The sequence below is a fragment of the Chiloscyllium plagiosum genome, unplaced genomic scaffold (assembly GCF_037043375.1).
Source record: "Chiloscyllium plagiosum isolate Xiang-an unplaced genomic scaffold, Cpla_swu_hap1 HiC_scaffold_37, whole genome shotgun sequence".
Lineage (NCBI taxonomy): Eukaryota > Metazoa > Chordata > Chondrichthyes > Orectolobiformes > Hemiscylliidae > Chiloscyllium > Chiloscyllium plagiosum.
The window spans coordinates 98,207,452-98,351,630 of NW_028270175.1; positions in this window are offsets into that span (position 1 = coordinate 98,207,452).

Genomic DNA, 144,179 nt, shown 5'->3' on the forward strand with positions numbered 1-144,179 from the left:
ACTATCACTATGTTCGATACATACAGAAAGGCATCACTTTGACTGGGACAAAGCACACACACATGTTAAGACACGCAAGTACCTTCTAAGAGGAATGGCGTTCTAACCAGAAGTCCATCAATAAACGGATCAATTTAGATCCTGTCTACATTGTCTTGTTAAAATAATCGGAAATGACATCACCCACTTTAAAAAACCAAGACCGAAAAATAGAGAGGCGGGACATACCACCAGAGCTTCAGCGGAGAGTCTCACTGATGATGTCACCTAGTCATGGTGACGAAACTTCTGAAAACAAACCTTCAAGCTCAGCGAGCTAACTTGCACACATATAAATTGTTATTTTTTGTTTATTAGTGGAATTTAGGAGTTCTCTGTCGCTCACGTTTTAACAAATTATGATGTGAGGTGAGCTTTTCTGGGTGTGTGGTTTTAATTAACAGAGGGATTCGACATTGATGTCATAACAGTTTGGGGCCTTGCCATATGGGATTTGGACCGACTTGAACAGATTTGGGGTACAAAAGGTCCCAGCAAATTCGAACTCATTGCAATTAGTGATTTTGATCTTCAAATACAACCAGTGCGAAAATTCGTTTAATTTTGTTACTTGTGGTTGATTAAATCAAAAGTGAGGGAAATGGCTTTTAACATTACTAAAGAGGTTCCCATATTTTCCAAGGAAGTTGAGAAGCACAGAAGGAGGACATTTTTTAGAATTAGCAAATAGGTTGGAATTGGGTTTAACCAGGGAGAAAAGGGAAGCTGAAATTTTAATGGAGTTGGTCAAGCACTTTGATGTATCTGCAGTAGAGTTAGAAAAACCTTAAATTGCAAATGTGGCAAGTGGAGATAGAAGATAAATAAAGGGAAGGAAACAGGGTGGGAAGAAAGAGAAAGAGAGGAAAAAGAGAGAGAGGATTTGAAATTCAGAAGTGGGGAATTAGACAAAAAAGTTAAATTAACATGATGGAGACGAAGAGAGAACATAGGGATGTATAAAAAATGTTAATAACTTGCCATATTTCGGTGAGAAAAATGTCAAAACCATTTTTATTTCATTTGAAAAAATGGCTAGTCAGATGACGTGTCCAGTGAACTTGTGGGTAATGCGAGTTCAGACTAAGCTGGTGGGCACAGCTGGTGAGGTATGTGCAGCGCTATCAGATGGCAGTGTCAAGAGATTATGAAGATGTCAAATTGGCTATTTTGATTGGTTATGAATTGGTACTAGAAGCATATAGACAGAAGTTCAGAAAAATTGAGACGGAAACAGGACAGTCTTATATTGAGTTTGAAAGAAGTAACCCCAGTCATTTTGATAGGTGGGTGCTGACCTTAAAAATGGATAAGACCCGTGAGGCTTGAAGGGAGATTAATTTGCTGGAGAAGTTAAAAGACTCACTGACAGAGATAGATAGAATTCATGTGAATGTACCGAAAGTTCAAGAAGTGAGAAGCACGGCAGAAATGGCAGGTAAATGTGCACTGGGGCATGGGATTTACATCCTGTGAGGGATAGAAATTGGGAGAAAGGAAGATCACACATTACAAAGCGAACAGTAGCGCACAATACTTTACCACAGGTGAAAAAAGAAGCCCAAAGGAGTTGAAAAGTGGTGAAAGGCCTCAGGTGATCTCACTATAAGGGAGTGTAATACATAAAATGACAGTGCCGATGGTTAAAGAAGGGCACTGGGATAAGGTGCTTTCACTGCAGTAAGCTGGGACACACCATGATGGGCGTGGAATGAAGGCACTTTGGGGAAAGATGTGGTAGAAGAGGCTAAGCCCAGTGGCATTAGTGAACCTGGTAAAGGAGACCCCAAGTGGAGCCGAGGAGCTGCAGGATAGTGCACAGCCTAGGCAAGGGCTGGGTATAGAGGCAGTGCCTGAGCTCTGAAAGAATTCGCCTCTGTAGATAAAGTTTACTCAGAAAGAACAGGGGGAGAAGGACAAGAAGTTATAATTTTGTGAGATATGGGTTCTGCTCAGTCTCTAATAGTTGAGAAGTGAGGCACCAGAAAAGCACAACAGATCAGGCAGCATCTGCACAGAAGGACAATCGAATATCAGACATAAACCCATCGTCAGGAATGTGGTGGGCGGACAATGGGGCTGAAAGATAAATACGAGGGGAGTAGTTGGGCTGGTGGGAGGGTCACTGGGAAGACAATATGAAGATGTAGGTGGGAGTGATAGTGATATGTCGGAGGGGAGGGTGGAGTCGATAGGTGGGAATGAAGATGGCCAGTTAGGGCGGTTCAAGAGGGCAGTACTAGGTTGAACGGTTGGATCTGGGAGAGGTTGGTGGAGAGGAGATTTGGAATTTGGTGAAGTCGACATTGATGCTGTACAGTTTGAGGGTTCCAGCTGTCCTACCACCGATAGGTGTCCTATCACTCTCCTGTCCGACCTATCACCATCACACCCCACCTGCATCTACCTATCGCCTTCCAAGCTCCCTTCCACCCAGCTGCACCCCCACCCTCCTATTTATTTTTCAATCTCCTTCTCCCTCCCTTACCTCCCACTTTCCTGATGAAGGATTTATGCCTGAAACGTCAACGCTCCTGCCCCTCGGATGCTGCCGACGTGCTGTGCTTTTCCAGCCCCACACTTTTCAACTCTCATCTCCAGCATCTGCAGCCCTCACTTTCTCTCGGCTGCTAATAGTAAGAGATGAAAGTTTATTTCACTCTTTCTGGCATGTTAATCAAGAGCGTGATAATTTGTAGAATGGGGACAGAAATTAAGCATTCCCTTGTTTAACATCAGGATGCAGTGCCAAATCAAGGTTGGGAAGTAACAGTGACAGTGAGTAACAGAGTGTCAGTTCTCGGAAGACAGTTTGTTCTTGTGAACGATTTAGCAGGAGGCGCGGTGGGAGACGCACCCCTTGTGGTGGAGAAGCCAACGGAAGACTAGGGAATTGTGGAGTTAGAAGGAAAATACCGACGAATTTTTCCAGAGTGTGTAGTAACAAGATCCTACTGTCATAAGTTACAGCAGGAAGGAAAAACTAAAGAAAAAGGCAAATGAGTTGATACTTCGTGAACTGACACCCTGTTTGATGTAAGGGTGCAGGAAAACCCTGAACAGGCAGAGGATCAGGCAAAGGTTTTTGTCCTAAAAGGCTAATGGACTTACAACAGATATATACAAACACATGCACACACACAGAAAAGAAATCAGAATATATTGTCGAATGTTATTAACTTAAAGATAGAATCCTAAAATTTAAATGGAGACCCCGATAGGTTAGTGCAGATGGGAAATTGGCCGAAGTGCACCACATTGTGTTAGCTGTAGCATACAATGTTATGGCTAGCACATAAATTAATTGCAGGCAGTCACTTAGGTGTACAGAAGACTCAAGCCGAGGTACAAAAGCATTTCTAGTGGCCTGGAATGCACAAGGACGTGGTTTTTTTTTTGTACATGACATACATAACAAGTGGTAGGTAAGTAACAGGCAGTAATAAAACCAGCACTTCTCTTGCCAATTACTGCATTCGAAGAACATTTCACGTGGGTTATGATTAATTGTGTAGCTCCCCTTCCTAAAATAGAAGTGGAAACCTATATTTGCTGACAATAATGAATGTGTCTACCAGATTTCCAGAGGCAATTACATTACGTAATGTTAAGATAAAAAAGAAGGTGGGGGGCGGGGGGGGTGTGTGTGTGTGTGGTTGGTATCTATCTTTACTCGCTGTGGGCTAGGCAGTAAGATTCAGTCAGACCAAGGATATCAGTTTACCGCTCAGCTGTTTCAGGAAGTCATGGATAGCTTCAGCATACAGCAGTTTAAATCAAGTGCGTCGGATCCTGAATCCCAGGGAGCCTTGGAAAGTTAGCATCAGACGCTGAAGACCATGTTAACAGCGTACTGTTATGATTACCCGAATGATTGGAATAAAAATATCCCATTATATTGTTTGCCATTAGAGATGGCTCAAATAAATCTACTCAGTTTACTTCCTCTGAGAAAATATTCGTTTGTGAAGTGAGAGGTCCTTTGAAATTAATTAAATATAAATTGACAGGACCAAAGTCGGAAATCTCACGCTTGGATTCTGTGTATGAGGTGAAGGAGAGAGTAGATGGAATAGGTGAGTTAGCTAAATTGTATCTGAAGAGCTCAAGATAGAGTGAAGCAGGTGGCAGATAAAAACTCTGAAACATTGAGGATTTCCCGTGGGGATGACGTAGTAGTATTGCCACCAGTGGTAAGAAATCCCTTCAAAGCCAGGTTTAGTGGCCCCTTTCAAATTAAAAAAAATGTGGAGTCAGTTAAGCTATCTAGTAAAGACACTGGAGATGACAAAAAAACTTTATCGAGTATTTTAAATGGATAAATAATGCTCCAGACACATTTAAGACTCAGAAACAGAGCTGTGGCCAGATGAACAAATTGTGCAGCTTATCTGTATGATGTAGTGATCTTTGGAAAGTGATTGAAAGCTCACATGTTACAGTTGGCAGAGCATGTTGAACGATTACAAGAAGCAAACTTGGTAATAAACTTAAAGAAAACAGAATTCGCAAAGGCAGAGGTGACGTTCTTGGGACATTACATTGGACATGGAGGTTGACCCCATGGAATACAAAGGCAAAGGGCTTTGAGGAATTTCCACGACCATCCTCGAAGAAAGAGATGCTTCGATGTTTGGAACTGAGCGGATTCTATCAGAAGTTTGATCCAAACTTCAGCAGTGTATGGGCACCACTGATGGATTAATTAAAGAAGAACACAGTATTGTGGTGGACAGAACAATGCCAGGAGGCATTTGAGAATTTTAAAGCAGGATTAATCCTGCACCAGTTTTAGCTATACCAAATATTTTGAAACCCTTTGAAAATTGTGTTTGATGCTCGGGATATAGGGGTCAGAGATGTATTGATACGGAAAGATGATGATGGAACTGAATGGCTAATTGGCTACTTGTCGAAAAAACTCGATATCCACCAGAAACAAAAATAAAAAATCTCCATTATTGAACAAGAATGATTACGTTTCGCACTGGCCTGACAATATTTTAATGTGTATATGACAAACAAATTGTCGGAGATGGTTGTGGACAATGACAAACTCTCGATTTTTTTGGAACAGTTAAAGAGCACAATATGAGACTATTTAACTGGAGGCTTACCTTACCGACGTTAAACTTACAAAATGTACATGCTGCGGATCCTACAATGTGATAGCAGATGTGTTTTCGCGGATTTAAAGGAAAAAGTGTCGATCAGATTTGCCTTATTCCAGTGTTATATTGGTGTGCAGAATTAAATTGAATGATATAACTGAGATTAATACTTTCGTATTTCATAAAATTGGGATTAAGAATTAGAGGAAAAGAAATGTAGCCAGCTTTTCATTCTGCTGTTTCATTTTATTTCCTGAAGTGGGGAGATGTTACAAAGCCAAAAACATGTAGGGTACTTTAAAACAGAACGGGTTTTGCCGAATAGAAATTAAAGCCACAGATACCAGCTAAAGGTCAAACTATTCCACACGTCACCATTAGCTGAGAAATGGATAACTGAGTTTTGGTTGCTGTTTTGACAGCCATTCAAATACAATCAAAGAGTTTAAATAACGCTCAGTAAACCAGAAGCCAACAGAATTTGAATATTATTGTTTGGATAGCTGGGCAGCAACCAAATTATGAGAATTACTATATCATGGGGAGTATACAAACCCAGCATTTTGAGCATTGGTGGGAGAGCTACTGTCATCCAACAGCAGAGCAACTGCTGTAGAGCAGGAGTGCTAACTGGCCATCTCAAACACTCTCTATCAAAGATACATGTTCATGCAAACCTACTTGCAATAAAAAAATGACCCAGGGAGATCAGCAGCTGAAAGAGTGAACACAGCGGTGAAGATAGAGACTGTGTGGTCTTGAGATTGTAATGTTTAATATGTGGGCTGTTGGAACAGCATATTTTTACAGAGTTGGAGTCAGATAGTAAGTAGCTTGTATTTATGATTAATTGTTGTTTAGTGTTCACTATTAAAGTAAAGAAACAAACTTGTTAATTTTTGCTTAAATAGTCGAATATAGGAGATCTGTGTCACTCATATTTTAACAGATTACGAGGTGAGGCGAGCTTTTCTGGGTGTTTGGTTTTAATTAACAGAGGGGTTCATCTCCAACTTGTAAATATCCATCCACATTCGCCCCATTTCCCTGCAGTTGGCCCATATCCTTCCAGTCCTTTCCTATCGACATATTTATCCAAATGCATTGAAATGTTGTTAATATTCACCCCCCAACCACATCTGCTGGCAGCTCATCCATGTGCCACCCTCTGTGTAAAGAAGTGCCCCCTCGGGTTCCCTTTTATTCCTTCCCCTCGAACCTTAAACTGATCTCCTCTAATCCTCAATACTGTACACCTGGGAAAAAGACTGAGAGCATTAACCCTATCCATACCCCTCGTGAATTTATACAGCACTATAGGACTCCCTCAGTCTCCTACACTTTAACGAAAAGGTCCTAGCTTGTCCAACGTCTCCCTCTAACTCAGACCATTGGGTCCTGGCAACGTCTTTGTAAATTTCTTCAGCGCTCTTTCTAATTTAATAACATCTTCCCGACAACAAGGTTACAAAAGCTGAACACAATACACCAAGTGCGGCCGTACCAAAGTCCTGTGTAACTGCAGCATAAGTTCCCAACTTCTATACTCAATATCCTGCCTGATGAAGGCCAATGTGCTAAAAGCTTTCTTCACTGCCCTGTCTAGCTGTGACTCTACTCTTGGAGAACCGTGGCCCTGAAAACCAAGGTCTCTCTGCCCATTGCATCCCTTAAGACCCTCCCATTCACCGTGAAACTCCTACCTTGATTTGAGTTTCCAAAATGGAAGACCTCACACATCTATATTAAAGTTCATTGCCATTTCTCGGCCCACTTCCCCACCTGATTAAAGTCCTGCTGCAATTTCTGATAAACTTCCTCACTGATCACGCTACCACTTATTTTAGTGTCATCTGCAAACTTATTAATCATGCCTTGTACATTCTCAACCAAATCATAGATAACAAACAGCAATGGACACAGCCTCCAGTCTGACCATCATCCTTCCACTAAACCCTCTGCTTCCGATCATCAACCCAACTGTGTATCCGACTGGCCAGTTCCCCCAGCATTCCACGTGATGGAACTTTCCAGAGCAACCTGTCATGTGGAGCCTTATCAAAGGCCTTACTGAAATCCATAGAGACTAAATTTACAGCTCTGTCCTCGTAAACCTTCCTGGTCACTTCATCAAAGAACGCTAACAAATTTGGGAAGCATGATCGCCCACACACAAGTCTACGCTGACTGCTCTGAATCAAACCCTGTGTAAGTAATGGGTGCAGTCAATGGTATGCTGTCCTTTCATTGTAAGATGATTCGAGTACACAAGCAAAGCCATCTTCCTGCTGTTGTAGAGCCTTGCGGAGAGAGCTTTTGGGACACTCTCTACAGATTTGATCTCCTTGGTAAGGAATGATATCCTTCCCACAATACAGATGGCGGTATCATGAGGGGAGAGTGAAGAACCTGAGAGTTGAATCTGCAGAGCTGTGAAATACGATAAAATGGTGATGCTGAAACGAGGTGTAGCAGGTGTATGTCCAAAAGACACATTGATAGGGTGAGAAATTCCATACTTTACCCAGGACTGATTGGTGTGATTTATTGTCACGTGTACCTCAGTACAAGGAAACACTTTCCTTCTGAGCAGTGGAGGCAGATCATAGTTTGCATGGCCAGGCAGATCATAGGGTGGAAATAGACTTCGACAGAGTAAGGCATACAGATTACACTGCACATGACAAGCACTGGACAAGATCAACATGAGCAAGATCAGCATTATTTGAACATAGAGAGTCGATTCATCAGTCTAACGTGACTTTCCTAATAGTTTATATGCCTAAATTAACTATCCCCATGTTATTGTGCAGTCGGCGTGTGAGCCCGTACTGAACGTCAGGTTGCATACAATCCCCAACAGCAGCCACAATACCTTCGATCTGAAACAGGTAGCCATTCCCACCAACTTCCGCCCTACATAGAGAACACCAGGCTGGCTTCTTGGAGATGGAAGGTGCTTTCTTGAGACTTCACACAAGACATATGGCTTCCCTCCTCAACACTAGAAAACCACGTTAAAGTTCCACGTGTGTTTCATGAGCAACGGAGCCAGGAGGAACAACGTGGAGCAGTCTGTCTGTGCAGCCTCTGCTCCACTTGTTCATCATGTTGGAGCATCAATCTGGAGACAGTGAGGACTGCCGATGCTGGAGATTGTAGTAGAGAGTAGATTGCTGGAATAGCACAGCAGGTCAGGCAGCTCCGTGGAGCAGGGGAATCCACGTTTTGGGCATAAGCCATTCATCAGGAATCAGCATCAATTACCTCATTCTGTCCCTTTGCAAGTGCGTTGAGGGGAAATGGCCTTGTACTGTTCCTGTGTAAGTGACTTAAGGGCTGAATGGCCTCCTCCTGTTCCTGTGTAAGAGACTCCAGGGGCTGAATGGCCTCCTCCTATTCCTGTGTAAGTGACGCAAGGGACTGAATGGCTTCTTCCTCTTCCGATTGGACAGAACCAAGGGCCTGATTGGGTTACCCCGGTTCCTGTTTGACAGCTCGATGTGCTGACAAGTGTGATGATGCTGCAGGCTTTGAGAGGTTATTTTGTCCTGGTTTCTTTTCAGAGAGAGATTGAATGATCGTTACCAAACTGGTTAGTTTAGGCCACTGAGTAAACAGCTAGGGAGGTTTTGGGTTAATTTTAATGCAGACTGAATGGGTGTGGCCAGCTCTCACAAATTACGATCTCTGGGTTTTGGTTTCTAAGTAGCATCAGAAACTATTGGGGTCTCCACAGAGTTGGAAGCTTCAGTGACTATCTCCTGACTGCTAATCTCTCTGAATTTTCTCTTGGTGCTGTTTTTAATTCCTGGATTAGAGAAATGTTTGTGACAATCTGTGTCTGAATTTTCCTTTTTGCCAGGGGCTGTGTTTATGGGATTTTCCTATATTGGTTCAGTTAATTAGTAATAGTTCCTAGATTTGTTATTCTGTTAACTTGTCCAATAGAACTACATTTTTCTAAATTCCTCTTTCTTTGCTTTCATTTTATCTTTCGTATTTCAGTAAATAGTCTTTAGCTTCACACCGAGTAGTTTGACCTGTCACATTGCATCTGGAACAATCACTTTATATTCCGTTTAAAATAAAACAAAGAGTCTAGGTTACCGCCTTCCAATATTTTCGAGGGGCTCTGGTGTGGTCCATCACACTTGACTCCTTCTCTTCCTGAGTAATATGCTGGAGGCACTGAATGGGCTGTCCCTGTTCTTCTCCAATAATGTCAATGGGCTGAATGGCTTCCCCATATTCCTGTGAAACCAGCGTGAGGTGCTGAATGAACACTTATTTTACTGTGGCAATGTGCAGTGTCAGGCAGTGCTGGTAGATGAATGTTACGGACCATTTAACAGCACATGTCTCAATGGAGTCTGGGTCTTGCTGCACATTGACACAGACTAGTTCAGGAGCTGAAGGGGGTACAAAATGTTCTGAACATTGTGGAATCTTCAGTGACCATCCCCACTTCTGATCTTATGTTGGTGCGGATGGGGCCGGGAGACATTGATGAAGCAGCTGAAGCTGTTTGTGAAGAGGAAGCTACCCTGAGGATCTCGCACAGAGGTGACCCAGGACTGAGATGATGAACATCTTCCTTTGTGCCATGTTTGACTCCAAACACTGGAGAGTTTACTCTGATTCCCATTAAGTCCAGTTTTGTTTAGCTCCTTGATGTCAGCAGACGTCAACCACTGCCTTGATATCAGGGCCAGTCATTTGTACCTGAACCCTTGTCTCAACCTCTTTTGTTCATATCAATAAACCATGATATAGGAGCAGCAAGAGTTTTCTTCAAACAGGTGGGATTGAATGTCAGGATTTCTCGTCTCAAGAGTGTTGGGGAGAAAAAATGACTGAAAGTATTTGAAGAGGAGATAGATAGATATTGACCTGTCAGAGAGTTGAGGGCAATGATGAATTGGGTATGAAAGAGGATTTGAGACAGAGAGCAGATCAGTCATGACCTTAGTGAAGGGCAAGACAGGCTTGGGGAGTGAACGACCGGTTCCTGTTTCTGATGTTCTCACATTCTGTTATTGGAACGTTCGTGGGTGTTATTTTCATGAATGTCTGTTATGGAATGTTGCACGCAGGGAGACCAGAGGATTTTGTGAGCCATGTCTGGGTGAGGTATGGCGGCTGTATTCTCAGTGAATCTGAGTCTAAACATGACCAACAAATGAAGCACAAGTTGCAGAGAGGGGAAGCTTTGTAAAGAGAGAGGAGGGGCCTCTTTCATACCCGTGCCTGGATTTTCCAATTGCATTTCCCAAATCACTTCAAAGCGTGTGTGACAGTCTTGAGAGGCTGAATAGTCTCCTCTGTTTCTGTGCAACAGGTTATAGGAGTAAGTGGCCTCCAACTGTTCCTGTCCAGCAGGTATGCGGGGCTGGATGGAATGCAGAACCATGGGACTGAGGGGCAGGAGTGGGACATTAGATACTTTGAGCCTTCTCCAACAGGCACTAAGATTGTGGACTCAGCCCCACTTTCCTGTCTGTATACTATTACCCGTGACTCACTTCCCTGTTAAATATTTAACTAAACAGCTTTCAATCCATGTCAACATAAAGGCACAATAAACTTCCAGTGAAGAGAATTCACACTTGAAAGATCCTTTCAGAATCTTTCGCCATCCCTCTTATAGAATCGGACAGTCATGCAGAACAGAAGCAGACCCGTTAGTCCAATCTGTTCACTCCTATCAGATATCAAATCTGACCTCGTCCTATTTGCCAGCATTTGGCCAATATCCCTCCTCTTTCAGATACATTTTAAATGTGCGATTGTAACCGCCTTCAGCACTTCCTCTGGCAGCACTTTCTGCACACACACCACTCTCTGTGCGAAACATTTACCTTCAGGTCCATTCTAAATTATTCGCCCTCTCATTTTCAAACTATGCCCTCTTATTCGGGACTCCCCTATCTTGGGGAGCAGAACATGGCTGTTCAGAATATCCATGCCTCTGATGATTCTACAAACCTCTATAATGTCACCCTTCAGCCTCTGACACTCCAGGGGGAAACACCTCAACCTAATCAACCTTTCCCTGAAGCTCAAACCTCCAGTTCTACAACCGAGTTGTCCGCAGTATTCTTAAAGTGGCTTCACCAACATCCTGTACAGAGCCAACATGCCACCACAACTCCTATACTCAATCATTAGACTGATTAAGGCAAATGTGCCAAATGTGTTCTGCACCACTCTGTCTACCTGCGACTCCACTTTCAAGGAAATATGTACCTGCAGCCCTATGTCCCTTTGATCCACAACAGGACCTGACAATTCAGTGTATAATTTCTGCCCTGATTTGCCTTCCCAAAGTGCAAAAGCTCGTATTTATCTAAATTTAACTATATCTGTCACTCCTTGTCCCTTTGTCCCATCTAATTGTGGTCTCGTTGTACTCTGAGATAATCTACCACACCACCTTTCTGATGTAATCTGTAACCTTACTAACTTTGGCCCCATATTCACATGTAAATCTTTTACCATAAATGATGAAATGCAGTGAAGTCAGTACCGATTCTTACAGCACACTGCTGCTTACAAGCCTCCAGTCTGAAAAATATCCCTCTTCCTTCAAGCCAATTGTGACTAGCTTCCTCTATATCTCGTGTGACCAAACCTTACTCACCTGCCTACCAATTGGAATGTTGTGAGCACCTTACTGAGGTCCATGTAGACAATGTCTACCAAACTACCTTCATCAATCTTCTTTGTCACCTCTTCATAAAACTCAATCAAATTAATGAGACATGATTTCCCATGGAGAAAGCCACGTTGACTACCCCGATCAGCCCTTGCCTTCCCAAATGTATGAGCTGAAAACTGTGTTGCTGGAAAAGCGCAGCAGGTCAGGCAGCATTCAAGGAGCAGGAGAATCGACGTTTCGGGCATAAGTATGTATGTAAATCCTTTCCCTCAGAATCCCCTTCAAGAACTTAGCCACCACTGACATCAGGCTCACCGGTCTATAGTTCCTGACTTTTCGGGTCATGTTTCCTTTTCAATTCCCAATGCTCCACTGCTCGCAACAAATGTCAAATGTGAACAGGTCGGTGATATGGCCGATGATATCGATCTCAGACTGGGTCAGGGTCAGTTTTAGCAACAAGTCAGGCTAGTTTCTTTAATCTGCTAAAATAGCACGTTTATGATCCAGAGCAATGTTACTCAAACTATGGTGGAAAGATGAATGGCAAACTGTTTGGAAATTGCAAATAAAGGATCGATATTTCCCTTTCTAAAAACACTGACACACACACACACACACACAAACACACACACACACACACACACACACACACACACACACACACACACACATAAACAAAATCTCTGCAATTTCAAGATGAACGCGCTTTGTCCATATATTATTGTAACTCATGACAAAAGGAAAAATTGAGAGATTGTTCAAAATGTTATTCTGCTTCTGAAGACATTCTACTCACACAAACTGCTAGCAATGGGATTTCATCTTGGAACAGTTGGATTTGGCTTAATTCCCTTTACATTGGGCAGTGGAGAGATTCCAATGAATTCTGGCCAGGGATCGGCCAAGGGTATCACAGTGGCTCAGTGGTTAGCACTGCTGCCTCACAGCACCAGGGCTTTGCGTTCAATTCCAGACTCGGGTGAATACTTGTGCAGAGGTTGCACATTCTCCCCTTCTAATGGTTGCTCCAGTTTCCTTCCACAGTCCAAAGCTGTGCTGGTTAGATGGATTGGTCATGATAATTTGTCCAAAGTGTTCAGGGGTTTCTAGGTTAGGTGCATCGGTCTGGGTAAATGTAAGGGAGCAAGTCTGAGAAGGTTGGTAAGGGCGTTTTGTGCCGAAGGGCCTGTTTGCACACTGTAGGGATTCTATAAAAAATAAGAATGGTAACGATGACTGTAGATTTTTTGTTTTAGCTCGCACACATTGCTGTCATGAGGAACAATGAAGGAGAGAGAGTGTAATCAGGCAGATTACATTTTCTCTCTCTCTGAGCTGAATCACACAGTAATGTCATCCTCTCCCAAACATGTGAGGTCGCTTTGTACATTCTCCATCACATTCCCTGTTCCATGTAAGTGCATCATTGTTGCTGTCATACACAGTGCCATATTCTTAGCAGAAAATGGCCTCGGTCGATTTGAAGATATGTTTATATGTCGCTGCATCATTAAAAAAAATAAAATGTTTCATGTATTCAGAATATTGTGTTAAAATGAATTCATTTTGCAACAAATACAGATATTGCTGGGAAAGCTCGGCAGGTCTGTCAGCATCCAGATGCCTTTTACATGCTGTATTTGTACCAGCCTCCACCACTTCCTCTGGCAGCTCTTTCCAGACGTACACCACCCTCTGTGTGAAATGGTACTCGTGGGCTCGTCAAAACCTTTCCCCTCTCAATTTCAACCAATGCTCTCCAGTTTTGGACACCCCAATCTGGGGAAAAACCTGACTACTCACCCTATCCATAACCATTTTGATTTTATAAACCTTTACTGCTGCATAATGTGACTCCAATCAACACGGATGGCTGTGCTTTAAATCATCCTGGGCCTAAATTCTGAAATGCAATACTGACACCTCTTCCTTCGCCATCAAGCCACAATTCTAAATCCGTTTTAATCAGTTTGTTCAGGTGCGTTATGAAACACTTCTGTGGGATTTGCACCCAGACCTTTGTGCCCGGAGGTAGGGACACGAGCATCACTGGGCAATACCCATAAAGCTGTAACATTATTCTCCCGGGTGTTTGTTCATCAGCCTGTTCTGACATGCTGTGACATACCTCTGCAACAGGCAGGACTTGAATCCAGGCCTTCTAGTCCAGAGCTTGGAACACCACCAGGCACGTTCAGGAATCAAATCCAGACCTCTGGCTCAGAGGCAGGGACATTACCCACGACACTACTATATCCAGATTTTGGGTCATATTTTAAGTGTCAGCTTTCAGCTCGGTGTGGATTTATTATAATCCGGTTACCTTTCCTGAATTACACAAAACACTTTGTATTGTTAAACAAAGGCAAAATATTTGTCTCAACTAATGAAGGGCTTTTGCCCGAAACGTCGATTTTACTGCTTCTTGGATGCTGCCTGAACTGCTGTGCTCTTCCAGCATTACGAATCCAGAATCTGGTTTCCAGCATCTACAATCATTGTATTTACTTTGTTGAGTGTACGTGCTGTGCCATCGAAGTTAACTATGAACAGCTTTAATCGCCATTATCTGTAGTCTGCAATATTAGGGAAATAAATCCTGCAGACACACTCTGCACAATGAAGGGTCTCAAATCGATTTTCATTACTGAACACCAGAGACGGAAAAAGATCATAATTTCCGGTCCCAAAAAAACGATCAGTATTACCCAACTCTCACGTGTGACTGCCTTCTTCCTAAAACCATGACGTGATACCAGGCCGCTGATTACTGACCAGCCTCTCCTCCCCACTGACTGTGTCTGCAATCTGTCCCTCCTCCCCCTAACCACAGAAGGCAAACCAAGCTCAGGGTCTTTGTGAAAATCAAGGCCGGAGTGTGCAGGCCTCCTGGAGAGGGGGAGCGAATTTTAAAATTAAATGGGGAAGGTGAGGTGGCAGTAATATCACTCACTGGGCTGAGGGGTGGCAGATGGATTTTCGTTTGGATTAATGCGAGGTATTGGATTTGGTAAATCAAACTTGCGCAGGACCGATACAATTAAAAGCAGGGCCTTTGTCAGTGTTGTAGAACAGAGACCTAGGCCGTCAGCGTCCCCATTGGGTCGGGAGGGTGCGTAAAAACCCTATCAAGTGTCATTGGCACTTTGGATTTTGTTTCTTTTTTTATGTTTTCAGCTTTGGAAAGTTTTGAGAGCTTGTTAGTTGCAGTAGTTTTAGTTTGTACAGATTTAAGGCTCGATGAGTCTTTAGTCATTAATGCTCAGCGATGTGTAAGTCGATATGAAATTCTCTAGAGTTCAAATGTTGCTGCAGTGTGTTATGGATAATGATGTGCTCAAATGGTGTACCTGGAACATTAAGGGGAGCCATCGTCCAGTCAAGAGGAAAAATATACTTTCTCGTCTTAAAAAAAGAGAGTTGTCCTATTGCAGGAGATGCACCTTGATGACAAGGAACATTTGACATTACAGTAGGCGGGTTTGCTCGGGTTTATTTCTCGTATTTTAATACTAAGAGTGGGGTAAAAGTCATAATGGATAGGAAGAATCTTCCATTTAAATTACTAGATTGTATTGACACCCATGGAAGGATCATAATGGCAAAGTCTTGAACTACGGGAGTTAATACAGTATTTTAAATGTTTATTGCCAACCGGTGCACCCTCTTAAAATCCTGGTAGATGCATTTTCCAAATTCAGTTATCTTGCATCATGGCACATGATTGTAGAAAGAGATTTCGACTGTCTTATGGCCCCACGATGGACAGAATGTCAAAAGGTCCCCCAATACCCTCGTTATAATGTAAGCAAATAATAGATTTGTGTCTGGAACTAGAGCTGGTGGATGTCTGGAGGCAGATCTACCTCACAAGTAGGGATTTTATTTTCTTCTTTAACCCACAGAAATGGCACACGAGGGTTGATTTCTTCCCCATCCCTGCAACAATCTTAGATTCCATTGGGAAAATTATCCCAACATTCCTGCCCCAGAAGTGGGATAAAAGTCTCATAAAATTATGTTGTATGCAGATGGTCTTATGTTTTTGTCAAATCCCGCAATTTCGGCAGCTCACGTGATGCAATGCAATAATTCGCTTGCCGCCTTTTCGGCCTCTGTGATTAATTTTACAACATTGGAGACCATGTCTATGGGAGGTCTTGGGGAAATACCTGATGAGGGCAAATCCTGGTTTCCTTTTAAATGGTCACGGGGTGTGTGGTGGGGGAGGGTTTCCCAATTTCGGTTTATTCAATATCCTGGCTAGGTCGGATAGCTCTTATTCAGGAATGTCCTTCCTCATTTACAATATCTCGTGTGAATGCTTCCTTTGATGCTTCCCACATAGGTATTTAGGAGACATAATGGCGGGTTTAGCTCTTTTATTTGGCAGCATAAACAACTCTTTATCAAGCTAACCAAATTGCAACTACCCCACAGATTGGTGGGAGTAGATCACCCAGATAAAAGCTATCAATTAAGCTCTTTTTTTTATCCTATGTTAGTGCCTGGGCTGCTGAGGACTCGGCATCAATACTGTGAGATATTGAACCCTATCAGATAAAGTGAACCTTTATTCGTCTGTTTTTCTTCGCTAAATTGACAACATTTATGAAGTATTGTCATAACCAAATAATTATCAATATTGTTAAACATGAATGGCAATGCGTCAGATTGACGGCAATACAGCCAAAATCATGTTTTTTACCCCTGTAATTGGTACACCGGCTTGTCATCCGGGGAGAATGGATTTCAGGTTTAAACTGTGGGCAGTAAGGGGTGTACCATGTTTGGGTGATTTAGAATTAGTAGAATCCCTACAGTGTGGATACAAGCTCTTGGGCCCAGCAAGTCCACTTCGACCTTCTGAAGAGTAACCCACCCAGACCTATTCCCCTACCATCCCATATTTACCCTGATTAATGCCCAAACCTACACATCCCTGAACACTATGGGTGATTTATCAATCACCAATTCATCTAACATGTGCATCTTTGTACTGTGGGAGGAAACCCACACATACACGGCGAGAATGTTAACTTCACACAGCCAGTCACCCAAGGCCAGAACCAAAGCCGAGACCCTGATGCTGTGAGGCAACAATGCTCACAACTGAGCCACCACGTGTTATTTGATGGAGAAACAATGATATCATTTGATCAAATAACTTGTACGTATGGACTACCTAGTAGAGATCTCTTCTGTAATTTTTCCCAGATCAGAGATTTGATTTAAAAAAAAAACACACTTTTACCACACTCTTACAGATCCGATAAAGGGAAGAGGGCGCTTATTGCTTAGAATACACTCTATCAGTACCCTTTATCATTAGTTGGAGAGTGTCCCCTCAGACGAGACTGTGCAGCTTTGTGATGTCTGCTAGAGAGAGTTGGGGGTTCGGAACACTTCGGAGACATGGGAGGACATTTGTGAAAATGTTTGAAGGATTTTGATCTGTAATAGGACCTATACCATGCAGTTGAAAATACTTCGTAGGGGCTATCTGACCCCAAATTGTCTCTCAAAATGCGAAGTGGGATTATCTTCAGCATGTCCGAAATGCAGAATGACTACAGGCACTCTTACTCATTGCTTGTGGTTCTGCTGCAGACTTCATCTATTTTGGAGCACTGTGTCAGATGTAATAGAGTGCGTATTGAGGACTGAATTGGAGATGGACTTGGTTTCTGTTTTCCTGGGCCTGCCCAAGGTATTTTCCACAGATGAATATGGGAAAAAATTATATCCTTACATTCCAGACTTTCCGTGCTAGGAAAAATATTCTGTTGTGTTGGATGTCTGAACTCCCCCACCCCCAGAGAGGAAGAACTGTGAACATAAAAATGTGTATCAGTTAATGCTCTTGATGAACGAGAACTGTCATTTTGTTATGCTGAGCTGTATTATTTATTCATTATTTATTGTTTAGTTTTGTTTTTTTCTTCTGTCTGTGTAGTGCTTTAAGTTGTTTTGTATGTAATTTTTCTCAGTTATTTGAGCTGTGTTGTTATTGGTTTATTATAATATTAAAAAACTCTTTTTAAGTATTTTTTTTTAAATTAAAATGCTAACTTTGATATAATACAGCCCCCAAAAAACTCTCATTAGAGAGACCACTCATGGTGGTTTATCCTGAGGATCACCACATCTGGGGCGATAGGGTGAGGCTGAGAGAGACTCCCCTTCATGGTAATCTCTGTCAGTGTGAGGAACTGAACCGGCGCTGTTGCCCTGCCTCTACATCACAAACCTGCCTTCCTGCCAACTGAGTGGGAGACCGTGTAACTGTTAAAGACAGAAACTGTCACAAACAAAGGGTAAGAGAAACATTCATAGTAAGGAAAGTGATACAGTTCAGATAACGGTCAAGATAACGCCTGAGGGTAAAAATGGTCTCTGCTCGAAATTGTATTTATAACAAGACGTGTTTAGAAGTTGTTTTTGGTTTAATATCATTAAGGTGAGTCAAGTGACACTTATGTGTTACGCATTGGGACACTACCATTTTCCTGAAACTGGGAAATATTTGGAACATTATCCCCTGTATACCTCCAGGGATTCCCTTGATGCAAGCTGCCTGAAAATGAGTCACGCCTCCTTTTTTCTGGTCAAAGCCTCAATATCTCTTGGCATCCAGGGTTCTCTCTTCCAGTCTCACATAACCTTCACCCTCACAGCAAAATGGAAACCTTGAAATCGAGCTATCTCCTACTTGCCCGAGATCCTTTTACCTGGAATCAAACAACTCCAATCATCCCCTGCAATCCCCTGTCTAACTCCAACAACATACGCCTTGCCCCAATTTAGAACTTGAATCTGTGGACCAATTTTGTCCCTACCATAACTATTTTAAAATTAATACAACTCTGATCAGTTTTACCAAAATGGTCCCCCTCTTTATCTCCTTCACCTGTCCTGCCCTATTTCCCAACAGTGGGTCGAGTTTGTCCCTTCCCGAGTACGATACTCTATATATTGATTGTGGAAACTTTGCTGAACACACTTAACAAATTACGTTCCATTTAAGTTCTTAACCATCTGGAAGCCCCAGTCTATGTTAGGAAAATTGAAATCACCTATTATAACAACCCTATTGTTCCTGCAAGTCTCCCCAGTCCCCCTGCATATTTGTTCCCCTAATTCACATTGTTAATTATAGTGCAATAGTGTTGATTATAACATTACCAACCCCCTCTAACTACTTTGTTTCACGAAACCTCATTGGATATTATTTCAGGTATTTCAACTTTAAATACTGGTGTGATACTCGCCTTACCTCTACGTCGCAGTGATTTTCACATCCATGGCACCCCTTGTCAAGGCACAGTGGAGATATGGAGCTGGAAATAGATGGGAGCTGCACATCCTGTCACTTCCAACATTGGCTGCAAGTTTCCCCACACTGGGCAGCGATCTAACACAATGTTACCAAACAATGCAACAGCCTGTGTTTATATATGAGTGAACCAGTGCAGTCTGCAGAGCTCCCCAAGCTGGACATTTAGACCATGATTATAGATCAAGTATTGGTGTGGGCTGCACGGATTTCCACTCTGGACATTGCTGGGTTGTATTTAGCAGTACGCTAGCCATATCCACACAGTGCTCCATCCTGAAAGTATAATGGATGGGCTGGTTATGTGAGTTGGATTGCGAATGTGAGAGAACTAAACATCTGGCAATACCTTTATTTTGTGTTTTCATTCTTGTTATTGGACCCTTCAAATCCAGACTCATCCGGTTAGACCCGACCCTCTGGATGAGTCATGGGGACTGTTGTTGCAGCATCTGGGTCCCCAACATGACCAACAAATGGAGCAGAGGCTGCAGAGATGACAGTCTCCGTAAAATGGAATGAGGGAATCACTATCAGATCAGCCGTGGTCTTAGCGAATGGTGGGGCAGGATTGTGTGGACCACGAATGCAACTTATTCATATATTTGTGTTTGTTCCAAGCAAACTCCCCTTCTCTCCCAGTGTCCCATACTAGTGGGGAGTGAGTCCCCTCCTCCTGTTCCTGCGTAACAGGATCCTCGGGACTCAGTAGCCTCTAGATTTCCCTGTGTCCCAGTCTCGAGCAGTTGAGTGACTGCCTCCTGTTCCTGTGCCCCAACTGATCAGGTCCCAGGGCTTTGTTCACCTTTATATGTTTTTAAATGTTCACCATCTCCTTGTAATATAGACACTTTTCAAGATATAACTCTATATGTCTTCATTCTCTCGCTCTTGTAACCTCCTCCACATTAAATACTGAGGAGAAATACTTGTTTAGTATCCCTTCCATCTCCTATGGTTCCACACATAGGTAGCCTTTACTGACCTTTAAGGTGCCCTATTCTCTCCCTAGTTAATCTTTTGCAATTATTAGAGTTGGTTCAATGCCTCGTTAACCCTATTTTGAAAGCCATCTCATGGCCACATTTTTCTGGTCCGATTTCACCGTTCACTATACACTTACTGCCCTTCTACACCTCTGGGGATCCAGTTGATCTCAGCTCTGTTTCCCTGACATATGCCTCCTTCCTTAACTTGACCAGAGCATCAATATATCTAGCCATCCAGCACTCCCTGCACCCACCAGACTTGCCCAACTCACTAATAGGAACACGTTGGCTCTGGACTCTCTTAAAACACGTTTTGATGCCCTTGCATTTTCCAACCATCCCGTTACCTGCGAATAAGGTATCCCAATGTGCCTTTCACAGGGCTCGCCTAACACTTTCACAATTGGCCTTATTCAAAGTGAGAACTTTAATATTTATAGCAGATCTTTCCTATTCCTCAACTAGTTTAAAATTAATATTTATGTGTAACAGACTTGAATGTTAAGTAAACATTTCCTGCCCCGATGTAACAGGCTCAAGAGGCTGAATAGGCTCCTCCTGTCCCTCTGTAATAGACTAGAGAGGCTGAATGACCTCCACTTGTCCCTCTGAAATAGACTCAAGAGGCTTCATGGCCTCCTCCTGTCCCTGTGTAACAGATCCGAGACATTAAATGAGACAGCAACCTGTGGATTACGAGCAGCCAATGAACTGTATCTGATGGAGGTCCATCCCTTCTCAGTTACAGAAACACAAACAACACAATGTACTCCAGGTGCCCTCTCAGTAACACTTCATACAGCTGCAGCGACACATCTCTTTGTTTTGAATGATTCTTTCAGCAAAATGTGCCAATATTCCAGCTTTCCACCTATTCAAGTAGCAACAGGCTAATATGGGTTGAATGGTCTTCTCTTATCCCTCTGTAAGAGGCCCATAGGGACAGAATTGCTTCGGCCTGTTCCTGAGCAGCAGTCTCAAGGTTCTGTCTCAAGGTTATGAAAGGATTTGACAACAGGGCATTAAAACCAGGAGCGGCCGCACACTGGTCAATAAGTACCGTACTTTGTGTTCAGGTATCTAGAAACTTGCCCACACGACTTTTTTTATGCAGTCGATCTATTATTTTATAACTGCCTCCTTTCATAAACAGAGTGGAACATATATAGACCCCTGCAGTGTCCTGTTAATACTCTCATATACAAGTTAATTAAAAGATTTAAAAGATTTAAAGATTTATGATCCATCCCTCAGCAATCCTCATCCATTCCATCCAAAACCAGTAAATGAAAATTGATGTTTTGAACGGGTTAACTGAGCCTACTTGTTCGGTAAGTGCGATTAATGCCAATCTCCATGGATTCTAATTATGCCAGTGGAGGATTTCCATCTTTTAATGATAAATGGGCTCCATTCATTGTGTTATCCCATAACATGAGCGGGAGCATCACCGACAACACTGACAGGGAACAGCAGATCGAGAGAGAAGGGGAGGAGAGATCAGAATCTTAGAACAGTAGGCTGGAATGTACCAACAATGGATCAGAATTTGAGAACATTAAACTAGAATATTCAAACAATGGATCAGAATCTGAGAACATTAGACTGGAATGTTCCAACAATAGACAGGAGTTTATCCGATTATGTTTGGTATCTTTCTGCATTTTATTGGTGGTCATTATCATCTCAGATCTATTACACCCTTCTCATTATTCAATACATTTATTATCCCTTCCTGGCTATCGTTGATGTTCCTGGTGAGGGTCACTGTCCAGATTTTGATTTCTATAAATCAGTTATGACTATATTATTGTTATTTCATATAGTCTACACTTCTTGCCACAATTATTGTTCCTGTTGAATCTCTCAATCCAGATATTCACTCTACAGACCACTACTAACTACATCAATGAACGTGTTCAATTACTGTTTCGCTCTCTGCTCTGGCAGTGTTACTCACGGGTCTCTATGTTGATCTATTCAGTTTCAGGGGAGAACCACAATGCATTGTATCATTGCCTTTGCTGTTAAGAGCATGGAGGTCACCGTCTACTGCTCTGGTTACAAACTCCACTTCCTTCCACTGTTTCCATCCTATCCCTGGCCAATATCTGCAGCTGAAGCAGACAAGTCACAACTGTGGGAGATCCCTTTGACTATGAGCTGATTCCTGACACCATGCCCTGACCATTTCTAACTTGAAATACTCACCACTTCAGAATATATCTCACTGGGTTATTCCACATGCTGTTTGAACCTTGAGCTATGAAATACAGGCTTAATGAAGCCAATAATCTGCTGCTGACGCTCCCGGCTTCAAACCTGCTGAAACAAATCTGATTCAACCTCACACCAAACCCCCATCCATCTGTCATTCATGTGTATGCCGATGTATATTGCTATTGTGTCTGGCAATGACTTTATTTTAACATTCTCAAACACTTTACCTCATCTGTCCATGAAACTTCCCTCGTTCTCTTTGTTGACTAACAAAACTTCGGCCAGTTGTTCGTATTTAAAATAATTTCCTCCATGTGCGTTCCTTCTCAAACAATGAGTTTCGCATTAAACCACGCACACGCACACAAACACACAGAGCAAATCTTCCCATTGCAGGCAGTAATCTGATGCGAGGATAGTTAGCATATGATAGTAAAGTTTGCAATGCTTTCCATGCTGGGCAGATAGTGCAGTTTACTGAGCAGCACACGAGCATGGTCTGCACAGCTCTCCATGCTGTCATCTTGTCCCAGATTATATTTGTTTGTGGTGGTCGGTCAAGCAGATTCAGAATTTGATGTAACAGACCATTTCAGCTGAGCTGACAATGCTTTATTCAATGTTATCATTTCTGTGATTTTACTCACAAAGATCTCACTTCTCCAGTTAGTCCCACTGCCCTGTCTTTTTCCCCATATTTCCACAACATCTTTTCAGTTAATTAACTGTTCGCAGGAGGCTCCCAAGCACTGATGATGTCGCCTAGCCAGGGGACGAAACGTTTGCAACAAAAACTTCCAGCTCGGCGAACAGAACCACAATAATTAACTGTCTCTTTCTTTCTTTAATGTGACTCTTTCTGTCCCTCTGTATCTTTTCCTGGCCTTGGGTTTTGTCTCCTTAGTGTATCTAGTGCTGGCATTGTGTAGCTCAGAAATACTGAAATGATGTGTATCAAGCTGTTATTTACTTCCCGGTATGTCCCATGTGATGGTCCATGGACAGGCGTGTTTCAGAAGTTATGAGACACATTCTTGTAACTTGGTCTGTACCTGTGGTTGTCCATCTCAGGTGACCTTGCGATCAGTAACACGAGGGAGCCCACTGAGTGAAGGACCAGACATCTAAATTGCCTGACAATGCTGTAATTTTTTTTAATAAATCATTAGTTTCTCATTTTTATTAGTAAGAGATCTTAAAGGACAAACTGCCTAATGAAAACGTCTCAAGTAAATAACTTACGGGTTTTTTTAGGGATTTTAATAAATGCTAGTAACAATCGCCAGCTCGCACAGACCACACGTTCTAGTTTGTTTTTTTCTGGAGCCGTAACAATCTCTGGGTGCTTGGGGTCCCAGAGGGGTTGGAAGTTTTAGTAAATTATCCCTAGCTGCTTCTCTCTCTAAAGCCTCACTTGATGGTGTTTCCTCCTGGATTGGAGAACTGTATGCAAGAATGCATGTCTGAATGTTCCTTTTAGCCAAAGGGTATGTTTAGGTGATGTTAATAGATTGAACAGTCCATTTGTAAAACGCACTGTATCCATTATTCGGTCAGGTTTTCCAATAGGCGCCTCATCTTCCGCCTAGGAACCCTCCAACCACAAGGGATGAACTCGGATTTCACCAGTTTCCTCATTTCCCCTCCCCCACCTTGTCTCAGTCAAATCCCTCGAACTCAGCACCGCCTTCCTAACCTGCAATCTTCTTCCTGACCTCTCCGCCCCCACCCCACTCTAACCTATCACCCTCACCTTGACCTCTTTCCACCTATCACATTTCCAACGCCCCTCCCCCAAGTCCCTCCTCCCTACCTTTTATCTTAGTCTGCTGGACACACTTTCCTCATTCCTGAAGAAGGGCTCATGCCCGAAACGTCGATTCTCCTGTTCCTTGGGTGCTGACTGACCAGCTGTGCTTTACCAGCAACACATTTTCAGCTGAGGTTTTCCAATAGTTAAGTTATTCTAAATTCCTCTTCACTTTGTATGGATTTTCATTAGAGGATAGTGAGTTTGAGCAACTCTATGGTAGCCAAAGGAACTGTATAAATACATCCAGGCATTACCTAAATTTGATGAGAATGATGGGGGAGCCTTTTTAATTTCATTTCAGAAAGTGGCTAAACAAGTGCAGTGGCCAGAGAACATGTGGATTTAGTTTATCCAAACAAAGCTGATAGGTAATTGCATCCCTATCGGAGGAGGTGAAGAAAGCCATCTGAAGTGCATATGAGCTTGTGCCAGAAGCCGACAGTGTTTCAGGAATCTAAAATAGCATCCCTGGTTAAACGCACGTTGTGTTTGAAAGAATCAAACAAAGTAATTTTGAAAGTTGGGGAAGGGTATTAAAAACAGAGCAAAGCTATGACACTCTGAGAGAGACTCTAATTTTGGAGAAGTTCAACAATTCACTTCCTGCAGTCGTGAGAACTCGTGCGGAAGAGCAGAGAGTTAAAACGGCAAGATTAGAAGCTGAAATTGCTGATGATGGTGATTGGGTTCAGAAATCAAAGTGGAATAAGGTTTACTGGCCTAGGCCAGGAGTAGCAGGTAAAGAGGTTACAGCATTAAGGGGTACAGAAGGATGTAACTCTTTTATGCTGAGACATGAGGAGCTATGTCATTCAGAGGGACTATTGGAGAGCTGAGAAGTGCTCCATTATGTAACGTGTGGTCAGAGTGTCCAGTGGAAACATCAACAGATTTATTCCACAGTGAGGAAGGAGGCCTTGAGCTTGGTGTTGGCATTACAACATTTCAGCAGTTAAATTGCAAATAACATACCTGAGACAAATCTTTGTCACGGATCGTGACCCCTTAAAGTTTTTGGAGAAGTTTAGTGAGAAAAATACCAGCCTGTTTCAACTGAGCTTATTATTGCTGAAATTCAATTTGAAATTATACAGGTGACAGGGCGAGAAAAAGTAAGTTTTGACACGTTGTGGAGACTTGGATGAAGAAAGACAAAAGGCATTCTGTGGCAGGAGTAAAATGACTGAAATCGAATCGAGTTGTGAACATTTGTATGCTCAGAGTCAATGTAATATATATTCGTTCCAGTCTACTAATAGAGGAAGATTAGGCGGTCTAAAATGAATCCATTTTTGTATATTGATGGATCATTTGATTAAAGGTGGAGTTGTGAGAATACTATCACTGTAAAAAGGTTATTTTTTCTTGGGTTTTTTTGAGGAGAGTTTTAAAGGCAGAGGTGCAGAACTGCTGTCTGAAAACAGTTTAAGTAAATAACTGAGAAAGCCTTTAGGTTTTATTAAAACGGTGATAACAATGGAAGGGCAGTGGCCAGCTCTCCCAGACCAGGTTTCCGCGTTTTGTTTTTAGCTGCAGCATTCAGAAGCTGTTCGGGTCCCAGCAGGGTTGGAAGTTTCAATACATGATCCCTAGCTGCCTTTCTCTCTGAGATCTCTGTTGATGTTGATTTCCCCTGGATCAGAAAACTTCATGTATAGATCTGTTTTTGATTATGTCTTTGTGCCAAGCGGTGTAAACCAAGAAGGTACGGGATCTATTGTTTGTGTAAGTTTTCAAACATATAAGCCATCCTGAGATGTTCTTTTCTTTGATAGTATTTTATCTAAATCATTTAAATAGATTATATTTTGCTTAATGTTGAGTGGTTTGACCAGTCACAACATATCTGGAACGCACACTTCACATCTATATTCCAAATAACGAAAGGTTTGGGTCTAAGCGGCCTTCTTAAAATATTTTGTGGGGATCTGGTCTGGTCCACAACACTTATAGACGAGGGGTTTCTGACAGACTCCTGTTATTGAAAAGTTCGTGGAGGGGCTGGGGTTGGTTTGCTGGAAGTTGTGATGTGAGCTGCCTCAGACATTCAGGGAGACCTGAGGATTTGGTGACCCTGGGGACTCTTGGATGGAGCCTGGGGACTGTAGTTACAACATCTGGGTCTGCAACATGAACAACAAATGGAGCAGAGGTTGCAGAGAGGAGAAGCTCTGAAACCACGCAGTGAGTGTGTGAGGAAAGGGAACTGCTGTGTCCACCCTGTATTTTCCAGGAACAGCTTCCCAAGCTCCACTTAACCCAGGAGCAGAGCGTGAAGGGACCATGACAGAACAAGAAGCTGGTCACAGAGCGGTGTCACCTCCTTTAACACGTCCTGCAGCTTCACACCAGGGGAAGGACGGTGCTGCCAGTGGCTGTGACGGTCACAGTTTCATTCAGCTTCTATGTTCTGGAACTTTCCAAACAGGATTGGGTGACATATCCATCATCTCAAAGTATGTTGCCATCAATGTAACCATTCGGTGACGGAGGATGGAGCAAAACCTCTCATGTCTGAACTGGTCTGAGTGAACCGCCCAGTACACAGTATCATTAATCTCTGTAATCCCTCTCCATTTCAGTAACATACTGAATTCCATTATTCCTGTAAATGATATGATAGAGTATATCATGTTATATTGCAGCTGCCAAATTATTATCCATTGCCTTTACCTCTCTGTATCTATCTGTAGACCCTCCACCCTCTCTTGATAATTTAATCTCTTGTTTATCACAGCCACATGACCAAACTCAGTATCTGTATATCTGTTCCATCCTCCTGATCATTGATATAGATTGGAGAAAGTGAGGTCTGCAGATGCTGGAGATCAAAGTTGAAACTTTATTGCTGGAACAGCACAGCAGGTCACGCAGCATCCAGGGAACAGGAGATTCGACGTTTCGGGCACAGGCCCTTCTTCAGGAATGAGCAGAGAGTGTCAGCAGGAGAAGATAAAAGGTAGGGAGTAGGGACTTGGAGGAGGGGCGTTGGAAATGTGATAGGTGGAAAGAGGTCAAGGTGAGGGTGATAGGTCGGAGTAGGATGGAGGCGGAGAGGTCAAGAAGAAGACTGCAGGTCAGGAAGGCGGTGCCGGGCTGGAGGGATTCGGCTGAGACAAGGTGGGGGGAGGGGGGATGAAGAAACTGGTGAAGTCCAAGTTCATCCCCTGCGGTTGGAGGGTTCCCAGTCGGAAGATAAGACGCTCCTCCTCCGACCGTCGCGTTGTTGTGGTTTGGCGGTGGATGAGTCCAATGACCTGCATATCCTCGGTGGAGTGGGAGGGGGAGTTGAAATGCTGTGCTACAGGGTGGTTGGGTTGGTTCGTCCGGGTGGCCCAGAGGTGCTCTCTGAATCACTCCGCAAGTAGGCGGCCTGTCTCCCCAATATAGAGGAGGCCACACCGGCTGCAGCGGATGCATTGGATGATGTGGGTGGAGGTGCAGGTGAATCTGTGGCGGATATGGAAGTTTCCTTTGGGGCCTTGGAGAGAAGTGAGGGGGGAGGTGTGGGCGCAAGTGTTGCACCTCCTGCGGTTGCAAGGGAAGGTGCCGGGGGTGGAGGTTGGGTCGGTGGGGGGTGTGGATCTGACAAGGGAGTCGCGGAGGGAATGGTCTCGATGGAAAGCTGATAGGGGAGGGGAGGGAAATATATCCTTGGTGCTGGGGTCTGTTTGGAGGTGGCGGAAGTGACGGCGGATGATGCGTTGTACATGGAGATTGGTGGGGTGGTAGGTGAGGACCAGTGGGGTTCTGTCCTGGTGGCGGTTGGAGGGGCGGGTTTCAATGGCGGAGGAGCGGGAAGTGGAGGAGATGCGGTGGAGGGCACCGTCGACCACGTCGGGGGGGAAATTGCGGTCCTTGAAGAAGGAGGCCATCTGTGTTGTACGTATTTTGAACTGGTCCTCCTGGGAGCAGATGCGGCGGAGACGAAGGAATTGGGAGAATGGGATGGCGTTTTTACAGGGGGCAGGATGGGAGGAGGTGTAGTCCAGGTAGCTGTGGGAGTCGGTTGGTTTGTAGTAGATGTCCGTGTTGATTCGGTCGCCTGAGATAGAAACAGAAAGGTCTAGGAAGGGGAGGGAGGAGTCCGAGACTGTCCAGGTGAATTTGAGGTCGGGGTGGAAGGTGTTAGTGTAGTGGATGCACTGTTCAACCTCCTCGTGGGAGCACGAGGTAGCGCCGATACAGTCATCAATGTAGCGAAGGAAAAGATGGGGGGTGGGGCCAGTGTAGTTGCGGAAGATGGATTGTTCCACATACCCTACGAAGAGGCAGGCATATCTGGGGCCCATGCGGGTGCCCATGGCTACTCCTTTTGTTTGGAGAAAGTGGGAGGATTGGAAAGAAAAGTTGTTCAGGGTGAGGACCAATTCTGTCAGTCGAAGGAGGGTGTCGGTGGAAGGGTACTGGGTGGTACGGCGGGAAAGGAAGAAGCGGAGTGCTTTGAGTCCTTCGTGATGGGGGATGGAGGTGTACAGGGACTGGATGTCCATGGTGAAGATGAGGCGTTGGGGACCGGGGAAGCGGAAATCCTGGAGGAGGTCGAGGGCGTGGGTGGTGTCACGAACGTAGGTGGGGAGTTCTTGGACTAATGGGGACAGGACCGTGTCGAGGTATGCCGAGATGAGTTCGGTTGGGCAGGAGCAGGCTGAGACGATGGGTCGTCCGGGGCAGTCAGGTTTGTGGATTTTCGGCAGGAGGTAGAAATGGGTTGTGGGACTATGAGGTTGGAGGCGGTGGATGGGAGGTCCCTTGAGGTGATGAGGTTATGGATGGTCTGGGAGATGATGGTTTGGTGGTGGGGGGTGGGGTCATGGTCAAGGGGACGGTAGGAGGAGGTATCTGCGAGCTGGCGTTTGGCCTCAGCGGTGTAAAGGTCAGTGCGCCAAACTACTACTGGGACAACACTACTATCAGAGGGCAAACCAGACAGAGAACAGCCAGGGAATTCCGAGAGGCATGGCATTCATCCACAAACTCCATCAACAAACACATCGACCTGGACCCAATATACCAACCACTACAGCGGACAGCTGATACTGACAACCGGAAGCGGCAGAGACAGACCACTATAAACACCGGAGGAAACATCAAAGAAGCGCTTCGCAGGAGGCTCCCAAGCACTGATGATGTCGCCTAGCCAGGGGACGAAATGTTTGCAACAAAAACTTCCAGCTCGGCAAACGAACCACAACAACGAGCACTCGAGCTACAAATCTTCGCACAAACTTTGAGTTTTTAAATCTCTTGCATCATCATTCCGACGTAATTTCCCACCAATATTAGTGTCATCTGAAAATGTAGCTATAGTACTTTCTATCCCGTCAACCGAGTCATAATGTCGATCACAAATGGTTGAAGCATGAGAACTGAAATCTATGGCACCCAACAAATTGCATTTTCCAATAGAAAATGACACAGTTAATCCATCTTACTGCATTTTGTTGGTTAACCAATCCTCCATCCAAGGCAATACATTACTCCTAAACCGATGCTGTCTGATCTTACCACTCACTCTTTGGAGAAGCGACGTATCTGAATCCTTTTTGAAGACCAGATATATTCCATCTCCAGGATTCCTACTATCCACCTTGTTTGTCACATCTTTAAATAACTGAAGAAAACACTTCAATCATGGTTTATCCTTTGTAAAACCATGTTGACTCCGATGAATTGTGGTTTACGTTTGCAAATGTCCACAACAATGGATTCTAATAATTTGCCTTAAATTACAATACTTTATTGTTACATTTTACTCCCTAATGTATTCAATTATTATAAGTTCTTCCCTTTCTAAAACCTTTACGTTTTCTTTGAATTCCTGTTTGATGGGCAAAAGGTTTGAAGAGATGTGCTCCGATTGCTGCATGAGTGGTATGTGTGGCTGACTGGACCCATCCTCCTGCTGGTGTACAAAATCGATGGGTTGAAGTCATTCTGGCGTTCCCATGTTGTCATCTCCAAGGCCAGAATGACCACCTCCTGTTGATGCGTTAGAGGGTTGGGGGATTATGGAATCTTCCCGTTGCTGTGTAACATTTTGAGAGGCTGATGGGTCTTCTCATATTTCTCCATAACAGGTGGAGATACTGAACGGTCTCCTCATGTATTCCAGTAATGGAACCGAGGGATTGATTGGTCTTCTCTTGTTCCCATACAACAGTCACGTGTCTGAATTACCTCCTCCTTTCTCATGAAATAAGTCTCAGATAATTTTTATCCTTATCCAATTCTCTTGCAACAGACTCGGTGGGTCTGAATGGCCTCCTGTTATCCCAGTGTAACAAATTTCCAGTCACTGTGTGACCGCTTTCAGTTCCTATGTTACGGACTTGAGGTGGCTGAATGGGCTGATTCTGTTGCTGTGTAATATGATACTGGTGCCGCATGGATTACCCAGGGGCCAGTGTTATAGATTCGAGGGACTGAATGGCCTCCTCCTGTAAATATACATTCGGCTCCAAGGGCTGAACAGCCTCGTCCTATTCTGGTGGAACAGGGTCAAAGGCCTGAATATCCTTCTGTTGTTCGTGTGTAAGAGGCTGAATAACGGAATGGATTCCTCCATTATCTGTGTAATTCTCTTCAGTTGTTGACTCCTTCCTGTCATCTATGTTGAAATATGATCTTCTTTCATTTTTATAAACTCCAATGGCTATTGGATCAACCTGATAATCCTTTTGTTATAAGTTAGCACCTTCATTTCAGGAATCAGTTGAGGGGACCATCTCTGAGCTGCTTCCAATATAACAAATCCTTTCTTCATTGAAGAGACCAAATCTGCACACACTACTCCAGATGTGATCTCACTAAGATCCTGGAGAGCAGCAGCAATACTTTACCACCCTACTGTAAGGTTTCCACCCAGGTTAGAGTAGTCTCAGCTCTCTGGGGGAAATACAGAGCATTGTTGAATGATCATTGTCCTTCTCTACTTCACCAGCATAACAGGAGATCTGGAGAAAATGTCACAATGATGCTTAAGAAGATCATAAATGATGTGGCGAGATGATCTTGTGGCGAGGGGGAGGGGGAGCAGCCCGAAGTCGTGGTCCATATTGGCACCAACGACATAGGTAGGAGGAGTGCCGAGGATGTTAGACAGGCTTTCAGGGAGCTAAGTTGGAAGCTCAGAGTTAGAACGAACAGAGTTGTTGTCTCTGGTTTGTTAACCGTGCCACGTGATAGAGATTCGAGGAATAGGGAAAGAGAACACTTAAATGCGTGGCTACAGGGATGGTGCAGGAGGGAGGGTTTCCGGATTTTGGATAACTGGGGTTCTTTCTGGGGACGGTGGGACCTCTATAAACAGGATGGTCTACACCTGAACCTGAGGGGCACCAGTATCATTGGGGGGAGGTGTGCTAGTGCTCTTGGGGGGGGGGGGGGGTTTAAACTAACTCCGCAGGGGCATGGGAACCCAGATTGTAGCTTCAGGGTGCAGGGCCTGGAGTGTAGGGAGGTTAGGAACATGGCATCAATTTCAAAGGAGGGTGCCTGTTAACAGGAAAGTGGCTTGAAGTGTGTATACTTCAATGCAAGAAGTATACGAATAAGGTAGGTGAACTTGCAGCGTGGGTTGGTACCTGGGACATCGATGTTGTGGCTATTACGGAGACATGGCTAGAACAGGGACAGGATTGGCTGTTGCAGGTTCCAGGATTTAAATGTTTTAGTAGGGTCAGAGGTGGGGGTAAAAGAGGGGGAGGTGTGGCATTGCTTGTCAAAGATAGTATTACAGTGGTGGAAAGGACGATGGATGAGGACTTGCCATCTGAGGTAGTTTGGGCTGAGGTTAGGAATAGGAAAGGTGAGGTCACCCTGTTAGGAGTCTTTTACAGGCCTCCTAATATTCCTAGAATCATTGAAGAAAGGATAGGGAAGGTGATTCAGGAGATGAGTGACAGTAATAGGGTGGTTGTTATGGGGGACTTTAACTTTCCTGATATTGATTGGGAAAGCTATAGCTCAAGTTCGTTAGATGGGTCAGTGTTTGTTCAATGTGTGCAGGAGAGTTTCATAGAACATAGAACATAGAAGAATACAGCGCAGTACAGGCCCTTGGGCCCTCGATGTTGCGCCGATCCAAGCCCACCTAAACTACACTAACCCACTATCCTCCATATACCTATCCAATGCCCTCTTAAATGCCCTTAAAGAGGGAGAGTCCACCACTGTCTTTCCTCATACGATCTTCCTTCCATACCAGGCAACATCCTGGTAAACCTCCTCTGCACCCGTTCCAGTGCCTCCACATCCTTCCTATAGTATGTCGACCAAAACTGCACACAATATTCCAGATGCGGCCGCACCAGAGTCTTATACAACTGCATCATGACCTCAGGACTCCGGAACTCAATTCCTCTACCAATAAAAGCCAGTACGCCATATGCCTTCCTCACCGCACTATTTACCTGGGTGGCAACTTTCAGAGATCTGTGTACATGGACACCAAGATCCCTCTGCTCATCCACACTACGAAGTATCCGACCATTAGCCCAGTACCCCATCTTTTTGTTATTCTTCCCAAAGTGAATCACCTCGCACTTAGCTACATTGAATTCCATCTGCCACCTTTCTGCCCAGCTCTGCAGCTTCTCTATATCCTGCTGTAACCTGCCACATGCTTCCTCACTGTCAACAACTCCTCCGACTTTCGTATCATCCGCAAACTTGCTCACCCAACCTTCTAACCCCTCTTCCAGGTCATTTATAAAAATGACAAACAGCAATGGTCCCAAAACAGATCCTTGCGGAACACCGCTAGTGACGGCACTCCATGAAGAAACTTTGCCATCAACTACTACCCTCTGTCTTCTTCCATCCAGCCAATTCCTAATCCAAACCTCCAACTCACCCTCAATGCCATATCTCCGTATTTTCTGCAGTAGCCTACCATGGGGAACCTTATCAAACGCCTTACTAAAATCCATATATACCACATCTACCGCTTTCCCCTCATCAACCTCCTTCGTCACCTTTTCAAAGAATTCAATAAGGTTTGTGAGGCACGACTTGCCCTTCACAAAACCATGCTGACTATCCTTGATCACATTATTCCTATCTAGATGTGCATAAATCCTATCCCTTACAATTCTCTCTAAGACTTTGCCCACAACAGAAGTGAGACTCACCGGCCTATAGTTACTAGGGCTATCCCTACTCCCCTTTTTGAACAAGGGAACCACATTTGCTATCCTCCAGTCTTCTGGGACTACTCCTGTAGACAAAGAGGACATAAAAATCAAGGCCAATGGCTCTGCAATCTCCTCCCTTGCTTCCCAGAGAATCCTAGGATAAATGCCATCAGGCCCAGGGGACTTATCTATTTTCACCTTTTCCAGGATTTCCAGCACCTCTTCTCTACATACCTCAAAGCCATCCAATCTACTTATTTGTGCCTCAGTATTCTCATCGACGACAATGCCCTGTTCCTGAGTGAATACTGAAGAAAAGTATTCATTCAGTGTCTCCCCAATCTCTTCCGCCTCCACACGCAACTTCCCCCTACTATCCTTGACTGGACCTATTCCTACCCTAGTCATTCTTTTATTCCTAACACAATATGTAGACAGGCCAACAAGAGGTGAGGCCATACTGGATTTGGATCTGGGTAACGAACCAGGCCAGGTGTTAGAATTAGAGGTAGGTGAGCACTTTGGGGATAGTGACCATAATTCGGTGATTTTTACTCTCGTGATGGAGAGGGATAAGTGTGTACTACAGGGCAAGAGTTATAGCTGGGGTCAGGGAAATTATGATGCGGTGAGGCATGACTTAGGATGTGTGGCTTGGAAAAGTAGACTCCAAGGCAAGAGTGTAAATGATATGTGGAGCTTGTTCAAGGAGCAACTATTGAGTGTCCTTGATAATTATGTACCTGTCAGGCAGGGAGGAAAGGGTCGTGCGAGGGAGCCGTGGTTTAATAAGGAATTGGAATCCCTTGTTAAATGGAAGAGGGTGGCCTATCTCAAGATGAGACGTGAAGGTTCAATTGTGGCGATTGAGAGGTATAGGGTAGCCAGGAAGGACCTGAAGAGAGAGCTAAGAGCAGCAAGGAGGGGACATGAAAGGTCCTTAGTCGGTAGGATTAGGGAAAACCCTAAGGCTTTCTATAGGTATGTTAGGAATAAAATAATGACGAGGGTAGGAATAGGTCCAGTCAAGGATAGTAGTGGGAAGTTGCGTGTGGAGGCGGAAGAGATTGGGGAGACACTGAATGAATACATTTCTTCAGTATTTACTCAGGAACAGGGCATTGTCGTCGATGTGAATACTGAGTCACAAATAAGTAGAATGGATGGCTTTGAGGTATGTAGAGAAGAGGTGTTGGAAATCCTGGAAAAGGTGAAAATAGATAAGTCCCCTGGGCCTGATGGCATTTAACCTAGGATTCTCTGGGAAGCAAGGGAGGAGATTGCAGAGCCATTGGCCTTGATTTTTATGTCCTCTTTGTCTACAGGAGTAGTGCCAGAAGACTGGAGGATAGCAAATGTGGTTCCCTTGTTCACAAAGGGGAGTAGGGATAACCCTAGTAACTATAGGCCGGTGAGTCTCACTTCTGTTGTGGGCAAAGTCTTAGAGAGAATTGTAAGGGATAGGATTTATGCACATCTGGATAGGAATAATGTGATCAAGGATAGTCAGCATGGTTTTGTGAAGGGCAGGTCGTGCCTCACAAACCTTATTGAATTCTTTGAAAAGGCGACGAAGGAGGTTGATGAGGGGAAAGCAGTAGATGTGGTATATATGGATTTTAGTAAGGCGTTTGATAAGGTTCCCCATGGTAGGCTACTGCAGAAAATACGGAGATATGGCATTGAGGGTGAGTTGGAGGTTTGGATTAGGAATTGGCTGGATGGAAGAAGACAGAGGGTAGTAGTTGATGGCAAAGTTTCTTCATGGAGTGCCGTCACTAGCGGTGTTCCGCAAGGATCTTTTTTGGGACCATTGCTGTTTGTCATTTTTATAAATGACCTGGAAGAGGGGTTAGAAGGTTGGGTGAGCAAGTTTGCGGATGATAAGAAAGTCGGAGGAGTTGTTGACAGTGAGGAAGGATGTGGCAGGTTACAGCAGGATATAGAGAAGCTGCAGAGCTGGGCAGAAAGGTGGCAAATGGAATTCAATGTAGCTAAGTGTGAGGTGATTCACTTTGGGAAGAATAACAAAAAGATGGGGTACTGGGCTAATGGTCGGATACTTGGTAGTGTGGATGAGCAGAGGGATCTTGGTGTCCATGTACACAGATCTCTGAAAGTTGCCACCCAGGTAAATAGTGCGGTGAGGAAGGCATATGGCGTACTGGCTTTTATTGGTAGAGGAATTGAGTTCCGGAGTCCTGAGGTCATGATGCAGTTGTATAAGACTCTGGTGCGGCCGCATCTGGAATATTGTGTGCAGTTTTGGTCGACATACTATAGGAAGGATGTGGAGGCACTGGAACGGGTGCAGAGGAGGTTTACCAGGATGTTGCCTGGTATGGAAGGAAGATCGTATGAGGAAAGACTGAGACACTTAGGGCTGTTTTCATTAGAGAAAAGAAGGTTTAGGGGTGACTTGATTGAGGTGTACAAGATGATTAGGGGGTTAGATAGGGTTGACAGTGTGAACCTTTTCCCGCGTATGGAGTCGCGTATTACAAGGGGGCATAGCTTTAAATTAAGGGGGTTAGATATAGGACTGAAGTTAGGGGTAGGTTCTTCACTCAGCGAGTTGTAAGTTCATGGAATGCCCTGCCAGTAGCAGTGGTGGACTCTCCCTCTTTTTGGGCATTTAAGCGGGCATTGGATAGGTATATGGAGGATAGTGGGTTAGTATAGGTTAGGTGGGCTTGGATCGGCGCAACATCGAGGGCCCAAGGGCCTGTATTGCGCTGTATTGTTCTATGTTCTATGTTCTATTAATCTCTCCAAATTCCACGTCACTCAATCTTGTAATGTGGAGCGTAAAAACATCAAGAAGAAGGAAACATTGATGGGAGTTATATATCAAAGTGAAAGCTGCAATACAAATGTTGGGCAGGTTATAAAACAGGAAAATGAGATATACAACTTTGTGGCTACTGCAGTAATAATGTACTGTTTACATTATATCTAAACTGTGTTAACCCAACTGAATGCTAATGCTGGGAGAAATGGATTTCATGAGCATGTTTTGTCGAGCACTGAGCTGGAGGTCAGGTTATTTAGAAATTGATGTTGGAATTATGAGAAAAGCTAATTGAAAACTTTGCTGTAAAGGACCTTTTGGGAACCGTGACCACAATGCATTGTTTTTCTTTTATGCTGTTTGAGTACACGGTATTTTTTGTTTTATTTGAAGTTACTGTTATAAATCAGAATCATGCAAGCCCTGAAGGTGTGAGGAGAAAGTGCGCACTGCAGCTGCTGAAGATCAGTGGCGCTGGGAAAGCACAGTCAGGCAGCGTACTAGGATCAGGAGCATTGTCGTTTCGGGCACAACCCTTCATCAGGAATGAGGCTTCTGGGTCAAGGGAGCTGAGAGTTAAATGAGAAGGGGGTGTGGCAGGAGGCAGGTAGCTAGGAATGCGATAGGTAGATGAAGGTGGTGTTGAAAGTGATAGGTGATGAAGGGAGACAGAACGCCTCATCTACTGCATCCTTTAAACTCAGTGTGGTCTTCTCTACATTGGCGAGACATACGTGGATCATTTCAGAGAACATCGCTGGAACAGCCACATTGACCAACTCCACCACCTTGTGGTTAAACACTTTACCTCTCCTTTCCACTCTGCCAAGGACATGAGAGTCCTGGGCCTCCTCCATCGCCAAACCCTAACCACCCGAAGCATGGATGGAGAAACGTTGTTCTTCTGCCTTGGGACCCTCCAACCACAGGGGATTAATGTAGATTTCACCAGTTTCCCCATTTCCCTTAACTCCACCTTATCCCAGTCCAATCTTCCAACTCAGCACACTCCCCCTTTTGAACGTTCCTATGTGTTCATCTTCCTTCCCATCAATCTGGTCCACCCTCCTCTCCGACCTAACCCTTTTAGCCTCATCTTTAAGTACCTATTAGGTCAATGGAAGCAGCTTAGAAAAATGCCAAGTGTTGTAGTAAGCCAGTGGATTCGGAGAAATGTAGGACCCAGCAACGGATGACCAAGAAACCGAGAAGGAAATCAAAAAGCGAAACAACATGCAAACAAAAGAAAAACATACAAACTGCGAAAGAAAAACATAAAGACTGCTAAAAAAACATAAAGACTGCTAAAAAAAAGTACATCAGTGTATGAAACTAATGTAAAAACAAGGTCAAATATGGAACACTATGCGTGCGGGCAGGCTAATTTATTGTAGAGAACAGAGAAATCACAGGAGAAAGAAACAGTTTCTTTGTGTCTGTTTTCAAGGCAGAATATCCAGAAATTCTCCCAGAAATACCAAGTGACCATGGGACTTGTGTAAGTAAAGTTTAAGATCATTCTTATCAGTGTTGAGGTCATCTTTGAAAAGAAAACTGGATTGAGTATTTATAAATCTGACAGATCAGATGTACTTCATACAAGAATTTCAGAGGAAGCAGCAATAGACGTATTGATTGCATTGCGAATTTTCATGTTATTTTCCAATATATTCCTGAACGATATTTAGCCACTCTGGATATGGCAAAAGTTATAAATATTATCCAACAGTTTAAGAACGGATGAAGATTGAGAGTGGTGAACTACAGATCAGTTAACTTGTAATCCGCGGTTGTGTGTCTCCTGGGCTGAATTACAAATAACGTGTTACTGGATATATAGAAGGTAATGGGAAAACTGGGGAGGATGATCATGCATCGATGAAACTAAAACCATACGTGGCAAACATTTTTTGGAATGGTGTGAAGATGATTCTTGTGGACGTAGGCAATGAGGTGCTAATGGATAACGTATGGTTAGATATTCAGGAGGATCTTTTTTTAAGAACTCTCCCACTACCTTCATAAGAAAAGTTAAAGTGAAAAGAATTGGGAAGAATGCGTGCAAATAGGAAACGAAAAATTAGGTTAACATTCATGTGTATGTAATTGCAATATAGAAGATGTCATGCCCCAGCCGCATAGAGTGTTGCTGAGACTAAACTTAGAGTATTGTGTACCGTTCGGAGTCCCAATCTAAGATAGAATATACTGACTACAGAGGAACTGCGAAAGGTATTCTCTAGACTAATCCCTGAAGTGGCAAGATTGTCTGATGGGGAAACACAGCCTGTGATCTCCAGTTTCAAAAGATGAGAGGTGATTGTAGTGAAACTTAGAAGCTTAGGAACATAGAGGGAACTGAATAACAGAGGGACATGGAGAAGTGCAAGCAGGCGAGATTAGCGAGAATCCCACGGTATTCTACACGGACAAGCAGAACAGAATAATCAGCAAACAGTTCGTGTCCATTAGAAACCAAAGGGGCAATCAGTGCGTCAACCCGGAGAACATTGATAGATTGGTACATGTAAACATCACAGCTGTTTTACTTGGAAGAAGGAGGATGCAGGTACAGAATTCAAGAAGATGGAGGGAAAGCTCTTGAAGAGATTGATGTAAAATACGAGCAGGGGTTTGAGACTTTGTCTGGTATAAAATTGGACAAATCTCCAAACCCATCTTTCTTATAATAGGGCGACCAGAACTTGACGCAGTATTCCAAGTGCAGTCTAACCAAAGTTTTATAGAGCTGCAACAAGATCTCATGACTCTTAAACTTAATACCCCTGTTAATGAAAGCCAAAACACCATATGCTTTCTTAACAACCCTGTCCACTTTGGTGGCCATTTTAAGGGATCTATGTACCTGCACACCAACATCCCTCTGTTCCTCCACACTGCCAAGAATCCTATCCTTAATCCTGTACTCAACTTTCAAATGTGACCTTCCAAAATGCATCACCTCGCATTTATCCAGGTTGAATTCCATCGCCTGACCCCCCCAGCCCACCTCTACATCCTGTCAATGTCCCACTGCAGCCTAGAACAGTCCTCTATACTATCAACGACACCTCCAACCTTTGTGTCATCTGCAAACTTGCTGACCCATCCGTCAATCCCCTCTTCCAAGTCATTAATAAAAATTACAAACAATGGAGGCCCAAGGACAGAGCCCTGTGGAACACCACTCACCACAGACTTTCCAAGCAGAATTATTTTCCTTCTACTACCACTCGTTGTCTTCTGTTGGCCAGCCAATTCTGTATCCAGACAGCTATGTTCCCCTGAATCCCATTCCTCCTGACCTTCTGAATGAGCCTACCATGGGGAACTTTATCAAATGCCTTGCTGAAGTCCATATACACCACATCCACAGCTCGACCCTCATCAACATTTCTAGTCACATTCTCAAAGAACTCGATAAGGTTTTTGAGGCATGACCTGCCGCTCACAAAGTCGTGTTGACTGCATTTAATCAAGCCATGCTCTTCCAGATAATCACAAATCCTATCCCTCAGAATCCTTTCTAACACCTTGCAGACGACAGACGTGAGACTTACTGGTCTGTAATTGCCGGGGATTTCCCTATTTCCTTTCTTGAAGAGAGGAATTACATTTGCCTCCCTCCAATCCTCAGGTACGACTCCAGTGGAGAGCGAGGATGAAACGATCTTCGCAAGTGGCGAAACAATTGCATTTCTCGTTTCCCAAAGCAGCCAAGGACAAATCTGGTTCTGGCCTGGCGACTTGTCAATCTTAATGTTTGACAAAATTTTCAGCACATCAGCTTCCTCTATCTCTATCCATTTCAGGATGCACACCTGCTCTTCAAGGGTTTCATTCACTACACAGTTCGTTACTTTCGTAAAGACAGAAGCTAAAATCTCATTTAGGGCTTCCCCTACCTCCTCAGACTCCACACAGAAATTCCCGATGCTATCCCTGATCGGCCCTACTCTTTCTCTGACCATTCTCTTATTTCACACATAAGTGTAAAATGCCTTTGTGTTCTCCCTAATCCGTTCTGCCAAGCCTTTCTCGTGCCCCCTCCTGGCTTTCCTCAGACCATTTTTAAGCTCCTTCCTCGCCTTCCTGTAATCCTGCAGAGCTGGACTTGACCCTAGCTTCCTCCACCTTATGTAAGCTACCCTTTTCCTTTTGAACATAAGCTCCACCGGTCCCGTCATCCAAGGTTCCTTGATCTTACCACTTCTTGCCTGCCTCAGAGGGGCATATTTATTCATCACTTGCAACAACTGTTCCTTAAACAGTCTCCACATGACTAAAGTGCCTTTACCATGGAACAATTGCTCCAATCCATGCTTCCTAACTCATGTCTAATCGCAACATTGTTTCCTCTTCTCCAATTAAATATCCCCCCATTTTGCCTAATCCTCTCCTTCTCCATAGGTCACTGTCACCAAAATGCTCTCCCACCACAAAATCTGATACCTGCCCCGTCTTGTTTCCGAGCACTAAGTCTAGAATGGCCTCTCCCCTCATCGGCCTGTCAACGTACTGAGTTAGGAAACCTTCCTGAACACGCCTTACAAAAACAGCTCCATTCAAATCTTCTGATTGAAGGAGGTTCCAATCAATATTGGGAAAGTTAAAGTCACCCATTACAACAACCCTACTACGTCCACACTTTTCCAAACTCTGCCGACCTATGTTTTCAACCATCTCCCTGCTGCTATTGGGGAGGGGCTGTACTAAACCCCTAAAGAGGTGACTGCTCCCTTGCTGTTCCTAATTTCCACCCATACTGACTCGGTAGCAGATCTTCCTCGACAATGGAAGGTTCTGTAGCTGTGATACCCTCTCTGATTAGTAGTGCAACACCCCCTCCTCTTTTTCCCCCTCCCTATTCTTTTTAAATGCTCTAAACCCTGGAATATCCAGCAACCATTCCTGCCCCTGCGAAACCCATGTCTCTGTTATGGCCACAACATCATAGCCCCAGGTGCTGATCGATGCTCTAACTTCATCACTTTTATTCCTGATACCCCTTGCGTTAAAGCAAACACACTTTAACTGATACCTTGGTTCCTTGCCAGGAAACACCTTCCCACTAGCTGGTCTACCTCTTGCTGTTGCCTCATCTGCATCCACTCTCACCTCCGGTATACATCTCAGGTTCCCACACCCCTGCCATATTAGTTTAAACCCTCTCGAACTACGTGAGCAAACCGTCCACGCAGGACATTGATCCCCTTCCAGCTCAGATGCAACCCGTCCTTCTTGTGCAGGTCCCATCTTCCCCAGAAGGCATCCCAATTATCAACGTATCTGAAGCCCTCCCTCCTACACCAGCTGCGCAGCCACGTATTAAGCTGCGCCCGCAGGTGAAATTGGGTGAATTTAGCGTGGCCAATTCACCTAACCTGCACATTTTTGGACTGAGGGAGGAAACCGAAGCACACGGAGTGAACCCACGCAGACAGGGGGAGAACGTGCAAACTCCACGCAGGCGGGAATTGAATCCGTGTCTCTAGCGCTGTGAGGCAGCAGTGCTAACCACTGTGCCACCGTGGTGCCAGGAGACGATGCATATGTCACCCACTTCGGCCTGGAAAGTTCCTGATCATAGAAGCTGAATGAAACAGTGACCTTAACAGTCACTGGCAGCTCAGTCCTCCCTCTGGTGTGAAGCTGCAGATCGTGTTCAAGGAGGTGATACCGCTCTGTGACGAGCTCCTTGTTCAGTCAGGGTCCCCTCATACTCTGCTCCAGGGTTAAGTGCAGCTTGGCAAGCAGTTTCTGGAAAACCTGGGGTGGATCCAGCAGATCCTTTTCCCCAGACACACTCACTCCGTGGTTTCAGAACACTCCTCTCTGCAGCTTCTGCTCCATTTGGTGTTCATGTTCCAGACCCAGATGCTGTAACTACAGTCCCCGTGCTCCATCCAGAGGTGGGTCACCAAATCCTCAGGTCTCCATGAATGTCTGAGGTAGCTCACAGCACAACCTCCAGAAAGCCATCCCAAGCACCTCCACTAACCTTTCAATAGCAGGAGACAATCAGAAGCCCCTCAGCCACAAGTGTTATGGACCTGACCAGACCCCGTCAAAATATTTGAAGTAGACAGCCTAGACCCCAACTTTTCCTTATTTTAAATTTAGATGTTAACTGCGTGTTGCAGATGTGTTGCAATTGGTCAACCCACTCAACGTAAGACAAAATGCAATCCATTCAAACGCTCCAATTAAGACATAATCAAAGAGAAGAACAATTTGGGATAGCTATGGAACACCTATGCTACCATTAGATACAATGCCTTCTACTAATTTACTGCGCTAATACAGGAACATCCCATAAACACACCCCTTGGCAAAAAGGTAAATTCAAACACAGAATCTTATGTGCAGTTCTCAATCCAGGAGGAAGCAACTTTAAGTGAGAATAGCAGCTGGGGATCATGCATTGAAACTTCCAACCCTTCTGGGATCCCAAGCAGCTTCTGAATGCTGCAGCAAAAACAAAACGTGAAAACCTGGCCACTACCCTTCCATTGTTTCCAACGCTTTAATAAAACCTAAACGCCTTCTCCATTATTTACTTAAGCTGTTTTTAGTTGACAGTTCGGCATCTCTGCCTTAAAGACCTCTCTTCCAAAAAAAACACAAGAGAAAATAACCTTTTTAAAGTGAAAAAAAAACATCAATACACACAGATGGCATCATGTAAACCGTTTATTCTTATTGTTCCAGTAGACTGCAATACATATATATTACATTTACAATAAGTGTGCTAACATTCACAACTCTATTCTATTTCAGTCAGATTACTTCTGCGACTGAACGCCTCTGTTTTTCTTCATATAAGTTTTGACATCTTGTCAGCAAGTACGGGCTCTCGTCCGGTCACCTGTATAACTTCCAAATTGAATGGCAACAATAATAACCTCTATCTGAACGGACTGACGTATTCTCCCTAAATTTGTCCAAAATCGTTCGGGCGTTATGATCAGTATATATATTTGTCTTGACACGGTATTGGCAACTTAGATGCTGAAATGTTGTAATATCCACACCAAACTCAAGGCCTCCTTCCCAATTGTGAAATAATTTACAATTGATGGCGTCACCGGACACTCCAAGCAAATTTACATAATGGAGCACTTCTCATATCTAATATAGTCCTTCGCAATGACATATCTCCTCATGTCTCAGCTTAAAGGATTGACATATTCCTGTACGTCTTAATGCTGTAACCTCTTTACCTGCTAATCCTGGCCTATGCCACTAAATCTTACACACAGGTATATATTTTAAGATCTTGCGCATTCTCCTCAAGCCCTCCCAAAAGCCAAACTTTGATTTATGGACCAACTGATGATCATCAGCCATTTCAGATTCGAATCGTGCCATTTCAACTCTCCGCTCTTCCCCATGCGTTCTCACGACTGCAGGAAGTGAGCTTTTGAACTCCTCCAAAGTATGAGTCTGTCTAAGAGTGGCATAGGTTGCTCTGTTTTTAATACACTGACTCACCTTTCAAAATTACATTGGTTAATCCTTTCAAACGCAATGTACCTTTAACCAGGGACACAATTTTGCATTCTAATTCACTGTCAGTGGGCTTTTGGCACAAGTTTATATGCCCTTCAAATGTCTTTCTTCACCTTCTCATACTCTCCAGATACCTCTTCCAATAGGGATACAAATACCTCACTCGTAATACCGACCAGCTTTGTTTGGATTAACTAAACCCACTTGGTCATTGGTCAATGCATCCGTTTAGCCACTTTCTCAAATGAAATTAAAAAAACCTCTACATCCTTTTCATCAAATTTAGACAATGTCTGTACATATTTAAACATATCCTCCTCAGGCCTTTGGCTACCATAGAGTTGTTCATCCTCACTATCCTCCTTATCCAGCGTACTATCTCCCTTCATCTCCACCCTGCTAAGTCGACTTTCCTCTCAAATTGCTCACGTTTGAAGTTGAAACTCTCTCTCTTTTTGCTTTTCTTCATTCTTTTTCTGTCTTTCTTCTTCCTCTTATTTTAATTCTACTTTAAATCATATTGCACACTGTCTCAATACTTTTTGTGTCCAAGCTGCTATAAATGTCAAGCTACAGCTGCAGCTGTAATTATCTCCTTTTCTCACAGACAAACACAAACCAACTCCAGCTTGTCTGCTAATCCCAAACGCTTTGCCTTGCTCACCTTTTGTAAAATCTCCAACTTCACTTTGTCCTCACCCAGAGAACTCTTAGTGACAGAAATAGCAATTACTACACAAAACATTGTACAAACCAACCCACAACAAAAGATACTAACAACTACAAAATGCTCCCTTTTAGCCCAACAATCTCCCTGTGCACATTCTCCCAGTCCCTACGTGGGTTTTCTCCAGGTGCTCTAGTTTGCTCCCACAGTACAAATATATGTAGTTTACGCGAAATGGCCATGTTAAATTGCCCGTAACAGTTAGTGATGTGTAGGTTATTTGCACTAGTCAGGGGTAAATATGGAGTAATAAGGGAGGGGAATGCGTCTGGGTAATTTACTCTTCGGAGGGTTGGTGTGAACTTGTTTGGCCAAATGGCCTGCTTCCACTCTGTAGGGATTCTAATCCTGAACCCAATTTGGAATTATCGATTTTGAACTGGACAAGTGTTCCCACTTTGCTATGGAACAGACCAGACTGCCTTAAAATGCTTTAAGATGGTAGCCTGGACGCCAACCGTGTCGTAGGTTAGATTCCCAGTAGTATGGACACAGGCCATACAGCCCAACAAGTCCGCACTGACCCACCGAAGACGTAACCACCCAGCCCCTCTCCCCTACCCCATATTTACCCCTGACTAATGCACCTAACACTATGGGCAATTTCTCATGGCCAATTCACCTGACCTAAACATCGATGGATTGTGGGAGGAAACCACAGAACCCAGAGGAAACCCACGCAGATACAGAGAGAATGTGCAAATTCCACACAGTCATCAGTGGGAATTGAACCTGGGTCCCTGGTGCTGTCGCCCCACTACCTTTTAGTAAAGGTAGATGTGAAATGTGTGCTCCAGATGTGATGCGGCGGGTATAACCACTCAACCTTAACCAAAACACAATTTATTTAAACACCATAATAAAAATACATACAAGAAGAAGAGAGGTTTGGAATAACTTAACTATTGGAAATCTTAACAGAATATTAGATACAGTACTTTTCACTAATGAAGAGTTCCAATGTACTAACATCCCATTAACTCGTCCCTTGGCAAAAAGACACATCCAATCCAGGAGGAAATAGCATCAAGACAGATTTCAGAGATAATATAGCTAGGGATCATTTTCTGAAGCATCCAATCCTTCTCCCATCCCAGCACCTGGTGATGGTTACAGCTCAGCAAACCTGGAAAGTCTGGTCTGTGAGAGCTGGCCATTGTTATCACTATTTATTTAAAAAACCCCTAAAAGCCTCCTAAGTTATTTACTTCAGCCGTTTGCAGTAGGAAGTTCGGCCTTTAAGATCTCTGTTTAAATAAAAGGAGAAAATAAACTTTTTTTTTAAGTGAGAGCATTGTCAGAGATGTTAGACACCTGGTCTTTTACAATAAAACTCAAGGGAATTTCTCGTGTTACTGACCACACAATCAGCTCAAAGGGACAAATACAGACTTCAGACGTTCAGTGGAGAGGCACAGACCATCTTTCAAAGACATGAGTCAAAGTTGCTGTCACCCCTATCCAACATGGAGCACCACATGGGATACACTGGGAAGTGAACACCCGACCGATACACACGCACACACCCCTTTCCAATATGGAACACCACATGGAAGTGAATAACAGGCTGACACAAACTACCTACCTCTTTCCCACCTCGCACCCTCCATCCGTGGAACACTACATGGCACACACTGGGAAGTGAACAACAGCCTGACACACACCATTTCATTGCTTCTGAGCTTCACAATGCCAGCACTCAACACACTAGAGAGTCAAAGCCCAAGGCTAGGGAAAGATACAGGGGGATAGATAGATTCACATTAAAGCCAGAAACAGACAATTAACTAACTGAGAGCGTGTTGTGGAAATATGGAGAAAAAAAGACTGGGTAGTGGAACTAACTGGAGAAATGATCACTTAGAGAGCAAAATTACAAGAACGAGATCATTGAATAAAGGTATTTTCGGATCAGCTGAAATGGACTGTTTAACCAAATTCTGAATCGGTTTCACGGAACACTTCAAACAACATACGCTGTGACAAGATGACAGGCCAACATGGAGAGCTGTGCAGACTATGCAACTGCATTGCTCAGTATACTGAATTATCTGTCCAGCATGGGGAGTATTGAAAACTATACTTAAAGGAAACCAGGTTAAATATTAACAACTGGCAGGGATTTGGATAATACACACAGAGGGACTGAGGGAAGTTTCATGGACAGATGAGTTAAAGTACTTGAGAATAGTAAAATAAAGGCATTGCCAGACACAATAGCGATATAGATCATCGTTCACAGGAATGTCAGATGGATGGAAATTTGGTCTGAGTTCGAATCAGATTTGTTTCTACAAAGTTCAACCCGAGAGTGTCAGCAGCAGATTGTTGTCATCATTAAGTCTGTGTTACACAACTCAAGGTTCAAACAGCAGATGAGTTATGCCAGTGAAGTACATTCTGGAACAGTGAATAGTTAAAGTTAATAATGGTCAGGGCATGATATCAGGAATCAGCTCATGGCCAAAGGGATGACCAATGTTGTGATTCGTCTGGTTTAAACACCATCTGCAGGTTCCCCTCCAAGCCACTAACTAACCTGACTTGGAAATATACCGTTGTTTCTTCACAGTCGTTGGGTCAAAATCCTGGAATTCCCTCCCTACCAGCATTATGGGTCAACCGACAGCAAGTGGACTCCAGCGATTCAAGAAGGTAGCTCACCTTTACCTTCTCAAGGGCAAATAGAGGGAGGCTATCAATGCTGGTCAGCCAGCGACACCCAAGTCACAGAGATAAATGAATAAAAATATTGGCCAGGGATGAGATGGAGTCCCAGGAAGGAAACGGAGTTTGTAAACATAATAGAGGACAATGACCTCCACGCTACCAATATTTAAATAACAAGGACAGTGAGACAATGGTTCACATCTGAAAGTGAGTAGGTCAACATAGAGACCCATGAGTAACACTGCCAGAAGCAAGGAGGGAGTAAGTAATTGAACAAGTTCACTGATGCAGTTAGACGTGATCTGCAGAGTGAATATCTGGATTCTGAGTCTCAACATGAACAATAATAGTGGCAAGAAGTGAAGACTATATGAAAGAACAGTAATGCAGTTGTGACTAGTTTAAAGGAAAACATATCTGGACAGTGAGACTTACCAGGAACACCAACGACAGACAGGAGAGGATAATAAAAATATTGAATAATGCGAAGAGAACAATAAATCTGCGAATGCAATGACAACCTATCATAATTTGTAGAAAGAAACCAAACATAATAGGATAAACTCCTGTCCATTGTTGTAACGTTCCAGTCCAATATTCTCAGATTCTGATCCATTGTTGGAACATTGCAGTCTAATGTTCTCAGATTCTGATCCATTGTTGTAACCTTCAAGTCTAAAGTCCTCAGATAATGATCTCTCCTCCCCTTCTCTCTGCAGTTGCTGATCTCTGTTAGTGCTGTCGGTGATGTTTCCGCTCATACTCTGGCATAACACATTGAATGGAGCCCGTTGGTCATTAAAAGATGGAAACTCTCCACTGGGATAATTACAAAACTTGGTGACTGACATTAATCAAAGTTCAAACAAACAAGTTCAGTTAACCCTTTCCTTACATAACATTTCACATCACAATAAAAGGGAATATTTCCTCAATCTGAATGGAATGGATTAGGGTACTGATGAATGGCCTATGAATCTTGCAATTTATAAAAACGTTTTCATTGTATGTATGAGTATTGCCAGAGCACTGTGGGGCTGTATATGCCCCACTCTGTTTACAAAGGAGAAAGGGATAGGGATAAATTAACAGACAAGCTAACTAAGATGTCTGGTGGGGAAATTACTGGATGCATTAACTCAAGGGACAAAATTAGGATTGCAGATGCTGGAGATCAGAGTCGAGAATGTGGTGCTGGGAAAGCACAGGCTGTCAAGCAGCATCGGAGGAGCATCGACATTTCTTGTGTAAGCTTTTCATCAGGAATGAGGTTTGTGGCCAAAGGGTACTGAGAAATAAATGGGAAGGCGATGGTGCTAGGGGAAGGTAGCTGAGAATGTGATAGGTCGATGAAGTTGGGATTGGAGGTAAAATGTCGGCGAGGAAGGTGGAGTGGATGGGGAGAAGGAAGATGTACAGGTAGGACAGGTCATGGGGCAGTACTGAATTGGTAGGTTGGATCTGGGATAAGGTGGGGGGAGGGGAAATGAGGAAACTGGTGAAATCCACATTGACCCCTTGTGGTTGCAGGGTCCCAAGACAGAAGATCAGTATTTCTTCCTCCAGACATTGGATGGTTAAGGATTGGCGGTGGAGGATGCCCAGGACCTGAATGTCTATGGCGAAATGGGAGGGGTAGTTAAAGTGTTCAGCCACGGGGTGGTGGGGTTTGTTGGTGCCGGTGTCCCAGAGGTATTCTCTGAAGTGTTCCACACGTTGGCATCCTGTCTCCTCAATGTCGAGGAGACAACAGGAGCAACTGATACTGTAGGTGACTTGTGTAAGTGCAGGTAAAACTCTGAAGGATGTGGAAGGATCTTTTGGGATCTCGGACAAAGGTTAGAGTCCTGGTTTTCCAATTCATGCGGTGGCAGTGGAAGGTGACAGGAGTGAAGGCTGGGTTGGTGGGTGGTGTGGACCTGACAAAGGAGTCACGCTGGGAATGTTCTTTATGGAAAACAGATCATGGTGGGAAGGGAAATATGTCCATGGTAGTGGGTCTGTTTGTAGGTGGCGCAAATGGGGGAGGATAATGCGTTGTATCTGGAAGTTTGGTGGGATGGAAGGTAAGGGACGGGGTGCTCTTTTCCTGTTGAGTTTGGAGGGGTGGGATCCGGAGTCGATGGTGTGGGAAGTGGATGAGACGCACTGGATGGCATCGTTGACCACGCGGGAGGGTAAATTGCTGTCTTTGAAGAAGGAGGCCATCTGGGATATATACTGGTTTCAAAGAGTGGTGCAGGAAAAACACAGCGGGTCAGGCAGCATTCGAGGAGCTGGAAACTTCGAAGTTTTCACACTCTCGACTCTAATCTCTCGCAATACTCACTTTCGCTAGTTTTAGTCACTTCTGAGATACTGCCTTTAATTCTGTTCGCACTGCTGCAGGAAATATGTGGTTAAACTTGAAAGTATGCAGAAAAGATTTCCAAGTTTATTGACAGTGTTGTGCGGGGTGGTGGTGGCGAGTGATGTTGAGCCACATGGAGAGTATGAATGGCTTGGGGCTATGTTCCCTGGAGCCTTGGTTCTGAGGAGTGACCTTACTGAGGTTTATTGCAGTGAATTCCGATGCTCCAGGATGAGCTAGGCCAAGGCCAGGGAAATAGACAGAATAGCTTTGCAGATTGAAACTGGACAATTACTCACGGGACAACACGTTGGGACTGGCTGGTGGAGTCTGAATTTGGAGGGTCCAATCACATGATTGCGAACAAAACTAAAGGCATTGCCCTTTCAACTGAAAGGATCAGTTATATCACATTCTCAATCTACATCACAGAACCAGACCAGACACAATAAACCCAGAGAAGATATCAGTTCAGCATGGAGCACTGCGCAGACCAGGCTAGTGTACTGCTGAACACCACCCTGAAATCAGTCCAGAGAGGAACACTGTGCACATTATAGCAGTGCATTGATCTATAAACCCAGATAAGCTATGTGACCAGGGTGTGAAATTGGGTCCATTACCCTAGTACATTGCTCAGTAACAATTTATGAGATCACTGCCCAGTGAGGGGAAACTTGCAGCCCATGCTGGAAGTGACAGGATGTGCAGGTCCAATCCAATTACAGCTCCGTATCTCCCTTGTGCCACGACAAGAGGGTGCTGTGGGTTTGAGCATCACTGCCAGGAGAGATGGCGGGGAAATCAGTTAAAGTATCAACAAATGGGAGGGGTTTGGGGAATAGACAGAGTGAGCGAGATTGAGAGACAGTGTCATGGAAGGATATGTGCATGGTTCCAGAATGCTGAAATGAAGAAATTTCTACCGTATCTTGCACCATGAGCCAATGTTCCCAGGAATGATAGGTGAACAGGATATTGGTGCGAGCATGGTCTGAGCTCACCACCCAGCTCAGTGCAGTATCTGCAATCTGAAGAAATGTCCAGCAATAAAGAACAAGCATCAATAACCTTCCCCGCTCTATCAGGAGCAACACAAATTCCCAGCTCGGCCAACAGAACCACAACAATCAGGATAAGGCTCACCATATTCTCTCTGGTCCCGCAAATCCACTTTATATCTGTTATAGCGCCTACCCCCGAACAAGGCTCATGCTCCACCACTCTCACTACTGCATGTAGTCTCTCTCTCTTTCTCTCTCTCTCGCTCCACTTTACCTCCCACACAAATAACACTGCATGGATACAACACTGTGGACCGACTCCACTTTGGACACCACCCCACCTGCACCAGACTAACAGCAAGGCCACCCACTCCCTCCCTCACTCCCTCCCTTGCTCCCATTCCAGGAGAAACAGCCTGGAATAGGACAGAACGGGCCAAGCTGGGTGGTGGAGATCCCGATATCCGTTCCTTACCCCCCCCCCCCCCCATGTGGGGAGGACCCTGGTATGAGCCGGAGAAGCCCGGGACGCCTCGTGTAGGGACTCCACACTCGTGTGAAACATCCACGTCCCACCGACCGAGTAAAGAGCAATGTTCAGTGAAGGACAATTCTCACTTTAAACCCACTGGCAGTTCCGTTTCCCCCAGGCACAACAGAGAAGCCGTGGCCCTGATGCCATCTCCCTTTCGTGTCGAGCTGGTGCAAATGGAATCCCCATGGTCTCAGTGGACAGGAGGGTGGGCTCAAATCACACCGCCACCACCACCTCCCAGGAAGGGAGCACTGAGGCTCCCTCCTGCACCTCCTCCTGGAAACAGCTCAGATACTGAAACTAATCTGTGATATTTACTGCTCTCCTCACTTGTCCTGACATCTTCAATAAGATGTGCATGTATACACCCTCTGCTCCTACACCCCTTTATAATGGTCCAGATTTTTTTATATTGACTTTCCGAGTTATTCCTACCAAGGTGCATCACCTCACACTGCTCTAAATTGATCCTGATCTGCCATAAACCTGAAAACTACACCAATGTGTCACTGTACTGTTAGAGTTCCACACTGTCCGCACACACTTTATAATTCTTCCAGGTTTGGTATCTGCGAACATTGAAATTGTCATACAGTCACACACCACACAGAAGTACTGACTCACTCACTATTGTGAGCAAATACAATATTAACACACTCCCTAAGTACAGACTTAAATATTGATACACACCAGACAGAATAATTGAAATATTGGCAAGTTCACCGTGGACCAAGAGAAATACTGACAGACACTCCATGTCTATATTAGTTTCTGTGCATTAGTGAGTGTCTCTAGGTCTCGGTATTAATGTGTGCTTATCTGTGTGTATCAGTGTGAGGCGAGTCTGCAGTCTCTGTGGTGCTTAAAGTGCTTCAAGCCCCGACATGAGATCTGAGGAAGGGTCCTTTCATTTCTGTCCACAGATGCTGTCAGAACTGCTGAGCTTTCTGTTGCTGCCAGTCTCTGCTGGCCTCCCCACACCACTGTACAAGTGGGTGTGGAGGGTAAAAGTCATCAGGGATCCAGTTTGGGAGGGACAGAGGGAGGGCATCAGCTCACAGCACCATCAACACACACAGACACAGACGCACGCATACACATACACAGTCACTGACACACGCACATACAGACACACAGACACACACACGCAGACCCACACTCACACAGACATACAAACACACACACACAAACACATACAGACACATACACTGACACGCACACACACACACTCACAGAAAGAGGCAACTACAAATGCAGACATACACACACACATACACAGTGTCAGACACAGACACACACTCACAGGAGCAGGCACACACAGATGTAGACACACACACGCAGTCAAACACAGATACATATACAGACAGAACTAATATAGACATGGAGTGGGCGGCACGGTGGCACAGTGGTTAGCACTGCTGCCTCACTGCACCAGAGACCCGGGTTCAATTCCCGACTCAGGCGACTGACTGTGTGGAGTTTGCACATTCTCCCCGTGTCTGCGTGGGTTTCCTCCGGGTGCTCCGGTTTCCTCCCACAGTCACAAAGATGTGCAGGTCAGGTGAATTGGCCATGCTAAATTGCCCATAGTGTTAGGTTAAAAGGGTAAATGTAGGGGTATGGGTGCGTTGCGCTTCGGCGGGTCGGTGTGGACTTGTTGGGCCGAAGGGCCTGTTTCCACACTGTAAGTAATCTAATCTAATCTAATCAATGCATACACACTCACAGAAACAGACACACACGCAGACACACATACAGCAGCACACAGACACAAACACACATACTGACAGAAACCCCACTCCCACACAGACACACGCACACACACCCAGATGCAGCGAGAGACAGAGACGCACAAACAGACATACAGAGACGTACACACGCCGACCGACACACATTCACGCACGCGCGCACACACACAACAAACACAGCCAGATTTCATCAGTTTCATCATTTCCCCTCCCCCCACCTCATTCCAGATCCAACCCTTCAACTCGGCACCTCCTTCTTGACCTGTACTACATGTCCATCTTCCTTCCCACCTATCCACTCCACCCTCTGCGCTGACCTATCACCTTCACCTTCATTTAACAATCACCTTCCAAGCTACCTTGCCCCCAGCACCATCCCCTCACATTTATCCCTCAGTCCCCTTGGCCCACAAGCCTCTTTCCTAATGAAGGGATTACGCTCGATATTTCGACTCTACTGCTCCTTGGATTCAGCCTGAATGGTTGCGGTTTTTCAGCACCACACTCTTTCAACACAGACACACACATGCACACACATAGACGCAGAAACACACAGACAGACAGACAAAGAAGCACACAGACAGTCAGACAAACACACATACCGACACACTCACAAAGACACAGGCAGCCACACTTCCCACCCACGAAGACATCCACCCTGCCCCCAACACACACACAGATACCCACACTCCCCACGCACGCACACATACAATGAACAAAGAATAAGAACAAAAACAATTTACAGCCCCAGAACAGTCCCTTCGGTCCTTCAAGCCTGAGCCGATCCAAATGTACTGTCCAAACCTGTCCGTCAATTCCTAACATTTGTATCCCTCTGCTCCCCACCTACTCATGCATCTGTCCAGACGCATCTTAACTTAATCTTCCGTGCCTGCCACTACCACCTCTGCTGGCAATGCGTTCCAAACGCCCTCTGTGTGAAGTACTTGCCGCGTGTATCCCACTTAAACTTTCCACCTCTCATCTTGAAAGCATGACCTCTGTTGATTGAATCCTTCACCCTGGGAAAAAAGCTTGTCTCTATCCAGCCTGTCTATGCCGTTCCCGATTTTGTAAACCTCAATCAGGTCCCCCCTCACTCTCTTTTTTTCTAGTGAACATAAACCTAACCTACTCAACCTCTCTTCATAGCTAGCACGTCCCATACAGGGCAACATCCTCGTAAACCTTCTCTGCAAGCATACTATATGCTTTCTTGAACACTCTATCCACCTGTGCAGCAATCCTCAGGGTACAATGGACCTGCTTTCCCAGATCTCTCTAGCCATCAACATTTCCCAAGGCTCTTCCATTCATTGTATAATTCGCTGTAGAATTAGACTTGCCAAAATGCATCACCTCACTTTTACCTGGAATGAACTTTATCTGCAACTTTTCTGCCGAATTCTCCAGTCAATCTATATCCTCCTGTACTCTCTGACAGTCCTTTATTTTTTCTACTACTCGACCAATCTTTGTGTCATCTGCAAACTTGATGATCATACCAACGGTGTCCTCCTCTAGATCATTTATGTATATTACAAACAACATGGTCCCAGCACTGACCTCATGTGGAACACCGCTGTTCATCTTTCTCCATTTCGAGAAATTCCCTTCAACTACTACTCTCTGTGCCCTGTTGCTCAACCAGTTCTTTAGCCACCTAGCTGCATACCATGTGACTTCACTTCCTCCATTAGTCTACAATGGGGAACTTTATCAAACGCCTTACTAAAGTCCATGTATATGACATCAACAGCGCTTCCTTCATCTAACAATTTGGTTATTACTCGAAGAACTCTATTAAGTTGATAAGGCACAATTTCGCCTGCACAAAACCATGTTGCCTATCACTGATAAGCTCATTCTTTTCGAAATATGAATAGATCCTATCTCTTAGTACTCTCTCCAGCACATTTCGCACCACTGACGTCAGGCTCACTGGTCTGTAGTTACCCAGAATATCCCTACTACCCTTCTTATACAGGGGGACAATTTAAGCTACCCTCTCGTCCTCTGGCACCACGCCTGTATTAAAGGATGCCGCAAAGATATTTTTCCTCTCTCGTCTCCCTCAACAACTTGAGACAGATCCCATCCAGCCCTGGGGATTTGTCCACCTTAATGGCCTCTAGCACACCCAACACATCTTCCCTACTTTTGCCAACGTGATCCAGACTAATCAAACGTCTATCTCTATTCTCAAAATTCATCAAGTTCCTTTCCTCAGTGAACACTCTCAAGTTCGGCACGCAGCCTTCCTTCATTGTCTTTTAGTGGAGCAATTCTTTCGGTAGTTACCCACTTGTTTCTTACATAAGAACAAAATGCTTTGGGATTTTCCTTAATTCTGCTTGATAAAGCTATTTCATTACCCCTTTTCGCCCGCTGGATTCCTTGTTTAAGACTTGTTCCTACTTTTCCGATATTCCTCCAGGACCCGTTCTGTTCTCAGCTGCCTATATCTTATGTACCCTTCCCTTTTCCTCTTGGCTAGTCATACAATTTCTGCTGACATGCACGGTTCACGAATCTTGCCCTTCCTATCCTTTGCCTTCAACTGGACATGCCCATCCTGCACTATCTTTAGCCTATCTTTGAAAGCCTCCCACATCTCAAATGTGGACTTCCCTTCAAATATCTGTCCCCAATCCACATTTCCCAGCTCCTGCCTAATTTTGATATAATTGGCTTTGGGCAACTTTAGTACTCTTCCCTGAGGACCACTCACTCCTTTATCTAAAGTATTCTAAAACTTACGGAATTGTGGTCACTGTTCCAAAAGAAATCCCCCACCGCAGCTTCTACCACTTGTCCTGGCTCGTTCCCAGTACCAGGTCCAATATGGCCGCTTCCCTCGTCGGACTACTGACATACTGCTCAAGACAACTCTGCTCGATGCTTCGTACAAATTGTACTCCATCAAGAACTCTGACTCTAAGTGTGTCCCAGTTAATGTTGGGAAAATTAAAGTCTCCCTACAAAATTTTTTAGTGTACAAAATACCATGCAAGGACTGCACAAAACACTACATAGGACAAACAGGAATACATCTATCGATCCGCATCCATGAACACCAACTAGCCACGAAACGACACGACCAGCTATCCTTAGTAGCCACATACGCAGATGACAAGCAGCATGAGTTCGATTGGGACAACACTACTATTATAGGACAAGCCAAACAGGGAACAGCCAGGGAATTCCGAGAGGCATGGAACTCATCCACAGACTCAATCAACAGGCACATTGACCTGGACCCAATATACCGGCCACTGCAACGGACAGCTGGATATGACAACCTGAAGCGGCAGATTCAAACTACTATAAATGCCGGAGGAAAGATCACAGAAGCGCTTCACAGGAGGCTCCAAAGCACTGAGGATGTCACCTAGACAGGGGACGAAACGTCTGGAACACAAGTTCCCAGCTTGGCGAACAGAACCACAACAACGAGCATCCGGGCTACAAGTCTTCTCAAAAACTTTGAGGTGTTTGATATGCGTGTCGTTGTTGGACAGTGCATTGAATGTAGGAGTTGGAAGGTCATGTTGCAGCTGTACAGGACATTGGTTAGGCCACGATTGAATACTTCGTGCAAATATGGTCCCGTTATTTGAGGAAAGATGTGTGAAACGTGAAAGAATTCAGAAACGATTTACAAAGATATTGCCAGGCTTGGATGTTTTGAGATTTATGGAGAGGCTTAATATACCGGGATTATTTTCCCTGAAGCATCAGCGGTTGAATTGTGATCATAGTGGTTTATATACTCACAAGTGGAATCGGTAGTGTCAATAGCCAAGGTCTTTTCTCCAGGGTAGCATGTTCCAAAGCGAGAGGACGTAGGTTGAAGTTCAGAGGGGCAAGACTTAAAAGCGATGAAAGGGGCAAAGCTTTCAATGAGAGGGTGCTTTATATGTAACGAGCTGCCAGGGAAGTTGTACAGGCTGGGACAATTACAACATTTAAAAGGCATCTGGACGGGCACGTGAATAGGAAGTGTTTAGGGGGATATAGGCCAAATGCTGGCAAATGGAACTACAATAATGGAGGTCATCTGTTTGGCATGGACAGGTTGGGTAGAGCTGGGTAGTTCTATGACACTTTGTCTTCTGTAAACCTTCCTCCTGTCATCTTAAAAATACCCCCTAGTCTTGAAATCCGCCACCGTAAGAAAGGGTACCTTATATTCAACATTATCTATACCCCTCAATGTTTTATAAACCTCTATAAGTTTGATAATGCCTCAACCTTCTACGCTGCAGTGGCAAAAGTCCCAGTCCATCGAGCCTGTCCTTAAACACTCCATTCCCAACAACAGACTGACAAATCCTTTCTGAACCCTCTCCAGTTTAATAATATCCTCAATGTAACTGGGTGACCATAACTGCACAGTACTTCAGGAGAGACCTCACGAATGTCCAGCTCAACCTGAAGATAATGTTCCAGCTCCTGTACTCAAAGGTCTGAGCAATGAAGGCTAGCTAACCAAACGCCTTCATAACCACCGTGCCTACAAATGGTGCAAACTTAAAAAAAAACAGAACCCTAGATATCTCTGTTCGACAATACTACTAATGGCCCGACATTTAATTGTAGGTGTCCTCTCCTTGTTTGTTATCTCAAATTGTGATACATTGTTTTTATTGAAATTAAACTCCATCTGCCACTCCTCAGTCCAGTTACTAATAGTACTGGGGAAGAAAGGCTGGACAGCAATCAGCTGCCTTGGATTCCTTCATGGTTTTAAGAAGAGAACAGCCGCACGTTAGAAGCAGGAAAGAGTGTTTGGTGTTTTTGATCCAGAAAGTATGCTCTTTCTTCGTCTCTGGGGTTCAGTAATAAATATCTATTCCAAATCCGTTATAGTGCAGAGTGTGTCTGCAGGATGCTTTCTCCCTCATATTGCAGATGTCAGATAATAGCCACTTAAGGTGGAAACCATAGCCAAGCAATTAAAGATCTTCATAGTTTATCACGAAGGCAGCACACATAAACTCAACATTCTAGAGTTGAAGTGAGTACGTTTCACCTGTTTAACAATGTAATTCATTTAACTGTGTAAGGCAGTAAAAGTGAACCAAATTTTAATGAATCCACACCGAGCTGAAAGCTGACATTTAAAATGATACCCAAAATCTGGGCATGGTTTAAGTCTTGTATTGTGAATAACGCCCATGCCTCTGAGCCAGAGCTCTGGGTTAGATTCCAATACATGAACTTGCGTGGTAGTGTCTCTCACTCTGGACCAGAATGTCTGGATTCAAGACCTGCCTGTCACAGAAATATGTCACAGTATTTCAAAAGTGCCTGATGAACAAACACTCAGAAGAATAATGTTGCAGCTTCAGGGATTGTTGCCAAAAGGTGGTAGTATGTCTACCTCGGAGCCCATAAATTTAGATTCAAATCCCACAGCGGTGTTTCATAATGTGGCTGAACAAGTTGTTAAAATGAATTTAGACTTGTGATGTGATGAAGAAGGAAGAGGAGTCAGTATTGAATTTCAAAATGTAGGCCCAGGTTTACTGAAAACACAGCCATTCGTGTTGATTGGAGTCAAACTTGCACATTCTAGAGGTTCATAAAATCATGAAGACGATGGATAAGGTGAATATTCAGGGTCTTTTCCCCAGTGTAGGGAAGTCCAAAACTAGGGGACATAGATTTAAGATGAGATGGACAAGATATAAAAGGGACCTAAGGGGACCATTTTCATACAGAAGGTGGTGTATGTATGCAACGAGCTGCCAAACGAAGTGGTGGAGGATGGTACAATTGCATCATTTAAAACGCATCTGGATGGGGACATGAATTGGAATGGTTAAGTGGGATATGGTACAAATGGTGTAAAATGAAACTAAGTTAACTTACGATACCTGGTTGGCACGAATGAGTTTGACCAGAGCGTCCGTTTCTGTGCTGTACATTTCTATGTTCCATTGACCAATAAAACATGATCTCGTTGTACTCTTATGTAGTCTTCTTCACCTTCCACTATATAACTAATCTTGTTGTCAACCAAACTTTGCTCACCATACTTTGTATATTCCTCATCTAAATAATTGATGTAAATGACAACCAAATGTGGATCCGGCAGCTATCCCTTTGGAATGTCACTGGTCACAGGCCTCCAGTCCAAAAGTCAACTTTCCTCCACCACCCTCTGCCTCATGCCAATAAGCTGAAACACACACATGCATACAGACAAAGAGCACAGACACAGTTCTGTCTTAAAGACAGGGATAGATATATTCTGATTGATAAGTGGATCACGATAACAGTGAGAAGGCGGGATAAATTTGTTGAGGAACATGTCAGCCCTTATTGAACAGCAGACCAGACTTGTTGAACCAAACAGTCTAGTTCTGCACCAATTTCATACGCTCTATGGTTTATGCTATCTGAAATGGCTAATCAAGAGAGCAGTGTAGGCTGCGTTTGATAAATACTTTACTGAACGTGGCCAATGGGAATGTGGGATAGGTTTGAGGGGCTGAATGGTCTATGTCTTTCCTATTGGTTGTGCCCTCATTTTTAAAGAAAATGCAAGCTGACTTGCTGTGAGGTTCATACACTTTTACATTTAAATGCTTCCCCATTTAATATTGAGTTCAGGATGTTCCTATCTCCTTAAAGTTGTACTGTCTGTGGTACTCTCATCCCCAGGAACAGTGAAGACTGGGCCATAGAGTCCTAGAGTCCTAGAGATGTACAGCATGGAAACAGACATTTGGGTCTATTTCCAAACTGACCACATATCCCAACCCAAACTAGTCCCACAAGCCATATCGCTCCAAAGCCCTCCCACTCATATATCCATGCAGATGCCTTTCAAATGTTGCAGTTGTACCAGCTTCCACCACTTGCTCTCATGAATCATTCCATACACGTACCACTCTCTGAATGAAAAAGTTGCCTGTTAGGTCTCTTTTATATATTTCTCTTCTCACCCTAAACCTATGCCGTCTAGTTCTGAACTCCCTTACGACAGGGAAAATATATTTTGCTGGAAAAGCGCAGCATGTCAGGCAACATCCAAGGAGCAGGAGAATCGACGGTTCGGGCATATGCCCTTCTTCAGGAATGAGGAGGGTGTGTCAAGCAGGCTAAGATAAAAGGTAGGGAGGAGGGACTTAGGGGAGGGGCGTTGGGAATCCGATAGGTGAAAGGAAGTTAAGGTGAGGCTGATAGGCCGGAGAGGGGGTGGGGGCGGACAGGTCGGGAAGAAGATTGCAGGTCAAGAAGGCGGTGCTGAGTCCGAGAGTTGGGACTGAGAAAAGGCGTGGGAGGGGAAATGAGAAAACTGGAGAAATCAGCATTCATCCATTGTGGTTGGACGGTTCCTAGGCGGAAGATGAGGCGCTCTTCATCCAGGCGGCGTGTTGCCATGGTCTGGCGATGGCGGAGTGGGAGCGGGAGCCACGGGGCAATTGGGTTGGTTGGTGCGGGTATCCCAGAGATGTTCTCTGAAACGTTCCACAAGTAGGCGGCCTGTCTCCCCAATGTAGAGGAGGCCACATCAGGTGCAGCGGATGCAGTAAATGATGTGTGTGCAGGTGCAGGTGAATTTGTGACGGATATGAGAGGTTACCTTGGGGCCTTGGAGGGAAGTGAGGGGAGCGGTGTGGGCGCAAGTTTTGCATTTCTTGTGGTTGCAGGGGAAGGTGCCGCGAGTGGAGCTTGTGTTGGTGGGACGTGTGGACCTGACGAGGGAGTCGCAGAGGGAGTGATCTTTCCGGAACACTGATAGGGGAGGGGACGGAAATATATCCTTGGTGGTGGGGTCTGTTTGGAGGTTGCAGAAATGACGAAGGGTGACACAATGTATCTTGTGGATGTTGGGGTGGTAGGTGAGGACCAGTGGGACTCTGTCCTGGTGGCGATTGGAGGGGCTGCATTCAAGGGCGGAGGAGCGGGAAGTGGGGGAGATGTGGTGGAGAGCATCGTCAACCACGTCTGAGAGGAAATTGCTGTCTTTGAAGAAGGAAGCCATCTGGGTTGTTTGGTATTAGAATTGGTCCTCCTGGGAGCAGATGCGGCGGAGGCGAAGGAATTGGGAATACGGGATGGCGTTTCTAACAGGGGGCAGGGTGGAAGGAGGGGTAATCTAGGTAGCTGTGGGAATCGGTCAGTTTATCGTAAACGTCTGTGTTGAGTCGGTCATCCGAGATAGAAATGGAGAGGTCTAAGAAGGGGAGGGAGGGGTCTGCGCCGGTCCAGATTAATTTGAGGTTGGGGTGGAAGGTGTTAGTGAAGTGAACGAACTGTTCAACCTCCTCGTGGGAGCACGAGGTAGCGCCGATACAGTCATCGATGTAGTGGAGGAAAAGGTGGGGGATGGTGCCAGTGTATCTGGACTCTTCCAAATATTCGATGAAGAGGCAGGCAGAGCTGGGGCCCATGCGGGTACCCATGGCTACTCCTTTGGTTTGGAGGAAGTGGGAGGATTGGAAAGACAAGTTGTTCGGAGTGAGGACCAGTTCAGTCAGTCGAGGGAGGATGTCAGTGGAAGGGTACTGGTTGGTCCGGTGTGAAAGGAAGAAGCGGAGGTCTTTGAGGCTCTCGTGGCGTTATTTGTTCCAAAAGAAATGGCTGGGTGTCCAACAGCAGCAGTGATGTACCTACATGGAGCAGGGAATGTGATGGAGTCGTACAGTTCAGACACTGTTCAAACAGACTTCATTTGGTCCAGTTTGCGTTCGGATAACGTTATTGTGTGATTCAACTCAGAGAGGGAGGATATGCATCCTTCCTGAGAAGTAACAGCCTCTTGCTCCCTCTCTCTCTCTCTGTTCCTCTTCCCAGCAATGTGTGTGAGCTGAAAACTCCTCAGTCGTCTTTACCACGCATGGAGGATTCCTGTCGAGGATTGATTGGAATCGCACCACTGCCTGAAGTAAAGGCAATCCAACTTAATCCACTTGTTACAGGAAGTTATCCCGTTACCAGTAGCTTGTAAGAGCAGAGTAGCTTTATAAGCTGAATAATGTTTGGAGCTATCACTCATGCTTCCTTTCATCATGAGTTCAATTAATATTTGGGACAGTTCTTTCAAGTTAACGTTCTGCAGAGATTATATTTTTCAGTTTGTCATCAAACCTGTGCATGTGTCAGTATTTTTAGAGAGGGAAACATCGACGCACAGAATTGCAATATTCAAACCGTTTGTCATTCATCTTTCCATCCTAGTTTGAGGAACTTTGTTTCGGTCATAAACTTGTTAATTTTAGCAGATTAAAGAATCCTGCCTGACTCGTTCCTAATCCTCACACAGTCTGAGACCTATATTATTGATCATATCACCAACCCGGTTACATTAACATTTGCACTGAGCAGAGGAAGCGTAGGACGAGGAAATGGAAATGGACGAGGACCTGAACTATAGATCAGCGAGCCTGACGTCATTGGTGGCCATATTGTTGGAGAGCATTGAGAGGGGCAGGATTTACGTGTATTTGCAAATGCAACAACTGATGAAGGGTAGTCAACATGCCTTTGTGCATGGCGAATCATTTCTAACAAAGTTGATTGCACTTTGTGAAGAGGTGACAAAGAAGATTGATGATGGCATTGTGATAGACGCTGTCCATATAGATTCAGCAAGGCAGTTGATAGGACCTCACATGGCAGACAAGTTAGTACGGTTAGGTCATAAATAGATCCAAGATAAGCTAGCCAATTGACGACAAAATTAGAGTGAAGGTAGGAGACAGAGGTGGCAAAGGACTGTTTTTCAGACTGGAGGTCTAGGACCAGTCATGTGCCACAAAGAGCCGTATTGAATCCACTGCTTTTCATTATTTATATAAACGAGTTTAATGTGAATATTTGCCTGTTTATTATGTTTACACATGACATTAAATTTGGAGGTGCAATGGCCAGCAAGTTTTACCTCAGAGTACAGGGAGACTTTGGTCAGATGGGCCAAGGAGTGATAGATGGAGTTAAATTTAGATAAATGTGAAGTATTGCATTTGGTAAGGTAAAATAGGGCAAGACATTTATATAATTAATGGTGAGGTCATGGGGAGCGTTATTGAACAAAAGGGCCCACGATCATAGATCCTTGAAAGTGAAGTCGCAGGTCGACAGGTTGGTGAAGGTGGGGTTTCGTATGCTTGCTTTTATTAATCAGTGCATTGAGTATGCGAGTTGGGAGATCATGTTGCGACTGGACAGGATGTTGCTGAGGCCAGAGTTAGAAGACTGTATTTAATTCAGTTCGCTCTCCTACAGGAAGGATGTTGTTAAACTTGATAGGGTGCAGAAAAGATGTACAAGGATATTGCTGGACATGGAGGGATTCGGCTACAGGGAGAGGCTGGACAAACTGGGGCTTGTTTACTCTGTAGCATCGAAGGCTGTGGCGTGACATTATAGAAGTTTATAAAATCATGAGGAACATGGATAATCTGAATAGCCAAGGTATTTTTCCCACGTTAGGGGACTCCAAAGCTATAGGACAAAGGCTTTAGGTGAGAGGAGAAATATAGTAAAGGGTCAATGTTTTCACGCAGGTTGTGTAGTGTGTATGGAATGAGCTCTCAGAGAAAGTGATGGAGGCTGGTACAGTAACAACATTTAAAAGGCATCTGGATATGCAAATTAATAGGAAGGATTTAGAGGAATAAAGGCCGAATGCTGGCCAGTAGGACTAGATCAGATTGGGATGTCTGAGTTTTGTGGGCAGGTCTCCGTGCTGCATGACACTGTAAGGGAGATGAGGAGAAATTCTAAAAGGACCATTTGAGTGGGAATTCGCTTCTCCAGAAGTATGCGGTGTTTCTTTGTTCACATTTATCCAAAGCTGAGTTAGTTAAATATTTGACAGAGAAGTGAGTCACAGACGATGGGATTCAGGCAGGAAAGTGGGGCTGAGACCACAACCTGATCAGCCACAAATTAGTGCCTCGTGGAGAAGGTTCATAGTGCCTAACGATCTCACCCTGCTCCTGTTCTGATGTTCCATTCAGACCCACCAACTTGCTTGACAGATGTAGTTGGAGGCCATGTATTGCTATAGCTCCCCTGACTCTCTGGAATAGAGAATTCCTGACATTCACTATCCCATGTTTGAAGAAATCACTGCCTGCTCCTACACGATGCCCTATTGATATGAGCAATAGAAGTGAGTACAAGGACTTAGCAAAGAGCGACTGGCCCTGATATCAAGGCAGTTTTTATCATCAAGGAGCCTGAGCAAAATTGCACTTCATCAGAATCCATTGCAAACTCACCAGTGTTTGGAATCATCCACTTCACAATGGAACATGTTTATCATCGGTGGACATCAATCATTTCAGCCGTGGGACATCTCTGCAGGAGATCCTCAGGTTAGCTACCTCAGCCCAGGCATCCCCAGTTTGTCAGCAGGGATTCCCTGATGTGAGGAAGCAGGCCATTCATCCCATTGAGCCCACATCGATCAGAAGTGGGGATACTTACTGTACGTTACACAATACTCAGAAAGCTTCGTTATCCTTGACATCCTGATGCAGTCTGTGTCCATGTGCAACAAGACTTAGACAACGTTCAAACCTGTGCTGTTAAACTGTAGGTAACATTCATGAAACAGCGCTGCTCATTTCCACAGTAAACAGAGGAGTTCACTCAGGACCTCAATCTGGCTTCACAGGAATATGGGAAAGTCATTCGGCCCATCAAAACTACTGGACAAGAAGAGGGATAGCCCATTCAATCCCTTCTGCCTTTACACAGGAAGACAAGGAGTCTGCTCACTGCCACACATCTTTTATACGGGATCAGCAAGTGACCATTTCACACCTAGAGTCGCTTACAAAGGAACAGGAAGAGGCCATTCAGCTTCTCAAGACACTAACAGAGGAACAGGAAAGTGTCAGAGATGCTTCAGCATAATAAACAAATGGATCAGGAACTGCACAGATTGACTGTTCCATGGTATTCCTCGTGGCTTCATTATTCGTAGTACATCAGGGTTATGTTAGCATGCTTTTCTGGCAGTGGGAATGAAGCTTTTTTTTAACCAGTCACAAAGGCATCTTCCGTCGCTGAGAGAGCAGACCTATGTTATCTCTGGAATTCAGAAACTGGTGGGGAATGGCTAACTGTTTCAGAATGAAGGTATTGTGGCTGCTGACAGGATTATGGACAATATAACTTTGATTGGAGTGTCACACGGGTAACTGCACATTACAGTGTTCAGAGTTCATTCGGAGCCTGTACCTCTCTGTTAATCGAAATGAGGTCAATGCATTGGCACGTAAACTATTGGGAATCAAGCATCCGAAGGAAAGTACGAAATTTCTCACCTTATCATTGGCTGCTTGGGACAAAATGAGTGTCTATCCATAACAGTCAAGTTTCACGTTCGTATTCTCTCACAGGGCAACAGGTTAACTAATTCGTTACCGTTCTCTCTCCTGATGATACCATCATGCCAGGATCATTATTTATGAAGTAAACTCAGTATGCACATAATACCCCAAATGCTCTTTCAACAAAACACTACCATTGAGTAAGGTATATTTACTGTGGTACTTCAAGTATTTTGCATGAAAGACCAGATATCATTTCCAGTTATAATTACTTACTGTCCCATCTGAATTCTGTTAGTGACTTATAACCAAGGACATCCAGGTCCATTTCAACAACAGAACTTCCCAGCCTCTCACAATTTAATAAACGTAAATGAGAATCATTTTATTTGTTGTTCCCACCTGAATCATGTTATGCCCTGCGAACAGCTATTGCCCTAGCACTGATGCTTCTGAAACCCCACAAGCCTTCCACCCAGAGAAAAACACTACTCTCTTCATTTTGCCCATCATCCAATTTTTGATCCATTCTGTGTGTTCCACCCCTACATACCCATGGACTCTAACATTCCCCACTTATCACTATTTAACCGTGTCAAATGTTTTCTGAAAATTCAAATCCTCTACCCCCACTGGTTGTCAATTTTCGATGTCACAACGGACAATCTCCACAAACTGCAGCAAGTTTATCAAAGATCATTTCCCTTTCCTGAATCACGGCTGACTCTACCAAATCATATCATTATTTTCCAAATGTCTAGTTGTCACATTCCTTATAAAAGGTTACAATATTTTTCTCACAGCTGACATCAAGCTATTTAGTTATCTGTTTGCCCTCTCCGTCTTGTTTTAAATGTTTAGGTTTACAATAGCTGTTTTCCAGTCCGCAGGATCCTTTCCATAATCTAACAAGTATTGATGAATAGTCAGTAGTTCTTTCAATGGCTCTGTTCCCACCTCTTCAATACTCGGGGATGTAGCTAATCAGTTCCAGCAAAATACCAATATTCAATTGGATTAGGTGTTCTAAAACATACTCTTCATTAATTCTAATTTCGTGCAGCCCCTCGTTTTCACCAGGGACCCTGTTCCCTAGTATTCTGGAAGTTAGTTTCTGCACCTTTTTCTGTTGAGACAGAATCAATGTATTCCTCTCAGCAGACAGGTGGCTTCTATCAGCTAGTGATATATCGGAGGACTGCACTCCAGTTATGTTACCCACTCCTGTCTGGAAAGTTCCAGACTCAATCCAATCCACTTCTTTGTGATGGATATGTCATCCACTCTTGCCTGAAAATTTCCAGAAACACTCCAGTTCACTTCATGATGAGTGTCAGCAAAGTCCTGGTGTGAGTTTGAAGGAGGCGACACAGCGCAGTCGCCACCTCATTTTTTTAAAGACGCTGGTTTCACATTTTACACTTGGAATGGGTCCAACTTAGACACATGTTCTTGGAAATTCCTGGTAGGATCATGCAGTGCCCTGCCCCTCCTTGTGTACGGAACTTCTCTTCTGTGTAACCTCGACTCCATTTGTTTACCATGGACCCAGAACACTCTGTAAATGCAGTGCTCATATCTCTCCCGAGTGGTGTCACCATTCCCTTGGGTGTCTCTGAATGGACGCAGCAGCTGATAAGACAAACCCATGAAAAGCGTCCACAGAACATCCCTTTTTCTGTAATGAGAGTAGCAAGTCAAAAATTCGCGCAAACGGTACACCAATTCAGTGTTGAAAATGTTTCTGTTCTTAGCAGAAAAAAACAGTTATATCTCTGCACAGTCCGACAGTTACACTTCCCTTCTTCAAAAAAAATCAGTTGACACTGTGACATTCCGTTTCTTTTCATCTCAGTAACTATAAGGGCGGCACCAGTATTGCCGATGGAGTTGATCATCACACTCAGGGAAGAAAGACAGAGGGAATATAATTCAATTTAAACAAGGACACATCTAAATTGACATGATATTCAGGAATATGGGAAAAGGGGAAATTTTAGAATAAGCTCCCATGTTATTTTCCTTCTGGGTGATTATCAGCAGCTCTTATGTTGGCTTTTCATCTCTCTCTCTCTCTTTCTCGCTGGGCATTTCTCCATCCACTCAACTACCCTCCCCCTCACACGTCCGACCATCCCTGATATAAATAACATTACTTCACAGTTGCTTTCAATTGTGATATAGGGTTACTAGATTCGAAACTTTATCTGTTTTTCTCCTGACAGAGGCTGCCATACTTGCTGAGATTCTCCAATATTTTCAGATGCTGGGGAATTTTATTTCAGATCTCCATCATCCACAGTTTTTTGGTTTATTTCACCTTTAATTCTGTTGTTTCACGAGATGTCCGCATCACTGGCAAGGGCAGCCTTTGCCATCCATCACTAATTGCCTTTGACTGCGAGACCATTTGTCAAGGAAATATGGAGCCAACCTTTTATTGTCACACTTGTTTTCTTTACCAAAGGCTATCAGTGAAATAATAAAAGAAATCCTAATGGTTTATGGTTGCCGTTTCTAAAATGAGGTTTCTTTCCTATTGTTGCCATTTGAATTTAAGTTCAATCATTGATTCTAGTAGTAATTGAAACAATGTCTTTAGAGTCATAACACGGCCAGTGACATTATTACTGTGATATGAGGTCCCTATTGTGAAATAACTGGAGAGACAAGTGCAAGCTTGTGGTCAAAACATTTGTAATTGGAAGAGTGGTCAGTAAAGGACTGGAGTCGTAAAATCTGAAGTTAACAAGGTGGCAGATGATTGATTATTCAGCAACAGCACTGAGGCAGAGCTGGGGATATTATAGTGGTGGGTGTAGGCAGGGTTGATAACAGAGAGAATATAGAGACATAAAACAGTTCGGGGCAAAAGCAAAAATCAAGATCTGAACAGTCTTGTTCCTTCTTAGATGTTTATGAGTGAGGATTCGGAAATTGAAAGAAATGAAGTGGAATTTGTGAATGAAACTGAAGAAAACAGGTTAGGTATTTGTTATATATAACTAACAGAAATAGCAATAACCTTCACCATCGCTAATAGAATGGACAGAAATAGGCTTACCCGAAACACCAACAATAGCGAGGATAGGATAGTAACCTGCCTGAATAAGCATCAGTATGGCTCATATCCTCAACTCTAAACATGCCTAATCCTGAGAAAGCAAGTATATACCCAAGGACAAACTAATGCCCATTGTTGGAACATTCCAGTCAAATGCTCTCAGATTCTGATCCATTGTTGGAACATTCCAGTCTTTTGTTCTAAGATTCTCTTCCTCTCCCTCTCCCTGTAGCTGCTGATCCCAATCATCTTGAGGATGACGCTGCCGCTGATACTATGGAATTGCAGGTTGAACGAAGCCCATTAATAATAGAAGATGAAAATCCTCCAAAGATGCAGTTAGTATCCATGGAGACTGACATCAATCACAGTCAATGTACAAACAGTTCCTTTCACTTACAATGCTTATAAGTCACAACAATACTTGGTCTTGTTGGAATGTTGACATCGCTGACTATTGGGCGAATAGTAACATCTCCAATTGTAAAGTTAGAGGAGAGGCAGAGAGATAATGCTTTCTATTCACTAGCTCGATGCTCCGACAATGTTGTAGCAGGGTCGGAATTGCTGGGCTCCCAAGACCGGCTGTGTCTGATAACCAGGCCTGCTGCATCCTTTCGTTTTATTTATTTATGTTTAACTTTGACATTTATCTTACCATCATGTAACGGCTTAGGTGAGGTTAGGCATTTTTGAGAGGCTCCTACAGTGGCATAGACTGTGTATATACAGTACATTCCTTGTGGTCATTGCAGCTGCGGCCTGGTCCTGTGGAGTGACAGTCAAACTCTCACAGAACCAGGATTCTTAGTTCTACCTTTCACCAGTTATTGCTGGGGTCTCAGCAGGGTTGGAAGGGTGGAAATCTTTCCTGGCTGCTACACACTCTCTCTGAGATTTATCTCAGAATTGTCTTTTGATGTTCTTTCCTCCTGGATTGGAGAACTGCATGTGAGACAATCTGTTTCCTGAATCTGTTGTTTGACAAGTGTGTGTTTATAGGATGTTACCATATTGGAACAGTTATTGTTTAGTAGTTAAACAATCTATTACGCTGATTTTTTGTGTTTTGTCGACAGTGGTTGAATGCATTGTGTTTTGCTTAATGTCGAATATTTTGACCAAGCGAATTGCATCTGAAACACAGCACCTCACATTTATGTTTAAAATAAGAAAATGTTCCGGTCAGGACTACCTTCATCATGTATTTTGAGATGTGTCTGCTCAGTTCCATAACAAAAAGGACAGATATTCACGTTTTAATTGGCTAATTACTTAATGAACAACATGTTGCAGAAACACAGGATTTAACAGCGGAATGCGCCATGCTGGAGGAGTGATAGCTCTATCAGGAATTATATCGCAGAGTCAATCCACCTCACAGATCCAGCCCAGACCGTATAAGCACAGATGAGATATCTGCTCAACATGGAGCACTGTACAGACCAGGTTCAGTACAACCCAGCAATCAGTCCAGGATGGAATAGTCGTGCCCACTAGCTATCTGTCCAACACGTGGAGCAGTACAGTACACACCGATGCATTCATTAAGAAACACTGACGAAACGGTCTGTCCCGCATGGGGTGATATGCAGTCCAAACCAGTGTCATGCTCTATAGACGTGGACAAGGCATCTGTACAGTATGGGAATCTGTGCAGTGAATGGATCTGTAAACCTGGAGCAGTTACCGTCAAAGCAGCTGTTTTCACCACTCCAGTACATTGCTGAGCAACACTGTGTAGGATTTCTGCCCATAGTGAGGGGAAACTTGTAGACCATGGTGCAAGTGACAGGATGTGCAGCTCCCATCCATTTAAAGCCCCATATGCCCATTGTACCATGGCAAGGGGGTGCTGTGAGTGTGAACGTCACGGCCAGAGAGAGATGGCGGGGAATCGGTTTAAATATCAACAAACAAAATACTTTTGAGGAAAAGAGGGAAAGGGAGATTCAAAGACAATTTCATGGAAGATCACAGGTTTCAGAATGCTGAAATGAAGATATTTTGACAGCAGCCAGCAACGCGAGCCTGAATTCCCAGGAATGATGGGTGAATGGGATATTGCTGTGAGTTCGGATGATGGAGAGTTTTGGGTGAGCATTTGTTATTCAGCTTTGTAACTGGGAGTGGTGTCAGCAGATTCTTCAACTCATTGGGCAGAAACTAACAATAATTTATCTCAGTGCCATTTTCATTGAGTGTGACTGAGGGATTATCTGTACGAAGCTGAGTTAGTTTCCTGGTGCTGTCTTATCGAAATCACCTCATTAACTACCCACCCACCCCACGGTGTCCCTATCATTCAATACCAGCCTAATTCTCCCTCCCTTCATGGTTGGAGGTAAACACCATCGCTTGGATGCCCCATGGATATTCTGTGATCCCTGGCAGTGGTACCATCCTTAAAAGGCCAATTGGCAAACGGTTGAGCTTTCTCAGTTTGGAGCTGTCCTGCACAGTGGTGTGAGCTCACAGCCCTGCTCAGTGCAGGATCTGCCGTCTGAAGAAATGTCCAACAAAAAAGAACAGGCATCAATAACCTTCCCCGTTCTGCCAGGATAAGGGTCACCGTCTTCTCTCTGCTCCCATAGCCTCATTTAAATCTGTTCTAGCATCTACCCCCGAACAAGGCTCATGCTCCACCATTCTTGCTGCTGCATGCAGCACCTTCTCTCTCTCTCTCTCTCTCTCTCTCTCTCGCCACTTTGCCTCCACACTCTCAACACTGGATGTCTGTTATAGCACCTACTCGAACAAGGCTCATGCTCCATCACTCTCACTGCTGCACGCAGCGGCTTTCCTCTTTCTCTCTTTCTCTCTTGCCTTTCCAATACCTTCACGTGGTGATGGAATATTCTGGAGAATGCCGATTATGGGATGTTCCAGAAAATGTTCCAAGTAATTTCCGTTTTCAGGAAAATGTCAATACATCAGTATGTAACATATAAAGGGAAGGAGTGGACATGTATGTTATTCAAACCACATACAATTAAAATCCATCGTGAGGCTCATCAACTCTTCAAATGTGCTCTAGCATATAATAAGATTGCAGCTGATTTGATGGTTTTCTCAGCTCCATGTTGCAGGAACCTTCAGTTAGTCAACCTCCTGGGTTCCTGTCACCGACCACACGAACCCAGGCACTTATAACCCGGTTTTCTTCAAGCGCCTGTTCGAGGGCATTTCCCATGGGGACGGACACTCCAAACAATATATTCCATCAGTTGTATACTTTTATGAAATGATAAGCTTATGTTACACAGACCGACAAAAATGTACACTTATTTTATGGTTATCAGTAAGCAATAACAATTAGTGTCTGGTTATTTCACTTATCTCACCTTATTGTATTCAGCCAAAAACAGCTTCTAAACACTTGTCTCGTTATAAAACACAATTTCTAGCCGAGGGTATTTTTATCCTCAGCCGTTATCTTGACCGTTATCTGAATTGTACCTTTTCCCCTTGTTATGAAAGTTTTTATTGTCCTTTGTCTGTGGCTGTTTCTGTCTGTAACAGTTACGCAGTCTCCCACTCATTTGGTTGGATGGTTTGTGATGCAGAGGGAGGACACCAGCACAGGTTCAATTCCCCCACACTGGCAGAGGTTACCATGAAGAGGACGCTCTCTCAACCTTACCCCAACACCTTAGGTGTGTTGACCCTCAGGTTAAACGCCACGAGTGGTCTCTCTGTCATGACAGAGCAGCCCCATGGTCCTTTGGAACTCTATTCTATCACTTTTGCATTTATTTTATTTACCTACCTTACCATTTGCTTTGCATTATGTTCCTGGGTGTTTTGGATCAGTGTCATTTTATACTACTGCCAGCATTTCTCCCACACTGCACATTCCTGCTCAATAATCTTTGACTCCATTGTTATCTACGAACCTTTGTGTTTGCCTCAAAAGTATTCAATATCTCTGCCTCCAATGCTCTGCAGGAAGAGATTTCCACAGTCTCACAACACTGAGAAAATAATAAATAACCTCATCTAGGGTGTGAGGTTATTATTTTGTCTCCTTACCTGAGAAAAGACATAATTACATTGGAAGCAGTTCAGAGATGCTTCACTTCACGTATTCCAGAAATGAAGGGCTTATATTATGGAGGCTTTAATAGATTATTCTTGGAATGAGAGGTGATCTTATTGAAATATGCAAGACCTTGAGGAACATGGATCAGGTAGATATCCACTGGGTGTTTGTCTAGTCCAAACTTGTCATTGTCATAGAACCTCTATAGTGTGGAAGCAGGACATTCTGTCCATTGAGTCCACACTGGCCCACTACTAGGCATCCCACCCAGACCAGTCCCCTACCCTAACCATGTAATCCTGCATTGTCCATGACTAAACCACCTAATCTACACATCCCTGACACCATTCCTGCAATACAAAAGAAGACTTGTGCTGCACACCAAGCCGTGTCACTGGGCACGCTGTTTCATCCCAGCTCCATCTCTGACTTCTCCCTGGCAATGTGGAAGATTACTCAACTATGTCCGGTCCCTTAAAAGGGGAATAATTACAATCTGACCAATTACCACCCCCTCAGTCCTATCACGACAGTAAAATTGGTGAGAGTTCTTCCTGACAGAGCTGTCAAGCTGTACAGAAATAATCAGCTCAGTGTGGTTTCCCATAGTTCTCCATGTGGAGATGGTGCTGTTGTCGAAATGTCACTGGACTACAAATCCAGACCAGATAAAAGGTTTGGCAGCTGGTAGAAGTTAGAAACAATTAATAAAATATTGAGATGTAAAATCTGGTGCCAGTAATACTGACCTTGAAGCCCATATCAATTGTCAACATAAATTTGCTTCCCCAGTATACTTTCAGGAAGTGAATCTCCCGTGATTTCCTGGTCTGGCCTAAACGTGACTTCAGATACACAGATATGTGGTAAAATCTTCAATGGTCTCCGAAACTGCCAAGCAAGTCCGTTGTATCAAACTGCTCCAAGGTCTTAAAGGATAAATCTGGACAGAACCCCAGGAGCCAGCCTCTGTATTGGAAAAGAGAACGGGATTCACAGTCCTGTCAAACCTGCAGAGACCTCTTTCCTAAAATCTGACAGTTTGAAACAACATTTACAGAGCTTTCCCACAGACTGCACAGAAACATCGGGAAAGAAGTAGGCCATTTAACACATTGAACCTTGCCCAATCTAGTTTTTGGCCAAACATCTCTTCAATTCACTTTTCCCAAACACTGTATTCTCTATATCCGTTGAACTGATTAACTATCCGGATTAAAAATTGAAGTAGGAACTTCGGTCCATTAATTTTGCTCTCCCTTTCAATATAATAATGGCTGACCATGTATCCCCACACCAAGCTCCTGCTTCAACTTCATCCCTTTAGTGTCTAGAAATCTTTATTTATATTCAGTGCCTTTGCTTCCACAGCCTTATGTAGTAGAGAATTCCCCAGGTTAACCAGTCTCTGCGTGCAGACATTTATTCTCATCACAATGCAGAGTGACCTGTTTGCATCTAATATTGTGGGCCCCTTGTTTGAGACGTTCCAGCCAGGGGAATTATCATCCCTGTTGACAACCTGTCTCGCCATGACAGAGTTTTATATATTAACCGAGATCTCCACTCATTTTCCTAAACCCCATGGAATACAGGCCCAGTCGCCCCAAACTCTGCTCCCACAACAAGCCTGTCATCCCAGAGATCAGTCTGGTTATCCTTCGCTGCTTTCCCTCAATGTCAGGTTGATTCTTTTTAGGTAAGGAGACCAAATGCGCTCACAATACTGCACAATTTTCGAGATGGGGACTCACCAAGGCCCTGTACAGCTACAGTAAGACACCCTTACTCCTGGATTCAAGTCTCCTGGAAATGAAGGAAAGCATACTAATTATCTTCTTATCTGCTTTCTGTTGCTGCTCTCTGTGACTGGTGGACAAAGAGATTGAGATCCTTTTCAATGATACAGCTCCCCAATTGGTGGCTCCATGTACACTGGGCATGTGCCAATCTCAATTCCAGTATTGACTTCTGGTTTCACAATTCACTGCCCTGCCTTTCACTCAGAGTTTGGTGAAGAAATCAATAAATGTATGCACAGCAGTACCTTCATAGAGCAACAGGTTTACATCAGTTCTTTTTGAAATGCTAGCCTGTTATTGTATATTTCCAACCAATGTGCTCAATGTCACGTCTATCCACATTGTTCTTCACCTGACAGGTATTTCCCCATTCCCTCCAATTGCCTCAATCACCTTTGAACTTCTTTACATCCTGACCACCCACTCACACTCTCAATTTGGGGCCAACAGCAGATTTGGAAAGATTAAATTGAATACCCTTGAAGAAATGTTTGATATGCTTTCTGAATAGTTGGGTTGCAAACAACAATTTCTGGATTATCATACTAGTTATTGCTTTCCACTCCAAAATAAATAGAACTGTTTTTGCTGATTCACGTTTTCCTTTCAACTGTCCCATTCTCAACCCATGCCAGTAAATTAGATCTAGCTGTTACACACTGTTATGGGCCAGGACAGACCTCCTCAAATCATTTCAAGGAAGTAGAGCAGACACAACATTTGCTCATTGATTTAAGCAGGTTTAAGGTGGATATTCCAGGAGTGACGGAGCTGAATGAAACACACACACAAGAGGATAGCAGACAGAATAACTTAACTATCTGAAAAACCAACTAATTATCCCAATTTAAGGATGTTGTTCCAAGTATTTGAAACAATCCCCATGAACACTCCATGGCAAAAATAAAAGGATAAATATACCCCAGGTTCTTCCAGGCGAGATGTCAGAGTAAGGGCGAATCAGAATGGGTCTGCTTCTTTCAGTCCGGAAGCTACACGACTGACTGCCTGCTTTCAGTAAACAGCAAGACTGCGAAACATCAAACCAAACAAATCAAAGCAGCGGGTCTGCGCTGGGAGAACTGGTCACTTCCCTTTCCTCAGAAGAGAAGAACAGAACGACTAGGAGCAAGAGTAGGCCGTCTGGCCATTCAAACCTGCTTTGCCATTTAATAAGATCGTGGCTGATCTATTCGTACACTCATATCAACTGACCCATGCTCACATCGTATCATTTATTTACTTCATTCTTCTAAATATTTTAGCTTTAAAAGCATCAACTACCTCACTGAGCAGGCAATTCAATAGAATTAGAACACTCTGGATGAAGAAGTTCGTTCTCAATTAAATTCTAAATCTACTTCCTTCACCTGCCAGTGGAAACATCCTCCCTACTTGAATGTTATTCATTCCCTTCATTATTTTGTATGTTTCGATAAGGTCCGAACCCCATCCTTCTGAATTTCAATGATTATCATTCCAGTATACTCAGTCTCTCCTCATAAACCAACTCTCTCAGCTCCGGATTCAACCCAATGAAACTCCTCTTGACCCCATCAGTGCCAATACATTCTTTCTCAAGTAAGGCGGCTTAATCTTCATACAATATTCCAGGTATCGCCTCACCATCACCCTGTACAGCTGCAAAATATCTTACCTGCTTTTAAATCCAATTCCTTCAGCAATGAAGGATCAACATACCATTTGCCTTCCTCAGTACTTGCTGTATCTGCAGACCAAACTTGTGTGTTTCATGAACATGGATAGGCAGGTCCCTCTGCAGAGCAGCATATTGCAATGTTTTACCATTTAAGTAGTAATCCTTTTTACTGGTACTCCTAACAAATAGATGAAATCACATTTACTTACATAGTATTCCATCTGCCAGACGTTTGCCTACTCACACAAGGTATCCGTGTTCCTCTAAAATGTTTCACAGATCTTTGCACACTTCACTCTGCCACTCATCTTCGTGTCATCTGCAAACTTTGACAAACTCCGGATGCTCCCAACACCACATCATCTCTATAAATTGTGAATAATTGCAGCCCCAACACTGATCCCTGAAGCACGCCACTAGTCACGGATGTCCAGATATGAATAGCACTCATTTAGGCCCACCCTTTGCTTCCTGTTAGTCAACCAATCTTCTATCCATATTAATACTTTACTCATAACGCCTTTATCTTATGCAGCAGCCTATTGTGTGGCACCTGTCGAACACCTTTTGGAAACCTAGATATATCACATCCACTGAAGCCTCACTGTCTACCTTGCTCATAATGTCTTCATAAATTTCCAAAATAATTGTTAAGCATGAACTGCTCTTCAGGAACTCATGCTGTGTCTGCGCAATGGGCCGATTTCTATCAAAATGTCTTGCTATTTCTCCCGTGATAAAACACTCAAGCATCTTACCCACTGTACAGATTAAACTAACTGGTGTGTAGTCCCCCATCTTTTATCTACCAGCCTTTTTAAACAGTGGCGTCTCATTTGCTGCTTTCAATCAGCTGGAACTGCCCCAAAGTTCAACAAGTATTTAGAAAATTACCACAATTGAACTTGATATTACCGCCGCTATCTTTTTAGTACCCTGGAATGCATTTTATCAGGGTTTTGTCTGCCTTTAGATCTATTAGCTTACCCAACACTACCTCCACCGTAATAATGATTGTATACATGTCCTTACCTACCCTCATCTCTTTGTCAATGACTGGCATGTTATTAGTGTCCTCCATTAGGATGATCGATACAAAATACCTGCTCAATGCCTCGGCCATTTCATCCTATCTAATAACTAAATTCTCCATCTCATCCTCTAAAGGACCAACATTTACGTTAGACACTCATTTTCATTTTATATATTTAGGGAATCATCTGCTACATCTTTTCATATTCTGTGCTAGTTTTTTTTTTCTTGTATTCTATCCTACTTTTCGTTCTCGCTCTTTTCGTGGCTTTCTGTTGAGTATTAATGATTTTCCAATCTTCTAGGTTCCTGCTTTTCTTGGTCACTTTGCATACTTTCTCTTTAAACTTGGTAGCCTCGCTTATTGCTTAGACACCCGATGCAGATTACCCCTTTTCTTAGAGTCTTTCCTTTCCACTGAATATACTTTTTTCTAAGGACTTTGAAAAATTCCTTTGAAATCCTCCACTGCTCGTCAACTCTCAACATAAAGTATTTGTTACGAGTCAACTTTAGCCTAGTCCTCCCTCATTCTGTTGTAGTCTCCCTTGTTTAAGCACAGGACCCTGGTATTGGATTTTATCTTCACACTCTCCATCAGGATTTTAAATTCAACCACACTGTGATCATTCCTTTCAAGTTGATTTCTAACTATGAGGTCATTCATTATTCCTGTCTCATTACACAAGACCAGATCTAGCGTAGCTTGCTCCTTATTGTACGTGCTTGTATTTTAGAGCAGTTAAACCCAGACATTTCGGATTCACTGCTTTTAAGACACCTTTGGAAAAAAAAACAAGGACATCAACGTCCTTGTTAAAGGAGTAGCATTTTCAAAACACTAGACTTGGGACTTCATCAAAAAGTTTCTGAAAATCCCAATTCACTGCATCTATTGCTTCACCATAATTTATTTCCCAGTCGGTTTCTCAAATATGATTCTCCTTTAATAATTTGGCATTGACATTATTTTCAAACTAATTTAATTCTCAAAGTTCCCTGGCAAAGCATATTGTATTGTCCTGATTGCTTCTTTGGTGCTAGGCAGACTGTAATTCCCTGCTTTCTCCCTGCCTCCTTTAGAAATATTGGGATTATATTTGCTGCTCTCAAACCTGTCAAAATCATCAGGAATTTGGAAGACAGCAAGCAAAGTATCCATGTTTCCCATGGCCACATCCTTTAGGAATCAGAGATAAAGATTATCAGGCCATGGGGATTTATCAGATTTCAGTCCAAATATTTTCTCCAAAACTGTTTATTTACTAATTTGATTGAATTTCCAGTTTTTTTCTGAGTAGACCAAGAATTGCTTGGAAGTTTTTAATTTATTTATTTCATGAAGGCAGAACTGAAGTAATTACTTAATAGTCTGTCATCTTCCTGTTCTTCATTCACTGGATTTGGACTGGAAGGAAGCTACAATTATCTTCTCCAACATTTCATCTTGATATGTTGCATTTTGAAAAGCTTTTACAATTCACGCTTGTTCAATGTACTCTTCCGAAACCTATTACTTCTTGTCTTAAAATGTTCAATGATTGACCTTCCACCGCCATACAATCACAGAAGCATAGCCTGTGTAGCATCAAAATTACAGCACGATCTATGTTATTCCAACTTTATTACATCAGTCCCATAGCCATGAATGGTTTGACACTTCAAGTGCTCGTCCAGATACTTTTTAATGGCTGTGAGGTTACCAGTGATAGCTCTCCTCCACTCCCACCCCCCTCAGGAAGTGCAATCCGGACCCCATCATTCTCTGGGTGAAAAAACAATCCATGAATCCTCTCTAAAACGTAAATCCTTCTTTTCAAACGTGTGCTCCTCTCTTCTTGGCCCTTTGACTGAAAGGAACAGCTGCTGCCTATCCATCCTGTGCATGCCCCTCGTAATCTTATCCATCTGAATCACGTCCCGCTCAGCCTTCTCTGCTCCAAAGTAAACAAATGGAGCTTGTGAAACCTCTCCCCATAGCTGATATGCTCCATCCTTGGGGGCATCATGGTGAATCTCTGTACTCCCTCCAGAATAATCAAATCCTTCCTGTAATGTAGCTCCCACAACCCCCATAGTTTATTCCATCTTGGCCTAACCAAAGTGCTACATAGCTCTTGTAATCTATGCCTCGATGAGTAAACGCTATGCTTACTGGTTCCAATGATTTCTTGCGTAACCTTTTATCCTTCCCTGTTATATTCAGGGATGTGTGGAGAAGCACCCTCTGAGCTTCCTGGTGTGCTGCCATTCATTGTATACTCTCCTGTCTGGTTCCGTCCTCCAAAGTGCATCACCTCATATTTATCAGGGTTTTATTCTATCTGCCATTGATCCACCCATCTGACCTTTCCATCTGTATCTTCCTGTAACATAAGACCTTCCTCCTCACTGCCAAACACCCAGCCAATATTTGTGTCAAACACACACTTACTTATCACGCTGCCACTCCCCCTCCACATTCACACCTACATCATTTATAAATACCACAAATATTAAGGGACACAGTGCTGATAATTGTGGTACTTCAGAGGCCACCGGTCTCCAGTCACACAAACAGCCGTCTACCACCACCTATGTTTTGCAGATTTTTCTCTGACACTGATCTGAAACACCCTGGTCTATAGTTCCCTGCTCTATCTCTACCACCCTTCCTATAAAGGCTGGTGACCTCACCTGTGACCAGATTCTATTTAAACATTTGCATCAACACCTTTCATCCCTTGTCTCCAACAGCAGCCTGAGATGTAACTGATCTAGACCTGGGGATTGGTCCAGTTTTGTACCAGCCAAAACTATCAATCCCTGCTCACATCTTACAACAATCTGTTCAAGAGCTTCCCAGTCCATCTTCTTTAATTCTGTACCTACCTCCGCCTTTTCCCAAGTAAATAGACGTGAAGTTCTCATACAACAATCAATCAGCGTTCTCCAGTTTCAAACACAGATTCCCGCCTTGATCTCGCACTAAGTCTCCTCAGCAGACCATTGTGCCATCTGAGAGATTAATCTGGAGAATTCCCATTCAGTATATATGATCAGTATATTTTACTTAGATCAAGACATCAAAATTGTACAGGTCCAGTCCAGGTACGGTATCACCAACTCTCTGTGTTACTGGTGCAGAATGTCTTTACTTCTAGTAGGAGCAAATCACTGCAGAAGCTGAATCTGTACTGAACCCAACACATGCTAGAGATCACAGTGAGTCAGACAGCACCGTAAAGAGAGAGCAAGCTAACACTTTGAGTCTGGCTGATTCTTCATCGTCTGTATTCGGATTCCCTTTAAAGGAAGGCGTTTAAAGGGACGCAGCACTGACACCTGTGGCACAACAGTGTACATCGTACACACAAACTACCTTCTACCACCACCTATGTTCTCCAATAGTTTCTCTAATTATTACCTTCCCCTGTTTGCATATGTTCCTCCCAATACACTTTGCTTTAATGTTTTCTGCTAACTTACTGTGTGTGCTGATTAAAACTCTTCCTGAATATTTGACTATACCATATTCACTAATTCGCCATTATTTACAAATACAAGAGATATCTTCAAGAAAAATTTTGTAAATTGTAACTTCCCTGTCATAAATGCAGAACAATTCACTCGAAATTTGCTATTACTTTCTCAGTGTCCAATAAGATTAGATTAGATTAGATGAGATTACAGTGTGGAAACAGGCCCTTCGGCCCAACAAGTCCACACCGACCCGCCGAAGCGAAACCCACCCATACCCCTACATTTACCCCTTATCTAACACTACGGGCAATTTAGTATGGCCAATTCACCTGACCCTGCACTTCTTTGGACTGGTTACAGTGTTTCCACACTGTAATGTAATCTAATAGGTTGCAACAGATTCCGTCCTGTGGATGACAACTAACTGGACTGTAGTCCTCCACTCTCCTACTTCTTCCCCTTCGTAAATCATTTGAATGCATTTATAACCTTCCAAAGTGAATACAGAGAAATACAGTGGTCTCTAATGCAATCAAAATGTGTATTGCTGTTTTCTCTGAAATTTCAGTTTGAATTATATCTGGGCTTTCAGACTTATCAATCCTCATCCCAGTTCTGTTTCCAAATACTACCTCGTAACTGTATATGAATTATTTTAGTCTTTAGTTACAAAGGTCCCGTGGTGACTTGGTATTTCTGAGAGATTTTCTGGATCTTTCTCTTTGAAGACAGATGCAACGAAACTGTTTCGTCTCCTTGTCTCCTTTCGTTCTCTGCAATAAATTATCGTATCCACACATTCGATGTGCCACATTTGATCTTGATTTCATTTTCCTTTCAAGTATCAACAGACGCTTTTTTCCAGTATTTACAATTAACAAAGAAAATCACAGCACTGGAATAGGCCCTTCAGCCCTCCAAACCTGTGTCTACCCAGATCCTCTATCTAAATCTGTCGCCTATTTTCTAAGGATCTGTACACCTCTGCTTCCTCATATTAAATGACGCTATCGTCCCCGCCTCTACTATCTCAGCTGGCAATGCATTCCAGCCACCCAACACCCTCTGCGCAAAGAACCTTTTGAACATATCTCCAATAAAGTTTTCCCCTTTCATCTTGAATTCTTGACCCCCAGTAACTGAGTCCCCAACTCTGGGAATAAGCTTCTTGCTATCCACCCTGTTTACATCTCTCAAGATTTTGTATACCTCAATCAAGTCCTCCCTCAACCTCCGTTTTCTAATCAAAATAATCCTAATCTACCAAACCTCTCTTTATATGTCGTTCTCTCCATACTAGGCAACATTCTGGTGAAAATCCTCTGCCCTGTTTCCAAAGCATCCAGATCCTTTCAGTAATGTGGCAACCAGAACTGTCCACAGTATTCCGAATGTGACCGAACCAAAGTCCTATACAACTGTAATCTGGCCTGCCTTTCCTTGTACGCAATAGATTCCAACAGATTCCCTCCTGTTGGTGACGAGTTAACCACTGTGGTTCTCCACAGGAATGCAGGAAGGAAGTATGCTGTATACCTTCTTGATCATTCTATCGACCTGCCACTTTCAGCGAACAATGGACCTGAACACCCAGATCTCTCTGTACATCAATATTCCCCAGGGTTTTTTCCAGTTACTGTATAATTCGTTCTCGAATTGGATCTTCCAAAATGCATCACCTCACATCTGCCCTTTCTCAACCCAACTCTCCAATCTATCTACATTCAGCTGTGTTCTCTGACATCCCCTCAATTTTCTGCTACTCTACCGATCTTAGTTTCATCTGCAAACTTGCTAATCAGACCACCTATGCCTTCCTTCAGATCATGTAAATATATCACAACAAACAGTGGTGCCAGCACGAGTCCCTGTGAAACACCACACAGAACAGTTGTCCATTTTGAGAAACTCCCTTCCATTACTACTCTCTGTCTACTGTTGCCCAGCCAGTTCTCTAATCCATCTAGCTAGTACACCATGGGCCCCTGCGACTTCACCTTCTCCATCTGCAGCCTCTGGTCCATTTGTTGTTCATGTTACAGACACTGATGATGTAACTACAGTCTCCATGCTCCATCCAGAGTTGGGTCACCAAATCCTCTGGGCTCCCTGAATGTCTGAGGTAGCTCACAGCACAACCTCCAGCAAACCATCCCCATCCCCATCCCCTCCACTAACTTTTCAATAACAGTAGACAATCAGACTTTCCTCCACTAAAAGGGAGATATCTACTCCTTTATAATTATACTTCAGGGTCCTCCTCGTGTTTCTGACCACGTGATCAGCTGAGAGGGGCAAACACAGGCGTTCAGGAGACAGGCACAGTCCAAATTTTAAAGACATGAGTCAAAGATGCTGAAACTCCCTGTCCAACATGGAGCACAACTTGGGACACAACGGGAAATGAGCAATAACCCGAAACACAACCCCCTGTCCATGGAGCACCACATGGGACACACCAGCAAGTGAATAACAGACCAGCACACACACCGCTGTCCAACATGGAGGACGACGTGGGATACACCGGGAAGTGAACGGCTGCCCTGCACACACACACACCTCTTCATGAATCACCTTAAGGGACACACCAGGAAGTGAACAACAGCCCAGCACACACTCCCCTGTCTATGGAGTAACACATGAGACACAGCGGGAAGTGAACAATAGCCTGACACACAGCATTATATTATTTCTGAACTTCATGATGCCAGCATTCGATACAATACACAACCAAAAACCAAGGCTAGAGAAAGATACAGATGGACAGAGACATACACATTAAAGATAGAAACGGACAATTAAGACACAAACAGAGCATGTTGTTGAAATATGAGATAAAAAAACAAGGGAGTGGGTCTATCTGGAGCAGTGAGTCCTTGGCTGGTCAGGTCACAAGAATGAGAACATTGAATAAAGGCATTGCCAGATCAACTGACCAAATTTGTTCACTAAATTCTGAATTTGCCTCACAGAATAAACGCAGAAACTATACACTGGGACAAGTAGACAACCCAGCATGGAGAGCTATGCAGACTGTGCCAGTGTATTGCTCAGTACACTGGTCTATCTGCCCAGCATGGGGAACTGTACAGACTATGCTAGTGTATTGGTCAGTAAGGTGGACTATCTGCCCAGCATGGGGAGCTGTGTAGACTATGCTAGTGTATTTCTCGGTAAGGTGGACTATCTGGCCAGCATGGGGAGCTGTGCTGACTATGCCAGTATATTGCTCAGTAAGCTGGACCAGCTGCCCAGCATAGCAGTATGGTAAAGCTTTGCCGGTATATTGCTGCTACATTTGCACTGCGTAACTGCCTAACACGGGACAATTTGCAACCCATACTGCGAGTGACAGTAAATGGGCTCCCACAAATTAATGTCTCTGTATCTTCATGCATCAGTTCAAGACAAGGGGTTTTATGTGTGCATATGTGTGTGGTTCTGGGGCAGTGTTAGATGTGAAACTCATTGTCTAAGACAAAGCACACTTGGAGGAAATCAGTTTAAATATGAACAACTGATCGGGCTTGGTGTCATGGACAGAGAGAGATAGTTCATGGGCAGCTGTTAATGACGTTCTTGAGAATATTAAATAAAGGCATTGCCGGACCCAATAGCATTATAGATCAGTGCGCACAGGAATGATGGATGGATGGGGAGTTCTGTGTGATATAAGATATGAGGTGTGGAGTATTGACGCAGAGTTGTTTCTGCAGGTTTGCCGCTGTGAGTGTCAGCAACAGACGAATGCCATCTTTAAGACTGTATTTCACAGCTCATGGTTCAAATAGCAGATGGGATAAAACAGTGAAGTATATACTGGATTTATCAGTAGTTATAATTAGGAATGGTCAGGGTATTGTGTCAGGAATTGGTTCATGTTCAAAGGGATCACCACTGTTGTTATTTGTCTATTTCAGCTTCAGATATTGGCCGGAAATGAGATGGAGTCAGAGGTAGGAAATGCAATTTGTAACCAGAACAGGAGATAGTGACCTCAATGCTTTCAATATTTAGATAGCAAGTTCAGTGATACAGCGAATCATGGTTCACAGCTTAAGCTGAGCAAGTCAACATACCAACCCATGAGTAACACTGCCAGAAACAAGGAGGGAGAGAGTGGTTTAACAATTTAGTAGTGGTTTGTCAAGTGAATATGTGGATTTAGAGTCTTAGCAGGAACAATAACAGTGGCAAGGAGGGTAGACTGAATGAAAGAACAGTATTACTGTCAAACATGATCTATAGAATTAATGACTGAACAGTGCGACTTACCAGGTACACCAACAAAAGCCAGGATTGGATAATAAAAATCTTGCATAATGTAAAGTACATATTTGATCCACCACGATAATGACCTTCGATCATAATATGTAGAAAGAAACCAAACATCCCAAAATGAACTCCTGTCCATTCTTGGGACATTCCAGTCTAATGTTCTCAGATTGTGATCCATTACTGTAACATTCCAGTCTAATGTTCTCAGATACTGATTCATTGTTGAAAAATTCCAGACTCTTGTGCTCAGACTCTGATCTCTCCCCCCTGTCTCTCTGAATGTTGATGCTGATTCCTGTTAACACTGTCGGCGATGCTCCCACTATAACGTGGGATAACATATTGAATGGAGCTCACTTGTCATTAAAAGATGGACACCGTCCACTGGGGTAATTCCAACCCATGGCGACTAACATAAATCACAGTCACTGAACAAACAGGTTCAGTTAACCCCTTCCTGACATCACTTTTCATATCCCAATAAAAGGGAACATTTACTCGGTGTGGGTGGAATGGATGGGAATTGCTTAGGGATGGACCATAAATCTTACAATATTCTTATTGCTTCTTTTCTATGTGAGAGTAGTGCCAGAACGCTGCAGGACTGTGTATATTACATACTGTTTATAAACGGCGACAGTGAAAAAGTAACAGACCCGCTGCATAAGGTGACTGGAGGGGTAATTTCCAGAGCCAATAAACCATTGTATATATTTATTGTCCATTTACTTTGTGTAATATTGCTCCTGGTTTTATGTGCACTGTTGACAAATTCTTCCATAACCTTGGGACATCATTCAGAACATCGAGACTGCTGCGCAGGAACAGGAGGAAGTAATTCTGTCCACATGCCCCTCTTACAAAGGGACAGAGGAGGCCATTCAGCCTCTCACGTTTGTAACAGAGGGACAGGAGGGTGTCATTCTGTTTCTTGAGTCTGTTATACAGTAACTATCAGTTGTAAAATACTTATGGAGAAGAATACGGCGAATATAAATTTTAAAGTTTTAAGTTGACTGAGGCCAACTTTGAACGTTTTATGTTGACACTTTCAAAATCTGCTTTGGAGAAGCTATTGGCGGGAAAGTGGGAGACCTTCACAAATGATTTACAGAGTCTACCGACAGCATGTTACTGTCCATGAGCAGGGTAAGGCTGGTCGGTGTAGGGAATGCTGAATGGCGAGTAGAATTGAGGCTCTGTTCAAGAAAAGGCGGTAGCATATGATAGGTACAGACAGTAGGGATAGAGTGAATCCATTGTGCAGTACCAGGGATGTCGGCTAATACCCAAGAGGGAAATCAGGAGGGTAAAATGGGGACATCAGATATCTTTCGTAAATAAGGTAAGGGACATTCCAAAGTGATTCTACAAATACATTAAGGTAAAAAGAGTAACTAGAGAGAGAACAGGACCCCTTAAATATCAGCAAATTAACCTATGTGTGGAACTACACAAGATCGATGAGATAATAAATATTTTGCATCAGTATTTACTGTGGAGTAGGATATGGAACGTCGAGAACTTGGGGAAATGAATAGTGATATCTTGAAATTTGTCCATATTACAGAAGATGAGGAGCTGGATATTTTAAAATGCATTAAGGTGGTTAACCCCCTCTGACCTTTTAATTGACTCTTCGTTAGGCACATGGATTTTAGTACAATGAAGGGCATGAAGGTTAGTCTGACCTTTGAGTAGGATAAACTGCCGGCACAACATCAGCAGTTCAAGGCACCGTACTGTGCTGCACTGTTCTATGATCCATGAACTGATCAGGTGTACCCCAGATCCGTTGGGAACCTAGCGGAGTAATTGTTCGGTCTCTGGCTGAGATATTTGTATCATGGACAGTCGCAGGTAAGGTTGTGCCATTTTTTAAGAACAGTTGGTAAGGAAAAGGCAGGAAACTGTAGACAAGTGGGACTGATATCATTGGTGGGTAAGTTGTTGCAGGGGATTCTGAGGGACAACATTTACTTTTGTTTAGAAATGCAAATTCCGATTCGCAATAGTCAACATGACTTTTTGTGAGGAAATCGCGTCCCTCTAATTTGTTTAGCATTTTGAAGAAGTGACGAATAAGATTGACGAAGGCACAGAAATAGAACTGTGGAATAGAATACAGACTTTAGTAAAGCATTCAAAAAGGTTCCGCATGGTAAACTGGTTAGCCTGGTGAGATCACATGGAATACAGGGAGAGTTGGAGGTAATTGGCTCGAAGGTAATTGACGAAGTAAATGTTTGTGAACTGTTATTTTTTTGGACTGGAGGCCTGTGAGCAGCAGTGTACCACAAGGATCGAATGGATTTTGTCATTTTATATAAATGATTTGGATGAGAATACAAGAGCAATTGTGAGTTTGCAGATAACACTAAAATTGGTGAGGTAGTGGACAGTGACGATAGTTAACTCAGACTAAGGCAGGACGCTGATCAGATACGCTAAAGGGCCGAGGAGTGGCTGTGGAGTTCATGTTAGACAAACGGAAGGTGTAACATTTTGTTGAGGGAAATGGTGTTAGCACTTATAGGTAGGATCCTGGGAAGTGTTTTCAAACACAGGCAGCTACATAGAAATTATAGAACCCCTGCAGTGTGGAACCATGCCATTTGGCCCACCGAGTCCACACTGACCCTCCAGATAACATCCCGACCAAAAACCCAAACGTTACCCCGGTAAACTCTACATTTCCCATAGACAATCCACCGAACCTGCACATCCCTGGATACTGCGGAACAATTTAGTGAGGTCACTGAACCCAACCTGGACAGTTTTGGCTGTGAGAGGAAAACCAAACGCCCAGAGGAAACTCACACACACACAAGGAGAGCGTACAAACACCGCACAGAATGTCACCAAAGGGTGGAATCGAACCCAGGTAATTGATGCTGTAAGGCAGTATCGCTAGGCACTGTGACACTCAATGACCAGCTGCACGAGAAACTGCATCCTCCCACTTTCTCATGATCTGTCACATCTATTCAAAAGATGCCGAAATCCAGTGCAGTGCTTCCAACAAGCCTTCCTTTACCTCCACAGGGCCTTAAGCTGTGACTGACACATTGCCTGCTCTTCGCCCTCACCCCTTCCCCTCTTCCCAGATCAAGTTGTCCATGAATGCTGCAGCATGCAAGATAATTGCTGATCCAATATAAAACAAAGAGCTGCATATACTGGAGATCAAAAAACAAAAGCTGTTCTGATGAAGAATTCCCAAATTAAAAATGTTGACTCTCTCTCTTCCTACAGAGGATTAGGAAAAAGTGAATTCTATAGTGAATTCCTGATGAAGGGCTTATGACTGAAACATAGACTTCTTGCTCCTTGCATGCACCCTGACCTGCTGTGCTATTCGAGGGCCAAACCTTCGACTTCCTTCCTTCAAAGGGCACCAGACCCGTCGGGTTTTGCCTGCAAACGCTTGTATATATAAATTCCTGTTTGGAACGTACAATTTTTTTCCCTGCAGTATTGACTTCCATACACATCTCCCACCAGTGTTTGCTTGTACTTCTTGTTTATAACCTCCAGTCAAATTGTTTCTGTGTAATCTGATTGCTAGGGTGAGATGAATGGTGGATTCAGCGAGATCTTTCCTGAGGCCTTTCTTGATGTCACAAAACCTCGCTGCACTTTGTTCGAACAATATATGAATTGGAAACGCAGAGAAGGATATGGGCCAAGTGCAGGGAATTGGGATTAATGTGGACGGACATTTTGGTTGGTATGGACCAGTTTTGGCTGAAGGGCCTGTCTCCGTGCATGACTGTAAATGAAAGTGGTTTTGGGTATAGACAGAGAGGGTAAGATTAAGCAACAATATCATGGAAAGGATTTGCTCACAAGTTTCAGAATGCTGAGATATAGACATTTCGATAGCATCAGGCAAAATAAGCCAGTATTACCAGGAATGATGGTGCACAGAATATAGGTGTGAGTTCAGATGATGGAGAGTTGTGGATGAGGATTTGTTCTGCAGCTCTGTAACTGTGAATGGGGTCAGCAGAGTCTTCAACTCATCCGCCTGAATCTAACAATAATTTATCTTTGAGTGATTTTCATTGAGTGTGACAGGGGGCTTCTCTGCACGAGGCCGAGCTAGTTTCCTGGTGCTATCTTATCGAACTCACCTCATTAACTACCCACCCTAACCCATGGTGTCACTCCCATTCAATGTTAAACCGATTCTCCCACCCACTTTGGCTGGAGGTACCCACCATCGCCCAGTGAGGCTGGAAGAGAGAACCATGGATGACAAGAGATATTGAGGCTCTGACCAGAATAAAAGAGGCGTGACTCAGTTTCATGCAGCTCGGATCAAGGGAATCCCTGGAGGTACACAGAGAATAGAGGAGTTTACTGAAGAAGGAAATCAGCAAGGCGGAAAGGGGGTATGAGATAAGCTTGGCTGAGAAGATGAATCCAAATTCTGTATAGTAGAGAAAAAGATCAACTGGAGAGAGAATAGGATGCCTTAAAATCCAAAATAGGCATGCATGTGTAAAAATTCAAGAGATTGGTGAAGACCTCAATTTTCCCTCTGTGTTTAACATGAAGAAAGACATGAATACCTGTGACCTTTGGGAGGTTAATTGTCATATCTTGCTATTGCCCATATCACAGCAGAGGTGCTTTTGGACATATTAGAATGCACAAAGTCAGACAAATCTCTTGGTCCTGACCAGATATATATAGGAGCACTGCAAGAGGCGAGAGCAAAAGTTTAGGGGCCAAGGTTCCAGAAGACTGGGCTGTAGCAAATGTTTTGGATCAGTGGTGCTGGAAGAGCACAGCAATTCAGGCAGCATCCGAGGACAGGCAAAATCGACGTTTCGGGCAAAAGCCCATCATCAGGAATAAAGGCAGAGAGCCTGAAGCGTGGAGAGATAAGTTGGAGGAGGGTGGGGGGGGGGGGTGGGGGGGAGGGGAGAGTAGCAAATGTTGTGCCCTTATTCAAGAATGGCTGCATAGAAAAGCCTGGGAAATATAGACCCGTAAGCTTCACACCTGTTTTCGGTAAACCACTTGAGAAGGTTCTGAGAGATAAGATGTGCGTGCATTTGGAAAGACAGAGTTGGACTTGGAGCAGTCAGCATGGCTTTGTGCGTGGTGGATCATGCCTTACAAATTTTGTTAGAGATTTTTGAGGAAGTGACCAGGAAGGTTGACGAGGGCAGGGTGGTGGACATATTCTATATGGATTTTAGTAAGACCTTTGATAAGGTTCCACATAGTAGGCCGCTCGAGAAGATTAGATCGCATGGAATCCAAGGTGAACTGGCAAATTGGCGACACAATTGGTTTGGCATTAGGAAACAAATGACTATGGTGGATGTATACTTGTCGGCCTGGAGGCCTGTGACGAGTGGAGTGCTTCAGGGATCGGTGCTGGGCCCATTGCTGTTTGTTATCTATATCAATGATTTGGATGAGAGTGCACAACGCAAGGTTATTAAGTTTGCAGATGACACTAAAATAGGAGCCATCGTTTACAGTGAGGAACATTAAAAGGCTATCAGAAATTGCAGCAGTACTTTGATTAGCTGCTGAAGTGGGCTGAGAAATAGCAAATGGAGTTTAATATAGATAAGTGTGACGTCTTGCGTTTTGGAAACTCAAATCCAGATAGAAGTTTAATGATGAACGAGAGGGTCTTAAGGCGTGTAAGTGGAACAAAAGGACGTTGGCGATCAGGTGCACGGTTGTCTGAAATTTGAGTCACAGATACACAGGACAGTGAAGAAGGCTGTTGGCACACTGGCCTTCATCAGGGCATTGAGTATAGACGTTGGGACGTAATGTTGCAGTTGTACGGATGTTGGTAAGGCTGCAGTTGGAGTATTGTATTCAGTTTTGTTCAGCTTGCTTTAGAAAGGATATTATTGAACAAGAAAAACTGTTAAAGAAATTTACAAAGATGTTTCCTGGGCTACAGGGTCTGAGTTATAGGCAGAGGTTGGATAGGTTAGAATTTATTTCTTAACAGCGTAGGAAACTGAGAGGGTTCTTATGCATGTGTACATCTTATCAAATCAAGAGAGGCGTGCATGGAGTGAATACTTCAAAATATTTTTGTAAGGTTCGGGAATCGAGTACTAGCGAACATCCGTTAATGTTTGGAAAGGAAAAAAAAAGTAAAAATGAACCTGAGGGTCAACTTTTTTACACAGAGCGTGGTACGCATATGGACCGAGCTGCCAGTGGAATTGTTTGAGGTGGGTACAATAACAACATTGTAAAGGCATTTGGACAAATATACAGATAGAAAAAGATGAGATGGATACAGAGCAAGGGCAGGGAAATAGCAGATTGGCAGATAAGGGACAATTACACCATGGTGGATATAGTGGATGGACTAGTACAGAGGGGGACCATTCTCTTCCCAGAGGGAGCCACATCACCAGACCCACCGAACATGCTCTGAGCTCACCACCCAGCTCAGTGCAGTATCTGCTGTCTGAAGAAATGTCCAGCAATACAGGACAAGCATTAATACCATTCCCCGCTCTGTCAGGATAAGTATCACTGTCTTCTCTCTGCTCCCTCACACTCACTGTATATCTGTTATGGCAGCGAACCCTGAACAAGGCTCATGATCCCCCACTCTCACTACCGCATGCAGCACCTTCCCTCTCTCTTTCTCTCTGTCTCTAACTTTCGCCTTTGCAAAACCCCACACACAGTTTTGAATATTCTGGAGAACGCCGATTATGGAATGTCCCAGATAATGTTCCAAATAATTCTCAGTTGCTGGAAAATGGCAGTGTCCCAGTGTGTAACACATAAGAGGAAGGAGTAGAGATGTATGTTTTTCAATTTACACACAATTCAAATAATGCTGAAGTCATTCAGCCCTTCAAACGTGCTCTGATACTTAATAAGGTCCCCACTGATCTGATAGTTTTCTCAACTATATGTAACAGGAACTTTCACTTATTCAACACCCTGGGTTCCTGTCACTGACTAGATTGCACTCAGGCACCTTTACCCCGGATTTTTTGAAGCACCTGTTTGAGGGCGTTTCCCACGAGGACGTATATTCCTAACAATATATTCCATCATGTTTATACTTTCATGCAACTGTCAGCATGTATTACACAGACCAAACAAAAATCTACACTTATTTTATGTTATAGATATTCAATCACACTTAGTAATTCTGGTTATTTCACTTGACTCACCTTAATGATATTAAACCAAAGACAGCTTCTAAACACATCTTGTTATAAAATACAATTGCAAACAGAGAACAGTTTTACCCTCAGGTGTTACCTTAACTGTCATCTGAATTGTACCACTTTCCTTGTTATGAATGTTTCGCTTACCCTTTGTCTGTGACTGTTTCTGTCTGTAACAGTTACATTGTCTCCAAGTCAGTTGGCTGGACGGTTGGTTTGTGATGTAGAGGGAGGCGAACAGCGTAGGTTCAGTTCCTCACACTGACAGAGGTTACCATGAAGGGGACGCTCTCTCAACCTCACCCCATCACCCCAGGTGTGGTGATCCTCAATATAAACCACCATGAGTGGTCTCTGTAATGACAGTTTTTGGGACTCTATTCCATCGATGTTCGCATTTTCATTCACAAAAAATATTGAAAAAGAGATTTTTAATACTATAATAAATAAATAACAAGATAACTCAAATAACTGAACAAAAATACATCCAATTGCATTTATATACAAAACAAGTTAAAAACACTACACAGATAGAAGAAAAACAAAAATAAACAATAAATAATGAATAAATAATACAGCTCAGCATAACATAACGATAGATTTCATTCATCAACAAACATTAACTGATACACATTTTTATGTTCATAGTTCTGCCTCTCTGGATGTTGATTCATTAGACAATATCGTCATGGCTATATAAAAGCCCTTCTTAGAATGGCAGATAAGCCTGTATCGCGGTAATCTAAAAAGGGATGCCATGTCTTATGTAAATCTCTGTTTTTTGGTGTACCATACGAGTGCATGAAGAGCTTACGACGATCCAACTTACCCGGGGCGTTTCAGACATCCAACAAAATATTTTTCCTAGCACAAAAAATAAGGATTTTTTTTTCCCATGTGCATCCGTGTAAAGTACCCTGGACAGGCCAAGGAAAAGAGAAACCAGGTCCACCTCCAATTCAGTCCCCAAGACCCACTCTATCACAACTACCACAGTGCTCCAATATATCTTAAACCTGCGGCTGGACCACAAGTAATGTGTAAGAGTGCCTGTAGTCATTCTGCATTTAGTACGTGCTGAAGATATTCCCACTTTGAATTTTGAGAGACAATCTAGGGTCAGATAGACCCTATGAAGAATTTTCAACTGCATGGAATGGGTCCTATTACAGATCAAAATTCTTCGAGCATTTTCACAAATATCCTCCCATGGCTCCGAAGTGTTTTGAACCCCAAACTCTCTCTCGCTGACATCACAAAGCTGTACAGTCTCGTCTGAGGGGACAGTCTCCAACTAATGATAAAGGGTACTGACAGAGAGTGTATTCTAAGCAATAGGCATCCTCTTCTCTCTATTGGAACTGTAAGAGTCTGTTAAAAGTGTGTTTTTTTTTAAATCAAATCTCTGATCTGGAAAATAACAGAAGAGGTCTCTACGAGGTAGTCCATACGAACGAGTTATTTGATCAAATGATATCATTGTTTACCCCTCAAATAACACGTGGTGGCTTAGTGGTTAGCACTGCTGCCTCACAGTACCAGGGTCGCGGCTTTAGTTCTGGCCTTGCGTGACTAGCTGTGTGGAGTTAACATAGTATCGCTGTGTCTGTGTGGGTGTCCTCCCACAGCCCAAAGATGTGCAGGTTAGATGAATTGGCCATTGATAAATCACCCATAGTGTTCAGGGATGTGTAGGTTTGGGCATTCGTCTGGGTAAATATAGGATGGTCGGGGAATTGGTCTGGATGGGTTACTCTTCAGAGGGTCGAAGTGGATTTGCTGGGCTCAAGGGCTTGTATCCACACTGTAGGGATTATACTAATTCTAAATCACTCAAACAAGGTACACCCCGGCTGCCCACAGTTTAAACCTGGAATCCATTAACCCCGGATGACAACCCAGTATATCAATTATCGGAGTAAGAAACATGGTTTTGGCTGTATTGCCCTCAATCTGACGCATTTTCATTCATGCCTTAACAGCATTGATAATTATTGGGTTATGGCAATACTCCATAAATGTTGTCAATCTGTCTGAGACCAACAGACTAATAAGGGTTCACTCTGTCTGAGAAGGTTCAATATCTAGCCCTCTTGACGCCGACTCCTCAGCAGCCCAGGCACTAACATAGGATAATAAAGAGCTTAATCGATAGATTTTATCTGGGAGATCTATTCCCCACAATCTGTGGGGTAGTTGCAATTTGGTTAGCTTGATAAAGAGTCGCTTATGGTGCCAAATAAAAGAGCTAAACCAGCCATAAAGTCTCCTAAATGTCTGTCTAGGAAACGTCAAAGGAAGCATTCACACGGGGTATAGTAAATGAAGAAGGACATTCATTTTAATACCAACTATAAGACCCAGCCAGGATATTGAAAGTGCCTCCTATCTTTGATGGTCTTGTTTAAATTTGTCAAACAAATGGACATAGTTCATGTTAAATAAATGATCAAAGACGGAAGTAATGAATATACCGAAATAGGAAAACCCTCCCCCACCACAGCGCACCCCCCCACCCCCCCCCCGTGACCATTTAAAAGAATTTGCACTCAACAGCAGGTATTTCCCCAATACCTCCCATAAACATGGCCTCCAACTTTTAAAGTGAACCTTAAAGCCCGAAAAAGCGAAAAGCAAATTAATGCATTGCATCACGTGAGCTACCAAAATTGCGGGATTTGACAAAAACGTAAGACCGTCTGCATACAACATAATCTTATGTGAATTCTATCACACCTCTAGGGCAGGTATGTTGGGGTAATATTCCCAATTGTGCAGGATGCCACCGAATCTAAGATTGTGGCAGGGATGGGGAAGAGATCAACCCTCGTGTTCCATTTCTGCGAGTTAAAGAAGAAAATAAATTTGCCCCAGACTTCCACCAGTTCTAGTTCTGCACACAAATCCAATAATTGCTTACATTATAACGAGGGTATTGGGGGACCTTTGGATATTCTGTCCACAGTGAGGCCGTAAGACAGTCGAAATCTCCTTCCACAATAATGTACCACGATGTAAGATAACTTACTTTGGAAAATGGAGCTAACAAGATTTTAAGAGGGTGCGCCGGGTGACAATAAACATTCAAAGTACTGTATTATTTCCCATAGTTCAAGGCTTTGAGGATTATGATCCTTCCGTGGGTATTTAATACAAATCTAGTAATTTAAATAGAAGATTCTTCCTCTGCATTATAACTTTTCCCCTACTCCTAGTATTAAAAGACGAGAAATAAACTCGATCAAATCCAGCCTGCTGTAACTTCAAATATTCCTTGTCATCAAGGTGCATCTCCTGCAATAGGACAACATCCACCCTCTCTTTTTTAAGATGAGAAAGTACATTTTTCCTCTTGACTGGCAGATGGCTCCCCTTAATATTTCAGGCACACCATTTAAGCACATCATTACCCAGAACACACTGTAGCAACATTTGAACTCTCGACAGTTTCACATCAAATTACACAGCGCAGAACATTAATGACAAAAGACTCATTGAGACTAAAAACTGTACAACATAAAACAACTACAACTAACAAACTCTAAAAACTTTCCAAAGCTAAACACACAAAAAACAATGAACGAAACAGAATCCAAAGTGACAATGACACTCGATAGGGGAATTTACCCCATCCCCCGCCCACTGGGGACGCTTACATATCCCAAAACTTTATTTTCTGCCCGCTACCAATTTGGCATCTAGGGCAATTGATAACAAAAATCGGGCTTCAACTGCCCTTAGGTCGGCACTTAGTCATCACAACCACATTTGTAATTCCCTCCACCTTAAGCCACACCCCTGACACAAGCAAAGAAAGAGAAAACGAGTAGTAATACTAACGAAGAAGTTAAAAGAACTCTACACATCCCCGACTCTAATTTAACACTGGTTAATACCAGAAAAATCCAAAAAAAATTCTTTAAGAGGGGAACATGACTATCTAAATATCCAGCTTATTTTAAAATGTCTGTAAAGTTTACGCTTTCTTTGGAGAGTCAGAAGAGTGTATGGATCCATTGGAAGCAATATGGAGCATCGCTGGGGTCCGTAAGGAATACTGAATCCTGAGTTCCCTTACTCTTCTCTTGATATCAATGGCTCTCATGAATTAAAGCCATTGGATACCACACTGAGCTTCCATTAGTCTTTGTTTATCCCCATAACTATTTAACTGCACAAGGACAGGGCGAAGGCGTTGGTCTGAGTCTGACCTGCGCGCCATAACCCGATGAATGGTCTTAGTCTTCACCAGTCCCTCTTCAGCTTCGAAGTGAAGGAATCACAGCAGTCAGATCTAGAAAAATCTCACTGGCTGACCACCTACTGTCTGTTTCAGCATACCCACGATGTGAACATTCTTCATCCTGTCCCTGTTCTCGAGGTGGTCATCTTGTTCAGCTAAGGTACGGACCTCTATTTCAAGGGCGAGGATCCTCTCCCGAGAGGAATCGACCGCGGTCTCTGTCAATGCAGTTCGGTGCTTGACATTGTCTGTTCTGTTTCCAAGGATGTCAAGTTGCTGTTTTTGGAGAACGGCTGAGAGCGGTTCTAGCCTACTGCTGAACTTTTGTTCAATCATGGCTTCCATCATTTCATGTAACTTGATCAACTCAGTGACCAAGGCCTGGTGAGTAACTGGGTCCATGGAACGAGCATAGTGGGTTGCAGCTACAACCTCAGGCAGGCTCGATGCTTCTGACGGGTGCACCGTGTGTTGGGACTTAATCAATCCTTTCCCATGTTTTGTCAATTCCATTTTACAAAACGCGATTAGTAAGGATTCTATCGCTCTTTTAGTGTTGAATTTTAAGTAAATGGCTGGGATGGGATGACTTAGAGAACCACTTGGCCTGTGCTGTGATGCAGAGCCCAGCAAAGCAGACCTTCTGCATCGCCGCCATCTTGGATTCCCCCTTAACATTGTATCGATATTATCATTTCGTTCTAAGTTATATTCCTGGATGTTCTGGCGCCGTGTCATTTGGTACCACTGTTTATATTTCCCCCACAACGCACATTCCTGCCAATCCTCGATAATCCTTGACTCCGTTGTTATTTATGAAACTTCTGTCTGTGCTTCAAACATATTCAATATCTCTGCCTCCAATGCTCTGCAGGGAAGAGAGTTACAAAGAACCACAACACTGAGAAAACAAAAATAAAACTCAAAATCTGAGTGTGAGATTAATTTTTCTTTGTCTCCTTATCTGAGAAAGCATAAAATTACATTGGAAGCAGTTCGGAGATGTTTCACTTCACGTTTTCCAGGAATGAGTACCTTATATTATGAAAGCTTTAACATGTCACTCTTGGAAAGAGAGTTGATCTTATTGAAACATACAAGACCTCGACGAGAGTAGATCAGATAGATACTCATTGAGTATAGTCCAGATTTATTGTCATTTTCATAGAATATCTACAGTGTGAAAGCCGCACATTCAGTCCATCAAGTCCACACTGACCCTCAGAACAGCATCCCCCGGACCTGCACCCCCTACTCTATCCATATAACCTTGCATTTTCCATGACTAACCTACCTAATCTACACATCCCTGGCCACTATGGGCAATTTAGCATGGCCAATCCACTCGAAGATGCCGATCATTGGACTGTGGGAGGAAATTGGAGCATTGTGAGGAAACCCTCATAGATACCTGCATAGAGAATGCTCAAACTCCACACAGAGCGTCGCCCGAGGTTGGCATTGAAGCCAGCTCCTTGGGGATGCGAGGTAGCAGTGTTAACCACAGATCCACATGCCCACCCGTTAGTTCTAGTAGTTACTTAAATCTGCCTGACTTGTTCCTGTCACTGAACCTGACCCTGGTCTGAGACCTTTATGATCGGTCATTTCACCAACCTGGTTACATTTAAAATTTGTTGGGAGCAGTGGAAGAGTGTGACTAGAAAAGGAAACGGTGACACCCTGCAACCTCAGTCAGAGCAGTAATTAGGAAAAATCACCAAGTGGACATTCATTGCAGTGGGAATTCTCTTTCACAGAAGTTTGGGAGGACTGAATCTTCATATTATATCGAGGCTGGCTTCATCTGAATTTGCATAGACAGGTGAATCAGGAATAATGGTGCATGGAGATCAAAGTGTAGCTGGGAACACAACGGGATGAGCCGTGAACGTATTTACTGGTGGGGTAGTGTCAAAGGGCCGAATGGCCCCCTCGTGTCCCTCAGCTCTGTGTTCTGATGTTTCATTCAGCCCTTCAGACCTGCTACACAGGGGTAGATCGAGGCCACTCCGATGGTTAGGTGTAGTTTTGGAAGTGTACTTGGAAAATCCAGCCTGGGTCAGGAATCGACCCCCACCCCCAAGCTCTCTTTCCAGGCTTCCCCTCTCTGTAACCTCTTCTCTAGATGTGGGTCATGTTACAGACCTAGATACGCTGGGAATACAGCCCCTATGCCCCACCCACGGTTAACTCACACAAATCATCTGCTGTCCCTGAATGCAACATTGTGCAACACGATTTCCAGGAAAATAACCTGTTAATTTCCAAAAGCATAACATGTGAAATTAATAAATAGTAACAGATGTAAGTCATTCGGCCCCTCAAGCTAGCCCCTTCATTTATTAAGAACATCACTTATCTACTCCAGGGCTGAACTCCACCTTTTGCCGACTCCTGTATCCCTCCACATCTCTCTGGGTTAGGGAATTCCAGATATTCACTACATTCTGAAAGATTGCATCACTTTGCATCTCAGATTGAAATCGATGTTCCTTATTCGGTATCTATATCCTCGAGGTCGACACTCTGCCCACGAATGGAATCAACTTCTCAGCATCTACCTTCTCAAGCCCGCTCTGTATCTTGTATGTTTCAGCAGTATCAATCTTCATTCATTTAAACCCCAATGAATAATCACCTCACCATTATAGAGATTCTGAATAACTCAACCCTTTCAGCTCTGGAAGCCAGCTAATGATCCAACCTGGTTACCTGCTGCATCAGCATGCTGACTTTATGTTTAATACACAGGAACACTCCAATAATATTGTGCTGCTCCTTTTCTGGAAGTCCTCTCCATGAAATAGCAGTCTGTCTTTTGGTTCTCAGCGTCTTCCACAAACTCGGATATATATTGCACTCAGCTCCCTCCTTCAGGCTGTCAGCATAGATTGTAAATAACTGATGCCATCGGACTGATGTGTATGGTACTCCAGCAGATACCCCTTTATCATAAGGATCCATTAATCATTACTCTCCGATTTCTATGTGTTAACCAATCATCATCACATGTTAATACATTATCCGTCATCCTACGATCTTCTGGCTTGAGTAAGATCTTTTATTCTGTATTACCTTGTGGAAAATCACTGGAAAGTCTCTTGTCTACCAGATCCGCTTTATCAGGTCCGCTTGTTACATTCTCAGGCATCTCCAGAAAAACATTGCATGATTTTACAGGGCAAAATATAATTTCCCTTTAACAAAACCACACTGACTCTGCGTGAAGTTTTCCTCAATGTCCATGCTGGCCATGTTTTCCAAACTAAACTAATCCCATCTGTTTTCATTTGGCCCATATGCCTCTAAATGTTTCCCATTCATATGTTTGTCCAAATGAGTCTTAAATGTTGCAGCTGTACATGGATCTAGCACTCTTCCTCTGGCAGCTCATTCCATACCCACACCACCCTCTGTGTTAAAACATTGCCTCCTCGTCCCTTTCAAATCTTCCCCCTTTCACCTTAAACATATGTCTTCTATGGTTGAACTCGCCTGTCCTGTGGAAAAACCCTTGGATATTCACCCGATCCATACCTCTCATGATTTCGTAAACTTCTATATTATCAGCCCACAACCTTCTACACTCCATCTGATAGTAACTTCAAGAACAAGCATTTAAAGATAAGAGCTGCAAATTTGAATCTATATTAAACATGACAGTAAAACAACACTCAGCCCAACCTTCATACTGTTATTTGTCTTTCTCCATATTACAATACTGAGGCAGCGTGAAACGCTTACGAGTGCCAATAAGAAGTTAAACACCTGAATTTATTTGTCTAAAGGGGGTGATTATCTCGACAATGAAAACGTATCTATGGCCAGATCTATATAATACCATATATTCCACATTCCCCCTCCTGGCCTCCCTATGGCCTTGTGTGCTTGTGTCTTCCTTACCTTGCACACAATAGAGAGAGCCCCTTTCCCCCGTCACATCTTAATTTAAACACGATTTACATACTCCTTTTTATCTTTTGCCACACCCTCTTTTCCCTGTCACCCATTCCCTATCTCTGGCTACGGATTAAAAGCACATTTTCCAATCATTTTCAGTTCTGAAGAAGTGTCACACTAGACGTGAAACACTAATTCTTTTTCTCTGTCTCTGCAGATGCTGACAGACCTGCTGAGTTTATCCAGAAATGAATAGGGGCACAGAACAAATTTTCAATCAAACAAATAACGATTAATACTGGAAATAAAAATACCAAAAATTGCTGGAGAAACAGGGAGCTTTGCAGAAGGTTCAATGGACCTGAAAGTTTATATCTGCATTCACTCCAGAAAATGCTGCAACAGCTTCAGCAATTTCTTTTTTTGAACAATTTCCAACGACATATGTCAAAGATGCTCAAACATCCTGTCCAACATGGAGTGCCGTACACTGGGAACTGAATGATAACGCATGCTGGCAAGTTCCTTGACTCTGAAACTGCATAAGGCTGGCATCACTGACACTGCAGAGCTCTGACACATGGTCAGGGAGAAAAACAGAAAGAAACACATTCACTTCAAATACAGAAAATGGCATTACTGAAAGGAAAAGATTTAGATTCGTACCTTAAATTGATTGTGAAAAGTAACAAATTGGAGGCGTGACACCAAGGAAAGAATTTCAGTAGAATGAGAATATGAAAATGGAAGAGTTGTGCATCAGAAACCAGAGTAGGTCAGTGAATACAGGGGTGTTGGGTGAATGGGTCTCGGTGTGAACTGGGGGATAGTCAATAGAATTGAATTGTAGATTTTGTAGCTTAAACTGGGTTATCATCTGATGCTGTAGATCACAGCAGCAGCAGAAGCAGAATTGTATTCAATGACAATCTGTAACCTTTCCCTCAGGATAATCTCTCAGTCCACTATTACCATCAAGCAGATCTATGGTTCAGTGACGAGTGTGGGTGAAGATGCCAGGGTCAATACCATGTGTATGTTTTACCTGATGACAACCCATTAAAGCTACTGCAATTGACTGGTTACATTCGAAACAGCAGAACTAACGTCTGGTACAGAGGCAGAAATGATCCCACGACTAACAAATCTGATCTAAGCTCTGTCATCCTGCCAAATCCAAGCATAAATGTCGATGGACCATTAAACATCTTACTAGAGGAGAGGACTCCATAAATATCCCCATCCTAAATAATGTACATCAGTGTAAAAGTCAAGTATGTGGTGTATGCACTATCCTCAGCCAGGCATGTTGAGTGGATGATCCACCTCACCCGATCATGATGCCCACAGAATCACAGATGAAAGTCTTCAACCAATCCTATTCGCTGCAGGTGGCATGAAGAAACAGCTGAACACAGTAGATAAGACAAAGACATTGGGCCCTGACACCATTCCTGTGGCAGGGTTGAAGACTTGTGCTGCACAACAAGCCGTGTCCCTGGCGAAGCTGTTTCATTCCAGATCCAACTCTCACATCTCTCTGTCAATGTGGAAAATTACTCAGCTATGTCCAGTTCATTAAGAGGGGAATAAATACAATCTGACCAATTACCACCCCATCAGTCCCATCACGACAGTAAATTGGTGTGAGTTTTTTTTTAACAGAGTTGTCAAGCAGCACAGAAATAACCAGCTCAATGCGGTTTCCAATAGGTCCCTATGTGGAGATAGTGCTGTTGTGGAATTGTCATTGGATTACTAATACAGCTGAAAATGTGTTGCTGGAAAAGCGCAGCAGGTCAGGCAGCATCCAAGGAACAGGAGAATCGACGTTTCGGGCATAATCCCTTCTTCAGGAATGCCCGAAACCTCGATTCTCCTGTTCCTTGGATGCTGCCTGACCTGCTGCGCTTTTCCAGCAACACATTTTCGGCTCTGATCTACAACATCTGCAGCCCTCACTTTCTCCTCGATTATGAATACAGAGCAGGCTAATGCTTCGGCAGCTGGTGACAGCTGGTAGAATAATAAAAACAATTACTAACATATCGAGATCTAAAATCTGGTGTGATCTTTTGTCCAATGAGGATTGTAAACATCGATCTCCTTACCCTATGTACTTTCAGGAAGTGAATCCCCCGTGCTTTCCTGCTCTGACCTAAAAGTGTCTCCAGACACACAGACATGTGATACACTCTTCAATGGTCTCTGAAACAGCCAAGCAAGACTCTCAATTGTATCAACTGGTCCGAGCTCTTAAAAGATATACCCGGAGAGAACACCCGGCCCCAACCTTGGTGTCAGAAAAGGGAACGGGAAATATAGTCCTGTTGACCCTGCAGAGATTGCAGAGCCATTGGCCTTGATTTTTATGTCCTCTTTGTCTACAGGAGTAGTGCCAGAAGACTGGAGGATAGCAAATGTGGTTCCCTTGTTCAAAAAGGGGAGTAGGGATAACCCTAGTAACTATAGGCCGGTGAGTCTCACTTCTGTTGTGGGCAAAGTCTTAGAGAGAATTGTAAGGGATAGGATTTATGCACATCTGGATAGGAATAATGTGATCAAGGATAGTCAGCATGGTTTTGTGAAGGGCAGGTCGTGCCTCACAAACCTTATTGAATTCTTTGAAAAGGTGACGAAGGAGGTTGATGAGGGGAAGGCGGTAGATGTGGTATATATGGATTTTAGTAAGGCGTTTGATAAGGTTCCCCATGGTAGGCTACTGCAGAAAATACGGAGATATGGCATTGAGGGTGAGTTGGAGGTTTGGATTAGGAATTGGCTGGATGGAAGAAGACAGAGGGCAGTAGTTGATGGCAAAGTTTCTTCATGGAGTGCCGTCACTAGCGGTGTTCCGCAAGGATCTGTTTTGGGACCATTGCTGTTTGTCATTTTTATAAATGACCTGGAAGAGGGGTTAGAAGGTTGGGTGAGCAAGTTTGCGGATGATACGAAAGTCGGAGGAGTTGTTGACAGTGAGGAAGGATGTGACAGGTTACAGCAGGATATAGAGAAGCTGCAGAGATGGGCAGAAAGTTGGCAAATGGAATTCAATGTAGCTAAGTGTGAGGTGATTCACTTTGGGAAGAATAACAAAAAGATGGAGTACTGAGCTAATGGTCGGATACTTGGTAGTGTGGATGAGCAGAGGGATCTTGGTGTCCATGTACACAGATCTCTGAAAGTTGCCACCCAGGTAAATAGTGCGGTGAGGAAGACATATGGCGTACTGGCTTTTATTGGTAGAGGAATTGAGTTCCGGAGTCCTGAGGTCATGATGCAGTTGTATAAGACCCTGGTGCGGCCGCATCTGGAATTTTGTGTGCAGTTTTGGTCGCCATACTATATGAAGGATGTGGAGGCACTGGAACGGGTGCAGAGGAGGTTTACCAGGATGTTGCCTGGTATGGAAGGAAGATCGTATGAGGAAAGACTGAGACACTTAGGGCTGTTTTCATTAGAGAAAAGAAGGTTTAGGGGTGACTTGATTGAGGTGTACAAGATGATTAGCGGGTTAGATAGGGTTGATAGTGTGGACCTTTTCCCGCGTATGGAGTCGGGTATTACAAGGGGGCATAGCTTTAAATTAAGGGGGGGTAGATATAGGACTGAAGTTAGGGGTAGGTTCTTCACTCAGCGAGTCCTAAATTCATGGAATGCCCTGCCAGTAGCAATGGTGGACTCTCCCTCTTTATGGGCATTTAAGCGGGCATTGGATAGGTATATGGAGGATAGTGGGTTAGTATAGGTTAGTTGGGCTTGGATCGGCGCAACATCGAGGGCCAAAGGGCCTGTACTGCGCTGTATTCTTCTAGACCTCCTTCCTAATGTCTGACGGTTTGTGACAATATTTACAGCGCTTTCCCACAGACTGCACAGGAACATCGGGAAAGAGTATGTCACACAACACTTTGAGCTTTCCCTGTGCTAGTTAATGGCCGAAAATCACCTTCATGCAGTTTTACCCATACAATATTCGTATGTCTTAATATGGTTAACCATTGTGAAATATAAAATGAGAGCTGCTGCAGTCCCTTCAGCCCATCAATTTTGCTCCTCCATTAAATATACACGCAGTTCTCAGATAACACGTGTTGATTAAATACAATTTGGCTGCAATGTGATTGAGGAATCTTTTTCCATAAAGTGAACTCCCGTTCACTGTGACGCAATTCCTTGCCGGGAACCAGCTGAACAGCAAAACCCAGCCTCAGGATCCTCTGTCTGCAAAATATCCAATCAATGTGTTCAACTAAAACAGGAATGCAATCCGCTCTGAAAGACTTGAAACTGAGCCTGCAACGGGGAATTGTAGTCTACATTTAGAAGGAACTTTATTTCAAACTGTGGGAGACTCTTGAGGATAACTGGGATTTCCCCATCGGCATCACGTGGTCAGTCAGCCCCACGCACTTTCTGTTGAAGATTGTGGTGAAAGGTACACTGCTGTAGTCAGTGACTGTAGTTTGAAAGTGTTACATTTAGAGGACAGTTTCATTACAATATGTGATTTAAAGATGTATTTAGACTGTGCTAGTGTGTGCGATAGACTAAAATTAACTTTTGGTTTTATTGATAGTTTGGGGGTTTGTCCCTTACCCACTTTTTCCCATAGACGCCATTATTCTTATTGCACGATTTTCTCCAACACGGTGTTGCACAGGAGCACAGCTTCTGCATTATTGGAGAACAACCTGGACTGATAGCTGATCTATCTTCACACGATACTTCTGCTCTCTCCCTATCCCTATAATTTCCAGAAATCCTTATTTATGTTCAGCGCCTTGGTTTCCACAGCCTAATCTGGGAAAGAGTACCCCTGGTTCGCCAGTCTCTGAGTGCAGACATTTATTCTCATCTCAATGCAAAATGGCCTGTATGTACCTAATACTGTGGCCCCTTGTTTTAGACGTCCAAGCCAGGGAATTACCATCCCTGCTTCCAATCTGTCTCGCCCTGTCAGAGTTTTATATATTTCACTGTGATCACCACTCATTTTCCTAAACGGCATGGAATATAAGCCCAGCCGCCCCAAACTCTGCTCCAACAACAAGCCTGTCATCCCAGAGATCAGTCTGATCATCTTTCACTGCTCTCCCTCAATGTCAGGTTTGTCCTTTATTGGGTAAAGTTGCACACAATACTGTACAATGTTCGAGATGGGGTCTCACTAAGGCCCTGTACAGCTGCAGTAAGATACACTTACTCCTGTACTCAATTGCCCTGAAATGAAGGTGAGCACGCCATTTATCTGCCTACCTGCTTTCTGCTCCTGCAATATTGCTTTCAGTGACTGATGTACAGGGAGATCCAGATTCATTTCAATGTTACAGCTATCTACTTGCAGGGTCTATGTACACTGGTAAGCGTGCCAATGCCATTCCCAGTATTGACTTCTGGCTTCAGAATTCACTGCCCTACATGTACCGAGAGGGCTGCGCAGAAATAAACGAAAATGCAGCTTAAGTTCCTTTATAGAGCAACATTTTTCAACCACTCCCTTTTCAAATGAGAGTCTGCCATTTTATTGTTCCCATCAAAGTGCACAACATCTTATCTCTCCCATTGGTCTCCATCTGCCACGTATTTTCCCAGTAATTTCACTTATATCAATCACTTTGGAGCTTTTTTACATCCCCCTCACCCACTCACATGCTGACTTCGTTCAGTGTTGTCAGCAGAGTTGGGAATGTTGCATTTGAGCCCCTCAACCAAATGTATGATGTGTATTGGGAATAGCTGGGGCCCAAGCCACGATCCTTGCTATATCCTACTAGCCTTCCATTTTTTTTTAAACAAAACATTGTTTTATTCCTACTCAGTATTTCCTGCCAGCTCTCCCATTCTAAAACCATGACCATGTATTAGCCTCAGTCCCACAGGATTCGAATTCGCACAATAGGCTTCGGCTTTACCAAAAATCTTTCTCAGATTCCACCGATATTGCATTGATAGCTTCTCCATTATTTTGCTGAAAGCCACTTTCTCAAATATGATTCCTATTTCATGAATCGCTGTTGACTTTGTCTATGCCTATTCATGTCAGTCCGATACTTTCTCTAAACTGTTTAGTTGCTAATTTCATTCTATTCCCTTTTTCTCACCAGACTAAAGATCCAGAGTATTGCTAGGAAGTTTTCTTTATTGTTTTGTTTTCCTCTGTGGAGGCATAACTGAAGCATTTGATCCATAGTTCTGCTATTTCCCGGTCCTCAATTATCTGGTATCAAACTGTGAGAAAACTGCACATTTCTTTCTCTTAATTTTGCCATTGTCATATGTTCAGAAACTATTACAAATTCTATTTCTAATACTAATAATTCTATTTAATAATTCTATTTATAATACTATTATAAACTTTGTTAAGATATTCTTCAGAAACCTATCAATTCATATTTTAAGGTACTCAGTGATTGGCCTTCCACAGCCATACAATCACAGAAGCAAATATGCTGTACCATCAGAAATACAGCACGGTCTAAATGAGGCCCATTTCCCGACACAATACCCATAACCGTGAATCGTAAGGCATTTCAAGAGCACAACCGTGTATTTTCTAATGGTTTTGAGTTTACCATGACAACTCCCCTCTCAAGAAGTGTATTTCAACCCCAACACACTCTGGGGGTAAAGCAATCCTCAAATCCTCAATAAACCGCAAACCCTTCATTTTATATTTGTGGTCTTTTGACTAAAAGGAACAGCGGTTGTCCATCCACCCTGTCCATACTCCTCTTAATCCTATGCTTCTGAATCACGACCCCCACAGCCTCCTCTCCTCCAGTCTAACCAACCAAAGATTACCCAGCTTCTCCTCCGCACTCCCGCCTGTGCACTCACATCCTTCCTGTAATGTGGTTTCCAGAACTACACACAGTATTCCATGTTGGCCTCACCAAAGTTCCGCATAGCTCTTATAATCTGTACCTCAATGAATCAGGGTTATGTTTACAGTCCCCTATGCTTTCCCAACTTGTGTATTAACCAGTCCATCACGTTCAGGGATGTGTGTAGAAGCACCCTCTGACCTTCCTAGTGTCATTCATTGAATCCTCCCCTGTCTGAATCCATCTTCCAAAGTGTATCACCTAATATTTATCAGGGTTATATTCCATCTGCCATTGATCTTCCCAGCTGACCATTCCACCTGTATCTTCCCGTAACTTAAGGCCTTCCTCCTCACTGCCAACCAACCGGCCAATCTGCGTATCAAATGCAAACTTACTTATCATACTCCCCACCCCTCGTCCATATTCACAGCTACATCATTTATAAGTACCACAAATATTAAAGTTGAAAATCACACAACATCAGGTTAGAGTCCAACAAGTTTGTTCGGAGGCACGAGCTTTCGAAACGCTACTTCTTCATCAGGTGATTGCCCGCTTTGATGAAGAAGCAGCACTTCGAAAGCTAGTGCCGCCGAATAAACTGTTGGAGTATAATCTGGTGTTTTGCAATTTTTAGCATTGTCCACCTAGTCCAACACCAGCACCTCCAAATCACAAATAATAAGGGACACAGCACTGATCCCTGTGGTATACCATTGGACACTGGCCTCCAGTCACACAAGCAGCCGTCTACCACCACCTTCTGTGTCCTACCACGAAACCTCATTTGGATGCAATTTGGCAAGTCATTAATCAGTCCTACCTGTTCCCTGGTTGTTCTGATTCCGCTGGACACACTTGTAGGATATCTTGGAATTCTCCCTACTCTTGCCCTGCCAGCAGGTTTCTATGCCACTGTTTTAGTTAGTCCCCTACGCGTGCAGAATTTCCTCCTTATTGAAGCCTTAAATGGTCTGTCCTTTATCCTGCCATTATTTCCCTTGAATGCGGATTAGACAGCCGGGGAAATATCCTGTTAATTTCCAACTTGTCACATGTTTTGTGACTTCTTTAAATTTCACAGTGACCATTCCACCTGTATCTTCCCGTAAAATAATCTGTCATTATTTTAAACTCTAGAGAACACAGGCGGAGTTTCCTCATCACGCAATCTCGCCAACTGAGGGATTAATCTGGAGAATGTCCATTGAACTTCCTCTGTGGTCAGTATATTCTTTCTCAGATTTGGTGACCAAAACTGTACTCAATATTCCAGGTACAGTCTCACCAACACGCTGTTAAACTGCTTCAACATGTCTTTACATCTATATTCTGAGTCCTTTAAAGGAAGGCAATCCAAACTTTAATTTACCACTTGCATATATTCCTCCAAATACCCTTCACATTCATTGCATTTCCGAACTCATTGTGTGAGTTCTTATAGAAAGCCTTCTGATCATCTAATCTGTACTGGTTACCCATTATCTATGCTGTAAGAATCAACTTCAAACAATTCAAAAGCTTGTCAAGTATAATTTCCCTTTCAGAAATGCACACTGATTCTCTCCAATTTTGCTGTTTTTTTTTCTAAATAACGAATATCACATCCTATATAATAGATTCCAACAGTTTCCCTACAAATGTCAAGTTAATTGGTCTGCAGTTCTCCACACTATCTCTTCCTCCCTTTGTAGATGCTTGGATCACAACCGTACATCCATAGTGCTTGGATCACGTTTACTAATGTCCATTTATCGACAACGGCTTTCAGACTATGCAGAATGCACTGGGAAATGGAACACAGTCATCGACATTGCAACTAATACTTCTATTCGTGGTTTATTTCTGAAGATTTTGGTATGAAGTACACCTGGTTAGTCAAGATTAGCAATGCTCAATCCAGCTGCATGTTCAAGTCAGGCCTTGTTACTAATATAAATTGACTTTATGTCTTTCGATCTACAAGTCCTGTATGATCACTTCGTATTTCCGGGTGATTTTCCGGATCTTCCTCCCTGAAGACAGATGCAAAGTAACTGGTTATTTGCTTGGCCATTTCCCTGTTATCCATAATAAGCTCGTCTCTCCTGATTGCAGATTTCCACGTTTGACTTTGCTTTTCTCTTTCCTTTGAAATATAGATCATAGATTTATACAGTCTTTGTGTTCCTGTTTGTTTGCATGCATGTTCGCTTTTTGATTTCCTTACCCGTTTCATGGCGCTCCTTTTCTGGATCGTACATTTCTGTGAATTCTCAGGATTCCACAATGTCTGGAATTCTACTGAAGTCACTTCCTGTGATTAATATAATCTTTAATTTATTATGCTAATCATTGTTAACTCACTTTCTCACTCTTGGGTGTTTTACTTGAAATAAATAGACTTTTTTAGACTTTGTAGTATTTCTATAAATCTCCTGGTCCTGACCATATATATTCAGGAACACTGCAGGAGAACTGGAAAGAAATAGCGGGGGCCCTGGTTGGTACTTTTGCATCATCGGTAGCCAACGGGGGAGGTCCTGGAGGACTGGAGGGTAGTGAATGGTGTGCCGTTATTCAAGAAGGGTTACAAATAAAAACCGGGGAACTATAGACCAGAAAACCTAAAATCTGTAGCAGGTAAGTTACTTCAGAAGATTCTGAGGGAGAAGATATCCGTGCATTTGGAAAGACAGGGTCTTGTGAATAGGGGATTATGGCTCACACATTTGTTAGACTGCTTTGATGAAGTGACCAGTAACTTTGGCAGGGGCATAGTTGTATATATAATCTATATGGATTACAGTAAAGCCTTCACTAAGGTTCCACATGGTACTCTGCTCTGGAAGATTAGATCACATGGAATTGAGGGGGACCTGGCAAATTAGGTCCAAAATTGGCTTGATGATAGGAAGAAGAGAGTAATCGTGGAAGGATGCTTGTCGGACTGGAGGCCTGTGATGAATGGAATACCTCAGGGGTCGGTGCTGGCACTATATAATAATATATATATATATATATATGAATGTACAGGCATGATTTGTAAGTTTCAAGGTGACACTAAAACAGGTGGTATCGTGGACAGTGAGGAAGGTTATCAGAAATTTCAGAAATTACAGCAGTACCTTGATCAAGTGGGGAAGTGGGCCGAGAAATGGCAAATGGAGTTTAATTCAGATAAGAGTAAGTTCTTGCATTTTCGAAAGTCAAATCAAGGCAGGAATTTAAAGGTGAATAGCAGGGCCTTGAGGAGTGCAGTGGAACAGAGTGACCTTGGAATTCAGGTGCACGGTTCTCTGAAAGTGGAGTCCAAGGTAGACAAGGCAGTGAAAAAGGCATTTGGCTCACTGGCCTCTCATCAATCACAGCACAGAGTATCGAAATTAGGGAGTTATGTTGCAGTTATACAAGATGTTGGCGAGTCCATACTTGTAGCGTCATGTTCAGTTTTGTTCACTTTGCTCGAGGAAGGATGTTATTAAACTGTAAAGAGTGCAGAAGAAATTTACAAGGATGTTGCCAAGACTCAATGGTCTGAGTTATAGTGAGAGGTTGAACAAGCTAGGAGTTTTTACTTTAGAATGTATGAGGCTGAAGGGAATCTGATAGTAGTGTAAAAGATCATGGGAGGCATAGATAGAGTGAATGCTCTCAGTCGTTTTTCCCCAGGATTGGGCAATAACGGACGAGAGGGGAGCAATTTAATGTCAGAGGGGAAAGAGTAAAAGGGAACCTGAGGGGCAATTTCTTTTACACACAGGGTGGTATGCATATTGGATGAGCTGCCAGCAGAAGTGGTTGAGGCGGGTACATTTACAAAATTTAAAATTCATTTGGACAAATACACAGGTAGGAACGGATTAGAAGGATACAGGGAAATGGCAGGGAAATGGGGTTAGTGTGAATGGACATTTTGTTTGGAATGGACCAGTTTGGGCTGAATGGCCTGTCTCTGTACTGTAATAGTATACAGGTCTAACAACCATTGTTCTCCTACAATGGTTATATTGTATTTTCCCAATTCACTGGAGCGAAGTTGACACTCTAGCCTCTGAGCTTCCATGATGTTTGACCAGAATGTTGAAACATTCCATACTGAATGCAGACGCTGTGTAAAATACAACATATTAATGTCACTATTCCTCCAAATCTGCTTCAGAGCAAGGTTAGTAATTAGTCCTTCCGACCACACAATAGAAAATAGTCAATAGACAAAAGACAATAGGATCTGGAGTAGGCCATTCTGCCCTTCGAGCCTGCACCACCATTCAATATGATCATGGCTGATCATCCTTCATCAGTATCACACAACTCCAAATCCGAAATGATCTGCTCTCTAGTTTGGTTCACAACATACTCTTCAACCTACCTGATATACACTTATGGAATTTATTTTTCACAACATTAGCAGTCACTTAGCTAACTCAGTCACGATGCAACTTGACACCATCCATTATTACTGCAGAACCCACGAGTATTTGTTACTCATTCATAGGATGGGGGCTTAGCTGGATAACCAGCATTTACTGGCCATGCCAGACGGTAGTTAAGCATCAACAGCGTTGCCTGGGGTCTGGAGTGACATGGAGGCCAGACCAGGTAAGAACAGCCGTTTCCTTCCCTAAAGGACATTAGTGAACCAGATGAGTTTTTCCAACAATCAAGAATGGATTCCTGATCATCATAAACCCTTGATTCCAGATACTTATTGAATTCAAATTCCACAATCTGCCATGGCAGGATTTGAAACCATGTCCCCAGAACATTACCTGGGTCTCTGGGTTAAGAGCCCAGCGATAATATTATTATGTCATAGCTTCCCTTTGAGTATAGTTGCATATATAATTTCCAGAGCCTATGATGCAAAATATTTGCGCGACAGTTTTGGTTCAGATATATAACACAACAAGTTTGTTTCTCCTTGGTATTTGTTAGACCCACCCAAACTGATTCTGTGGAATCTGATGGACAGAGCCTGTGTTGTTATAAGTGATAGACTTGGATAAGACATTCGGGGAGGCTCACCCCGATGCTGAGATGATCTGCAGACATGTCTAGCAATACAGGACAAGCATCAATATCCATTCCGCTTTGTCAGGATAAGTGTCACCGTATATTCTTGCTGTTCCCTCACACTCACTGTATATCTGTTACAGCACCTATCCTCAACCAAGGCTCACGCTCTATCTCCATATAAGGCTTAAGCACGACCAATCCCGCTGCTGAATTCAGCACCTTCCCTCCCTCACATTTTCTGTCCCTGATGCAATAGCCCCGCACACTAATAGCACTGCATGGATACAACAATATGGACAGTCTCCCTCCGGCCACCTCACCATGTCACACCTCACCTAACCCAGCACTAGCAGCAGGGCCATCCACTCTCACCCTCACTCATTCTCTCCCTTTCTCCCATTCCACGAGAAACAGCCTGGAATAGGACAGAAAGGGCCACGCCGGGTGGTGGAGTGCCGGATATCAGTTCCCTCATCCCCCTACCCTGATATGAGGGGAGGAACCTGGAAAGAGCCGGAGAGGACCAGGAGACCTTTTGTGGAGTATCTAAAACACCCACGTCCCACCAACCGAATAAAGAGTAGTGTTCAATAAAGAGCAATTTTCAATTCAAACCTACTGTCAGTTCCAACTTCATCTCTCTCACTCGCAGAAGAACAGATACCCCATTGCACAGAGATGCAGGCAGTGAAATACATGGACGTATTGGTAAATACCCCAATATACTAACATGCACAATGCATACAAGGATATAAGCATGCACACACGCAGAAGCACACAAAGACATAAGCAGTCACACACAAATAGACACAAACACAGATAGAAACACACAGGCTGAAACAAAGACAGATGGACATCGTCACACAAATACAAAAATAACAAACACATGTACACACACACACACACATAAATGCACATTAAGACACAGACACGAGTGCCATTAAGGCATAAATAAATAAGTTTTTGATTTATAAGGAGATCAAGGATTCTAGGGACAAGGTAGGAGAATGATATTGAGGAGCATATTTGAAATGACTGAATGGCATATCAGACTCGATAGGCCAAATGGTCTAATTTTGCTCCTTTTTTTAATGCTCGTGTGGTGTTATGCTATCAGATATTCTCTTCCTGAGACAACAGCAGCAGCATATTTGCTTTGAAACAGTCAGTGGTTATGTGGGAAAAGATTGGAGGGCAGAATAGTTAATGGCTATTCCCAGTTATTGTACCACTATATCCGAAAAGGGGCAGTGATTTGATATGAGGTCAACACAGTTTTTAAAAAATGTGTCCCACAGTGAAAGAAAGATGTCCCTTTCCCTTTACAGTTCTGCAATCTGTGGTGTCCTCATCTTCAGGGAGTAGTGAAGACTCGGTTAATTAAGATATTTTAGTTTGAGCTTGACTGATGTTTGCCGGGCAGGAGAGTCAATGTTTATTGTGAATAGACAGGAGACGGATGGTCAGACACACTCGGAACAGCCATGAGCATTCTGAATGGTGCCGCTAAATGGCCAACTGCTGCCCCTTTCCAAAATGTTGTTACGTCATTCCACCCTCCCTGCCGTTACAGGAATATACTGCTGCCCCTATCCCATGTGTTGTTCCCTCAATCCATGCTCCCGGCCGTTACAGAATATACTGCTGCCCCTGTCCCATGAGTTGTTCCCTCAATCCACCTCTCAATGCGATTACAGGGTAGACGACCATCCCATTCAACCAGACTGGATCGTTACAATGAGACGGGAGGAGACCATTCTGCCCCTCAAAAGAATTACACAGGAATATAGGATGAGGTAATTCAGATCGTTGAGTACATTACACAGCCCAGGACGAGGCCATTCAAACCCCCTGAACGGCTGCACAGGAACAGGGATGCTGTCACTAACAGGAAATAGACAGTAGTGATATATGATTTTTTAAAACAAAACTGTAACTAGTTTTGACTCAGCGATCACTGTAGGGTCATCAATGATCAATAATCTATGTAAAATATCTGGATGAAGGGACGGAATAGATCAAAGCTGAACTACCTTGTACACCAAAATGATCATTCAATAGATCTTCAAATGGAGTAGTGAATCTGCATTATGATGTAGACAGGGAAGTTTAGTGAGCATACCCTCAGCAGAAATAATGTAATGTGAGTTGTCTATTGCAGTCGGGAACAATTTAAATGGAGGGAGATTGCAGAACTCTGTGGTGCAGATGTTTTTCATATTCTTGGTACATGAATCATATGAAGTCTGTCTGCAGATGCAGCAAGGTAAGTGGAATTATGTTGTTTGTGGCAGCGGGTATTGGGTTTAATTAGGAACATTTCACTGTATCTGTACAGGGCATTGCTGAGACCACATCAGATACACTGGGTGCAGTTCTAATCCTCGAAACTAAAAATACAACTGGATACAATTCCTTTCAAAGATGTTCAAAGATGCTTCCCTTTACTCATTCCTGAAATGAAGGCCTTTTGTTGTCGGGGATTATCTGTTTAGGTCTCAGATGAGAAAGCTTATTAAACCACGATTTTCAGAAAAGTCTTTCAGCTGGATACATATTTTCTCTTGTTAAGAAGACTAAAGCTAGATAATGTTTTTTTTTAATGAGATGCATCGGTATTAACACAAATATTATGAAGATATCAACCCATTTTTTAAAATTACGCAGATGTATATAAACATCTCATCAAATCATAAAACGGGCACATTATTTTCTTTTGCTAATGAAAGGCACTGTGCAGAGCAGCAGTGATGCTGCATACAGCATACAGTGTATTATCACCCATTCCAGAGAATGTACATGGAGAGTGCACATGGTCCAGTTTGGTTTTCAGTTGACATTCTTGAATTTTTCCACTCAGAGACGGAGAAAAATATTACTTGCTTCAGAAGTAGCAGCCAATTGGTCTTTCTCTCTCTCTCTTACTTTGTTCTGCCTGAAAACAAGGTGTGAGAGCAGAAAAGTCCTGAGTAATCTTTACCACTCGTGGAGGATTCCTGATGAGGATTCATAGGAATCTCTGTACAGCTCGAAGCAAAGGGAATTCAGCCAAATCCAACTGTTCCGGGAAGAAGTCCGCATTCCCAGATATTTGTGTGAGCAGAATAAGTTCGAAGTCAGAAAAACATTTGGGACACTTTATCATTTTACCATTTGTTCACAGTTCAACTTTCTGTGTCTCAGATTTTTCAAGAAAAACTACCCAGTCCAATACCTACATCATTGGACACAGCACTCAACTGGTTACAGTTAAATTTTGCTTTCACCAATAGAGGAGTGGCAGAAGACATCAGTGACCCTCCAACATTGGACAGAACACGAACAAGAGATTCTCAAAGGGTTGTTAAGGTGTGAATTCCCTTCCACAGAAGATTGTGATGCCTGGATATTTCCATTTGTTCAAAATTGTCTATGTAAGACATTTGAAAGACAAATGAATGTAGGAAAATGGTACACTGACAGAAGAGTGCTGTTGAGACCTTAATCAGATCATAGTGCATGGTAGAGCCTCACTCAGCGATGACTCAAAAGTGCTTTGCTCTCTCTGATTACAACATACAAATACAATACATCCAGGAAAATTACAGCTGTTTACTTTGAAATTACAGAAAATGAAAACATAAGGAACAGGAATACGTAATTCTGGCGATCAAGCCATTGTCTACGATCATAGCTGATCTACTGTTAGCATTAACCCCTCCTTAATGCCCAGTTATTCACACTCCTCCGCTCTCTGACAGGTCAAAGACTCATGTACCACATCTTTAAATACTTTCAGTGATGTAGCTCCCCTAACTCTCTCGTCCAGATAATTCCTGACATTGATTATCATCTGTGAGAGGAAAACACTCTCTACACATACACCGTCACATATTGATATGAACAAGAGGTGAACACAGGGGCTCAGCAAAGACTGAATGGCCTTGATAACAAGTCAGTAGTTGACTGAGGATGTTATCGGGACCATCTACTTATTTGAGCTTAATGAGAATCAGGTCTCACCTCCTCACTGTTTGGGGTCTTTCAGAGCACGAAGGAAGATGTTTGTGGTCGGTGGCCGACAATCCTCTCAGTCCCGGGACATCTCTTCAGGAGATCCTCAGATTAACTTCCTCAGCACAAACATCTTCAGCTCCTTCGTCAAAGTCTATGTGTCCTATGCCCGGCGCCCCCATCCCCCCCCCCCCCCCCCCCCCCCCCCCCCATCTATCCCAAGATCAGAAGCGGAGTGATCACTGAAGATCACACAATATTCCTAACATTTTTCCCCACTCAGCTCCTGAAGCGGTCTGTGTCTATATTCAGCAAGACCCAAACAACATACATGTTTGTGCTGTTAAAGTGTCAGTAACATTCATGTAACAGAACGGCCAGGCACTGCACATTTCCACAGTTAAAAGAGGAGCTCAGTCAGCACCTCAAGCTGGTTACACCCGGATATGTGGAAACTGTTCAGCCTATCCAAATGACTGAAGAAGAAGAGGGACAGCCCATTCAATCCTCCGACCTGTTCCACAGGAAGAGGAGGCGTCTGGTCAGTACATTGAGCTGTTAAACAGGAACAGGCAGAGTTCAGTAAGACCCCTAACCTGTTCTATGGAACCGGGAGGAGACCATTCACCCCTCGAGACACTTACACAGGAATAGGAGGGTGTCATTGATGCTCCAACCTAGAAAACGAATGGAGCAGATTTGCACTCATAGACTGCTCACAATGTTCCTCGTGACTCCATTGCCTGTGGAACAAATTATACTTTAACATGTTTTGTTGGCAGTGAGGAAGGAAGCCAAATGTTTTGTGCCAAGCCTCAAGGAGGCATATTCCATCTCCAAGAAGACAGACCCATGTTCACCGTGGGGCTCAGAAGCTGGTGGGAATAGTTAACTGTTTTACAATGAAGGTACTTCGGCTCCTGTCGCGATGGTGGATAACGTGAAGTTCTGTGTATGATCACACACCAAAAGCACTATATTAATGTTGGAAGAGTTTAGTTATGACTGTCTCTCTCTCTCTCAATCGAAATGGGGAGTGGTGTGGACTGAGAGGAACGTTCTCAGAGTCTTTTAAGCCACCGAGCATCATGTAAATCAATTAAAAAAAACATGGAATTCATCACCGTATTAGTTCTGTTCGGAATATAATGAGTGATTGGCCATCACCTTAAGTTTCAATGTAATCACCTCTTATTTCTTCAAAGCGCAATAGATTAATCCTCATGCACTCCTGATGGTACAATCATCCCAACAATTAGTCTGGTGAAACTCCTTTACACTCTTTCTGCCAAGAGGATTATTCCTTATAAAGGAAAGAAAATCTGTGCACAATACTCCAAATACTATCTCAACAACACTCTAGGGTTGATCACAATAATTCTGTTCCCTCACTTAGCTGTCTCAGCTTCTTTCCTGTGGTATAAAAAGACATTCCTTTTCTCTGCATTTTGAATTCTATCTGGAATTTTGAAGTTTCTTACATCTGTGCGTCAGTCATCACCAGAGGTATCGATGGATATGTATATCACGTTCAGAGGGAGATTCAATCAGAAAGCACCCGGAGGAAACCCACGCTGACGCGGGGAGAACGTGCAATCTCCACACAGTCAGTCGCCTGAGGCGGGAATTGAACCCGGGTCTCTGGCACTATGAGGCAGCAATGCTAACCGCAGTGCCACCGTGCCTCCCACATGCCACCGTGCCACCCACAATGCTGATCTTGAACTGAGTGGCTGATTCAGCTATTGCACAGGATAATAAAGAGTGAACCACATTGCTGTGGGTTTGCAGTCACACAGAGACCTGAACATGAAAGGAAAACCCATTGCCTTCTCTAGAAGACATGAGGAAAACAGATATGCTTCTGTTTAAAACTAATGGTGATAATTTCATTTGCATTTCATCAACTTCCTTCAGGAGACACCAAAAGATTATTATTCTGTGCCGCTCGATTATGAGTAAATGACTTGACCACCATGTACTGTCTGTCCATCTGACAGATTCTGTGGAGAGAACAAATTACCCATCTCAAGTGCAAATATTTTGTGACGTAAGCATAGTTTGAAGGGACTTGAAACGGTTATATCTGGATTTACCAAAGGCACAAACGATGAAGTATTCGGCAGTTGCATTGAGGCTGAGAAGGTGACTGAAATATCCGGTATGTGGACTTGGGCAGGATTGGTCAGTGGGAGAATATGTAGAAATGTAAATATGAATGAAGAAAAAAGATAATGTAGATTAGGAACAGTGTGGCTTCTCCTTGTGTATTGTTGAGTAAGTTGTGTATAGTAATGTTATAATCAGTAATGAATAAAATTTTTGACTGGATCTGAAAATGATGACCTCCAAATTTTAAAATTTGAATATGAACTGCAATTCAGTTCAACTCAGTTTAATGGTCAGATGGAATGACTGACCAGGAACACCAACTATAGCGAGGATGGGATAGTAACCACCTTGAATAATCCAAAGGATATCTTCGATCCGTGATGCTAATGATATCCAAGGCTGAGAAAGGTAGTAAAGACCCGAGGATAAACTCCTGCCTGTTATTGTAATATTCCAGTCTATTGTTCTCAGATTCTGATCCATTAATGGAACATTCCAGTCTAATGTTCTCAGAGTCTGATCTCTCCTCCCCCTATCTCTCGAGCTGCTGATCCCTGTTAGTCCAGTCATTGATGCTCCCACCCATACTGGGATAACACATTGAACCGAGTCCTTAATTAATAGAAGAGGCAAACCCTCCAGTGACACATCTCGGATCCACGGAGACTGACATCAATCACAATCACTGAACAAATTGCTCCAGCCAACGCCTTTCAATGCAATATTGTTTTATTCAAATTCAAAACAATGATTCAAACTGTCATTTTCTGGATGGGCTATGTGAAGGTGACAGATAAAATAAATCTTGAGGCCGGTAGATCAATTGAGTGCAATCATTCAATCTGTCTTGGATGCAGGAGTAATGCCATAAGTTTATCAGAACGTTAACATGCGTCTCTGATTATAAATGGAAACATGCATCCTGGAACTATTGATCAAGTATCAGAATTTCAATTAAACAATTTTTATAATTCATGATCTGAGCCGAATGTGTGTCTGAGAAACGTAGGGTTGTAACAGTCAAATAGCATGGATAACAGAGAATTGTACGTGTCAAATGCAATTCAGATTGTTATTCCAGGTTTCGAGAGAGGCAGATGAGGCCTGTACAATTGATGTTATCGATGTTAGTGAACTGTGTTGAAGTGTCATTTACTGGACTTCAATTACAGTGTGAATATGGTATTGTGGAGGAGACAGAAAACAGAGAGAATTGTGGGACATGGCAGTTCAGACTGGAGGGAGGGATAATAATATTCCCCAGTCATCAGTATTGGAATGTTACACTTTACAACTCATATGAAGAACAGATTCAAGGATACATCTAAAGTGAGGAATGAGGAGTAAAATTTGTTTATTGAACACAAAATACTGGGACAAAATGATCTTCTGTCCGAACTAAATTATGGGAAATACAAAGAAATAAGGTACACACATGATGTTGAGCTCGATAAATTGAAATGTGTATTACAAAACCACGAAAGTTGTGTGCAATCTTTCTCAATCATTATTTGGCCCACACTGAGAATCTGATTTCCCCTCTGTCAGTGATCCACCTCACTGAGTTTCTCTGGCGCAGTATCTCAGTATTGAAGGGGTACTCAGTTCCTGCTGCTGTTCACCCAGTCTGTTTAAATTAAATCACCTTCTCACTGTAGAGAAAAAAAAATCACTTGGCCTTTTGGACTCTGTTTAACTGTCAGCAACTCAGCTCTGTGATATTATTGGCGATAAATGCTCTGAGACCACAGCCAGTATCCGCACAGTGCTCAAACGGTATGGCAATAGATAAAGACCTTGCTGTCCGTGAGAATTTCTAAATAAAACTTCCATTTTCTGTACGTTCCTGTCTATCTCCCCTCATGCTGTCTTCTGATCTATCCAACTTACCCTCGTTTAACATCCCTGTTTCCAAATTGTGCAGTTGTACAGCTTGATGTTGTGGCCATTTTGGAGAAATAGATAGAGCAGGGACAGGACTGATCGTTGGAGGGTCCGGGGTTTAGATGCTTCAATAAGAACAAGGAAGGTACTAAAAGTGGGGCGGGGTGGGGGTTGGGGTGGGGGAGGGTGGGGTGGCATTGAAAATCAAAGACAGCATTACGTTGGTAGAAAGGATGCTTGATAAGGACTTGCCTCCTGAGATAGTATGGGAAGAGGTTGGAAACAAAAACGGAGAGGACATCCTGTTGAAAGTTCTCTATTGCCGTCTGAAAAGTTCCAGAGATGTAGAGGAAAGGATTACAAAGATGATGCTGGATAGGAGCAAAAATAACAGAGTAGTTGTTGTGGAAGAATTTAACTTTCCAAATATTGACTGGAAATGCTGCAGTTCAATTATTTTATAGGGGTCAGTTTTTGTCTAATGCTTGCTGAATGGTTTCCTGACACAGTATGTAGGTAGGCCAACAAGGGCCGAGGCCAAATTGGATTTGGTACTGAGTAATGAACCAGACCAGGTGTTAGATTTGGAGGTCGGTGAACACTTTGCTGATAGCGACCACAATTCAGTTTTGTTTACATTAGCGATGGAAAGGGAAAGGTGTATACCGCAGGACAAGAGTTATAGCTGGGGGAAAGGCAATTATGATGCGATTAGGAAAGGTTTTAGGATGCATAGGATGGGGAAGGAAGCTGCAGAGGATGTGTACAATTTAAGTGCGGAGCGTTTTCAAACAACAGCTACTGTGTGTCCTTGATAAGTTTATACATGTCAGGAAAGGAGGAAGTGGTCGAGTGAGGATGTTGTGGTTTACTGAAGAAGTTGAATCTCTTGTCAAGAGGAAGAAGGAGGTTTATGTAAAGATGAAACGTGAAGGTTCAGTGCGGATGCTTGAGAGTTACAAGTTAGTCTGGAATTACTTTAAAAAAGAGCTAAGAATAGCCAGGAGAGAACACGAGAAGTCTTTGGCAAGTTGGATCGTGGAAACCCCTCAAGCTTTCTATCAGTATGTCACGAATAAAAGAATGACCAAATGAAGATTAATGGCAACCAAGGACAGTAGTGTTAAGTTTTGTGTGGAGTCTGAGGAGATAGGACAGACTGTAAATTAATATTTGAATCAGTATTCACAATGGAAAAAGAAAATGCTGTCAAGGCCAATACTGAGATACAAGCTATTAGACTGGACAGGTTTGAAGTTCGTAACGTGGAGATGTTAGCAGTTCTGGAGCGTGTGATAAGTCCCCTGGGCTAGATGGGATTTACCATAGGATTCTCTGAGAAGCTAGAGAGGAGGTTATGCAACCATTTGTTCGGACTTTTACATCGCCATTATCTACAGGAACAGTGCCAGAAGATTAGAGGACAGGAAACATTGTCCCCTTGCTCAAGAAATGGAGAAGAGACAACCCTGGTAATTATAGACCTGTCTTACTTCGGTTGTGGGTAAAGTGTTGGAAAGGATTATAAGAGATAGGATTTACTATCATATAGAAAGGAATCATTTGATTAGGAATAGTCAACAAGGTTTTTGTGAAGGGTATGTCATGCCTCACAAATCTTACCGAGTTCATTGAGAAGGTAATCAAACAGGTGGATGAGGGTAAAGTGAGGTGTATGGATTTCAGTGAAGCGTTTGATAAGGTCCCCCATGGTAGACTATTGAAGAAAATGTGGAGAGTGTGGTGTTGGAAAAGCAGAACAGATGAGGCAGCGTCCAAGATGCATGCAAGTGGATGTTTCTCTTGTTAGCCCTTCATCAGGAATCAGTTTTCTGGTCTGCAGCGTCTGCAGTCTTTATTTTCTCCTCGTTCCTCGGACGTTGCCTGACCTGCTGTGCGTTTCCAGCACCACATTCCCGACTCTGATCTCAAACATCTGCAGTCCTTACTTTCTCCCAGAAAATATGGAGACGTGGAATTGTGGGTGACTTAGCGTTTGGATCACAAATCGGCTCGCTGAAAGCAGACAGAAGGTAGTAGTTGATGGGGAATGTTCATCCTGGAGTTTAGTTACTAGTGGTATACTGCAAGGATCTGCTTTGGAGTGACTGTTGTTTGTCCTTTTGAAAATGACCTTAATGAGGGTATAGAAGGATGAGTTAATAAACTTACGGTTGACAGTAAGGTAGGTGGATCTGTCAGCAGTGCTGAAGGATGTTGTAGGTACTGAGCTGTAATGTTCTATGTGCATGGACCTACAATGGGCTAAATAGCTTCCTTCTGTGATGTAACGATTCTGAGGTACTCTGGCCCACAATAAAAGCTTTCGGTGCCTGGAGAGACAAGCTGGTCCAGTAAAGGACACACACTGCACAATCATCCATCATCTCTTCCTGTCTTCTGATATACAGCAGCCTCAAACAAAATAGATTGATTCAATTTCAAGCAGTCAGGAGGACGTTCACCCGAGGGAATTGCCGTCAGAGGATACAATGAATAATAAGATTTCAGATTAACACAAAAAATAAAACAATATCACAGCAGCATAATAGTTGGCAGCAGAGTAAAACTTACAGTTCCAGATATTTCCAAGTTCAGCATTGTGTACAATTTTGGTCACCATGCTATAGGAAGGATGGTATTAAACTGGAACTTTACAAGGATGTTTCCAGGACTCAAGGGTCTGAGTCATAGGGAGAGGTTTGATAAGCTTGGACATTTCTCTTTAGAGCGCAGGAGACTGAGGGGAGTGAAGTTCTTCGAGAAGCTAGTCATGGCCTACATCAGTTCCAGTCTCCCAGCCTGCCTCAATCCCCTACAATTTTCCTACCAGTGGAATGGGTCCATAGCAGGTGCCATATCCCTGGAACATCTGGACAACAAGGACACCCACGTCAGATTCCTGCTCATTGACTATAGGTTCACCTTCAACACCATTATTCCCTTCAGACTGATCACCAAACTCCCTGACCTTAGTCTTAGACCCGCCCTCTGAAGTTGGATCCTCAGCTTTCTGACATACAGTGCACAATCAGTGAAAATAGGTAAGTGCGTTTCTTCCACAATAACATTCAACACTGAAATCCCAAAGGATGTGTCCTCAGCCCCCTACTATACCCCTGTAAACCCACGAGTGTGTTGCCAAATTTTGAACGAATGCCATCTACATGTTCACTGATGACACCATCACAGTAGAACAGGTATGTAATGATGGCAAGTCAAAATACAGAACGGAAATAGAGGATTTAGTGATGTGCTGCACTGAGACTATCCTCTCTTTCAACGTCGGCAGAACGAACCAAATGATTAATGACTTGAGAAAGAAATGAGGAGAACATGCCCCCATCTGCATCAATGGAAATGAAGTTGAAAGGGTGGAAAGCATTAAGTTGCTTGGAGTGACGATAACCGACCTCCCATGTAGATGTGACAGCCGAGATGGCACAAGAACGCCCCGTCTTTCTCTGGCAGCTCAGGACATTTGACATGTCCACAAGGACCCTCACCAATGTCTACAAATGCACAACTGACAGCAAAGTATCTGCGTGCATAATGACCTGGTGTGGCCACAGCCCTGCCCAGGACAGTAAGAGAAATGACAGATGGTTGTGTGCACAGCCCATGCAATCACTGAAACCAACGTCCCATCCATTGTCTCCATTTACACAGCTCACTGCCGCGGAAAGGCTGACAACATTATCAAAGACCTATCGCACCCTAGATCTCCTGCAATCTCTTCCATCATGCAGACAATACAGGAGCTTGAACACACAAACCAGCTGCTCATGAACAGTATCTTCCCAGCCATTATTAAACTAAGGAATGGACTCTCTAACTTCAAATAATGCTGACCTTGCTCACATTGATGTTGCCAATAGCATGCCCTGTCTGGTGTAGCCTGTATGCCTCAGACTGAGTTTTTCCTTTACCTAATGATCTGTATGTCCTTGTTTATTGTAGGAGCGAGATTCCCCAGCTAGGGACAAAGACTCTGGAGGCAGACAGGACATAGGCACGGAATGGACTTTAATTCAAGCAAAACCTGGTTAATGCTGGGAGAATACCAAAGGATCTTCCTCGCTTCTGGCTTTGACATGAGAAGACAATCCTTTACTTAATGTTTAGCTCAGATCAGAAGGCAAATCAATGACCCACTTCGATTCTGCAGTAAAAAGACAGTATTTTTATAAGTTCTGTGTTGCAATGATCGAACACAACCTTGTCAGTGTACCCTCCACTCCCCTTCTGCAGAACCAATCTTGTAAAACAACTGATCAATGATGGACACGCATGGACAGCCCGATGTTCTTATTTGTTTCGGATGTTTAACGATTTCTGTTATATCTAGTCCTTGGGATCTTTCTATAATGCATTCCAAAGTTCGGGGCTGTGCTCTTTTAAGTCATATCCCTCATTGTTTATCTTGAAGGATTACATAAATTCTATTCTCCAATGGGCAGTCCAGCTCTTATCAAATTCCGTGATCATATTTTACATTAAAAAGTTGATTCTGTTACAAAATTCGTAATATTATTATTATATCTACTGTTAACCTTTTTCTCAGCGATTTAGATAAGACATGCCAGACATCTCTTTAAGGTTTTATAATTACGTGGAAATCTGTGTCAATGATTAGTTACCAAATATTTAACTAGAAATTATTACTATTGTAAACAGTTTCAAAGGCGCAGCTAGCTTCGGAAAGATAACTTGAGTTGCTGTTTTGGTGGATGAACAGAATCCTTACTGAGATCAGATTAAGTTATCTTTTGCAGTGATTATTCAAAGTTTTTGTGCTACAATTTCATTATTTCATCTGTGTTCTGTTACAAATCATCAATTTTTTAAAAAAGAACTTTCTTTATCACGATGTTGGCATGTTTCAGAATCTTGCGAATCAGATTATCTTTTCTTTTGCTTGGAATAATTCCCTTCTCAAAGGCTCTTTTTTCACTAATGCTGAAGCAATCTATTTTAATTTCTGGCTATTTTGTGGCTCTTCAAAAACAGACAGCTGAAGTAGACTTTTCAATTTCGGCCACTCCTTATCTCTAAAAAAGGCAGCTCCAACTCTCACTATGATCTACCAGAACTGTGTATAAACAAAGAGTTTCACTCTACTTAGATCCATGTGACAATGACTCCTATCAAATCAGATGAAACCAAATCTAATGATAGAGAAAGCGAAATTGTCACAAGGTCAATAGACCCAGAACGAACTCTGCAGCCTGCCACATCCGGCCAAAAATCGTGATAGACGATTAAACAACTAACTGAATTATTCCCATTCTGTCAATGTATCAGCTCTGCACATCAGTGTAAAAACAAGGAAATAGTATCTGTACCATCCTAGCCAGAGGTGTTGAGTCGATGATTCAACTCACCGTCATCATGATGCCCACAGAATTATAGATCAGTCTTCAACCAATTCGATTCGCTGCACGTGACATGAAGAAACGGCTGATCACAGTAGATACGACAAAAGCAATGGGCCCGACCCCACTCCTGCAATAGGACTGAAGACTTGGGCTGCCCAAAAGTCGTATCCCTGGGGAGGTGGTTTACTTCCAGCTCAAACTCTGACATCTCCCTGGCAATGTGGAAAATTGCTCAGTGTCGGGGAATAATTACAATCTGACCAATTACAACCCTCTCAGTCTCATCACGATAGTCAAATTGGGAGTTCTTTTTGATAGAGCTGTCAAGCAGCAGAGACATAACTTGCTCAGTGTGGTTTCTGATAGGTCCCCATGTGGAGATGGTGCTGTTTTGGAAAAGTCACTGGATTACTAATCTAGACCAGGCTAATGCTCTGGCAGCTGTTGGAAGTTAAAAACAATTAATAAAATATCGAGATCTCAAATCTGGTGTCAGTAACAGTGAGCCTGAAGCTAATGTCGATTGTAAACACAAATTTGTTTTACCAATGTACTTTCAGGAAGTGAATCTCCCGTGCTTTCCTGGTCTGGCCGAAAAGTGACTCCAGACACACAGACATGTGATAAACTCTTCAATGGTCTCTGAAAAAGCCAAGCAAGACACTCTATTGTATCAAACTGCTCCGAGGTCTTAAAGGATAAAACCGGACAGAACACCCAGGCCCAGCCTCAGTGTGGAAAAGGGAACGGGAAACACAGTCCTGTTGACCCTGCAGATCTCCCTTCTAACATCTGCGAACTTGTGACAACATTTACTGAGCTTTCCCACAGACCGCTCAGAAACATCGGGAATGGAATAGGCCATACAGCACATCGAACCTGCACCATTCTATTTAATTTCTGAACATCTCCTCAATGCACTTTCCCCACTCACTGTACACATGCCTTAATGTGATTAACCTTGTGAAGCTATCAACTAGGAACTGCGGTCGTCCCCATGGTCTGTCGAGTTTGCTATCCAATTCAATATAATGATGGCTGACACTTTATTTCGACACCATACCCCTGCTCTCCCCCCCCCCTCCTTTTGTTGTCTAGACATCCTTATTAGTCTTCAGTGCCTTGTCTTCCACAGCCTTATGTGAGAGAGAATTCCCAGGTTCATCAGTCTCTGAGTGCAGACATTTATTCTTATCTCAATGCAATGTGACCCGAGTGTACCTAGCACTGTGGCCTCTTGTTTTCGACGTCCCAGCCAGAGGAATTATCATCACTGCTTCCAATCTATCTAACCCTGTCAGTGTTTTACATATCTCACCGAGATGTCCACTCATTTTCCTAAACCCCATGGAATACAGGCTCAGTCGCCCCATACTCTGCTCCCACAACAAGCCTGTCATCCCAGAGATCAGTCTGGTCATCCTCCGCTGCACTCACTCAATGTCAGGTTTGTCCTTTATTAGGTACGGAGACCAAAACTGCACAATGTTCGAGTTGAGGTCTCACCAAGGGTCTGTACAGTTGCACTGAGATACCCTTACTGCTCGACTCAAGTCCCCGTGAAATAAGCGTCATTTCCCCCTTTATCTTCCTGACTGCTTTCTGCTCCTGCAATATTGTTTTCAGTGTCTGGTGTACAGGGAGATTCCAGATCCTTTTCAATGTTACAGTTCCCCACTTGGTGGATCTGCGTAAACTGGTCTCTGTGCCAATGTATTCCCAGTACTGGCTTCTGTCTTCATAACTCACTGCCCTGCATGGAACTCAGAGGTCTGTACAAACAATAACAAAAGAAAAGTGCAGTTCCTTTTATAGATTGACATTTCTCAACCACTCCCTTTTCAAATGGTTCGCTGGTATTTTAGTGTTTCCCAACAAAGTAGACAACATCACATCTATCCACACTGCTCTTCGTCTGCCACATGAAGACCATTTGTTTCAATCCATTTGTTTCAATCACCTTGAAGATTTTTTCACATCGTCCTCACTTTTCAAAATCCTAGTTCCGTCAGCAGACTTGGAAACTTTGTATTTGATTCTCAACGAGATGTTTGAGATATATTGTGAATATCCAGCGCCCCAGCACCAATCATTGCGATCCCTCATGTGCCTTCCAAACTGAAAACCATCCATTTATTCATACGCATTATTTCCTGTCAACACTCCATTTAAACACCATGTTCATATGTTATCCCTTATCCCATGTGTTTTTACTTTGCACACTAGGCTTGGGACTCTATTACAATTCTTGCTGAAAATCCAAGTTCAGTGCCTCTATTGTTTTTTTTTCTGTAATTAATCTACCAGTCAGTTTCTCAAATATGTTTCCCATTTCATCAATGTGTGTTGAATTTCTTTCTATGCCCATTATATTCAGTTCCAATAATTTCTCCAAATTAGTTTATTTACTAATTTCATTCTATATCCTTTTCTCATCAGACTCAGGTTTTCTCCTTTTGCTGGGAAGGCTTTGTTTATGTATTTTTCTGTGAAGACAGAAGTGAAGTAGTTGTGTCATGTTTCTCTGTTCTCCATTCTCCATTCCCTGGTTTCAGACTGGAAGGAAGCTGACACTTGGCTAAAAAGAACAGCCGTTGTCAATTCACCCTGTCCATGCCCCTTGTAATCTTAAACCTGAATTACTCAACTTTCCTTGCTCCAAAATAAATAACTCGAGCTTACCCAGCCTCTCTCCACAGCTCATATTTTCCATCCCAGGGAACATCCTGGTAAAATCTCCTCTGCACCTCCTCCAGTACCATCACATCCTTCCTGTAATGGGGGTCCCAGAACTGCACACAATATTTCATTTGGCCTTACCGAAGTGCTATATAAAACACGTATAATCTTTGGGTCAATGAATAAAGGCTTTATTTACAGTCATGCTGAACTAATCAATTATCATATTATCACATTCAGAGATGTGTGGAGAAGCACCCTCTGAGCTTCCTAATGTGATGCCATTTTTTGAGTCCTCCCCTGTCTGGTTCCTTCTCCCAAAGTGTATCACCTCATAGTTATCAGGGTTACATTCCATCTGCCATTGATCTGACCATCTGACCATTCCATCTGTAACTTTCTGTAACATAAGACCTTCCTCCTCACTGCCAACCACACGGCCAATCTTTGTGTCAAACACAAACTTACTTATCACACTCCCCCTACCCACTTAAAATTCACATCGCTTACGAATACCACTAATAATAAGGGACACAGCACTGATCTCTGCGGTGCAACAGGGAAATTGGGCTCCAGTCACACAAACACCCTTCTACCATGAAGTTGAGTTTGGATGCAACTTGGCAAATCACTAATAGGCCCTACATGTTCCTTGGTTGTTCTGTTCCACCTGAAATACGTGAAGAATATCTGGGGATTCTCCTTAATCTTGCCCTGCCAGCAGGCTTCCATGCCCCTGTGTTAGTCAGTCCCCTCCGAGGGAAGAATTTCCTCCTTATTAGGGTCTTAAATGGCATATCCCTTATCCTGTCATTATTTGCCTTAAATATAGAGTCGACAGCTAGAGAAACAGTTGAAACTTTATTGCTGGAACAGCACAGCAGGTCAGGCAGCATCCAGGGAACAGGAGATTCGACGTTTCGGGCACAGGCCCTTCTTCAGGAATGAGCAGAGAGTGTTCAGCAGGAGAAGATAAAAGGTAGGGAGGAGGGACGTGGAGGAGGGGCGTTGGAAATTTGATAGGTGGAAAGAGGTCAAGGTGAGGGTGATAGGTCGGAGTAGGATGGAGGCGGAGAGGTCAAGAAGAAGACTGCAGGTCAGGAAGGCGGTGCCGGGCTGGAGGGATCCGGCTGAGACAAGGTGGGGGGAGGGGGGATGAAGAAACTGGTGAAGTCCAAGTTCATCCCCTGCGGTTGGAGGGTTCCCAGTCGGAAGATAAGACGCTCCTCCTCCGACCGTCGGGTTGTTGTGGTTTGGCGGTGGATGAGTCCAATGACCTGCATATCCTCGGTGGAGTGGGAGGGGGAGTTGAAATGCTGTGCTACAGGTTGGTTGGGTCGGTTCGTCCGGGTGGCCCAGATGTGCTCTCTGAATCGCTCCGCAAGTAGGCGGCCTGTCTCCCCAATATAGAGGAGGCCACACCGGCTGCAATGGATGCAGTAGATGATGTGGGTGGAGGTGCAGGTGAATCTGTGGCGGATATGGAAGTTTCCTTTGGGGCCTTGGAGAGAAGTGAGGAGGGAGGTGTGGGCGCAAGTGTTGCACCTCCTGCGGTTGCAAGGGAAGGTGCCGGGAGTGGAGGTTGGGTCGGTGGGGGGTGTGGATCTGACAAGGGAGTCGCGGAGGGAGTGGTCTCTACGGAAAGCTGATAGGGGAGGGGAGGGAAATATATCCTTGGTGCTGGGGTCTGTTTGGAGGTGGCGGAAGTGACGGCGGATGATGCGCTGTACATGGAGATTGGTGGGGTGGTAGGTGAGGACCAGTGGGGTTCTGTCCTGGTGGCGGTTGGAGGGGCGGGGCTCAAGGGCGGAGGAGCGGGAAGTGGAGGAGATGCGGTGGAGGGCACCGTCGACCACGTCGGGGGGGAAATTGCGGTCCTTGAAGAAGGAGGCCATCTGTGTTGTACGTATTTTGAACTGGTCCTCCTGGGAGCAGATGCGGCGGAGACGAAGGAATTGGGAGAATGGGATGGCGTTTTTACAGGGGGCAGGATGGGAGGAGGTGTAGTCCAGGGAGCTGTGGGAGTCGGTTGGTTTGTAGTAGATGTCCGTGTTGATTCGGTCGCCTGAGATAGAAACAGAAAGGTCTAGGAAGGGGAGGGAGGAGTCCGAGACTGTCCAGGTGAATTTGAGGTCGGGGTGGAAGGTGTTAGTGTAGTGGATGAACTGTTCAACCTCCTCGTGGGAGCACGACGTGGGAGAACGACGTGGTCGACGGTGCCCTCCACCGCATCTCCTCCACTTCCCGCTCCTCCGCCCTTGAGCCCCGCCCCTCCAACCGCCACCAGGACAGAACCCCACTGGTCCTCACCTACCACCCCACCAATCTCCATGTACAGCGCATCATCCGCCGTCACTTCCGCCACCTCCAAACAGACCCCAGCACCAAGGATATATTTCCCTCCCCTCCCCTATCAGCTTTCCGTAGAGACCACTCCCTCCGCGACTCCCTTGTCAGATCCACACACCCCACCGACCCAACCTCCACTCCCGGCACCTTCCCTTGCAACCGCAGGAGGTGCAACACTTGCGCCCACACCTCCCTCCTCACTTCTCTCCAAGGCCCCAAAGGAAACTTCCATATCCGCCACAGATTCACCTGCACCTCCACCCACATCATCTACTGCATCCGCTGCAGCCGGTGTGGCCTCCTCTATATTGGGGAGACAGGCCGCCTACTTGCGGAGCGATTCAGAGAGCACATCTGGGCCACCCGGACGAACCAACCCAACCAACCTATAGCACAGCATTTCAACTCCCCCTCCCACTCCACCGAGGATATGCAGGTCATTGGACTCATCGACCGCCAAACCACAACAACCCGACGGTCGGAGGAGGAGCGTCTTATCTTCCGACTGGGAACCCTCCAACCGCAGGGGATGAACTTGGACTTCACCAGTTTCTTCATCCCCCCTCCCCCCACATTGTCTCAGCCGGATCCCTCCAGCCCGGCACCGCCTTCCTGACCTGCAGTCTTCTTCTTGACCTCTCCGCCTCCATCCTACTCCGACCTATCACCCTCACCTTGACCTCTTTCCACCTATCAAATTTCCAACGCCCCTCCTCCAAGTCCCTCCTCCCTACCTTTTATCTTCTCCTGCTGAACACTCTCTGCTCATTCCTGAAGAAGGGCCTGTGCCCGAAACGTCGAATCTCCTGTTCCCTGGATGCTGCCTGACCTGCTGTGCTGTTCCAGCAATAAAGTTTCAACTTTGATCTCCAGCATCTGCAGACCTCACTTTCTCCAGCTAGAGAAACATCCTGTTTGTTTCCACCTCATCACATGTAGCATAGATTTTTGAAATTTCAGTGCGATCACCTCTCATGCTTTGAAACTGGAGAGGTCGCAAGACAACTCTCTCCATCAGAAATTCTTGTCATCTGAGGAATGAATCTGGAGAATGTCCATTGCACGTCGTCTGTGATCAGTGTACTCTTTCTTAGATTAGGTCACCAACACTGCACTCAATCCCTCAGGTACACTCTCACCAACACTCTATGCAACTGCTTCATGATGTCTTTACCTCTATAATCCGATTCCCTGAAACAAACTCCAACCTAATTTTAACTTTCCAATGACACGTCTTCCTCCAAATACCATTCACACTAATTGCATTTACGAACTGACTGTTTGAGTTATAGAGGCATAGAGATGTAAAGCATGGAAACAGACCTTCAGTCCAATCCGTCAATGTCTAGCAAATATCCCAACCCAATCTGGTACAACCTGCCTGCACCCGGTCCATATCCCTCCAAACCCTTCCTATTCATATAACAATCCAAATGCCTTTTAAATGCTGCAATTGTACCAGCCTCCAACACATCCTCTGGCAACTCATTCCATACACGTACCACCGTCTGTGTGAAAAAGTTGCCCCTTTAGGTCTCTTTTACATTTAGATTTAAATCAGATTACTTACAGTGTGGAAGCAAGTCCACACCGACCCGCCGACGCACAACGCACCCAGACCCATTCCCCTCCATTTACACCTTCACCTAACACTATGGGCAATCTAGCAGAGCCAATTCACTTAAGTTGCACATTTTGGATTGTGGGAGGAAAACCACGCAGGCAAGGGGAGAATGTGCAAACTCCACACAGCCTGAGGTGGGAATTCAACCTGAGTCTCGAGCGTTGTGAGGCAGCATTGCTCACCACTGTGCCACCATGCCGCCCAACATCTTTCTCCTCTCACCCTAAACTTATGCCCTTTAGTTCGGACTCCCCGACCCCAGGTAAAATACTTCGTCTATTTATCCTCTCCATGTCTTTCATAATTTCGTACATCTCGAAAAAGTCACCCCTCAGCCTCCAACGCTCAAGGCAAAACAGCCCCAGCCTGTGCAGCCTCTCCCTATACCTCAAATCCTCCAACCCTGGCAACATAATTGTAAATCTTTCCTGAACCCTTTCAATTTTCACAACATATTTACGATAGGAAGGAGACCGGAATTCCACGCAATATTCCATGTGTGGCCTAACCAGTGTCCCGTACAGCCGCAACATGACCTCTCAACTCCAATACCCAAGACTCTAACCAATAGAGGAAAGCATTCCAAACGCTGCCTTAACTATCATATCTACCTGTGACTCCACTTTCAAGGAGCTATGAACCTGCACTCCAAGGTCTCTTTGTTCAGCAACACTCGACAGGACCTTGTCATTAAGTGTATAAGTCCTGCTAAAATTTGCTTTCCCGAAATGCAGCACCTCGCATTTACCTGAATTAAACTCTATCTGCCAGTTCTCAGTATGTTGGCCCATCTGATCTACATCCTGTTGTACTCTGAGGTAACCTTCTTCGCGGTCCACTACGCTGCCAATTTTGGTGTCATCTGCAAACTTACTGACGATACCTCTTACGCTCGTATCCAAGTCATTTATGTAAATGACAAAAATAGAGGATCCAGCACTGATCCTTGTGGTACTCCACTGGTCACAGGCCTCCACTCTGAAAAACAACCCTCCACCTCCACCCTCTGTCTTCTACCTTTGAGCCAGTTCTGTATCCAAATGGCTAGTTGTCCCTGTATTCCCTGAAATCTAAACTTGCTAACCAGTCTTCCATGGAGAATCTTGTCGAAGGCGTTACTGAAGCCCATATAGATCACATCTACCGCTCTGCCCTCATCAATCCGCTTCGTTACTTGTTCAAAAAAACTCAGTCAAGATTATGAGATATGGGTTCCCACGCACAGAGCCATGTTGACTGTCCCTAATCAGTCCTTGTCTTTCCAAATGCATGTACATCCTGTCCTTCAGGATTCCCTCCAACAACTTGCCGACCACCGACGACAGGCTCACTGGCCTATAGTTCCCTGGCATGTCCGTACCACCGTTCTTAAACAGTGGCATCACGTTTGCCAAACTCCAGTCTTCTGGCACCTCTCCTGTGACTATCAACGGTACAAACGTCACAGCAAGAGGCCCAACAATCACCTCTCTAGCTTCCCACAGAGTTCTAGCGTACACCTGTTCAGGTCCTGGGGATTTTTCCACCTTTACCCGTTTCAACACATCCAGCACTTCCTCCTCTGTAATATGGACATTATTCAACGTGTAACGATCTATATCCTGACATTCTCTACCTTTCATATCCATTTCCACAGTAAATACTGATGCAAAATACTCCTTTAGTATCTCCCCTATTTTCTGCGGCTCCACACAAAAGCTGCCTTGCTGATCTTTGAGGGGCCCTATTCTCTCTCCAGTTATGATTTTGTCCTTAATGTATTTGTAAAAATCCTTTGGATTCTCCTTAATTCTACTTGCTAAGGCTATGACATGGCCCCTTTTTGCCCTCTTGAATTCCCTCTTACATATCCTCCTACTGCCTTTATATTCTTCTAAGGATTCGCTCGATCTATCCTGTCTATACCTGACATATGCTTCCTCCTTTTTATTAATCAAACCCTTCAGTCATCCAGCATTCCCTATATCTACCAGCCTTTCCTATGATCCTAACAGGAATATACATTCTCTGGATTATTGTTATCTCACTTCTGCAGGCTTCCTATTTTCCAGCCGTCCACTTACATATGAACATCTGCCCCCAATCAGGTTTTGAAAGTTCTTGCCAAATACCTTCAAAATTGGCCTTTCTCCAATTTAGAACTTCAATTTTAAATCTGGTCTATCCTTTTCCATCATTATTTTAAATCTAATAGAATTATGGTAGCTGGTCCCAACGTGGATCTCCACTTTCACCTGCCCTGCCTTATTTCCCCAGAGTGGGTCAAGTTGTGCACCTTCTCTACTATGTTCATCCACATACTGAATAAGAAAATTTTCTCACTTCTCAAATTCCTCTCCATTTAGACCTTTAACGCGACGGCAGTCCCAGTCTATGTTTGGAAAATCTCCTACCATAATCACCCTACTTTCTCGCAGATAGCTCAGATCTCCTTACAAGTTTGTTTCTCAATTTCCCTATGACTATTAGGGGGTCTATAATACAATCCAAATAAGTTGATCATCCCGTTCTTATTTCTCAGTTCTACCCAAATAACTTCCCTGGATGTATTTCCAGGAATATCCTCCCTCAGTACAGCTGTAATGCTATCCCTGATCAAAAACGCCACTCCCCCTCCTCTCCTGCCTCCCTTTCCATCTTTCCTGTAGCATTTGTATTCTGGAACATTTCGCTGCCAGTCCTGCCCATCCCTGAGCCATGTTTCCGTAATTGCTATGATATCCCAGTCCCATGTTGCTAACCATGCCCTGAGTTCATCTGTCTTCCCTGTTAGGCCCCTTGCATTGAAATAAATGCAGTTTACTTTATTAGTCCTACTTTGTCCTTGCCTGCCCTGATTGTTTGACTCGTTTCTGTTCTCAGTTGTACCAATCTCATATTGATCTATTTCCTTACTATCTCCCTGTGCCCTACCCCCCACCCCCCTTACTAGTTTAAATCCTCCCGAGTAGCTCTAGCAAATCTCTCTGCCAGCATATTCGTCCCCTTCCAATTTAGGTGCAATCCGTCCTTCTGGTACAGGTTCCTTCTACCTCAAAAGAGATTCCAGTGATCCGAAAATGTGAATACTTCTCCCATACACCATCTCCATAGCCATGCATTCATCTGCTCTATCCCTCTATTCCTGTCCTCACTAGCTCATAGCGCCCGGAGTAATCCAGATTTTATTACTCTCAAGAAACTCATTTTTAAATTTATGCCTATCACCATGCAATCTCCGTCCATAATCTCAAACTGTTTTCTTCCTATGTCGTTGGTTCCAATTTGGACAATGACCTCTTGCTGGCCGTTCTCCCCCGTGAGAACATTTTGCACCCTTTCTGAGACATCCTTGATCCTGGCACCAGGGAAGCAACACGCCATTCTGCGTATTTCTCTGCTGTCCACAGAACCGTCTGTCTGTACCTCAGACTAGCGAGTCCCCTAACACAATTGACCTCGTGGAATCCGACGTATCCCTTGTTGCATTAGAGCCAGTCTCCATACCACAAACTTGCCTGTTTGTGCTACGTTTCCGTGTGAATCCATCACCCGCTACATTTTCCAAAACAGCATATTTGTTTGAAATGGGGACAGCTACCGAAGACTCCTGCACTAGCTACTTAACTCTCTTGCCTTTCTTGGAGTTAACCCATCTATATAACTGTATCTGAGACATCCCCCCTTCCTATAACTGCCATCCATCACATACTGTTGCTGTTATCAATTCTTCACTGTCTTAAACTGTCTCTCCAACCGATCCATTCGATCTGATAGGATTCGCAACCAGAAGCATTTATTGCAGATATAATCCGCAGTAATCCTTAAATCCTCCTTAAACTCCCACATCTGACAAGAAGCGCATATGATTCTACTAAGGCCATTTGTACTCCTTCACAATCTACAGAGTACAATCTACATTTGTACTCCTTCACAGACCCAGAAAAAGAAAACTGTCTCATTCCCCTACAAAACACTGCCCAAGGCTACATTAATATTTATGGCTTATATTTTAAGATTAATCAAGAGACATATCTCAAAAACATATAATTAAGGAATAACCCACTCGACTTACTTCTGCAGACTTTCTGTAAGACACATTTAAAACAATCCACTATCTAGACGGGAACTTTGCTCAAACAGTTTCTCCAAATCAGTTGTAAATTTCACTGTTTGTTAATTTTCCTAGACACACTCTGATATCCAGCGATAAATGAATTCAAACAGCAAAGGCAGTAACTGTACAGGTACACTGTCCTGTCAGTTTCTTCCCCTCACCATGTGTTTCCTTTGTTCGGTCTTTTCCCTCTTAAAACTGCTGTTTCTTTGACCGTTTTTCCCCAAAGTTCGAAAACAATGCAAGAGTATACACAACAGTAATTGCTGCTCCTGGAATTCGAGGAAATCACCTCCAACACCTAAAATACCTCAAAAAAAAGGAGCAGCTATTACAGCCAGGCATTTTTCCCGCCCAGACTTCTGAATATCGAAATACACTACTTCCACCTTTTGTCCGTGGTCTATGATGCAAGAAACAACTTCAAATAATTCAGAAGTTTGTCAGGCATGATTTCTCTGACAGAAATGCATTATGATTCTCTGCAATTTTGCTGTTCATTTCTAAGTACCCAATATCACTTCTTATATAATGGATTCCAACTCTTTCCATACATATGTCAAATTAATTGGTCTTCAGTCCTCCACATTATCTCGTCTTCCCTGTATACTTAGATGGAACATGTTTACTCCCTTTCAGTTATCTACAATGGCTATGGCCTTTGCGGGATCTGCAAGAAAATAAAATACAGTCACTGACAGTTCAATTACTATGCTGTTTTATTTCTGACATTTTGATATGAAGCATATCTGGCCCATCAGACTTAGAAATGATCAATCTAGCTCCATTTTCAAGTATTACCTTGTTGCTGATATGAATGGACTTTACGTCTTCAGTTCTATAAGTCCCATCTGATCACTTGCTTTACACGGAGATTTCCTGGCGCTTTCTCCATGAAGGCAGATGCAAAGTAGCTGGTTGGGGTCTCTGCCATTTCCTTGTTCCCCACAATAAATTCTCCTATTACTCACAAATTTCCACATTTGGCCTTACTTTTGTTTTCTTTGGTATATGGATCGGAGATTTGAGCAGTCTGTACGTTTCCTGTTGGTTTGTATTCATGTTCTTTTTGATTTCCTTAACACCTTCTTCGGCCTTATTTTCAGAAAAGTAAATCTCTCTGTATGTTCAAGTTTGCTCAATATCTGGAATTCTTCTGAAGCTGCTTCCTTAGATTTAATGCAATCATTAATTTCTTACGTAAACTATGAATGAGTCACCTTCCCTTTCGTTGGTGTTTGTAACTTAGTGATATGTACGTATTTTTCTGTCTTTGCAGTATTTCTATCACTAACAGCCAATGTCTGTCTCACACTAAATGTCACATTGTATTTTTCTAATTCACGTGACCCTCTAGCCTTCGGGTTTCCATGATATTTGAGTGGAATGTTAAAAAATTCTATATTGCTTGCAGGCGCCCTGTAAAATGCAAAATGTTAATGTCACGATTGCCCAATAGCTGCCTCAGAGCACGGTAAGTAATTAGTCCTTCTGACCACACAACACCTGCTCTCTACTTTGGTTCACAACATACTCTTCAACCTACCTCATATGCACATGAAATAGATTTTTCACAGCATTAGCAATCATTTAGTTAACGCAGTTTAGGTGCAATTTTAGATCATCCACGATATTCACGATATTTGTATATATAATTTCCAGAGAATCGGATGCACAAAGTTGCACAACAGTTTTGGTTTAGATCTGTAAGGCACCAATGTGTGTTCCGCCTTGTTGTTTGCAAGATCCATACAAACTGATTCTGAGGAAGCTGTGGGATGTGATCTGTGGTGTTATTCGTGATAGACATGGAGAAGACATTGGGGAGGCTCAGTATTGGGGATGCTGAGATGATCTGAAGAAATGCACATCGATACAGGACAAGCAACAATAACCTTTCCCGCTCGGCCAGGACAAATGTCTCCCTATTCTCTCTACTCCCTCACACTCTCTATATATCTGTTACAACACCTACCCCCGAACAAGGCTCTTGCTCTACTATTCTCACTATTACATGCAACACTCTCTTTCCTTCACTCTCTCTGTCACTGAAAGCAAATCGAGATTGAATTTATTGTTTTGCCAACATTGAACCATTGAGACAATTTGATGCTGGGGACATACATATGCGAACATTTTGAAAATTAGGGAGAGAGCAGATGTCATCGAGACGGAAGAAGCCTGGGGACCAAAATCGTGCTCCACAAGAAATTAGGAAATACTCACTAACCATATATATTTTTTCATGTGAAACATATTCACAGTAAACAAAAATACGACGAGCGAGGGAATTCAGCAGCCAGGAGAGTAACATCACAGAGGACGGCAGTGGCTGCGTGGTTTTGAAATTAAGTTGATGTAATCTTCATACGTGTCTTATTGAAACTGCATATTGTTTGAGATTTGGGGGCAGTTGTGGGGGGTGGGTTGGTTAAAGTTGTAAATAGTTGTGGCGTAATGTTCACTTTTACAGTTAAAATAAATTGGCGTTATTTTCTTTAAATAGTGGAATTTGGGAGTTCTCTGTCACCCATATTCTAGTAGATTACGCGGTGAGGTGAGCTCTCCTGGGTGTTTGGTTTAATTAACAGAGGCGTTCACCCCCAAAGACCAACAGAGAGCAAAAATAAAATAAGGTGTGAGAAAGTTAAATATGAGGTAAGCAAGCCAGTCATGTAAAGAAAGACTGTAAGAGTTTCTTGCGACACATAAAGGGCAAACGAGAGGCAAAAATGGGCATCTGATCGCTAGAAATTGACACAGGAGAGATAGTAATGTGGAACAAGTAAATGGCTGAGGAGCTGAAAAATTACTTCGTGTCAGCCTTCACGGTTGAAAACACATGTAATATCCCAAACATTGAAAAGACTTAGTGGAAAGACCTGAGTAAGCTGGGCATCAACTAGGAAAAGGTGCTGGGAAAACTGAATGGCGTAAAGGTAAATGAATCACCTGGACAAGATGGACTCCACTCTAGATTTCTAAGGCAGATAGCTGATAAGACAGTGGAGGCGTTGGTGATGATCTTTCAGGAATCCCGCGAATCAGGGAGATTCCCAGAGGACTGGAAAATCGCTAACGTGATACCCCTGTTTAAAATTAAAGCAAAAAACGGAAAATTACAGACCGACTAATCTAAACTTGGCTGTACGTAAGATCCTGGAATCCATTGTGAACGATGAGATTTTTGAATACTTGGATGTGGACGGTAAAATAGGACAGATTTACCATGGTTTCATCAAGGGGAGGTAATGCCTGGAAAATCTGCTAGAAAACCTTGAGGATGTAACAATCAGCTTAGAACAAGGAGAGCCATTGGATGTCATCCACCAGGACTTTCAGAAGATCTTTGACAATGTGCCGACAGGAGGCTACTGAATAAGGCAGGGGTCCATAGTGTTAGAGGCAAGGTGCTAGCATGGATAGAAGTTTGTCTGTCTGGCAGAAAGCAAAGTATGTCGATAAACGTGTCCCTCTCAGTTTGACAATCGGTGACAAGTGGTGTTCCATAAGGCTCAGTGTTGGGACCACAACTTTTCACTTTATACATTAACGATCCTGATGAAGGATCTGAAGACATTCTATCTACGTTTGAAGATGAAACCAAAATAGGTATAGGGACAGGTAACATCAAAGAGGCAGGGAGGCTCATGAAGGATTTGGCTAGGTTAGGATATTGAGCAAAGAAATGGCAGATGGAGTCAAAGTGGGAAATTGTGGGAACCCATTGACTGCTCTGAAGGACATGGAACAAGCAGATGGGCCTTTTCTCACAAAGGATGATAGCTTCAGTTCAATTACATCAATTTCGTTCATGAGATATCAACAGATTATTATTCTGTGCCTCTAGATTATGTGTCAATAACTTTAGCAGCGTGCAGCGTCTGCCCGTCTGACAGAATCTGTGCAGTAAACAAGTTCAAAATACTCAAGAGCATTTATTTTGTAATTGACATGTGGTTACAAGGGACTTGATAAATTGTATCCAGATTGAACAAAGGAATAATTGATGGTTTATTCAGAAGATGCACTGAGGCAGAAGAGGAGTTGGGGATATCATGATGGTGGTATTGGACATGATTAGTGAGTGGGATGGATATAGAAATGTAGATCTGTGCAGGGCTAGAATGATGATGGAGTTTGAAAACAGTCTGGTTCTCCTCACAATTTGGTGAGTGATTGGCATGAGTAATTTGCTCGATTCAATTTGTGAGGAATGGAATATTTCATTGGAATTGAAAATGTTGACATCAACCTTTCTAAATTTTAAATAATATGTGCAGCAATTCAGTCCAACCTGGCTTAATGAACAGATAGAATGAATTACCAGAAACACCAACTTAGCGAGGATGGGATAGTAACCAACTTGAATAACCATCAGTACATCATAGATCCGCAAAACTAATGAGATCCAAGGCCGTCGGATAAACTCCTGTCCATTGCTGAAACATTTCAGTCGAATGTTCTCAGATTCTGATCCATTGTTGGAACATTCCAGTCTGATGTTCTCAGATTCTGATCCATTGTTGGAACATTCCAGTTTAATTTTCTCAGATTCTTATCTCTCCTTCCACTCTCTCTAGGTCTGCTGATGCCTGTTAATGCTGTCGCTGATGGTCCCACTGAAACTATGGGATAACACATTGAACCGAGTACCTAATTAATAGAAGAGGAAAGCCCTCCAGTGACATATTTAGGATGCACGGAGACTGACATCAATCACAGTCCCTGAACAAATACCTCCCGTTAACCCATTTCAATTCAATATTTCTTATTAAAATTCCAAATTATGATTAAAATTTACATATTCTGGATGGGATATGTGGGGGTGACTGAGGGAACAAATGTCGGGTCTGGTAGATCAATCATGTGTAAGCATTCAATCTGCCTTGGATATGGGAGCAATGCCAGAGTTTTATCAGAATATAAGCATGCTTCTCCGTTTATAAATTGAAACGTACGTTCTGTATCTAATGATCAGGCACTGCAATATCAGGAAGATATTGAGAGAACTTTTATCGTCCATGATCTGAGAAGAAAATATCCCTAAGTCTACATGCGGTTATAACAGACTGCGATGTGGCTATGTTAAAAGGGAATTGTACCTAAGATATAATGCGGACTGCAGATATTGGATAATTCAGTGTCAATAAAGCATGGCGGTGGAAATGCACAGTAAGACAGGCAACATTCGAGGAACAAGAGATTCGACGTTTCAGGCAAGACCTTTCTTCAGGACTAGGGAGGGAGAAAGGGCGAACAGAAAATGGGTGATGGGGTGATGCTGGGGGGAAGATAAGTAGTAGGTGAGTGAAGGTAGGAGGGGATAGTGATAGATCGGTGGGGAGTGTTGAGCAGATGGTGGGAAGGAAGATGGACATTAGGTCTCCTCGAGAGGGCAGATGTGAGTCCGGTGGTTAGATCTGGAATCTGGGTTGGCCAGGAGAGATTTGTAAACCAGTGAATCCAATGATCATGCTGTGTTTTTGCTGGCTTCCAAGGCAGAAGATGAGGTGTTACTGGTAACATCCTGGTAAATATCTTCTCAACCATCTCCAGCTTAATAATCTCCTTCCAATAACAGAACTGCACACAGTACTTCAGAAGAGGCATTATCAATATCCTGCACAATCTCTGCATGACTTCCTAACTTCTAACCTCAAAGCTCTGAGCAATTAAGTAACCTTAAACACCCGACGCCACCAACTTCAAAGAATTATACCTGCGCCCCTGGGTCCCTCTTTTCTATATATCTACCAAAGCCCAGCATTAATTGTATAAGCCCTCCCCTTGTTTGTTTTTTTCAAAATGCAATGCCTCACATGTATCCATTTTAAACCTAATCTGCAACATTTCAGCTCAGTGAGTGATATTACTGCCCCTTCACACTTCCCCTTCGGATTAATCGACAATCCCCTCTCCATAAGGCCTACAAACACCAGCCTTGAGTTTCCCAAAGACCCAGAGCTTGGTTTGCCTTGCACAGGCAGAGGGAGGAGTCAGTTAACAAAGCTGGAAAGGAAACAGTTGCCTTGTATCAATGAATGATTGGAGGAAGAGGGAAGCCACATGATTGAGATTTGAAATAGTGACCGGTGTTTTGGGCCCAGAATTGTGCTCCTTTCTCCTCTCTAGTGTTCAGTATTGATATCTACTCGAGATCATTCATAGTGCAGAGTGTGTTTGCAGGATTTCTTCCCCCTAAAATAGCAGACTACTGGTAATTGCCATTTAAACCAGAAATCATAGCCAAGCAATTGAAGATGTTCATTGGTTATCTCAATGGCATAGCGAATGCACTCAATATCCTTTAGTTGAGGCTAATAACTTGTACTTTTTTTTTCAATTAGAAATGTCCCCTGTATAATTTGGTAATGATAACCAGAATTTAATAAATTCACACACTTCAAATATGACCCGAAATCTGGGCATGATTTAGGCCTTGTTTAATGAATGGTGTCCACGTTTCTGCGACAGAGCTTGGATTCGATTCCAGTCCATGACTGTCTGATAGTGCCCCTATCTCTGGAGAAGGTGGAGTGGAGTCATGTCCCGTGGAGGTGTGTCACAGCGTGTTACAACAAGCTGATTAACAAACACACAGGAGCATCTGTTGCAGCTTTAAGGGCTAATGCTGAATGATGGTTATGTCTCTATCATTGCGCCGAAAATTCTAGTTCCAAATTCCACAGAGCTGTTGCATAATCTCTCCGAACAATTGATTAAACTTTTTTGAAATCGTGCCTTGTTTGAGAAGGAAGAGATACGACTACTGAATTTGCGACTATAGACCCAGGATGACTGAAGCACAGCCAACCGTCTTGATTGGAGTCACATTTACACTTTCTAGAGGTTTATAAAATTATGAAGGGCATGGATAGGTTGAGTGGTAAAGGTTCCTTCACCCCAAAGTAGGAAAGTCTAAAACTAGAAGGCATATGTTTAAGGTGGGAAGAGAAATATTTGAAAGACAATGAGGAACAACTTTTTTTTCCTGCAGAGGGTGGTGCTTCTATGGAATAAACTGCCAGAGAAACTAGTGGAGGCTGGAACAATGACAGCATTTAAAAGGCAACTGGATGGCTTTATGATTAGTGGGACATGGGCCAAATGCTGGCAAATGGGAGTGGATTAATTTAGAATAATCGGATGACATGAATAAGTTGAAAGGTCTGTTTCCCTGTTGTACATCTCTATGAATCATTGATTTAATTAATGAAGGTCTCTTTGTAATCTTCGGCTGTTCACCATTATACAAACACTGTCCACTGTACACCAAAACTTGATGTCATCCGCAAATTTGGGAAATATACCTTTTATAACTCTCATCTAAATCATTTATTTAAATGACAAACAAAAGTGGACCCAACAATTTTGTCTCTGGATCATTGCTGCCCACAGGTTTCCAGTACAATAAACAACCATCCACCACCACCCTGTCTCCTGCCATTAAACAGATATACGCAGAAACACACACACACACATACAGAGACACCGACGCTAACATGTCTTTAAGACAACGGTTAGATTAAAGCAATGGTCGAGAGTTACAGTGAGAAGGCGGGAAAGATGTGTTGAGAAATACGCCAGACTGGATCAAATAGCAAAGTAGACTTGATGTGCCAAATGATGGGCCAATTGGAATAAGATTTCAATTTCTTATGCTCTGTGGCCTTAAGGTGTCAGGATTACTTTCCAAGGGTAGAAGCTAAGTTTGATAAATACTTGACTGAACAATCAGTGGGACTGTGGGATACGTTTGAGGGGCAGAATGGGACATGTTTGTTCCTATTTGCTGTGCCCTTGTTTCTGAAAAGAGTAGGTGACTTGCTATGAGGTTAACACACTTTAATATAAAAGGGGTCTCCCATTTCCATTTGAGATAACGTTGCTCCTTTCTCCTTTGGATTATGCGATCTGTGGCGTTCTCATCCCCCGAGAACAGTGAAGGTCATTGAGGATATTCAAGGTTGACCTTGACTGACCTTTGATGGACAGGACGGTCAATGTTTATTGGGAACTGACAGGAAAGGGGTATTCAATTACAATCAGACCAGCCATGATGTTTCTAAACTGAGCAGCAAGATGGAGGGGACGAATGGCCAACTGCTGCCCCTACCTCACCCGTTGTTCTGTCAATTCACCACCAAGGGGTGTTACAGGGGTAGAGGAAGATCCCATTCAGCCAGTCAGCATCGTGATAATACAGGAAGATCAGGTCATAATGCACCGCTATGGGGTTAGACAGGAATAGAATGAAGTATTCAAATAATTTCAGTAAATTACACAGCACAGGAGGACGCCATATAACCATCCCAGGCTTTTACACAGGAGCAGGGGCGCCTTGGGTAGGATCAGGAAACACAGAGAAGAGATCATTACTCATTTGTTTTTGGCAAGCTGTATCTAGTGGAATTCTTCAGGGATCTGTGTGAGGTCATCAGCAAATTACAATCCACACCAATGAATTGGATGGAGAGGATGGAGCTCAGTTTGCTCATACATCAGGATAGTCAATCAATAAGATGTCAAATGGAGACAGAGCGTCTCCAATGAAATACAGTCAGGGAAGGGCAGACCGACTGCAGTGGGATACAGACAGGGGGAGGGAAGAGCAT